Raw genomic sequence first — 119,885 nt, 5'->3', positions numbered from 1 at the left:
CTGCGCAGAAAAATACCAATTTTCCTAGAGTAGGATTTCTCAACTAATAACAAATTTACTGACATACTTTCCCACTGCTTGTTGTCATCTCTTACCACAGACGAAAACCCAGTCCCTGAGCTTTGCTGAAGGCTTGTCTCTGCATTCAGGGAGACTGCTTTAACTTTTAAATATATGCAGCAGCAAATTATACTAAATTGTATTACTTTAGCCACCTATACTATTCCAGCATAGTCTTGTGTCCAGTTTTAATCTGCTTTGCCTCATCTTCTGCCCCTTCTCCTCTGCCTGGAGTAGCTCCAGATACTGCAGTGCTGTCTGTGTGATGTGGGCAGTAGGAAAGGGCGGGAAGCAAGCTACACTCCCCCTCCCCGTTGTGCTCTCTCTTGTCTCCCCTGCAAAGCACTCAAACAAACCCACATGTGGAGGATCACTGGTTAAGAAAAGCGGGGTAGAAGGTCCTTGGGAAGGAGTTGGGTATTTGGGAAGAGAGGTGAGAATGTTTCAGCACCTTTGACGCCGTCTTTTATAATCACCCTAAAATGACCAGGTAAGATCTGGTCTGGTGGAAGAGGTGAGAAAAGCTAGTAAGGGGAGAAGGGAGAAAAGCAGCACTTCCATCCAAGTCTCATTGATCCTTGGCCATCCAGCGAAATTAAACAGCACCACGTCAGTGGTGATATTTGTAGGCCTGATACCAGAAAAGATTAATAGGACATCATTCATCCCTACTTCAAAATTGTTTCTCTCCTCTTCCTGGCTACTGCTTTAGCTTCTCCATTTCCCTCACTTCTGCCTTTACCATAGAGATAAAATAATTTTTGCTTAAATTTCGAAGTTAATATGCAATTAAATACCAGCCTCAAATATTTTATTCACAAAAGGTGAAACAATATCACAAAATATTCCTAGCCACAACCTGAATTTCACAACAGAAACAGGGAATTCTTTTTTTTTTCTCTCTACATCAGAGGTAGGAACAATACGAGATGATCAGAGGGCTGGAGTAGCTCTCCTACGAGGACAGGCTGAGGGAGTTGGGGCTGTTCAGCCTGGAGAAGAGAAGGCTCTGGGGTGACCTTATAGCAGCCTTCCAGTACCTGGAGGGGGCCTACAGGAAGGATGGAGAGGGACTTTTCACAAGGGTGTGTAGTGATAGGACAAGGGGGAATGACTGTAAACTAAAAAAGGGCAGATTTAGATTAGATACAAGAAAGAAATTCTTCACCATGGGGGTGGTGAAACACTGGAACAGGTTGCCCAGAGAAGCTGTGGCTGCCCCCTCCCTGGCAGTGTTCAAGGCCCGGTTGGATGGACTCTGAGCAACCTGGTCTAGTGGAAGATGTCCCTGCCCATGGCAGGGGAGTTGGAACTAGATGATCTTTAAGCTGCCTTCCAACCCTTACCATTCTATGATTCTATGATAGTAAGGAAATACATTTTTATGGACCCAAATGCTTCTGAATAGATGATTCAATTCTCAACAAAATCTTAACCCTAGCTCTGATCCATCCATTATTTCATTACTCAGTTTTACTCACTTGAAGTTGCCATTGACCCTATATCACTGCAAGTGAGCAATATCACTAGGAGTCAACTCCTAGATCAGAATTTTGGACAAGCTATTTCCAAGTGAAGAGAACCGTACAACGAAGCAGCAGCAAGAGTTATCAAAATCTCTGCCATGCTCAGAGGAAAAGGCTCAACTAGAGGCAAAAATAAAGCAAACTGTTGGACTTCTAACAAATATGAAGGGCAGGCATAATAATAAAAAAAAAATCTTGTCAAAAGTGGAAAGTAAGACTAAAGATTCTAAATTTCTTAAAGTCCTGAAAGCAGAGCAGAAGACTGTGAAATCCTCCCCCCCCAAAGACAATCAAAACACCCAATCAAAACAGGAAAGAGGACTTTCCAAGTTAAACATGAAGATGCTCACGAACATACAAATCATAACAGTGCATACAGAGCCAGAATACAAATACTTTAAATTAAAAGCAACCAGTGGCATAAAGAAGTTCATGCTGCAGATTCCTAATGTGCTAAACACCATCATATGGTTAAATACACAGTAAGGCAAAAAGTCCTCCCTCAGCCAGTACTAAATTGTAGAGACAACTAATTATTAGCATGTTTTGAAGTTAATAAACAACAGTTTAATTACAGATGCGGGTCAAATCTCTCAGGCGACATGTCTTTCAATTTTGTTGCTTACTTGTGTAATCATAACTTTAATTAATACTCTTTAGATGACTTCTGGTTAAACAAGAAATCGAACACCACAAGTAAGAGCAACTCTAAACGATACTATTAGCTGTGCAGCAATTACGCTAACAGGCATTACTGCACATGTATCAACACTGTAAGTCTTCCCAAAGTTTGGGAAATGAAAGGAATGAAGCAGAGTTGTTTGTGGTCACACCATCAGACATACAACAGTCGTTTGGGTTCAAGAAGGTAGGAGGGGGGAGAGAGCCTGGCTTGCATTCAGATCTTTGGGGGCTTTGTTGTTGTTTTTTAAAGTTTAGTTTAAAACGCAAAAGTAAAATACTACACAAGTGAGATTAGATACTGCCAGTTTTTCTAGCCACTCACAACAGTGATGTTGAGCTGGACTATCCCATTCAAAGCTAAATATAATTAGGCCTACGTTAAAGCCATCACTTTTGTGTCACCATCATTTTTCTTCCAGGCTCAGATTAACGGTGCTGTAGGCAACAGGTGATACATACACACACACAGAGAACCAGCAGTCAAATCAGCCATCAAAATCCTGCTATGCTTGTTAAAAATAAAAGTCTGCCCATCAGCAAAGGTGCGGCTTCATCGTAACTGATAATGCATTGATTTTCACTGTAAATCTCCCCACAAAAAAATCAACACATGCAGAAGATATGATAATTTCAGTAGATTCCTTAATGCAATGGAAACAATGTTTTAGAGTTTTCCACACATAAGTGTATAAATTACCATCCATGTGCTCTTTAGAGTACTGTGAATAAGACATTGTTCAAATTACAGTGTAACCACCTTAGCATAAGTAATGTTTCATACAAAATAAACAGCACTGAGTTCATCTGCAGTGCTTAAACAAACTGAATGAACATTTGTAAGCCTACTATGTTTTAGGTCTCTTCAAAAAGCAGACTATAGAAATAATGTCATGTGAAGACCACAAATTTTTCAAATTTTGCACAACCACAAACCAGTGAAAATTTGGTAACAGCAACACATCCACATAGCATGTTAGACTCTGCTTGTGTCCCGCTTAAAACAAGCCCTTTGACCAATAAAATTTACCCATGCAAAAAACCAGCTCCATACAGTGTTAACTGCTGGTAATTGTTACAGAAATCCTCCAAGAATGGAGATTTTGTAACAAGCAGCACTCTCACAAAAGAAACCCGTAGACAGAAGGCTCCGTGGACACCTTATTGCGGCCTTTCAGTACTTAAAGGGGGCCTACACGAAAGATGGGGACAAACGTTTTAGCAAGGCCTGTTGTGACAGGACAAGAAGCAATGGCTTTAAACTAAGGGAGGGTAGATTTAGCCTGGATATAAGGAAGCAATTTTTTACGATGAGGGTAGTGAAACACTGGAGCGGGTTGCCCAGAGAGGCAACAGAGGCCCCATCTCTAGAAACATTCAAGGCCAGGTCGGACGGGGCTCTGAGCAACCTGGTCTGGTGGAAGATGTCCCTGCTCACTGCAGGGGGATTGGGCTAGATGGCCTCTAAAGGCTCCTTCCAGCCCAAAGCATTCAGTGATTCTGTGATTATTCTGTGAACATCACATTAAAGATAAAATGCTTTTAGGTTTTATTTGCATGCTGCTGTGACTGAAAAGGCTCAACCAAATGCAAAAATGTGGGGGTTTTTAATATGTAAAATACATTTTTCTATATAAAGTATTATGCACATACAATTTCATTATACACATAGATCATTCCCTTTTCAAAACTCCAGACTGCCCTCCCTCTCAGTGGCCCAGTTCTCCCCCAACCCTGTTTCCTTGCGCCTGTGAAGGCCGCTTCTCACCTGGCGGCACGGCAGCCAGAGCGAGCCCAGGCAAGCCAAGAGGCTCCCTTGCAGCAGGCACCTCCTCCATCTGCCGGCACTGCAGGCAGGCCACCCGGCTGCCTCCGGTGCTGCCATTCTTACAGCAAAAAATGATCTTAAGGAGTTGGATAGAAACCTGGACTTCACTGAAAGATAGGGATAAATCTGAAAAAAGGGTTTTCTTAAGCAAGACAATGCTTAACTTTTCTATTTAAACTACATCTGCAGTTTTATCCCTGAAAGTAACGGTTCTAGTGGGATTCCAGATATACAGAGATGTCTGCCTGTACACCCAAATTTGCTACATCAAGACCTCTGCCATAGCATCTTATTCTGATTTCCATGGTTTTCGTGTCTTTCTTATGCTGCTTTGTTTCTTCTCAGTTGTGACCTGGGCCAATTTCACCCACAGCATTTAGATATTTAAACAAATACTCATGAAAGATTTTGAAAAACACTTAGACACTTAACCCATATTGACAAATATCTGCCCCTTACTTTCGTGTAACTATCGGATCAGAATAAATAGGACATACAGGAGCTTCCAGTACAGCTTTTATTGCAAAAATGGTGCGCTTTTATGCGTGCTGTAGACTATGCTTGCTTTGTGTGACACGTTATTTTCCAAGTCCTTGGTATTAGACATGAATGCACATTTTGTATTAGGCTATATTCCCTTCTTTTTAGTTACTGGTTTGCATCCATCATCAGAATTCCTTCCCGCATTAATGATTATTCTGAAGAACAACAGATTATTTGATATGGTAAAAAACACCTCTGCTCACTCATGAAAAACAGAGCAGCTATTATAAAAGTAATTATTTTTCAAACCTCCTTTAATTAAACAAGAGTATTTGGGGAAAAAAAAAAATCATGTCAGAGAGACACAGGAAATCAAAGACTTTACCAAAGAACTAAGTGTCTTGGGGCAAATGTAACAGCATGTATTCAGATCATGATGATACAGGAGAGATAAAACCTACTAAGAGCAAAGAAAAATCTGACAGACTGTGTGCCCAGAATGGATAGTTTTAGAGAAGTATCTGACCAGAAGGGAGTCAGCCAGGCAAAGCTCAGCAGCCCTGCGCAGAAAGCCCCAGCCAACAGAACTGACAGTGTTCGGAAGGGATGCCTTCTGAAGAAAACGGAAAAGGTCCGCACGGCTGTGGTATACCTGAAGACAGTCAGACTACAGAACACACTAAATAAAGGTTTATAGTTGAAATCAAGTTATAGTTGAAATCAAGTTATCTTTTTTTGAGGACTGCATGTTTTGGGTTTTTTTGTTCGTTTGTTTTAGAGGAGAGTTTAATCCTGTTTACAGAACAGTAACTGCTTGTTTAATTTAAAGTTTCCATCTTTCTACACAATGCACCTACCAAAACAAAACCTCAAGAAAGATCTTAGAACTAGCAACCAGAAACTTGTCCCTAAACTGTTATGGAAGTAAACCTTGACAAAAAAAGGTTGAAACTACTGATGAATCTGTGTGGCTAGCCACACACCACAAAGTGCATTATCACAAAACTAGATCCGGAGTAAGCTTGCACAAAAACATCTCACAGTTCAAGACGAGACCCAACCATAAATCAGCACCTATTCAGCTTCCTGCCAAAGTCTTCTGAAGGCACTATATCCCAGGGTAGCTTGGATGGCTGGCTCAAGAAAGGGTAGGAGCCGACATTTGCTGATCCTTAGCCCCTTACTTTAAAAGATAGCCTTCCTCCTGGTACACCAAACGCAAGGATACTCCACAAAAAACACAGACCACAGATAACACTACAAAAAAACTGGAGGCGAACAATTAAATGCACAGCAAGATGCAGCACAGCCTGTAAAGGCCAGTACCAAGTGTACTCGCAGCCCAATCCTAAATTTTATCCCAAGGGGGAATCAAAACCACCAACTCTAAATTTTTGCTCCAACTCTTAATACAGTTTTTAAGCGTACCACTTTTCCAGAGCTTGTTGGTGCCTCTTTGGCACTGGCCACGGAATTTCTGTCCCCACTTTTAAGCCGAGTGCTGGAAGCGGGGGTAGCTGTGCTGTGTGGCGTGCAAGGGGAAGGGAGCTCACTGCAAGGCGGATCAGAAGCTAAATCCTGGTCCTGGCTAGGTCCTTTACTTTTTTTGCTTCTTTTTAAAAAAGTTCTTCAAGGGCTAAGTCTATTCCGTGCTCCCTCTATTGAGCTGTCAGCGAGCTGAGCTAATGGTTAAATTGTCTTGTGCATCATCGCTTCTTTCATTTATGCAGGAAAAAAAATAGTTAAACACAAATAGAATTTTTATATTTTAGTTCCTAAACTTACATTTACATACCTGAGTAGAAATGAAATTCTTTTGAAAAAGCTCTTAAAACTTTCACTTAAACAGGATACACCGGTGCCTTGAATATTGAAGTCTGCTCCTCAAAAGATCTTACAATGGGGCTATCTGCCTGGGGAACTTGCAACTTATTACACTTAATGCCATTTAAAAATGCTGCTCCATGCCTAATTAGAGATTATGGAGCCTACCTCTGAACACCATTTGTTTCAACATTTTGGTCTCAACTATGATTGATTTTTAAAAAATAACTAAATCTGTACACCATGATTTAGATGTATTACTATGAAGACAACCTCAGCAGAGGGCTGAATCACCATTTTGATGCAATGAACTCCAGACTCAAATGGAGGTACTCCAGCAGGCCAGTTGGAGGCACCTCCAAAACTCCCAGGCTAGCATCCTTCACCACCAACACGTAAGGGAAAAAAATCCTGAACAAGCACTTCAATTAGTCTGCATCGTCTACAAGTGTGTAAATCCACAGGACAAGTGCACAGAAACAAGTCGTGGCTACTTCTTCTAAAGTATATTCCCTGAAAATAGCATAAAAATATGAAATCTTGTGTAATTTAAAGTCTGGTAGGAATTAAGGAAAAATAAGGCACGATTATATTCTTCTCCTATTCTGGCTGTCAGATTAAAAAAATGTAGTAAAGGCAACTTTCAGCTGCCCAGTTGTATTTGCTCACATTCAGTACCAATGACCAGCTTTTCAGATACCAACATATTTTCTGTAAACAGGGTTTCAGAACAGAAATCTGTACTTTACCTGAAGCTTTAAGTGATGTTCCTTGGGCATCTAGTGGCACTGTTACGTTATACAGCTGGTCACTAGCTAGTTACAGCTACTTCAAACAGCATTTAATAAAATTGTATTATAATAGTAGGGTTGGCCTTTCTCAAAATTGGTATGACACACATTTTCTTATTGTTTCATTGCAGATATAACTTACTGGGAAAAGGCTTGGCAACAATGATGGATCCTGTAAGAATCTTCAAGAGTGAATCACAATGATTACTACAAATGCTGATTTTATAACTGCAAGAAAATTTTGCAAGTTGGCATTTTAACAACTTCGTATTTTATGTTCTAAACTGTACGGGATTTTTTTCTATTCCATTTTACCATAGTAAACTAAAAATATTTCAAAATTATGAAGTTTTTCTAACATTTCCTTTCTGTTTTTAAACACAGAAGTGAAAGGCGTTGGCCCATGCATTGTGGTTTAGAAACTGAAAAATAATTCTACTGGCTTACTAAATTTGGCATCACAGCGAGATACTTATTTTGCAAGTTGGTTTTACCAAAATGTTGAGTGTTCCTTAAGTTGTGCATGTACACTGCAGATTACACAACTGTTTTTAACACTTCAGCTTTGAAGGAAACATAGATCATCCCTTTCAAATAAAACATGGGAATTTTCTTTTAAAGGCCGTCTAAAAAGAAAACCACTGGCATCGAAACAGTCTAGCTCTGTTTATCTAATGACGAGAAGGCAAAAGCCTTTCAACTAGTCATACATCCAATACCTTCTATTCTCGCACTTCTGTTACTGAAAATTAACTTGAAGGATGCTGACCATAAACATATACTGGGAAACTTTTAATGTCAAAGACATTGTTCATAAACATCTGAAGCACCTTTTCTTTCTGTCCCACTCTGCACCTCACCAAGTTGAGATCCGCACCCAAATTGCTTGTTCAGTTAGAATACAAAGACAAACAAAAACCTCACAGCTTAGTATTTGGTTCATCTATACCCAATCAACACAATGTTTTTGTGGAACACTTATTACACCAATTGCTGGACCAGCACTTTTTTTTGTGGTCATGGACCACATTAGTCCTTCCATGTAGTAAGACAGACAACAAGATACGCACCTTAAAAAGCAGTGTTTGGTGTAATACACACAGACCAAGAGCAGATGCAAGAAATACAGAGGATAATCCCCAAATTTAAGTTCTCCTGTGGATAGCGCTCAGCTTCTTCAGAGTTATAGGTGTGAAATATTCAAACAGATTACGTGACATTATTGCTTTCTAAAATTGTACACTGATATTGTATCGCAATACGTTTTTCTTGAGCAAATAAATATCCTTTGGCTTCTCATGACACAAGCCTCTAAAGCAAAGTAGGAAATGGAAGGTTTCTCCATGACTGATAGGTTTTCAAAGTAGTTTTGCAAGACTACTGCAACAAAAATCTTGCTTAGCTCATAGTGCTATGTGAAAGCTATAGACCTGCCCATCACTCCCTATTTAGCTACATGAAGCAACAAATTTTAAATTACTTAATTCAAACAGCAAGACTGTACACCCTATGTGTGACACTAGGTCACAACTGCCCTATGTTAATGGATTGTTAATTTATTTTTTTTTAACATAAATACAAATCTCAGTAACGTAAAAAAGACTAATGATCACGTTTTCATCTTTTAATCTTTTTCAATGACAGTTTACAAATTTTTAGCAGAACAGCTGCGTGTTTCCACCTGCACTTCCTGAGGTAATAGTGATGATGTCACAGTGTGTAGAAGTGCAGCCATTAGTACTTACCAGATAACGTTTTGTTCAGATTAGAGCATAAAGTGATACCAAACCATCTTTAATCAATCAAACAAGGCACTAAGTTGTTCTGTTGACTTTTGTAAGCGAGATTTTATGTATTGGTAAAAGACCTATTACACACATATATTTGCAGCTTAAAAGGACTCTTCTTTATGACACATAACAGCAATGAAAACTATATCCATAACTGGTAACGTACTGTTTTAGTAAAACAAAAAATAACTTGCCTCTTCGAAAAAGAACACTTGACAAACAACACTCACAAACTACTTCTGCACCACTGTCTACTGGAGTTTCCACTGGCACCCATCCCTCTAACTAGAGGTCCTCACAAAGCTAGTAACTGAAAGTTACACAAGGCTAACAACAGTCTAGCTTTCCTTCCATCACCTACCATCTTAGGATTCACATTTTCAATTTAATATTCATATCCTTAGACTATCCAAGAGCTCAGGCAGACCTGCACCACGAAGTCCCACTCTGGTTTTATAAGTGAAAATGAGATGTATCATCCAGAGTTGGTATCATGTCTCTGATTCTGAACGTCCTTTGGACAACAAGTAAGTAAACGTATTACTGGAATTAAGGGGAGAAAACTACTTAGAAATCTAATTAAGAAGAAATTTTTGACTATTACTTAAGAAAACATTGCACTGTCCATACAGGCTGAAAGCTGCTGTTTTCCTTAATGAAAAGTAGGGGGGGAAAGCCTAGAAATTAAGAGTGGATTCTCAATCATAATAACAATTAACATTGTGAACACTGCCAAATTTCAAATGAAGAAAGAGTAAGTGTAATCTGTAAAGCAAGGACTCCTATGAGCAGGCTTAGAGCAAAACCACCTTGTATCACTAACTTAACAAGTGAGGCCAGCCTAGGAAACCGATCCTTTTAGGCATTTATATTTCATTATCAGATGCTCACAACATTTGAAAAAATAGTATAGGTATCTAAATATAAGTATCACTGCTCAATTACAAAACCCCAGAGGATTACAAATAATACATAGTTGTGTAGTTGGTAAATGTTTCAAGGAAAGATAGGTTAGGGATACGTAAAAGCCCTTCTAAAGCTTCTCCCTCAAATTATCCCGTCTATTGAGTGCATCAAGAAACATGAGTTTGAAATATTCCGTGATCAGCTTTCTCCTTTGGTGTATGCATGAGTGTGGGAGTCTGCAGTATGATTCTTCTCCCCAGTGGCAAGCACCAAACCGATTACATAGGATAAACAGCAAAGCAATTATCTAACCACATCTGTTAACGAGTTACAGGTATCTCAGCAGTGGAGATGCACTGCACTGATATCACTGCACTGATAAAATGCTTAAAGCCCGTGTCCCAAACCAAAACTATCATTACTTTAGTTACCAAGTACTCGCCATGCCAATGGGTGCTTCAGCTGTAGCATCAGTGAAGAAGAGTTTATTATTGGATAGGAAGACCATCAAATCAGAGTTGAGCCTTAGCTCCAGAATCTTTATGGATCTGAACTACTTTTGATTGAGCCACCAAGGTTCCTCCTGGCTCCCATCGCTTCTTCTGGCTCCCATCACTTCTGGCTCCCAGAAAACTAGGAATTCAGATTATTGAGCTGCTTGGTGCAGGGTTTTCAATCAGAGATTCATTTTGAAAATTGTTTTAGCTGTACATTTTTCTTGAGAGGTACACTAAGAGGTAAATTTAAAATTTGAAACGGTGTGGTTGGTATCTAGGAACCATCACATTTAAATTTGAAAAGGTGTGGTTGGTATCTAGGCACCTTCATAAACGCATTAACATTGGTTTGCTGTTTCACAGGACAGAGTTTACACATCAAAACTGAACAACTTGATTTATTTAAAATTCACCTCAAAATGCATTTTGTTTAGTTTCTTTTTTAAAATGAACATTCAAAGCATCAAAATATTACTAATTTAAAAAGAACCTTTGTTAAGAATAAGATAATTTACATACTGTAGATTGTGGCAGTGAGGGTAGAGAAATAACCAATGGTAGATTAGGCACAGTACTAAGGCCAACATGCCAGAAAACAACACAGCTCTATGCTCAACTTTTAAATGATCTGGACAAAAAACACCCAACTGGGCAAGAAAATGAAACCAACTGCTTACTTGAGGGTGTTTGTGTAAAAAAAAAAAAAAAAAAAGAAAAGTGTTAGTAAGTTTTCTATCTAGACCTAACTCATTCACGTATTTAAAGAACTCTATCTTCTTCCAAATAACAAAAAATGTTTCTAAACCAAGGCAGATTATTATTTGGAACTGGCATAGTAAAATAAAGGATCACAGTATACAGAGCTTAAGATCCTGTTCCAGGAAAGAGCAACAAGTGGTTTACAAGGGGATCATTTAAGTATATTATCTAATTTGTAAAAACAGAGATATAAAATATCAGTTGCATAGGGATTTAAATATAAGGCCAAGCAGGAGATTAAAGTAAAAGAGATCATAAGAAGGGCACTATGGTGTCAAAACATAGCATTTCCATTTGAATTATGTCTAATTCAAAATCACAGTATATTGCTAGTACTACAAACAGTGAATGTCAAACTGTCCCATTAATCTTGAACTGAAAACCGACATTAGAACTTCTAAATAGTACAAAACTAAAGCTCATTGTCTAAACCTGATCAGTGTATTAGCACAACAGTGCTTGGTACGTACCTGATTTATATACTCTACCTTCTGTAAATAATATAAAGGTTATTTCTTGTTAATAAGTGTGAGATCACAATATTACTGCATGCCATCAGTGGTTTGCAGGCTTACTTGATATTTAATTATTCAGTCTTTAAAAGTGTAAGATCCCACCCTGCAGAATCTTCACCCATTGAACAGAGAACACTGTCATTAATAAAATACAATAGAAGTTCCACCACTAGCAACTAACATAATAAGCCAGGATTGTAGGTCTAAACCCAGTACAGTTCATTATTATTAACTCACAGCAATTTTTGTTAGGAAGGTAACCTGTAGACTTCCAAATAATCTTGCGTGTATTAAATATAAACAAGTATGTAACTAACGGTCGTTTCTTGGCATTTCAAGTAGATTATTCAATTGTGAAAGTATTTCCGTAAAATCAATTTTAAGTTGTTAAAATGAAGTTCAAATATTAATTTCTGTATCTACATGTAGCTTAATTAACCTAAAATTGTTTAGGAATAGTAGTGTAAGGAAAAATTAGAATTAGGTGTTAAGGTACACTAACTGGGAATACCTGAACCAACATTGTAACTGAAAAAGTGCATAAACACAGTAATACTACAAACGTGTTAACTACAGAACGAAAGGTTTTCTGAAAGCTAAGCAATACTATTTTACATGTTATTTACAGGTTGCAATTTTCCAGAGACCACAGACCCAATTTATGATCCTAAAATGCTTTTGATATATTCGAAGTGTCCTTTGGCTTCCATCCTATTCGGTCAAGAACCTACTCACACACCAGTGAACCAGGTACTGTACAGCTGAACAACACTGACATTGTGGTTCTGCAGTTCTTCAAAATTCACTCCTTTCTGTTCTTTGGAGAAAAAGCAGTATTTTCATTTCACGCTTTTGGTAGGTGTTTCAGATTCTGTAGACTGTCTCCCATCAGTCCATGCCTCTCGTGTGCTCTTCAGTGCTAGCGTTTTCTGCTGGTCGACCACAACGTAATCAACTCTTTCATCTGCCACGCTGCTGCCTGAACCACTGCTCTTCTTCTGCGAAAGGCAAAGGAGAGTGAAAACACATATTTTAAAATAAGTTAACAACAAAAAGTAAGTAGATGTCCCAAACAGATATAGAACAAGGACAGCTTTCCCTGAAATGTCCAACATAGGCTCTGTGATTGACCATTTGACAAACTAGTTAATATGATCTTGCTTAAGGCGCTCGCTTTCCCAGCAACTACTTGTGAAGAAATTTTAATCTCTTGATGGCAGAAATGCAAGACTTGAAGACTGGCTTACCTTACGAGGTGGGGTAGATTTTCCCGAATCTAGGTCCAGATCTAAGTATTCTACTTGTTTATCTCCCTTAGGTTTTACCATAGGGCTGCTTCCTCCATCAAGACTGTTGCTTCCGAACAAATTCTGAAATGATAATAAAAATAACTTCAGCTACAAATGTACACGCTAATGGTCCACATTATCAAATACGCTTATTATAAACTGCCAAAATATTAAAGGTTAAAGAACTGACTGACAGCTCTTGCAATCAGTTAAACCATGCAAATTTTATTGGCGTTGTACAGCAAAGGGATATATTCTAAGTCAAAACTCAGACAGAGTTGAAAACCAACGGGGGGGAAAACCCCAGAACCAACCCCCCCAAACTTAAGGCTGCCACCAAACCAGTCTGTGCCTTCCACCTAATGTCCCTTTCATATAATGAGATAAGAATGGAGTGTGGTTTGTTCTTTTTAAATGAAGTTGTTACATCTCAAATTTAGCATTACTTAAACACAAACTTCTTTATTTCCTTAAATTGCTGTTAAATACCTTACAAGAATTTCAGCCTTACAACACTGGTAAAACTTCAAATGAAGCTTTTACATGTCATTCAAAAGCCATCATGATTAAGGTGAAAATCACAAAATATTATTCCATTGATAAGATCAAAAGATTAAGACTTTGGAAAATTTGCGTAGGGCTGCCTGAACTGAAGTTGCATTGTATATACCTAAATTTCAATTAGCCCAGACTTTTACAACCTCACCTCCTCTGTCCTCTCCCAGCCTGATCCCTCCCTCTTAACAGGTGTTATAGGAACAGTACAATAGAAGGACTCTTCTCTAAAAGATAAAGAAAAAAAAGGAAGACAGAGGGCAGCAGTCAGCAAAAAATGAAGAGGAAGGCAGAAGGAAAGACAGAAGGGCAGGGCTGACAGCAACTTGAAAGAAGCAGCAGAATATTGCTGATTTTATTAAATAAAACACAAGTATGACATGTCCAAACAAGATGCTTCGAAGTTGATGATGGAAAAAGATGGAAAAGTATAGACTTCTTTCCAAGATGCCGTTGGAACAAATAAAAATTTCCAAAACATCTGCGTAATTGGCACACTTTAAAGCAAAGTCCTTGAGATATAAAAGCATTCAGGTTTTCTAGAAAATAAAACATTTTATGGGTTAAAGCTTAATGGGCTGGGCTTTTTAAATTGAAGTTATCCATTATATCTTTATTGTCCAGCTCATTTACTATTAAGTGGTAACAAGAACAAACATAAAGAACTGAGACAAAGTTCATTTTTGTTGCCCAAATTCTTTACACAAATTTCTGCATATCTAACATACAAAAATCAGGTTCTGTATCAATGTTCCCAGCATAAATAAAAAAGCTATTACTCTTTAAATAAAAACTAGTATGTGATTTCAAACAAAACAGACAGGCAGGACATATGCATTAGAAAACAGAAACTTTAAATATATGTAAATGAAAATGAAAGGAAATCTGTAGAACAACCTTCAAGAATGAATGAATCGTGCAAGCAAACATAAGATATTAATGACAGGCCATCTGAGCTGTGATATTAATTATACCATCCTGGCACTGAAGTTAAACCCCTCCAGTGGCACTGCAAGAATCAACAGGGATCCCCAATTTGAACTGCGATTCCGCAGCAGGTAGAACTGTGGGAATCAGCAGAAATCCCCAATTTGAACTGTGACTGTGCTGCAGGCAGAGCTGTGGCAACAGGCGACCCCAAACCTTCGTGTCAAGTGGGATGTTTCTTGCATTTGTTACCGATTACTTACCAATGCCTCTTGCAAGAGAGGGGGCTACGGTTTCACATCCCTGGCCGCCTATTGCGGCAGCGCGCTTCACCTGGGAAGCGTGCCCATGCTGCTGGCGGGCCAGGCACGGCACAGAGCACAAGCCGGGATGCTCTGCAGCCTTGGGAGCTTGCAGGGCAACGGAGCTGCCCCACAGAAGTCTGCAAGAGCGGCTCACTCAGGGGCACCTCAGAGGCAGCATCAATTCTGAGCTGGAGGGGAGGGAGACTGGAGGAGATCGGGGAGGGTATCCAGAGCAGCAGGGGATGGGGAAGCAAGCAGCGCTGCAAGAGGAGAGTCCAGGCTGTAGTGAATGGGCTAGCACATGCCAGATAAGGCGGCAGACAAATGGACAGGACAAAAAAGGTGCTAGACAGGCCCTCCCGAAAGAAGGTCTTTCATAACGCTCTGAAGATGAAAAATGCTGCTGTATTCCCTACTAAGAACCCAAGCCATAAAAATGCAGTGAATGCATTGAACCATACTGAACAAAAAACTGGGCTAAAGATAGAGGTTTTCCTCCAGTGTTTTAGGGGTATTCTGGACCACATTTTAGTTTAGGCCTAAGTCTACTGCTACTCTCTTACTTTAAAACACTATTACTGGTTCTTCTCTTTCTCCCTCCCCCCCCACCTAAACAAAAACCACAGCATGCATCATTAACTTTTCCTAACTAGCTCTTCACTTACTGCATTGCACGCTGAGCATCTGAAACTTTAGTATCTGAGAAAATTCTCCCCAAAAGGGGGAAAAAATATAGCTATTCAATACACAAAGATCCCTTCTACCTTCTTTTTTGAAAGAAGCCTAATAAAAGTACACATAGCTCAGTTTTTATAGAATGTAAACAACAAATACCAATCCTATTTTTTCCCCTGTTCCTTCCACATTTCTTGTAAGATGTCCTTTTAATAAAGGTTTTTAAGCCTTATTAAAGCCAGAGGTCTTAAGACAGTTTATTTCCCTTGATGTCATAATACTGAATGTGTGCATAGCCCAGGAGAAGCAGTTACAGAAAAGAGGAGACAGTTTCTAGGGAAAAAGAAAAAAAAGTGCCGTGTATTGAACTGTTTTGTACAATAGATGTGTATACTAAGCATTCTCTTTATATATGATTATGATCTTAACTTCTTCAGTGAAATCTTACCAAAATTACACTTTTTCTACGGAGATTTTTCAATTGTTGTTTTGATCTAGAAGTATAAAAGGAGTGATGTTGAGTGGAAGGATTTGTGTTTGCATGATTTAAAAGTAAGGACTGCACAGGAAGAGAGTAGTTAATACGTAGATTTTACATACTGGGTCTTCAGTGGACTGATTTGGATTCATGGATACATAATTCTCTTCACTGTCGTGCGAGTCACTGCTGGAAGTTGTGCTATGAACTGAATCCGGTCTGGGAGACATGGGAAACCTGGAGGAGCTAATTACCAGGAATTATTTTACAAACAATACATCTTGAATATCTTAAACCTCCTGGTAAACAACAAAAATAAGCATATTAGAGCTGAAATGTCATTCAAGTTTAGGGTGTCACATTTTTTGGTTATACGCAGTCCCTTATATTTAATATTAGAAAATAAAAATTCATATGGACACACTCTGTTTCAACGCACACATGCATATATACATACGTACACACATATACACACACACACTTCCAAAGGAAACCTCCATTTGTATTACACAGGCTAAAAATACAGTACAGATGTACACACATTTATTGACACTCTAGTCAACAAAAACAATTAATCTGAATGAGGAAAAGCTAAGAAACTTACTCTCGTGCAAAGCTTCTGGTGATAGGAGATCTAACCGGGGCTTGTAATTCTTCCCATTCAGGCAGAGGTTTTATTTCTAGCGGAGCTGGTTTTGCTATATAAGAAACAGACAATCTTAAAGCACAGAACAATCCTAAACAAACTTAAATTTAATAGCTTTTCAAAGCCTCAATACCAAAAAAAATTACTGTTTTTTAAATAGTAAACACTAGTTAGGAAAAAGAGACATTGTTCAGTACTCAGAAAGCCATGATACATTAACTTACATTTTTAATCTTTCCAGGTTCTGAAAAGCAACATCAATTAGAAAAAAATCCCATAATTTAAGAATACTGCAAGATATACTTGTAGGTAGTAATTCTGTTTTGAAACGAGACTCTGAAAATGGCAGCACCATGTTCTGTCTTTACTCTGCCGTGATGACTTGTTGAACTGACAAGTCCAGGACAGGGCTGATCGAGTGTTTCAGCTTAAACTGCCAGCAGGGCCAACTCTGGGTACTTTGCTTGGCTCGCAGACAATTGCTATTATGCAAACTCTGCCCTCACTGTATACATGTGCCCTTACTGACGAGGTCTCACTGCTCAGAGTGGGCAGAATCTGCAGCTAAGACTAAGTCTGCAAAAGGGAGAGATGAGCCAACGCCCAGCTTCAATTCCAAGAGGCACTTGGCTTGCTTCAGTGCTTATCAACAGCCCAGCAGAGCAGCGGCGTGTTTGTGCCATGAATGACAGCTAATATTGTTCTAAAAAAGGTGCCATTTTTAAATTCCATTTTCAGAACAGAACCACAGATAGAGTATTAGCGAGAAACGCATTATCCCTCCCTCCAGCTTGTACGTTTCACCCCTCCTAAATGTGGGTGTGTGGGAGGGGGAAGAAGTATCAATCACAGGATTTGGGGGGGGGTGGAAATTACATACAGTCAAACTGTCGTTACAGTTTGAGTCTCAACTTCATCCTCCCTAAAACTGTTTTTAGAAAATAAAATGCAATGTCATCATAATAACACTCTTCTCTCCTCACCTCCCCATCAGTTTGCTGCCTATCGGTAGATTTAGCAAGATCGTATGCCAGGCATGGAGCACTAGTTCATGTGGAGCAAGAGCTGTCACAAGCGACCACATGAGAAACTGACAGAAATCAGTTGCCTGATTAGTGTTGTCTCACAAGGAAAAAGCAGAACTGTACTCATCACAATTCCATTATACTCACTCTTCAGACTAAGTTTATTGAAAAGTCAGCTCTCCTACATTTCGAACACAAGGACTCACGATTCAAATTTTCTGGATAAGTATCGGTCTTGAGTAGCCCAAACAGTTTTCTCCTTTTCTCTGTTAAGAATCCATAATTATGCACTCAAAGCTTATCAAGCCTACTCCAGTAATTCTGCCACTTTAACCCACTTGCTCATAAAAAGCTGTCACCACAGACTCAGAAGAGGAACTACAACTCATCTATCTCAAGATATAAGGTATCATATGAGATAAGAGTGGCAGAACCGAACTTGACATAGGCAAGATGATACTAAAGCTCGAGTGACATGAAAATGGTCAGCTTGGCTCAAGGCCTGAGACTACATGGCAGGCATAATTGGTGGGCAAGGTACTGCTCCAGCAGAGAGAGAGTACGGACTTTGTCCAAAGCCCACTGAGAATAGCAGGAATATTTCATCCAGTTGCAGTGGGCTTTAACAACCAAAGGTAATTATCAGTGACACTTCAGTAAGATTTTTAACATTATTTGTAATCTCCTCTACTTCTTGTGACTATACCAACTCAGCACCTTCAATAAAACCCATCAGACTAATTGCAATGCTCATTCAGATGCATAAATAAATCGCTGTACTAGTAAGTGGCCAGAGGATCAATATTTTGCTTTATTTCAGTGTTCAGCCAACAGCAGGAAACTCAAGTAAACTCTGATTTCAGGTTATTACCTAACAAAAGTTATTTCAAGCAACTTACAGGGAAGTCATATATACTCGATTATAAATAAGCAGACAAAAATAAATCCAAAACGTGAACGGCTAAAACATAAGGGATCAGAACACCCATGTTAAAGTCAAGGAAATGTCTCCATGTGCTACTCAAGCCAGAAAGACTTTAATTCCTTACACAGGAAACTTTTTGCTTGGCAAATAAAATGCATCCATGATCTTAGATTACAATAGAAGTAAAAAGACTACACAAGAGTTATTCTAGAATAACAGTTTTCTTAATTTTTGTTTTACGTATTTTTATAAAGCTCCATATACATACAGTGCTAAGGTACATACCCTTTCTTCTTGTAGTAAAGTCACCTACGGTTTGTGAATCAGTTCGCTCTAAACCATGTGGTTTAGGTCTTAAAATTTTAGGACTTTGACCTAATTGGTAAAAAGAAGACTCTCTTAATAATATTCTATTTGTAATTGGAAAATGGAATTCTGTAAATAAACAGCACAACCCCCTGCAGAAAGGTTAACGCCACAAGCATAAGCAAGCTGCAGAAGGAGAGTTTTACAGTCTAGCTAGGTCTCACACTAAGGGCTGAAGCACCAAACCAGAAATAAAGAAAACACTGCATGCAAGTAATTTGTCGGAGGCAAGCATAAAAGGTGTACAAAAAGGCTTAAAAGTACATCAACAGATATTGTAACTGATGATTATTATTAACTGGTTTCAAGTTGCATTACATAAAAAATTCTGTATTTGAGGAATACCTAGTATGACAGGAGATTAATCACGTTTCAGATGCAAGTTGAAGTACCCTCAAAGAAATTAAATACTCTTTAGTCACAGTATTACTTTGGAATAGTGATAACTCTTAGGAGGTCTCCTATCCACCGTGCATTTCCCACTTGAGAAGCCCCAAGAATCTTTTTTTCACACCGTATTCACTGAACTTGCTCCCCAGTGATCTGTATCTGCCTGTACCAAAACCACCTCCCCAACCTTGCAGACACAGGCGGATTTTGTTTCCAAGCTCCCAGCCTGCATACTGTTCCCCCATTATGGCACAACCTAACCTCTACCACAAATGACCCTGTCATAAAATTACATTCTCTAAACCCTTTTTTAATTGTATATACCTATATAGAAGTGCAGCAGATGCACTAATCATTCCCCAATATGTTATGCTAACATATACTAACATGCTATCATGTTATGAGCATGACATTCCCCTACGTTATGCTAACACGTAACATACCAACTTAGATGAATCTGGTAACAAGGCAAAGAGTACAACCTAAGAAAACTAATCTTAGAGTCCACAAGCTCCCTACAGGCAGTAATAAAACTGCTTTCCCAGCAAAGAAGTTCTTAGCCAACTTCACCAAACTCTGCAAGTGTTTCAGGTCAAATTATCTATTTTAAATAAATATGATCAAGAATGCATGATAACCGTAACCTTTCATGAGTCTATCTGACAAAGTGTTAATATTAGAAAAGGCGAGTGCCTTCAAGTGGTACACCAAGAAGCCATATGAAAGGTATATCTTTACAATAAACCACATGTAAAGTTTAAGTTTGATTATGTTAGAAAATTGCCCTACAGCACAAAATGGAAAAGGACTGGCACAGACTCAGATGTGGGCTGGTGCTACCAGCATTGAGTGAGAATGCTTTGTAAAAAATAAACTTGGCAAGAAACACCAGAAGCTTGCAAATCTCTACCCCAAGGGTTTTGCATATGAAGTGCTCTATTATTGTTATCACTGAAGTATTGGGAATAATCAAGTAACAACAAGAAAGGTAAACAGAAGGGTTTTGTACTGTGTCTTAACTTCTACACAGTGCTTCTGAGAGACCAGGTAAGACAAAACTTGTTTATTTACTAGTAGTACTGCATAGCAACTGCCTTAAAAAGAAAGGACATGAAATGATTTTCACAGACAGCTCTTTGCCAATTTCAAAATCAGACACTCCCTTAAATGGCTAGAAGCACCAATGAAAAGACCATGCAGTTGGGCAATGCTGACCAAAGACCCAGATTGTAAAGTGGTACACACAGCATTTCTGTAAAGTATGCTGTTGACTGGAGCTAAGTCAAAAGCATGACCCAGCATGTTGGCACAGTTCATTCTGAGCTAATTCAATATTCTTAAGTATCTTGCCTACAACTCTATAATAAAAGCTTGGCTATATAAAAAGACCACGATCTTAAAATTGATTGAACAAAAGAAGTTAAAATTCAAACACCTTTTATCAAGAACAATTTGATGCTGAATATCATTACCTAATCATATTAACTTTGTGTTCCACAGTTTTATAATTGGATTTAAATGTGGCCCAATACAACTCAATTTAAAATGCCAATCAATGCATCGACATATGAGCACAGATTTTAAGTACAGTGAGGAATCTAGCAGAGGTAACAGGGTTAATGAAATTATTTAACCAGAGTGTACTTTATAACCTCTCTGCTCTTATAGCCAAACACATGCTGAAGTGCCTGAAAGCTGTAATACAGAAGATAAGCACAAGGAACTCAGGGCTATGACTCATTATTTCTACTTCTGTTAATGATGATAACATGGTCTCGTGCAGCTAACCTTCCTGAACTATGATCATCCCCATTTGTGAAATGTGGATATTATGTAATTGCCCACCTCATACTTAATTTAGCACTTATAAACCATTCTGAGCCTTTCAGAAGAACTATATAAATAAGTACAGGCCTCTACAATATTTCTCTTCTGCATCAGACAAGAACATACGAAATGTTCCAGCATAAAATAAACTCACTCAGCTTTCATCTCTTGCTGCTGAAAGACTGTTCAACCTAAATAAATCTGGTGGCAAAACAGCTTGCTGCTACCAACCAGCCAGGATAATGCAATTCCTCTAGCTTAGTAAGTCACAGAGAATTAAAATGTTTGTGCAGGTTCTTTCTTCCCCTTCATACAAAACAAAAACCAAAAGGCCTAATCTCTGTTGAGGAGCTTACACTGTGCAACCGAAAAGACCTGACACCAGGCAAAGGGGCAGGGGGGATCACAATCACAAAACTGAGGTTACTTACTTGTGTCAGTAGTGCAGAATTCCTCCACCCTGTTTTTGCCCATTTAAAAAGACAAAACTAGGGCACAGAAAGCCCTTAACAATATCCCTTACTCCCTCAAAATATGTATTTTTGGTAGATCTATCAGAAATTTTAGAAGTGCCATTCTTTATCTAATAATTGGCAGTTCTGTCACTATCTTAAGCCTGATCCGTGAACAGAAATATGCATTTTTTAGAACTTTATATCTTAAGTACTGCGACTGAAATTCCTGGTGCTGCTCCCAAGTAACCTCCCTGATTTTCTCCAAGAGCACATCCTAGCTGAATATAACACGGAGGAGAAAGTGTCTCACAGCTGTACAACAGACCGGTCTCCAACATCTATTCTGTTCAGAAATAATCACTAAGTTAAGTGTTCTTCAAATCAGCTTAGTGAAGGTGTAAGGACAGTAACTCTCTATGGAGAGCCTGGTTCCATACAGCATTCCAGCGTCTGCAATAGTGAGGGATACATTTCCCGTGGTTTAGGCCCACAGGCCCAAATTTACCTCATCTAATGTTTAGGTACTCACATAAGACAACAACACTTTCAACTTCCACACCTATTCTGGGAAAGATAAATCTGGATAAAGAAATACAGGTTTAACATGTATACATTTTTTTTTTAACTGAAAATTAAATAAATTGTGTTGCAACACCACTGGATGCAAACCTATGGGGGGGAAAAAAAAACCCAAATAAATTATGGCAAGTGAAACCAACCAAACAAGAAGTGAAAATTAAATGTTTTCATTGTTCAGTCAAGTCACCACCTGTGAAATGCAAAGTGCTACAGCCAGGAGAGAGAAGCTCAGCTTCACGTTCTATCAGACGAACATGGTGCAAGGGCACTCTGAGCTGAAAAATGAAGTCTATTTTTCTAACAAATGGCTGCTTGTAAAAACTGCCAAGCAGAACAAGCGATTATGGATCTAGCATTAGAGTGCACTCAGACGGCATGAATTCTGCTGCTGGCATTTCGGTGCACGTCAATGCTGCCTTTGTCTGAGAAGTCATCAGGAGAAGAGTCCATTTCACATGTTTGGTTTTGTTTCAAATAACGGTTTAAATTGAAAAAAGTTTTGGTTTTTCCATTGGCTAATGTATTCTCCCTTCTTGTTTTCCATAAAACACTTGGAATATAACGCTGGGGGGGAAAGGGGGGTCCCACTGCAGCAAAATCCTGCATCAGAGCAGGTGGGTCCTAACATTTTGGGTTTTGAGGATGTAAGCCACTCATTGAGGAGCCTCATTTGTTTCCAGGCTATCGCCTTGAAGCACTAGTACTAAACAAGATTTCTGTTAAGAACACTTCTTTTCTGACTGCCTGCTTGCTCTGTGGCTTGCTGGCAAGGCATTTTACACGTCAGGAAATGGCAAGCATCCTCACGAAAGAGGCCAATGCTCTATTTAAATACCAGTTATTTAGGGCTTAAAGTTTTAAAGTAGATCTACTTATGTGACATAAAATTTAAGAAATGTGTGATCTGTTAATGCTGTTTCCTGGCCAACAGGACTAATCTTCACGAGAAAAGGAGATCAGGTGTAGGAATGCTAGAGCAGTGCTTTACTTGGAATAGGAGGGACAGAGCAAAAGGCTAAACCAGCCACATAAGTTGCCTGCATCCACAAAAGCACTTTCAGAGAGACATAACTTACAGCAGTTTTTTATTTCTATTAAAAAAATACACGTATTTCCTCTTTTTCTCTGTAATCAGAGGAAACTGAAATTTGCACTGAGGTCCAAGAATTACAGTACTCAGAAACACTGTAGATTTTTCCTTAAAAAACAAGGCCGAAGCTCACAGTCTTACTCCCATAGGGCTTATTACTTGGTTTTCAGTTCTGCAGAATAACCTCCCCCTTTCCTCCTCTTCTTCCTCACCCCAGTGAACTCTGATTCCCAAGTACATGGTCTTCAGCACAGAGCTCTACAAATATCCTGAATTTGCTTTTCCATCTCTGTTTTTATTAAGACTATTTCCTGCCAAGGTACTTCTAATTAGAAACATGTATTTAGTTATACAACATACATATCCAATTCCATACTAGTATCCAGCAACAAACAGAAATATTAATAATGTGCTTGGTTCTTGTCAGTGATACCCCATGGATGGTTATAACTACAGTCTCTCTAGGACAGTAAAATCAAACCGAAATCAGCTTATTCTTTCAATATCATGAAACTTAAAAAGCAGCTATCTGAAGAGAGGCTCTCCAGTTTTCTTAGACATCTTTATCTTCTCAAAATAAATTCTCTTGGAGCACTGGACTTTTGAATCCTCCACAACTTAACAATGAATTGGAAAAAATATCTGATTATAAAGAAGTCCAACTGCATCTTGAAAGCTAAGGTTCACTGGTATACATAAAATATTTGCCAAATGCCATAAAAACTATTCAGAGAATACCAAAGCTATTAATCATCCAAATACTATTTGACTGCTTTAATTTGTGAATAACTCTACATGTCTGTATTTAAAAAAAACCCAAAGCATGATGAACTAACAGCTTTGGAGTTCAATGCTACCATCACTACCACTAGTAACAGAGCAAGTCTTGCAGTTTGTCTTCAGAAAACTCATGTATAACTTGTTTTAAATCATTATGTCCAGTAAACCATAGCTTCCTTTGAAGCTGTGATGCAGCCATCCACACAAAATCTTTACTTGAAATTCTTTGTTGTTTCAAAGTTTTGCAAGACAAATCACAGCCACAAGGTAAGGACTGGTGTATCACAGCAAGGAGCTATATAAATTTCATTTAAAGCTATTAAGTAAAACCTAGCCTGGCAGAAGTAACTTAGTACAGCCATGGAAGAAGTGTAATTTTTCAGCTAAATGGAAGTCTTTGGATCTTGTGGGGGAAAAAAAAGAAGAAAAAAAATTTTTAAAAAAATCAATAAATTTGTATTTAGCCTGCTTTAGCAACTCTGAGAAAGCACTAAAACATTCCCAGAAATCTGTTTTTTTTTAATTCCTAAATGGAATGAACAGGAGGTATTGCTCGCAAGAGAAAATGGAAGGATCACAGAATCACAGACTGGTAGGGGTTCGAAGGGACCTCTGGGGATCACCTAGTCCAACGCCCCTGCCAAAGCAGGGTCACCCAAAGCAAGCTGCACAGGACCTTGTCCAGACGGGTTTTGAGTATCTCCAGAGGAGATGACTCCACAGCCCCTCTTGGCAGCCTTTTCCAGTGCTCCATCACCCTCAGAGTGAAGAAGTTCTTCTTCCTGTTCAGCTGGAACCTCCTATGCTTCATTTTGTGCCTGTTGTCCCTTGTCCTGTCACTGGGCGCCACTGAAAAGAGTCCAGCCCCAACCTCCTGACCCCCACCCTTATAGATATGTATAGGCATTTATAAGGTCCCCTCTCAGCCTTCTCTTCTCCAGGCTAAACAAGCCCAGCTCCCTCAGCCTCTCCTCGTAGGAGAGATGCTCCAGTCCCCTCATCATCCTCATAGCCCTCCGCTGGACTCTGTCCAGTAGTTCCTTGTCTTTCTTGAACTGGGGAGCCCAGAACTGGATTCAGTAGTCCAGATGTGGCCTCACTAGGCTAGAGTAGAGGGGAATTTCTTAAAAGCAAAATGAACAGTACTTCTGCTCAGAAAAGTCATCATGAAAATTACAGTTTCTTTTTCAACAGATCTTCAGTTCAGTTCTTGCTGCTGATTAAAATCACCATTCAGTTTTTCAGTGCCTACTTGTCCTAAAGCCTAAGAAAATGACTCTTTATTTAAGAATATGCAAGACAATCACAACAGCATAGAACACTGCAGTGTTGCCAACTTCTAATTATTATTATTTTTAAGTAAATGTCAGCTCCTGTTGTCACAAATGCCTTCTATTTCTCTACAGTTTTATTTCGGGGTGGTGCTCCGGCTGTATCAGGACATGCAATATGTTCACATTGTCCAACTCAGACACTCAAACACATAAATATTTTACAAGGAAATTGTTCACTAGGCTATTTATAACTAACTTCATGATTAATGAGGGTTCTTAATTTCCTTAACAACTGCCTACTTTGCTTGGGATTTTTACAGCATCATTCTACACTACAACAATGGGCGATTATGCCGGTCATCCAGAAGCATCACACCAGGTCCTATGGGGACCAGAATGCAGCAGATGCTTCCTGCCATGTAAAAGCTCTGTACGCAATTACCTCTTCAAAGTGGGCTGCTCCTAAATAAAGAAAATTGGAATTTTCTATTAAGTTAATCTGTTTGGGAGATGCTCATGAGTAATCACTGGAAAGATGCAGCCACATTTTTATAAGCAATCCACATATTTGTGGTTTAATCACACAGATTATGTCTTGTAACATCTTAAATGAGAAAAATGTGTAAGAAAAACAACCAGATAAAATTTTTAACATTTTTAAGACAATCATAAGTCCCATCTCCATGAGAATTTTTTTCTTATCCCTCAGTTTCTTTTGTTTGTTTTCTTTTTTTCACGGTGCAACTGGGTGTTTTGTTGGTGTGAAAAGGAACGTGTGCATCACTCACTGTCTCCAAATCCTTGCTTACCACTCGGTGGGTTGAAAGTTACCAGGGCCAAGCAGCAGTCTCTTTTAAAGGCCATCGTATGGACTCAAGTTGCAGGAAGCATCTCAGACTAAATCCCAATATGTTTTTGTTGAAAGATAAGCCTTTTGTAAAAAAATAAAGGTGAAAATGCACTACACTAGCTATTGGTTATTTTTGCCATCAGCAAAATAATCTGTGCAATCTAACCCAAAACTAGGACCGAAAATCTTGTTTAAAATAATCTCAAATGCAATTGAACTCTAACAATATTTAGGCAAATACAATTGCTGTTCAAGACAAATGGAGCAAAGTCCAATACCATGTTGTAGGCTGGGAATCCCAAGTTCTTTACCACCTCTGTCAGCAATCTGCTTAGTGATCCTGAGTGCATCGTTCTATCACAGCTCCCCATGACCCTGAACAAGGATCTGTGCTAAACTGAACTCTCTTGTAAAGTGTTTTTAAGTACTATGGATCAGAAACATTACAAAAATTGCAGTGTTACACTACAGTCAAATGAATGAGATTTAACTTTCGATTTTCATTCCATCATGGCCATGAATTGTTAATTCAGCCATATGCCCATGATTCATATATTTCTTTTCACAACCTTAAAAAAAACCCCACACTGTTACAGAGACATGCTGCCCCTCAGAAAAGAGAAGTTACCAAGATACAGTAAGGCATCAAAACAAGACTTTGAAGAACTATATGTTCTGCCATCAGCAGTTCCATCAGTGACTTAACTGTTTGATTCGGATATTGAAAAACTACATTTTGTCAGTCAATAGGGAAAGCATGTATTTCTTAAGAGCTCTGAACTTTTCTTGATGAGATGTACGCGCCCACACACACACACACACAAAATGTTACATAGCTATAAAGAGTCCTTCTGGACATCTCCTAAACAAGCATTTGAAAAAAAAAACAAAACCCAACTTATTTTGTAGTTGTTTTGTCTTAAAGTCTTGCTTTAAGATCACAAACCCCACTGCTCTGACCCTCTGGAAATAAATCATAGGGCAGGAGGGAGTCATTATCATGCCCAGAGGCTCACAGACACCCCCCATCTCTCAAACACTGCATCACTCAAATGCTGCCTCCTGACCGATAAAAAACAATTCACACCCTACCCCTTTTATTTTCAACCACGCGCTTTCTTTGATCTCTGACTTATGTCAGGTTTGTACTGAAGATTAAGATCGTCTAGACTCACAGACCTCCGGCCAGGCCTTTGGACTTTCTTGTGGACTGCCAGCACAGCCACTGGGGACCTGCCTTGCTGCACAGAACAGTTCCCCGTGGAGTGGCAAAATGTTTGCTACAGCCCTGCAAGCTGTCAGCAGGACGGAGATCACAGGATCCACTGCCTCGTATCACAACCCTTTCCAGATATTTTAAAGAGCCCCAGGGAACATATGAGGTGGAGCAGAAGAGAACTTGGCTGTTCTTTGCTGCCTTAGCTGTCTAGGGAGCCTTCGCCTCGCTGCATTTGGGCACCTTTAATTCTACTGCTCTGTCTTGGATAAGTAGTATTTTCAGGAAGGAACAGGTGACTGTCAAAGCAAATGTCATATAATTGCTCTGTGGCTGAACCAGTCACAGTCTTTGAATGATTCAGAGAATAAGACCCAATCGCATGGATGGATGCAATACTTCTTCTGCTTGAAGCCTTTTGCTAGCAACAATGCTTCCAATTTAGCATCACGACTACATGCAACCATGGCAAGCTAAAGCAGCCAAAAAGCAGAAATGCAAAATCAATACAGACAATGGTTCTTTATAATAAAAGAAACAGCACCCTGAAAAAAACAAATTTAAAAAGAGATTATTTTTGTTATTTAGTTATAGGTGAATGCAGAAAAGCACCTGGCCAAATGCTCTCGATTTTGTCCCAAGCAATATATCACTTACCTTTTGGTATGCTTCTCTAAAGAAATAGTAAAGCGCTTAGATTCAAGTTATTGGGGCAGGAAGCCAACACCATGTTTTGAAATTACTTTCAAGACTTCCAGAAAGTACTGGAAGCTCCCCGCATTTACAGAAGCAGCTGTGAGCTAGAAAAATGAAACTACATGAAAATGTAGTGTAATCTCAAGGGTATATGTATTTTTTTTAAAGTTTGTTAATATTTTTTTAACTCATTTTCCACAGCAAAGCTCTTCTAGAAACCAATGGAAAAAGACACAGGGTATCTCATAGCTTGTCATGGCTCCCGGCCCAGGCTATTCCCACAGGTGGTAAGACCAAAGAACCTCAGGCTCTCACAGCAGGGGTGCGCAAGTACCCTCCTTGCAAGAGTGTGCACAGACTTTAGTGAATTTTAGACCTATTGATTACCTACATTTAGTTGACCCATGTTACTGATTTTTCACACCTCAGTCCTCTGTCACAGTTGCTACTTCTATATAATTGTACCTAATCTTAAAATTTTGGAGAATTTTAACTATTTAATAAATAATCCAGAACATCAGGTGCTTATATCAGAGACGTGAAGACATACGCATTAGAGTCACTGCTCCTGACAGACAGATTGCCAGATCCTTGCTACCTGACACATTATTCTCCAAAGACAGCAGAACCAGAAGTAACTGATTATGTGTTTCACCTCAGGTTTACAACACAGAAACAGCAGAGAGGAGAGCAGGCTATACGCAACAGAATGGCCACTGCCATCACCGAGCTCTCCATTTTCTACCCTTGCCAAACCATACCGCCTGTAAGCAGGAATCCCGTAATCCAAAGAAAAATAGAGGGGATATCAAGTGTACACATTTCACAACAAAAAGCAGTGCATTCTTTCCTTATGTGCTAGTGTCACTGCATTATTTCTTTGTCAAATGCATTTTTAGCACTAAACATAAACTCCCCTGGCCCACGCAGAAACACTACTAAGCTAGAGCTAATGCTCACGGGAAAAGTGATGGTGATATTTCTCAGTAACAAGGACAGCTACCAAAAAGCAATTGTTACTTGGAGGCAGTGCAAACACTATTTTTGCAGCAATCTGTAACCAATAAAAAAAGATACAGCAGCTTCTTCAGACAGAATATGAGATGGGCCCTGAAATACCTGGAGGCCCTATCACCAACACACCTGATCTCTGCAGTGACACTATCTTTTAGAGAAGCAGCAGTGGCCTTCAATAAAAATTCTTGAACCAACGGCATATAAAAATAAAAATAATTAAAGGAGCAATACCCAGAAGGTATCTAATTTATGTACCATTTCCTCCCTTCCTACGTCTGGCTAAGTTTTACTGAACATAGCAGCCAACTTGTTACTTTCTATGCACTAATTTGTAGCAGAAAACCATTGTAGTGCATTTATATAAGCAGCAACAACCCGATAAAAGTAAGTTGCTACAAGAACTTGAAAGCTGTAAAGCAACACAGTAGAATATAAAGCACACACTTGTTTCAGTTAGGTGAGGGTCCACTAAAACAAGAGTTTTATTTTATTTTAATTCAAAAGGAACAGCAGTTTTATTTTCTCAAAGGTATTTGCATGGAGAACTCAATTGCTGAAATGGGAATATATTTCCATCCTGATGTGTCATCGTACCTGCTCTTCGCAACAATGGAAGACTCGCAGTAGTACACTTGATAAAATTTGAGCGAGCCATTGTGTGTGTGTTACTAAGATAAAACCCTCAGTGATAAATCAGAATCATTCCCATTCTCGGTAGCTCAAGATCTTCACAAAGGTTTTTTCAGCCTCTAAGCATTTACTATACAATATTTACTTTTGTGGACAGCTTTACTTCAGAATTACTTTACCTTCTAAACTGTATTCAGTAATCATATTATTTTACAGTGATAACAGCTTCTAAAAGTCTACATGCAAAAAATATAGCCAGTCACTCTGCACTCATTAAACGTACCTTAGTACATCTGAAAATCTGTTGCCTGATGTTAGCTAGGTCTTTCTAGCTGTAAAGCCTTTGAGGACTGGAGCAAAGCAGGAGCTTTACACATCACATTTAGAAGGCAAACTAATAATTCAGTTTCAAGAGGAGAGATGCAAGAGCAGCAATGCTGCCCCAGCAGACATCTGTGTGACTGCTTTGCACCGCCAACAGCAAAAGCAAGAAGCTTTTCAACATAGAAATTTACTACTTTTGAAGTTCATACATTTTAGCAGTAAAATACACAAACTGGCCAGTCAGGGAAAATATCTTAAAGCAGTTCAATGTTTATTTTGAGAATATTTTCCAGTATCAGGCTTTATCAAGCTGTTATTGTCCAGCATTTTTTAAGAACTAAACAAAACTACTGTCTGGTAACAGGGAAACAATTAGACACAAGCAGAGAGCCAAGGTCTTGAAAAAGGCCACGCTTTGTGTTCTGAAGATGGACAGCCAGAATGAGATGTGGTACTTCGTATTTCACACTGAGATCATCTATCTCATAATATCATATACTTCATTTAAACACAGGCTGCTTTCACTTAGTGATAAAAATACTAATTTAAATGTTTAGTTAGTGAGTATTTTAGATCATCTGAATATTTACTGCCCCAAATTAAGTCAGCCATTCTCAATGTAAATACTAATTTTTCAAGCACATAATTTAAAAAACAGAGCTTACTCGAATACAAAATAGTGCAGACATTTGACCTAATGTTCTTTAGTTCCTACTTCTAGAAGAAAGGTACTTATCTTACCTGAAAAAAACCTGCATAGTAGGGAAATAAGTTCCTCAAGCATTTACCTGCATTTCTGATAAGCTGGCTGATCAAGCATTTTCGAGTAACTGGACAGTCTAAGCTATTTATTAGTGATTCTCTATACAAGAATCTCTTCTACACACATCGCACCAGTATCTTCTTTGTTTAAGGATTATTTGGGTGACCATTATTCTTATTTTAAGGAAAAGTTAACCCAGTATGCACCAGATTCAAGAGACTGATTTTTTAGGATAGCTTTGGAGGAGCCCTCTAAAATATGGGGGTTTTTCCAATTTTGTCACTGAAGCTGTTGCAGCTTCCTTCAACTCATAAAAGTAATCTTCCACACATTCAGCAGTTTAAAATATTTCCATATAAAGCTAGTTTTCCTTTTGCTTTATGACTTTGTTTAATCTACCACTCTCTACAAAGGCAAGGCAATTTTCACCTACTACAATTCATACAAATTTCAATATAAGCATGGCACCCAGCTTCTGTGATAGTGCAAAAACATCTTAAGAGCTGTCTTGAATTAGCAGTTCCCTCCTCCCATTTGGATCCCAAGGAAAATATATATGGTAACCTCACAGCCCACGTCAAACATCTTCCCATGACTGCCCTATGGGGCCACTAACACTCAAGCATTAAGCAGCTCCAACGTTAAGTGATTTTCTGTGCTTTTACAGACTGAAATGAAGGCTTAACATTACCTACTTAGTAGCAAACACTATTTCTTCAATCTAATTCCTCCTTCATTTGAACACATTTGTAAGAATTTGTAAGACCTTCAGCAGGACTAAAACACAGCACCATATACAACTCATTCTTGTTGTAACAACTAATTTCTTCTAACAATGTTTACATCAAAAGCAAATACCTAAAATAGTTATTTTTAGCTTTTACTTCATACAATGAAATGTGTATTGATCCTGTACCAAGCATTGTTATGGCTGTAACTTTGTGTTCTATCCAATGCCTCCCGTGCTCTCTCTCCATTACAAGTCAGCCAGCTGTCTTGTGTATAACGACTAAAACTCAGACTTTTGAGTGTTAGCTATTCTGTGTCAGTTTTTCATTAGTAACTATAGAAATAAAATTTAAAGCTATGCTTGTATTTGGCAGTTATTATGATGTTTTAATATGCTTAAAAATAATCTTAGGATTCCTTTATGTTACGGCTATCTCACAGGATAAAAATTACTTTCTTAGAATTTCTAAAAATATTCTAATTTTCCACTAAGCAGCGGTTGGTAGAGCTGTTATTTTGTTAGATGATACAAAGCAACTTCTATTGGACACTTTCCTCACCTTTTCTGTCTGGTTTGAGGTTCCGGTCCACTGGCGGTGGCTCACATTCTGCAACAGGTACTGACCGTCTGGGAGGGGTCTTTGGACTGGACCTGAAACCCATGTGAGCAGGAGGAGGGACTTGCTTTCCAAATAACGGAAAATCAAACGTGCCTGGTGTCATTGGTACATAGTTTGTTTCCTGGATGGGTTCAGTGAAGCTGCTGGAATGCTGTCGTGGAGGAGAGTTGGGATTCATTGGGACATAATTTTCATCTAGTTCTTCACTTGAAACACTTCCCACTGTCAACATGCTTCTGTTTTTCTAGAATTAACATATATTTCCTTTAACAAAATAAGTTATGCAATCAGCTGTGAATCATATGAGCTTTTTAACCTAATCTACTCAGATTAATATAGTCTACTGAAACTGAAAAATCACAAACACCATACAGCCTGCTTTTTTACATGGAAACAAAGAACATTCAAGCACTGTCGCTGTCACCTCTCATCAGATCAAGTCATACTTACAAAGTGGTTATGGAAGCCCTCCAATGAATTAGATCTGTCATTCGGAAACGTTCGTGGAATATCATAACAGTCTTGAGAACTAATTTCTAAAGAAACAAGAAGAGAAAGTGGCTATTTATCATCTCTGTTCCTGTCACTTGGCACCAGGGATCCAGTCTCTGTTGTTATTAACTGTCTGCTTCTGAGAGCATACAAACACACCTCCTGAATCCTGTGGCCCATAGATTTTTTCTGTATACTTGAGAGGACTGTGTTCACAAACAAACTCAGCACTCATCAGTCACAGCCTGAAGCTCTTACAGTGGTATTTTTCCATGGCAAGAAAACAAAAAGTGATTTATCCTTTTAGAGCAGCAGCAAAGTCTTCCTTTCAAATAGGCAGGTGTAAGAACTTAGCGTTAGAGGGGGTTTTGAGATACTGGGCCCGCATGAAAAAGGTATTCTAAAATAAACAAACAGCAGATGTGATTTACGGTCTGGAAAAAGGTTTTCTGACTGAATACCCTTCCCTTGGAAAGCTGATTCAGTGGGATTCAGTCTGTCGCAGAAACAGGTGAATACTTGCTCTCAGCTCCCCACTGCTGTCTTCAGGGGCTTTCAGTTTGAACAAACTGCTACAGAAGCAAAGATCTCTCAATTTTGAGGGTCCTGGCTCTTGGCAGTCCACATCAAGAAGGTCCTCAGCTTTGTGGCTGCTTCTCTGGTGGACAAGGGTTTTTGTGAGACACCTGGCTCACAGGTCCCAGGTCCTGCTCACCCATGCAGGTCCTGCTCACCCACGCAAGGGACAAGCTGCCTTACCCTGCAGCAGGTACCCCCTCCTCCTGGTGCAGAGACAGAAACCGTGGGCAAACTCTGGGTTTTATCCCCACCTTGCCCTGAAAAGAAGCTCTGAAGTTCTTTGGAGATTTCCATCTCAGAGGAAAAATAAACACTTCTGCTATTAAGTGCCAAATTAAAACCGTGTTTTCAGAAAGGCTACTTTTCCTGAGGCTGACAACCTCAGCTTTTTAGCAAAATGAAAGAAGATAAGCAAAAAAAAACAAGAGTCTTCTCAGGGTGATACTTTGTCATTTTAAAACACTAGCAACCACAAATATTATTACACTTAGCCTACAAAATGAATTGACAAACAGGATAATACTATCTGAGTGCCTATATGATTACATCCACTCTGCATATTGCCTCCTCTAAAAGCCCTGTCCCCTTCCTCATTTCAGTCTCCCATCCCGTACCTAGCACAACTCAAATAATTCCCCTTTAAAGTCCCCTCTAACATTAGCAGCGCCTCTAACCAGTTTAAAATTTCACTTTAAAAAATAACACTCTAATGCCCACCTGCCTCAGGAACTTGAAAAAACAAAACTTAGCACAAGAGTGGTTAACACGACTAGAACAACTGCTGTAACAATAAATATCAGCTTCCCAATCTCTACTGCTTGCTGCATTTCTTGAGTTTAAAACTGAGAGAATAAGAACAGGGAAGAAAAAAAAAAAAACCACGCAGTAAAAATCTCAAGAGACACCGAATTCTTTAAGTAAAAGTAGCTCCACCGGCTAGGAAATTAAATACTCCCATCTGCTAAAGGAAAAACGGTGAAAAACAGCACTAGCACAACTGGAATACCAACATTTAGGTGACTATAAGGAGCAGCTTTAATTTTACTTCGAAACTGCAGAAAGCATATCTATCACAAGGAAAGAAATAAAGGTCGGTGGCAACAATCACCAGATCAGGGTTGATCTCAAAGCTCTGGGTATACACCAAGTCCCACTGACCTTCATGAAACACTTTCAGTTTCTGCACATTTGGACCACTACATGCTAACCTTACTATGCTCATTCTGAAAGACTGGTAACGGTAATATTGAACTCAGCTATACAAGCTTATTAGCAAAATAAAGGATGATTAGTTCTTCACTGCTGTTTTCTGAAGACAACTAACACCATAAATATGTTTCGGTCTTCAAATTTTTTTACCTGACTGAATGCCACAGTGGAATATACATCCCGTACTGATGTTCTGTACTTTGCTGTTTTGATGGTTTCCTTTAATAGTCTTCTCTTTTTCCTCTTTCTTACATATTTTAAGCATTGCGACCACAGACCATTTTGTGAAGGGCTTGTTTTATAAACACATGTGTATTTTAAGAAGACTAGAATTGCCCCTTATATCATTCAGCCAGTTTGTATCATTCATACCACACCATTCATCACAAGATTACATCATTTAACACAAAAATTCTTGAAAAGCAGGACAAAATACGGAATTACTGACCTTTACGAAAGATATTCAAATCTACCGTTGAAATGGTATTACTGCGCGAGGGTGGCATTCCTGCTGTAGGGATGCAATAACTACTATCAGTGTCTGAAGCAGTGCGACTAATGCTACATGTTTCCACAGGAGATCGATCTGCAGCGTGGTGAGGTTTTGGTGGCCGAGGTGGAGGAATATCTGGAATAGTCTCCAGTTTTGAAGTCTGAGACAATGTTCCCTCTGGAAAAGTTCGTGGAATCTGGTAAGTACCTCCAGGTGTGGGGGGAATGTCATAGCTAATGGAGATGTGTCTCATCTGTGCGTCTAATGAAGATGTTGCTGATGGGGTATTGAAAACATGTTGCTCTCCTTCTGCATCAGTCCCAGATGGAGATGCTGCCTTCGGTAAAACATCCTGGGAGTAACTCCGAGGCAGGTTATAAAGGCTACAATCTGCCAGTGTCAGTCCAGCACGAGAAGGCGGAGAGTCATAGACACCTTGCTGCTGAAAAAAGCCATTCACAGCATGCTTGCTCACTGATGGAGCAGGATTTTTGTGGGTGGGCACGTTATCATTGCAGTCTGTTTCAGAAGAGCTGGATTTTGCCGAGTCAGCATGAGATCTACACATAAGATTGTAAGATTGAAATGTGGATGAACATATAAAGAAAAACAAACTTCACAAACAATAAACACAACATTTTAAATGCAAACAACTAAAAAAGTCTATCAGCCTCTTCCAAATTTTTTTCTTTTTTTAATGAAATGCAGAAACTCAATTATTAAACAAATAGTAGTACTTAAGAAGGAACCTAAGTAACTATGTACATACAAATTCCATGCATGTGAAACAGGTAACACAAGTGTGGAGCTTTAGCAGCAGCTAACGACGAGGTGATATTTCACAAAGCAAGTGATTTCCATGACGCCAATTTGGAGCAGTTTGTTTGGAAGCTGGGGGATTGTTTTACTATTATTTTTTTAACCCATGCTGCAAGCTAGCAGCATTTTAATGGCACTGTTAAAGGTAAAAATAACACACTCAATCCTTGTGTTTAGAGTACTTGCTAGTTCTAATCAGTATGAAAAAAACATTAGAGGAAAAAATACAACTGCTTGTAACACCCTTAAGTGCATGCCTTAAGATATCTACTTACTATACAGAACAGGTTCAAAACACATAATGGGGAAAGAAATAACAGTCAAGAACAGAAATAGGCAGAAGACAGCATGCTCTTTGGGGAAAAATAAAAATATCATAAGATGTATGTGCAAAAGAGTACTTTTGTCTTGAATGCAAATTTAGGCAGTGTTGTTAGATAAAACTGCACCATAGTTCATCTTTGATTTCTTTGGAAATTCCATCTTTTATGAGAATAGCACTTATTAATCCTGGTACTAACCAGTACCAGTAAACTTACGTGGAACGTAAACACACTGTAGTAATTCTTTAAGATTTTTTTGTAAATCTCCCCAGTTATCTTGCTCCAGGCAGAGAAATTCTGTTACCAGTCTGACCTCTTGCTTAAATGAAAGTCACGACAGTGGCAAAATCCTAACACAGGTTGAGTTAATGCAGTCCATACACTTTTTGATCAATCATACCATGACACTTCCTATTTTCATTACCACAGTACCGTACCATTACATTATTTATACATACTTCTATAAATATTTCAGTATGTGTGTATCAATGAATGGCTGCTATACTACTCTTACCAAGCTCTATGAAGAAACTGGACCATGGCGTTTACAAAATTTCTGAGGAATAAAATACATAAAAATCCACACCATAACTACCACAAGAAGCATTTTTTCCCCTTAAAAGGCTCTCTACCTCAAAGTGATCACAACCAGAACTTACTGTTCAAATTTCAATTTGTCAATAAGATTGCACAAAACTTTCTTTCTTAAGGGACAGCTAGATTTATCTCCCGGGGTTCTGGTAACCTGAGCAGAAAAGAATCCAGTTTAGCTATTCATTTGGGTTTCCTCTGTAGTCACTGGAGAAATGGAGACTGTGTGAAACACAATCCATTCTTCTTCGATATCCATCTAAACCCAATGAATCACTCCCAAAGTGCCTCTCTGCCAGCTATCAAGGGAACCAAAGCGATTAGCTTAGACAGGACATCTGCAGTCAAGAAAAATGTCATTCACCTAACCAACTGGGTTTTGTTCTGTTTAATAGCAGAGATACAATCTTCCACCAGTATGAGTGACTTATTCTTCTCTAGCTTTAGTTGTATCACCTTTTTCTATTAGCTTATTAGTTTTTTTGGTGCAGCTTTTTTTCATTAGAAGTAGTACACTAATTTTGCTCTGGTTACTATTTTAAACATAGATTTAAGTTCTGTCTCACTGGTCAGAACTGGTTTCTAGGTGACTCTGAACATTAATCTGGATTTGGTTTAACAGACCCTCAAAAAAAGAAGAGAATATTCTCTTTAAATATTTATCCTTGGCATAACCAAGGAAGTGAAACTTCCTATATTCCTTACAATGCTGATCATCAAAAATGTCTCTCGTTTGCTAACAGTTTACTTCCAGGGGTTCATTAGTGAATTTCTGAAGCTCTGAGGCAAAGGAATTTTAACATACTTGCAAAAAATAGAGCACATAGGACTGAAGGAACTACATGAGGTTACTGAGTGCATAATAAATTGTGAGCGTACTGTGTGACTAGTAACACTCCGAGCTCAGCCCCTGCTGCAGCCCTTGCTCTTTACTCGAAGGATTCATTCAGGAGTTCCTCACTTTCTAGATGTACTCTTCCAGTTCTGTGGTATTCTTTCAGACCAAAGTCCCAGCAAAAGTCACGTGTGTTTGACATGAGCAAGTATGGCAAGGATTGTGATGTGTATTTTATATGCTACGAAAATAAAGTGGTCAGTCTAGAGAAGGTGGACACTGACAATCAGTTGTAGAATCAAAATTATTAGTTCCAGTTCACTAGGATATACTTTAAAATGAAAAAATTCCCAAAATAATACAGAAATAAAATACAAATACTACATTTATCTTACCAAAACATGCAGGAGTATATCACCAAAGCTCAAAATGCAACAAGAGCACACATACAATGCCAGTTGTTAAGGATTACCCATCATATGTAAGCAACAAATGCTATCCTTTTTAAGTTTAGTTTTTCTGGGTTTGAGTAAATGCTGCTGCTTCTTTCTTGACCACAAGCACTTGTGAAAACAGGAGACTTTCAAAAACCATGACACAAGACAGCCAGGCCCGCCATTTGCTTCACTGATGGCAAGAACATTCATTTCTCATTATAACAGAGCATTTCTGATTTACTCCATGTTCTTAAAAGTAATCTTTTGGAATCAACTTGTTAGTCTTTTGAAACAGTTTTCAAAATATGAATGGGTTTTAACCAGTCTGATTTTGCAAGGCCTAAAGTTTGAAGACAGTTGAAACACTGGCTGAGAAAGTAGTTTAAGCCAAAATGAAGATAGGGAGTTCAGCCTCTGAAGTTTAACTAGTTTTCAAAAGTCAGTATTGGCCACTGATCATAAGAACATGTGCAATTTTGAAAATCTACAAAGTATTTGACTCATGTTACCTCCAGGAAATTTAGGTTAGGACTAGAGTTCAGGGACAAACTTTACTCCTGCTTTTTTCTTTTTTTGAAAAGGATTTCAGATGCAGGATGCTTGATGGACTTACGCACTTTAGAAAGTTACCTGAAAATTTCAATTTTTCCCACGTACTTCATAACAGCTCAATAGAAAAAAATCAATTGGCTTAAATATTCCATTAACAATCAGTTATTAACAGAAGTATTAATGGTTTTTTTACACCTCAGTTTAAAATAATGGCAATGTTGGCTATAACACAATGAAAACTCCTTACTCTATTTACAAGCAGAGGATGACTGTTACATGAGTTTCATGTTATCACATGTGGGCATCACATATCTGCAAATTATGCTAAGTGGCTGAACTATTCCTTACTCAGTCCTAGGACTGGACACCTCTCTCCACATACCAAGATAATGTAACTGTACAGCCTGCTGATCTACAAGGACTGGAGATGAAGGTGCACAGAGAAGAGGTGGGGTACTGAGGCAGGGGGAGCCCAGTGAAAAGCCTGATTCCCCGTACTGAAAACTACTTGTTGACAGAGACCCAGGAAAAAAGTTTTAACAGTGTTTTAGCCTGAGAGTTAGTCATCCCATTTTTTAATAGGCTGTATTCAGTCTGGCTTGACCACTCATCCTCTCGAGCTCATTCTTTTCCCATCTGCAGAAATCGATATGATTGATTAAATACAATACTATGAACAAAGTGGCAGCAAAACTTCTCTTGTGTGCCAGCAATCTGGGACAGTAATAGCAAGCATTGTAAAAACGTGGATAGAGAAATAAATAAATAATAAACCAGCTCTATCTCCATAAAATGGAAGTCAAAGTTACATAGTTTTTCTGTTACAACTCACAGAACACCATGCAAGATGCATCTCCAACAAACAATAGTTTCAGGCAAGTTAATTTCTCACACACGTTCCAAGAATGCCTACTGTTCACTCACTGCAGTGGAATCTTTTTACTTTCAAAATCTTCTAACAGGAGGTATTCCTGCCCTTCTTCCGAGAGAAAGGGTGACCCTTGGCTGGTTCATAAACATAGGACAGATGAGGAAGACAGTGTTTAGTATTTCAATATACCTCTCGAATGAGCCAGAACAATAAGGGTTTTAGAAACAGTCTTTGGCTGCATGTTCTTATTTAGGATCCAAATACAAACCTTAAAATCTCACTAAATGCTACAGTCAAACAATGTTCTTTCTCAAGTCCACAGTGATCAGAGCATAAAACTATTCCAGACAAAATACAGCATGATTATTACAGCTGCAACTGCTGCGTCCAAGATATTCTCACAACAGTACATGGTACATTGCATGACACTGTATTGCAACATTTCAAAATTATTTTAGTTCTGAAACACCACAATTCTTAAAAATTTCAAAGAGGCAGCTAGGATACTTCCTCTATGTTTCATAGTTACCCGACTCACCCAGAAAGAACCCCAAATTCTTGAAATAATATTCAGCAGTTCCCAGATTATCTATAAAGTAAGGTGCAAAATTAGAACAGAAAATGTTCCGCCTGCATATTGGCAGGGAAAACCTCACAGAAATAAACCACTGAAGTAACAACACCTGCCTATTTAATCACATGTATTAAACCTTGCACTTTACAGTAATGTAAAATGTTGTATGAAATACACAGATAAATTGTTCCAAGTCTGGAAAATAATGCAGCCATTCAATTTTTTCTTCACCTGTACAGATGCGGATCGGGGTAGCGCATAGAGTGCCCTCCAACTGATTGTCTTAGTAACATGCTACACAGATACACAAAGCTTTAATTCTACAGGAAAAGGTCTATATCCTCTATACTCCGGCCCAAATCCAGCAGAATACCTATTGTACCAGACATGAAACATAAGCAGTCCTTTTAGGTGGAACTAAAACTCCAGCATAACTATTCTGAAATTTCATTATTATAGCCTTCTTAATAAAAGGACCTAGCTATTAGTGTATTATATTTAACTAAATTCACTAAAGCCCATATAATTTCCAAGTAATCACAAAGCCAGTGTTTCTCTGTCTTCAAATATTTCTGTGAAAACATCATTTATTTAAACAACCTCTACACTCCCAAAGACTTCGTTCAGTTCTTTCTCAGTTCCCTTGGTATTTTATCTAAATTGGACCTTTTGCCTTCTCCAAAACCAAAATATCTTCTCTGCTGTGTCAGCAGTGTCTTGTTCAAGAAATTTTGCAGGCTTTATACCTTGCTGCATTTTGCTCCCCCTTTTATGGTTTCCTCAGACTTTACTCCCTCTACTTAACCCATGTGTCACACAACTGTGGAAGTCAGGTCAGAAAGTCAATTACACATCCCAGCCTTGATCATTCCTAAAAACACACTTCTTGTGGTAGTGTTGGAAATCCACTCTATGCCTATCCCTCACAGAAGTAAATGGGCACTCAGGCACATTTCTGACGAGCCAGGGTGCTGAAATGAAAAGTCAAGACTTCTCTACTAAGCTGTTCCTGGAAGCAATATCAAACTTTTCGACAGCTTTTGGCAGCAATGGTGACATACTTCTCGAGCACCAACAGCTTCTAATCACTATACACTGAAACCTTTAACACTGAGAAAACAGACACTGGGTTTCCCCTTCTCTTGCAGCAGGCTTTAGGGCACACCATGCCGCCTGTAACCTGCACTTTCCATACTCTGGGGGAACTGTAGGCTCATTCCTCCATTTTATAAGAAAGATTGTAATGGGTGGATGCTTTCCTACCATCTAATCACCAGTAAATGGAGCAGGAAACTCCTCAGGCACAACAGAGCAAGATAAAAATGCCAAGGGAGCGGAGAGCACATGGCACAGGTAAAACTGGCAGAGCATCAAGGTGTTGATGAAGAAGGCACCACCACTAAAAGGTATGGCCCTAAGGGAGTATGTCAAATACTCATGAAAACACTTTCAAAGGAAGCTCTCCTCAGCCTTCCATGTACTTGTCTGCAATCACAAAAAGAATATGACCTTCTGGTTTTTTTTTCTGGAAATAACCCAGCAGATTTTACTTTAAATTGCTGCAGAAAAGCAGCTTGCGAGGGATATTTATAAGGTTCTCCCACAGAATACTCCAGGTTGGAAGGGACCTCTGGAGATTCTCTGGCCCAGCTCTTCCAATACCTCTAAGCAAAGCCAACTTCAAAGCTAGGTGAGGCTCCTTAGGAGTTTTTCCAGTTAAGTTCGTTTGTGGTCAGGGTGTTGTTTTTTTTTTTTTTAATCTCAGTGGATGGAGACTCCACTAAGTCCCTGGTCAGCCTGCTCCAGGGACAGCCACCATTATCCATTTGGAAAAAACAGTGGTATTTCCCAGGTAGCTACCATAAATATCATTTCCTCCTACACAGGAGGTGCTGTACATCTATTTAGGTTCGAAGGAGCAGTTGGAGAAATAAACATACATTAAATTTAGTAAAGGATCTCAATTCTTTCCTTAAAATTTCCTATTACACACTTCTCTGGAGAACTGACTGTGTGGGTACTCTTTACTCAGTAAGAAATAAGGCTTATTTGTGCTTGTTTTTAAATATCTGTTATTTGGAAAAAGTTAAAATTCAGCATGCAGAAATTGCGTGGTTTAAGTCTCCTGCATTCTTAGTTATCATAAAATAATTATCTTTTATTCTTGCTTGAGAGTCTGAACCATATTAGGAATAGTCAACAAATACCATTTGAGGATTGCTATATTCACTGATGTGGTAAACTAGCAGGTGACAATAAATATCAGCATGTTTTACTGAATCCCTTCCATTAAAGTTTTAATTGGCAAAACTGGGGCACCAAATACCAGAAGAAAGGCAGGCTAAATTTCTCCAGCTTTTTCTAGTCCTAGACTGCACTAAACACACCAGATTGTGGCAGAAGAAAGGTAAGTTCTCTGCTCTGTGCCATGCATCACTGCAAGCTACAATGAAATGCTTGGATCACTGCATTTATCTGATACTTCATATCGGCAATTGCTTCCACATTTTTGAAGAATACTATGTAGGTCTAGTACTGATCAAACAACTTACTATTGCTCCACAAAGTTCGAGCAAAGAAGCAAAAGTTACAGGCAGCTTCCCTGCACAGATCACATGCATTCAAATGTTCAATGACTTGGCAATAAAAAACAGTGCTCATAGCACAGGCATTCTTGCTCTATAATACAAGTAAGTGTTCTTTAGAAAAGAATGTCACTTACCTCATAGGTTCAGGTTTTTTACTTTGACAGTTTATTAGCAGTAGGTAGTCTTGAGGATCCTCTTGACCAGAGGAAGACTCCAGTGGGGGGATGTTAATAAGCTGATAAGGAGGAGGTAGGGAAGATTCTGCTTGCATGGTAGGCGCTGAAGTGTTGATGGGCAGGGGTAACTCAGCAGATGGTTGTAAAGAACTGACTGGTGGCTTCACAGCATCTGTAAACATAGAAGCGAAGCATTCTTTTTACAATGAAGAAATAGTCTTATAACAGTACCAAAAAAATTTATTAACAGAGGATGAGAAAAGTCAGGGGTTTTAATTGAAAACTGTAAAATCAGTGGGCATTAAGAACATCTGGATATTAACATTTGTTTCAGAGCATTTATATTTATATATAAATCTTTATAATCTCTTTATATTTTTTCAAACTGTAATCAATTTCTTAAGAATGTTTTGGAAACAGAGGTTATGCCTTATTTAACAATTTATTTAACCTGTTTTCTGGTCACAGAAAGAACAAAGATGCTGACGGCTGCAGTAAGACAGCTAAGAACACAAATCTGCTGTTTTAATCAAGAGCAGACAAAGGCCCATAGGTTATTACTTGAATATAGTAACCTGAGTCAGCACTTGCATGTATTCACCCCTTTTTGACCAAGGTCATTTCAACTTTTGAGATTAGTCACCAGTCAAGAACTGGCCTCTGTCAATATCTGAAAAGCAACAGGAAAAACACTGCTTTTGCAGTGGAAGATCCCTTACGACTACAGAAATAATGTAGAGGTACAATAGGTACCATGTTCCACTAATAAGCCCCCTCATTACACACCCCAACTTTTTATTTTAGTGCAGTAAATGAAGTAGCTGTGGTTTGTTGTTGTTGTTTGGGGTTTTTTTTGGGGGGGGAGAGAGGAGGTGTTCTATTCATGCATATTCCAGAGTCACTTTTTTTCTCCTTTTAAATATGTATATCCTGACTATTAAATTATCTGGGACACTGGAAAATATTGACATTGTCAAAAATTCAACAATCATTTAACTTTTTCATTGTTTTAATGATACATTGACTAAGAACAACATAATTAAGCAAATTGTTCCTCAATTATCAAGGCTCCCTTGTACTTGCAACTCATTGTACATTCCAGTTTGCACATCCCAAGAATGGACGCTGATTATTAGCATTGTTTAAACAAACATATTATTACCCAATGCAGACTGCTCCTGTTCGGTTTACAGGCCAGCTATGCACTACTGAACTTCATCCAGCTTTTGCTTCCCAGCACTATCCTGGGAAGAACCAGATGAGCAAACCAGAATATAGCCCTCCTGCTTGCAGTTCTATGTATACCAGGTACAAGCGATTTAGATGTGGAAATAGGAACAGAAGTACTTGCTTTGAACTCCCATGGCACTTACACAGGCTCAGAAATTAAATCCCACCACACCCATGTGGGTGGAAGCAGTCTAGGTGTATGAAAATTCTTCACCTCAACCTACCTGAAAAGGTAGGATAACCTAAAAAAAGCTTTTGTAAAAGGTTGTGCCTGACCTATCCATCAAACTAGCTAGCAGAACAAAGGCAAAATCAGACCGCACCCAGTGATCACGCACACACAAAAATAAAATTATTTCTTTACTACATACTAAAATATTAAAATGTGAACAACTTTCTATTATTTAGGAATTTCAAGAGCTTGAGGGAGCCCATTTGAGGCACCTACTGATATTTCTTCATTCCCCTAATGTTGGGGTTCACTAGCAGGAACAGAGGGGTGCCTGAATGGACCTACCAGGCATCTGTTTCTTGCTCCTGGAAAAGAGGTAGTGGGAGAAAGGACAAGTAGCTCTCTGTACTGTCCCCTCCAGAGCTAAGGAATACAAGTAAATTTATGCACGAGTAAGGGCGGAGAAGAAAGGTTTCCTGCCAGACACACTATCATTCCCTTGCCACATTTACAGACAAGGTCCTTGAGGGCTTCCCTGTCCCACAATCCCCACCCCTGTTCCTTGTCCCTGACTACACACGACCTGCACGTCATCAGATCTTCTTTGTGCCAAGTTCACACAAGGGGAAAAAATAAATCAAGCAGGTCGTCCCTGCAGCTTCCAGGGCGTGTCAGTTAGACCACAGGTAGTCAGGAAAGCTCAACAGGTATATATGCATGCCTACGTGAGGCTGGTGCATTTAAGCAAACCATGCACTAGCATTCCCAGGAAGAGTAACAAGACTCGAGGGCAACTTTCCAGGGAAAAATAAAATCAAGACTTTTAAAAGAGGACCAATGTATCCACCAACTTTGGAGAAACAACGAGTTACTTTCTTGGAGGAGTAAGAAAAAAGTGTGTGTGTGTGACAGAAAGAAAAAGAAGCTAAAGGCTGGGTATAACTTGCAATTGGTGCAAGGAGGCAAGCCAGTGAAGACTATTAGGCTAAATATACCGGCTCAGACCCACAGCCTCCAAAGCCCACAATGCCCTCTCCAACAGCGGCCTGCTGCAGACAGAGCACAAGCAGCAAGGCTGGCCGCCATGTTTACCCCAGTTTCTGGGGCTCGGCAGCTCTGGGGCACCCCAGCACAGAGGTGGCACCCACAGCCCAAGCTGACCAGCCGCTGACAAACTCCCCTCTGAATTCGCCCTACCCCTTCCGAGCACATTTATATTTTTGACCTCTACTACCATCCTGTGGCAGTGAGATCCACACCTTGCTGTACGTGGCACGAAAAAAACACTTCCTTTTATTTTAAACCTGCCGCCTGACAGTCTCACTTAATATCCTTCAGCTCCCATCTTCAGAGAGGCAGTGAACAATTGCCTCCTATTGATAATCTCCATTCCCAAATTTACACAACTTTGTCGCAGCTTTATCAAGTCAGTGCTGCTTAATTTTTCTTGGTACAGAAGCCATTCCATTGCAGATCTGGTTTCCCCTCATCCTTCCTAGCTCTACTAATTCCTTCCTGAGAAGGGAAACTAACTATTGCATAAAATGTGCTAAAAAAGTCTGGGACACACTGATTTACAAAAACATAACACTAATTGATTCTGTTCCTATCCTATCCATTTGCCTTTCGATTGTTGCTGAGTATTAAAGGTGACACTGTCCAACTGTCCATAAGGTTCATGATCTTTTCTCCAAGCAACGATCTGGAGCCCATTAATGTTAATAGATCATTAGGGATACTCTCCTCATGGTGAGCTGCCTCATTTACTTTGACACAGATACCACTTGACAAAAATCCCTGAGTTCTCCTACACATCTGTTGTGGGGGTTTTTGTGTGGTTTGGTTCAGATTTTTTTTTTGCAGTGGATAGAGCACTAAACTATTAAAATACCAACATTCTGATCTCAAATTCAACCTCATACAGGCATTCTGTATGTGTTAAACAGTGTAGGCTAATGCCTGATTTAAAGAGCAACTGAACTTAGTCTAAGGCACTTCACTTCTGGGCTACTTCTTATTTGCTTTATGTATTCAAGCTATTTCAAATATGGCTACAAAGAAAACAGTACTGTTAATGATTTTTATCACTGAGCAAATGATTGCTGTTTGCCTATCTGTACCCTCTAAACTACTCTCTTTAGCCATGTACTTCAGATGCTGATATGAAGGAAAGAGCTTCTCCCAGCAGCCTATTATGATTTCAAAGAGTACAATCATCAACTTGCTCCACTTTGGACTAGCAGATTTTTAGGGAAGGGGTCATCTGCACACCAAAGAGCATTGTAAGTCATTTGGTTTGTTCCCAGAGCTCAGACACTCGGACTGCTTTGAAATAACTGGGAGCTGGAAAAACATCCAAAATATTTAACATGCAAATGAGCGTAACAAGAATCCTATTTTGTTTTTATAATTCCCGCATTCAGTACAGCTAGAACAAGCAGCTTTCTTAAAACAGGGCAAGAGCTTTATCTTCTCTCAGTTGGTTTGTTCAGAGCAGCTACTGGCATCATCCTTGCTAGAATTTATATTTTTTTCCTCATAACCATTTTTGTATTTGCCTCACTAATAAAACACTCATAAAATTAATGAGGTAGAAAGAACATTTCCTGACAAGAATTACAAAAGGCTCCTCTCTCTTCCTTCTTAACTATAAAAAGCTTCTTCATTCCACATGTTTCTATACCTAGACTGTTCATAAAGTACAGAAGATCTGTGTGGGAGTTTGCAGTTAGGCTTGGTTTTGTTTTTTTCTAATGAGAGCAAAAATTAAATTGTTTTCTATGTTATGATATGCAGTCTCTTAATATTCTAATTATGTAAATACTCGAAATGTTCTCATAGTGAACAAAACAGAAGCCTCATTACAGCAAGCATTTCATTAAATGTCAAAATTGCAATCAAAGTAAGAAAATGCATTCTTTGCAGATTGTAGGTAGAAAGGCTAAAACAGGAATGGAATTTTCCCATTTTAAGCGTGAATCAGCAACAGATATGCAACTGCATGATTCTACTATTCTTCTGAAATGTTTTCATTCAATCCATTTACTATGATGCAGATGTTATCATAGTAAAACTAAAACAACCAAAGGTCAACAAAATATTAGAATAACAACCTTTAACAAGAATTTACAGATACAACAGTGGGAGCCATAATGAAAAGAATAACTTCAGTTCAATCCTTAAGATGACCTTTTCTTTGTCTTTTAAATTAAGTCTGTTACGCCTTTATCTGTGCTGCTTAAAGTAATGAGATACATCCTGCAATACTCTGCTGGAGTTTCCTCTAGTGCCAGCTTCTACGTGATCTCAAGTGAAAGATCCTGGAACCAAAGGGCCACGTGTGCATGTGCACACACAGAGCGCAAGCATGTGTACGCTGACAGGCACAAACAAGCACTTGCTCTGTTCGCATACTTCACTCAACAGAAGTGAGCCAGATACAGCCCAGAAGATGCATGCACACGCCAGTCTGGGTTTGGTTTTCAGTGTAAGTGATCAGCTTATAATCCATATGAAATCTATGCAGTGAGCCTCAATTGTGAACCTTTCTGCTACACCCACAGAAAATCTTTTTAAATACTTTAATAAAAAGTTCTTGTGCATTTCCTAAGTTTGTTTTCTTAATTTAATATAATCTCAAAACACCTCTCTTTTTCTGAAGATAAACATGATACCCTATTTAAAGAACACTAAGGAAGAATTCAGCAGTTGCTCATTGTGTATTACGTTCAGGACAACCCTGCCTCTTGCATCCGAACCAGAAACATGACTGACTGGTCCAAGTTCCTATCACACACTGAAGTTTCTGGCTTTCAGGGCTCACATCTAAAATTTAGTACTTGCTATTTGCAGCTCATATGTAATTTTAAGCTGCTTTTTTGTTACCCATTTAAAATTTGAAAATATCAAAAGCATTTCCACTCCAAATTTCTTCCCCCCCTCCACCTGTGATTTTCTTTTGAAGACAACTCATTCAAGGTGGGGAAAAAAGAAACATCTGTAGCCTGTTCTCTCCATCTTCAGATGGTACACAGGCTGGGTGATGTAGCAAAAATAATCAAGGAGTCCTGTTACAGACTAACTTCTGCAGGTGCTTGTGAGGAGAAATGGTGCAGCTTACCACATTAAACCATTTGGGTTTTTTTCTTCACTGAAAAGGCCCAGAGCTCTCCTCAGCAGAGCAGGCTGCTCTAGCAACGTGGCAAGCTCACCCAGCTGGGGCTGCAGCACACCGCATCTCGGGAACCGGAGAGGAGCAGGAGGTTTTCAGCACTCCATGTGCACCTCACAGTACCTCACGGCTTCAGAACTAGCGTTCTGCACAACAGTTCTCCAACCTACCCTCTTGCAATCCTTTTCTCCTAGCAACTCGTCACGTGATGTTAATGTCACAAAAGGTGTCCAGCAGGAACCAGGGAAAATTAAGTTGATTACTTAGGCATATCAGTTTATTTTTCCTCAAGCAAAAGTAGAATCATCTTCCATACCAATTTTTGTCACGTGCAGCTGGCAGCTTAAAATAACAACCCCAAACACTCAAGATTAAGGTTCTGACTGCACTCCCAATAGTAAATTACGTCTTCTTCATAAACGTATTTTTTCCCTTGCTTACTTGTAAGGGAAGACCTGCTGTCACAGATTTTGAGATCTATTAATCATCACCAGCTCACTTAACCACCCATCTTTTAACCACACCATCTGAAGTCAAAGACATCTTACATCTTCTCTGCCCTCTTCTCTTTCTCTTTTGGATAACGGGCAATGACTATCTCAGCTTTGCCTCCCTTTACCTAGCTCTTTTGCCACCAGCTACTGCCTCTACTAAACCTGCTGTGCCAAGTCTCAGGCCTTCCTCTGGTCCTGATTCCTCCATTATTCCTCTACAATTTTGCCAGATGAAATCTCGCAATTCTGACAGCCTCCTTCACAGTCTATCCTCACCTTCCTTTCAGCAATTCCACCCTCAAAAAAAAAAAAAAAAAAAAAAAAAAATCATGTTTGTACATCTCAATGGCCACTATCCCACACCTTTATTTCCTCAAAGCAAGCAACCAAAAAAGCCTCTCCAAAAAAAGACACCCTTGTGCCGCTATTCCCTCTAAACCTACTGCCTCACTACTAAGACAACAGACCCACAATCCTTATCCATAGCATCTCTCTCCTAATGCTTAACTTGGTCCTTTCATGTTATTCTTTACTACACTCCAGGTCACCCGTCAGTCATCCTCCTGGCATGTCATCTTTGCGCTGACTTTCTTTCTAGTTAATCTCAACCAAGAGATAAAAAAAATCTCAACTCGTCATTAAGTATACTATCTCTATGGTGCAACTTTGTTGCAAAGACTTTTTTTAAGGTTTTTACTCTGTCATTGCACTTCTCTCTATGCTCCTCCAGAGCCTCCCTTCCTTCAACTAAAACCTCGTGCTGTTTTTCCTCAATTTTCTGCCCTTTCATGATGAAAATCTCTAATGTTTATCACATGTTACTGAGATGGCGATTTTGATTTGCCAAGTGTGCCAGCCTCTATCATCCAGCTGTCAAACCTGTCAAAGCAGAACACTTTTTATTTCTTAGAGGCAGACCCTTCATGCAGGAAGGGCACCCTAAACACCTCTAATGTCCACTACTTATTTACCAAAAACCGTCTGAAAATTTCTTCTCAAAAACCCCAGAGTTCAACAACAGTCGAACGGCTGAAGCACTAGGACCGCTTATCTGTGACAATGGTCAAAACCACCTTATTTGCTTTCACTTCTTCCCACGCCTCTGCTCCTACGTTGAAGTCTCTTCTTGCAGATAGTAAGTTCTTAGCAGCAGAGCCTGTTTTCTCTTCCACACTGGTGTTACAGGCAGCACAGGAGTATCCCGATGTGGTACGGAGATCTCTAACACAGAGTAGCAGCTGTGATGCCTGACCACGCAGCATTAGAGAGACTACGAGGAGTCAGAGTTAGAAGGTGGGGTTAACCCTCATCCTGCCAATCACTGATATTGCACCCACACTACGATCAACCTGCACTGCATGTATTATCAGAACACAATTTAAAAAAAATGGTTATCTGAGACCAATTTTACTGTTCAAAATACAGAAGGCACAAGAAGCATATACCAGATAGCAAGCTGCCTGAGCAGAAATACTGCAAACTTTGAAAGCGCTGTGTGTGAAGCAAGCTCTAGCTCTTTCAAACTACGGTCCTTATGATGACAGAATCTTTCTTTACCACATGTAATTATTTGCATAAATGTAATTGTGGTTTTCAACGTCTTGTTCTTCCCTTTTCTATTTTTCCTTCTGCTTTACTTTGTTACTTCTTCTGGTTTACTTTGTTATTGCTATCTTTGTTCAAATGAATACATGCAAGTACTATGTTTGCATATAGTAAGATTATTTCCTCCTTCCCCTGCTCTGCCAAGAACGCAGTTCACTAAACTAGAGCAACATGGAGCTAGATCACGTATAAAACATTCAGCACAGAAGTCCGCTGAATTCTAGGGAAGGGCTTCACGGCCTGTGCTTAAATATCCTTAGAAGTTTTTTCTTCATCGTTACATCGTTCACTGAAAGAGAAACAAATTACTTCTCTCTTCAGGTAACTCCTGATCCATGTCCTACTTATCACAGCTTTTTATACTTTGAAATACAGCTCTTCTCTCTGTGTTTTCTTCCTGAGAAAAACAAACCCTTCAACTTTTCTCCTCATCGATCAACTTAAAAAAAATCCATTTCCTCTATTTCTACCGTTTTGTAAACATTTATTCTCATCCTTCTGGAAGCTCAGGCCACAGTATTTCAGCTGAGGTCTCCACAGCACGAGGCAGAGGAGAACAGTCATCTCCCACTTCCATTCAGTCTCTCCATCCCAGAACGTCTCTTACTTGAGTTCAAAGTACACAAAACACTGGCAACACATTTTTGCTCATAGTTACATTTTAACCTCTAAATGACTTAATATATTATGACTTTACAGAGAAAATATGAATGCTAAAAGTGCAGTATGAAACTCGGTTGTAAACCTAAAACCCACACTCATGTGTAGCTCCCCCCACCTTTGCACGTGCATTTTAAAATGAGAGATGCTACAAACATTTTACTACTGCCATTTGAAAACAAGAAGCATTAGCTGAAGAAAACATAAAAAGTACACAGAAATTTCTTTAAAGCAGTAGATTTAGCTTGTTTGTTTTTATTTTAAAATTTCCTTCATGTTTCCACCTTGTTGCAAGTTTTAAAATCACTGTAAACCCTTCCTTGAAAGAAAGTCCCTATAAAAAGCCACATAATGTAACTGTCATGTAATCATCACAGATCACACTATGCTACGATGTAATCAGAAGCTGGAGGCTCACTGGCTTGTAAATATGACTAAAGAAGTAATCTTTATCATACTTTTGGTCTCTCCACAGTTATGATCAACTCTTTCTCCCCCATTCCTCCCAACACCAAAACACCGTATTCGTTTTCTAATAACACTAACCATCTCATAATTTTTTTTTCTTTCTAAATCCAAAGAGGCAATTGGACTGGGCTTCCAAATGAACAGCCGCAGCAGCAACAGGCCAGCAGTGCCCCTAGTCCTTCATCAAGCAAAGAATGCCAATGACAGTTGTCTCGTAACAAGACTAGCAAGCAAGAGCCTGGCAAGAGGTGCTTTGTCCAGCTTCAAAAAAAACTATCTTCTGCTTCCATACGCTAAAGGGAAGGTTTCTCATGCCCCATAAAATCTTTTTGTTTAGTGCCATACTAAAATAATAGTGCCTTTTTACTGGCTGCAGTAAACTTCACCTATTCTTTAACTTCTCAAAATAAACTGTAGGTTAACACAGATTTTATAAAGTACGTTTGTAACTTGCTCTTCCACTAGTAGGAAGATTTATCTTGTAAAAATAACAACTTGGCCATAAACAGACACTCAGCAACTGATTTGCCCATTTTCATTCTTTAATTCTTCCTCAATGCAGCACTGCAAGACGTTACTAAATCCATAAAACAGACAGTACTGTCAACTTTCAGTTACGTAAAGCAAAGGTGTCGGGATAATTCAGGTAAAGCTAAAACACCAAAGATGAAACATGCAATGAGAGTATAATGAGGATAAGTTACTAATAGAATTGACTGAAGCAAAAACCAGTTTTGGTCCAAACAGCGAGTGTGGGCATAGTCAGTTCTCTCTGCATCCATAGCATGTTTCATCTTCAGTTCATGAGAAGATGTAATTAACATCAACAGAAAATTAAGGATTAGCAATACACCAGCTCTCAAGCAAGGAAAGGCCTCATGGCTTTGAGAGGACCCCCCATCTCCATTCCATGCAATGGACGCTTGCTCTTTTGTGCTCTCACACAGACAAGGGCTGCCAGGTAAACACATCTCCTCCTTACTTCCCAGATGCCTAGTTTGTCCCCAGAACCAATGATTTCTGAGCGCCTCCTGCCCACAGCTGCACTGGTGCACTAGTGTATTATCCACTGAAAAGCAACCACCTGCCTACCTCTCTCCCGTGCGTAACAGATGCCTGGCAGACTGAATACTCAATCACATGACAATCACTCTTAGAAACATGCTGTGGGTGGTCTCCATTATGTTCAGGATGTCATAAAAACATGCTGGAACTGTCAAAACAAGTACCCTTCACTGAATTTGCTATTAGAGTGGTAATTCATAGATGAAGTTTTCATGACACAGTTTTAGTTCAAAACTGCAATACAAAGAAAAAAAAGGGCCCCTCTTCAGAAAGCCGCAATATTTATCAGCAATTTTTTTAAGATTTGCCTGGAGCAGAAGAGATGCAAGCCCTTTTTCCCCCCCCATGTACCTCCATCCACAATCCTACAAAAAACAGGGATTTAATTCTAGACCCTTCAGTCAGGCATGCCTTATATATAACTCTCTTACCGCTCCTATTTAATCTTTTCTTGGGACTGTGCACAGAGCAAGTCATGGAACCCGCTAATCTCCACAAGGAATGCAGGAATAACAAGTAAATAAATAAGGATAGATTGAGGACAAGCAATGGCCACAAGGTATTTGTAGAAATTGAACACACCATCCTTTTTCCTACAAGCTGCTTTCACACAGTGTCTGTTTTAGTAGGATTAGAGCTGGATAGTGAAGAATTACAAGTTATTTTTTGTTTGTTTCGGCTGGTGGGGGGGTGGACCTTTTTTTCCCCCCGAACTGCAAAGCAGATGGAGAAATGGTAATATTAGAAACCTGACATTTTGCACTCATTCCTGCTTGCATAACCATACGTATTTATACCAAATGGGATTCCTCTGATGATTATGATGATCTTCAGATTTGCAGGATTTTACTTAAAGATTTTTCCTATACTCTCAAGATCTAACATCATGCAAAACAGAAGTGCATCATCGAAGTTCTATGGCACACTTAATTTGTAACAAATTCTTAATACCTCCCTCTGTTCTGCTCACTTTTTTTCCAGAGTAACAAGGAAGTTTAGTAGCCAATGCATACAAGTTTTAAAACATATATCAGCTAAAGATAGTCACCTGATCTTTGAAACATTTTTTGCATGTAGGCATTGCACTTTCTCAGAAAAACCAACAGAACTTACCCTCATCTGTAGGGTTGAACCCACAGATATCACAGATACATCGAACCCACTTATTCATCTCCTCCTCGCTGTCTGCTACCAAATAGAAAACTCTGTCTATAGTGTTGATATCAAAAATGTAACTATTTTCAAACTCTTTTTTGTTGAACGTTAATCCAGCATCCACTTGTTGACACAAATTTAAGTCAATAATACGGATAGGCTTCTTGGCATGGTCATTTTTGTAGTACTCCAATACATCTGGATCCCCTGTTAAACGGCCGCTGCGAAGCACAAACCATCTCCTCTTCCATGCCTGAAAATTGGAGAGAGAATAAAGGGAGAAAAATCAGAAGGAAGAAATCATACTTTAAGACTGTTACCTTTTGCGTATGTTTTCAGCCTTGGTTTCAACCAAGTAATAATAAGTAGTTCAATTACGATTCTAAGAGATTACACACGTTACCTACACTTAACACAATCTATTTACGTATTGTTACAGCAGTAGACTAAAGGATTAGTGAATTTGTATTTTAAAGTTTATTTCCTCTGTATTTGAGCTTTATTTTTAAGAAGGGGACATATAATTAAATCACTGTTTACAAAAGGAGAAAGGATGAACCCAGTGAAGAAAAAAGCAGGGAGGGGACCGGGAGATGGAAAAAAGTACATGCAAAACACTTCTGAAGGTAGCTGACGTACGCATGCAGAAGACAAAATAAAATGTGTCTTTAAGTGCTCCATAGTGTCTTGTTTCCAATTGCTGCTGCTTTGGGCTGATGCCTTTTAACTCTGAATTTTTCACCAATACTCAATGATCGTGACCTGCATTTAAAGAACAGACAATGCTTGCATTGTACACTCACCTCGATGCTACGGGAACTCTGCACTCAGAACTTCATAATATTGTTACAGTAGTACTTCTTACACAACAAGAGCCATATTATTATTTTGGAAACCGTTAGAGAGATGAGGATGGAGAAAATGACCAAGCATTATAGTTTTACCACCTAAAACCAGCCTCTGTCCGAGATACATCCACAGGAGAAATACGCCTCACAATCTGATGCCATGCTTGTTATACCAGCCTTCCTGCCACAGCAGAAAAAGAACCTGGTCCAGGAAAAAAGCACAACTGAAATACCTCATCTTCCAACCAATCCTCAGCTACCTTTCATTCCCATGGGCCTCCATCACCTGGCATAATTCTCGCCAAAGATGCTAACTCAAACCAGGAAACCAAGGTTTGCATACATCTGTCCTGGTGTTACCAACAGCACCTTTATTGCCTCACGTAAGTGCACTTTGCTTCCTCAGCTATACCAACAACACAGCATTCTATGCTGTAAGATATGCACAAAGGCCAGGATAATGGGCACAGCAGAAGAAACTAACTGTACTGCCATTGTCCACTAGAAGAGCTGCACTGCATTCACAGTTACAAATCTGAAAGTAGAGCCTAGACACAGTGGTGAGCCATCACCGTCTTCTCCATTTGTTTTTATGCTTTTCAGTGAAGCCGATGACCCAGAGAAATCAATGCAGTAGCCAAGCCACCACGTGTTACACCACGACTCACACCATGTCCCAGGGCACCCTATTTAAACCTTCTTTAGGATATTCAAACAAGGTCATCAGCAAGTCCTTTGGAAGGACAAAAAACAACAGAAGAAATAAAAAAATAAAACAGGTGAGCGAGTTCTCCTTCTGGCCAGCCCTGGCTGCATGCTAATCAAGGAAAGGATGAGCCCAGAAGAGGTCAAGGCGTGTGATGTCCTTTACGCTCTTGGACGCAGATTTGAAAATAAGAATTTCTTACTATGTATTAGGAAAAGACTCAGACCCATCTTCTTGATGCACAAGAGTGTTTCCATTTTATTTTTATGTAGCTGTTACCTTCAAACAAACTAGTGGTGGGAGGACATAAAGGGCAAGGAGCAAGAACTGCACTGCTACCTTCCAGCTTCGAACCAGTGCAGTCAGCTTTGCACTAGAGACTCACAAACCCCTCACTGTCATGCGGGCATGTCTTTTTTGGGCATCAAGCTCAGGAAACTATTGTGAAAAGATAATACAGAAAACAGGAGAAAGGGAAAAATGCCAGACAGCTTAATTAAGGGCTTGTGATCCATTCTCCAACTACGAAGTCTCCAAAAGTTACTTGATTTTAAGATTAACTATTATACTTCACAAAACAAGTATCTTTATTGCAGTTGTGAACACAGCATCTGCCTCTAAATGCTGAACTGCATGAATTAAGGTCTCAAGCAACTGCTTCACGGTAGTGGTAAGTTTGACTGGGTGAACAGTAAAACACAGAAGTAGAAGATGTAACAGATGAAATCCCTTCAACTTAGATTTCAAATGTAAGCACCTTCTAGCAGCACAGCTGACAAGCACTGTTCAACTGCGACCAAAAACCACTTGGAAAGTTTGTTTTGTTTCCTGTTTCCAAATCAAGTGACAGCTTAGATGCTGGGATAACAGGAAACTTCAATATTGGAGGCTCTCTCTCCAGACAAGGTCAATCACAGATAACTGATAGGAACCACACTGTAAAACTCTGTTGCTTCAGAAACTAGCTTTACCTTTAACCTCAGCCTTCAGATGAGATTTTCAAAGCTTAAGTCAGGAGGAAAGAGATCAGAGATAGGAGAAGGACAAGAGCAACTGAGCAGCACAATCATTTTGTTTTACGATTCATGTAACACACACACACAAAAAAAATCAACTCTGTATCAACTAAGCATGCCTCTTCCAGAAGTTTATTTCTAGTACTGTGTTAAGGAGTGAAAGATTCTTAGCAAACCTAACAATTTCTGTTCAGCATCAAGGAGTAAAGAGGACTCTTAAAAATTCAGAAAAATCAACCAGCTAAACGGAATTTGCTTTCAGCCCTTCGGGCTACAAAATAGCAACCAGAAAGTACTTAAAACATTGAATTTTGCCTACCAGCACCTGCTGCTATTTTTGAAGGGTTTTCACATAGTGCATATGTGACTGTTTATTTCAGTCATATAGTGAGTCACACTCACTGAAACTGGCACATATTATATTCATAAACAAAAGCAATTCCATAAACTACACACTAATAAGGCAGATACAAAGGTTCTCTGGATAACAGTACAAAGCACAATTTAGCAGCAGAATAAAGCTTAAAGCTAGACAAGCGAACTGACATCAGCACCCTTGCTAATCATAGTACAAAAGCGCCTCTATATTTTGTCAAAGTGCAAAATGAGCCCACATAAATCACTCTTTGTTATTTGAAAATATCTAGGATTCTTAACGCTTGATCTATTTTTAACATTTCAGTATTTGTCGTTGTAACGAAAGCTGTATACTGCCTCACTGAAGTACAGAATACCGTGCTATGTGTGTAAGGAAGAGTTTCTTCAGTATTGGCTTTCCAAAAAGAAAACTCTAGAAGAGATGGTGCACATGTGCAAATATGTATTTACACATATTTAGTCTTTTTTGTTGTTGTTGTTCACCTCTTTGGGCATTCTTGTCTGAAAATTTTGCATTTTCTTTTACGGAGCGTGTCACAGACTATTTCTCATAATCACCAAAAAAGATGCAACTGGTTTAAGTTGCAGAAAAATTACAGGTACTAATTATCTGTCACATTACTGCTGTTATCAGCCATACATTATCAAACACTGATTTTCTGTGCTACAAGTCAAATGCATTAAGTTTGAGAAGCCAAAAAAACAGCTAGTATGGGATTTAAGCATTTCGCCACAATATCAATACAATTTAATTCTGGAAAGATATTTGAGCAAAAAGACAACAGGGGTTTTTTTTAATGAAAGATTTTTTCATATATATAAAAATGTGATCTATTAATATAAATAGGGTTTTAAAAATATACTTCATAAATATACTAACACCTAGTTACAAATCATTGTATGCAGATCAAATAACTAATTCAGAAGTAAAATAGTTCCTTTTAGAAGTATAGTACGGAAAACGTCACGGGACTCAAGTTCACCAAAAGCCTGTATAGGCTTTCTAAATTACTACAAAACAAGATTTAACGAGGTTTGCTGCTTTTGTTTCAGGCTGAAAGGCCTTGTTTTCTCCTTTGAGCTGCAAAGCATATCAGCTGGCCTAACACAGGACATCACCATTCTTGCCAAACATTGTCCTGTTTGTATCATGAGACCATCGTATCATGAGACCATCATAACTATAGAAACAAGCTTGTTTGCTTGTTTTTGAGGTAGTCTAAAATGTGACAAGCTGCTCACCCACAGAGCATCAAATGATCAAAGGAATACTGGAATTCTGTATTTTTCACACAGCATCTTGACTAGGTTACAAAGCAAAACCAAAAAAATTCCTACAATTAGTTTTTCCACTCACATATATGCAAACTGCTGATTTAAAAGTGAGAGAATCAGCTAAGAAGTTGGCAGAAAGCATCATTTAGCAGTGTTGGGGTTTGGATTTTTTGTTTTTTGAAAGACAGTAGCTAAAGCTATATGCAGTACACAGGATTTACAACAATCTCCTTACAAGACGTGTATCTGTTGAAGAAGTTGCAGCTGTACCTCCCTTAATTTTTAAATTTATGGACCTTTTTTTTCCCCCCCATCATATATATTTGAGATGTACCTCATTCAGCTGCTGTAGTTCAAAGATGTAAGAAACAGGGGGTGTATGTGTAAATGGAAAGGGAAGGAAGGAGGAAGGGGCAGGAAAGAGTAGAAAATTTACATTTGCATTTTCAAAAGGATTTAACCTTCTATTTGGATTCCCTCAAGCTGTTGCTCAAGAGGCCAAAAGAATTACATGAAATGTTTAAATGAAACCTTAGAAATGCTAAATCAAAACAAACTTTTTGTAGTCTATTTTTTACAGCATTTGCTCTCATCTCACATGGCCAGGTAATGCTGCGTACTGATATACTGGTCAATTGTCCTTCTTTGGTTTGCTAAGTATTATCACCCATAATTTTCATGCCATTTAAAGCTGATTTTCCTCTTCTACGACATATACCACCCTTTTTCTCTTGGGTAGCATCCAGTCAAAAACACCTCCAAAACTGTTGAGCACTGGCTAAGCCAAAGAGTGTATCACTTGCAACCCGCTGCAGTAATATCGCTAATAAATCTTTCCCCCATGTATGACCAGTAGACCCAGGAATAAAACTACAAATCTCAGACTTTCCTTCTCCTCTCTCAAGTGTGCAGACATTGGTGCTTAAGTTTTCATCTTCGTACTCCACAGTGAGTACTTTAAAAGGGCAGTACGTGGCATCCTCCTTTCCCAGAGAAGTCAACTAAGACTTGGAAGAAAGAAGCGACTTACCCAGGGGCACAGGGAAGGATTTAAAAGAACACAGACAAAACATTTCATTGCTCCAGAAGAACTTATGAAGTAAGTAGACGACATGCACAGCATGAACCAGAGAAAAGTATGGGGAGGGGGAGACAGTCAAAGGTCACTTCACAATGCTCTCCTGGAAATTTGTTTGAGTCCTGAAACTACTGTAGGGGTCTTTTCACTGGTCTGCTGGGATCAAGATCTAATTTTCTGTATGCTTCTTGCTCCAATCTATTTCATCTGTCCCTCTCATTTTTTTTTCCAGTGCAAAGGTTATTAAACAATTGTGAAATCGCTACATGTCTCCGACACACAAGAAGAAGGATGACAAACAGAAATTGAGTATTTCTTCTCTTTTTTGCCTCCACATTTCTAGTGTCCAGGTGTTCTGTTCATCACAGGAGACGAACACACATCTGGCACAGCTTTACCAACTTGTGTGTTAGGTGGTGCGCTCTGCATCCTTAGAAGCTCAAATGAAATAAAAATAAGTGTTCCTTCACACTATGCTTCTTTTTAAATCTTGTTTGTGGTAGGCATAGACCAGTGACAACTGTCACTGATGAGCTTCATCCCACAAGCCATGTATTTGGGAAGACTGCCAGGAAGTAGCCAAAAGAGGCCACATTATGTAACAGTAATTCAAGTACAGAACTTTACTTTTTCCACTTGCTACTCTTCCAGCTACCAGAACTAATTCCAACATAGTGAAATTTCAAAATTTCGGCTGATGTCTTCCCTGAGAAACTAACACTTGTATATTTCTGCATGGAAATAAGTTCAGCTGTGTTTTTCAGAAAGCATTTTCTGCAAATCTTTGAAAACTTTTTTTTTAAAGGTCATAGCATGAGCACCAGAACTGAAGAATATATAATTACTAGTTACTTCTGAAAACCATGGTCATAACACCTACTGACAATTGCATCCTCTTCCCTAAAAATTATGCCTTTTCCTTTCTAAAAATTATTTTTCTTTTTTTTTTAAACGTAAGACAGAACAACTAAACCGAGCACAAAAAAAAGCATGTTTAGTGTCTTAATTCTAACAGCAGAAAGTGCATTTCCTAGATTTGACAATAGTCCAAACATTCTACTTTTAGTAGCATTAAATACTAAGAAGTGTAAACAGATTGCTGCAAAATAAACCAATGTGATACCAGGAAAATACTGAATATATTACGACTTTCTTTAAATACTTAAGACTTGTTTTCCAGGAAGCACTATCTTTTCTCACTGAGCAAAATAAGGAAAAAACAGTCTCAGTGGAAGTTTCCACTCTCCTGGCCATCATCCTGATCATCTGTTCCAAATACACACAAGGCCAAAATTTCCTGTTTTCAAACTATTGTCACCATTTTCTAGTCTTGTGCTGCCGATTCTAACTTTAGCTTGTTAAATAAACAAAAGAAAACAGTGAAAATACAGCAGAACAATACTTCCACACAGATTTACTGTGAGCACTGTTTCACAACTGACGTTTCAGCATGTGAATTTGTCTCCCAGCATTACACAGCTACCTAAAGCATCAAAAAAGGCACAAAATACAATTCAGACAATGTAGCACTAACTACTGCTGCATTTTGTGAATCTAAAACTAACTGATTATTTTCATAGTCCTTTCCATTTTGCATGGGGCTTCTTGCCTTTTTTTTCCCCTCCCCCTCCCCTTTTTCCCCCCCCAAGCCTCACATCTACTCCCAGTGTAATTTAATTGTGCAGCCAGGTCTGTATCATCTAATTCACATTAAATTGATCCTTATTATGACTGGTAGCATCAGTGACTTCAATAAGTACTTACTTTTCTGCAGTATGTCAGAAATTCTCTAATGGCAAGCACAAATTTCTCTCTGCCGTACTCCTGCACACCACAGAATTATCATCACCTCTTCACCAAAGGAGAACCGATCCAGAGAGTTATACAGAGCAATAAAGCAGGAGATCTGCAGCAGAGCTAGGACCTGAGCCCTTATTTCACTGTCTCCAAGCTAGGGCCAGTGACCAGATCATCCCTCTATCTTCCTACATCATCTTATCCACTTCTTCTAGCCATAAATGTTCTATTGTTTCTGATCACTTGCAAACTTACCTTTTCACTTTTAGTTGTTCTACTTCACACCACCGACCCTGCGTGGCTAAGACATAACCCCCTAAAAGTCTTGCCAGCAAGATGTTCCCCATCACAGATACTAGCTTTGCCATCTCCTCTCACTGCTTTATCAGCAACAAAAACATGACACTTGTCATGGCATGATGCTTGTCACAGCATAAGGAGAAGTGTATGTTGCAGGTCCCTTACTCTCACATCTACAGGGTCTTTGGTTTGCTGCCCTGTTTCTCAGAACATTTGCAAAATTTAGTCTTCTCCGCTCTGATCATGAGCACGTTTTGATCATCTCTCTCTAGTCTTTCCTATATCCATCCTATTTAAAACAATACTGCGAGGACAATCTCCCTTCCCTCATTCTAATCACATCATCTTATATTTTAGAGTTCGACATTTACTGACTTGCTTTATTGCAGTTTTGAGTCTCTATTCCTATTCTTCGTCTTTTTCTTCTTAGGAAAGTCAATGCACTTACTCGACTCCCTCCCTCTTGCAAGTGACCTCCTACTGCTTTGCTCTACCACAGACACCAGATTTGGTTCATTTTTCCTTCTCTCCCACATCTCTCATCTTTCTTCAACTTCTGGAGGCTCCTTGAATCAATAAGCAAGGGCATGACATCTCCTTCCTTCAGATTCCTCCTAAAGATCAGCCTCTTTGATAGTACTTTCCATCACCCAACCAAATTACAATTTGGCTTTGCATCAGATGGATTTATTTTAAAAGTGTTATCGTGTATTCATCAGACAAAGGTTTGTTTATTGTGGTTTGTTTTTTTTTTAAAGTTGCTTCAGTCTTTTCGTCAGCTCTTAATTAGAAGTCACTTCCCCCCACAAGTCTTAAGCTAAGAGAGCAAAACATTCAAGGTTGGTTCTGCCCTTTTTTTAAAGTGTCTGTACAATACTTACCACAAGGTTTACTACAGTGCTGACAAGACCCCCTTAACAAGACAAGCCAGAGAAGACACCAGCCGTGCTGTTTGACTCGAGTTCCACTGTCGTGAGCTCACGGCTGTACGTCGTGACAAGTTGCATGAGACTAATATACAGAAAAATAAGAAATCTGGGATTTATAAAAACACAATGAATCCAAAGCTGAAAGGTCAAGCCTACACTCCATTGATATCAACAGCTGCTTTCCCACTAACGGTCAGGAATGAAATATTTCACCATATATTTTTATCTATCCACTTCTCATTTCCTAAGAGGACAGTCATTTAGAAGCAGTGTTTGTAACAAGGTGTGAAAAACCACCATTCTTCCAGATCCCAAGCCCAGTGCTTTTTGCAATATTTTGTACAGATTCACAACTTTCCTTTTTTTTTTTTTCCTTCTTACTTGCCTGTGTAGATACCTATCTTCATCATCAGTGAAAGGCTTATATACAAGGAAAAGCAAAACACTAAAACTATGTAAAACCACGCAATTCCTGACACTATTTCAGATCCTTTAAAAGACATGGCAGTTTCAACAAACATACGACATGTTCCACTGCTTCACGTTTGGATCACTCCAGTGTGCTCATGCTGCATACACAATAGAAATTTCTACAGATGACAGAGGCTGGGCACCCTGCACATGATCTCTTCGACACAATATTCACAGGCTTAAATACTGTGTTTTGTACTCCCCATAAAAGAAAGGGAATTTGAGCTTACAGTAGCAGCAGTTTCTTCAACTTCAACAGGGAATGATGAATTAAAGGGGATTTAGCAATGATTTAAGGAGGACAGTGCAAAGATACCCCATAATTTCTACAAACTGCCTCCCAACTAACTAGCCTGGTTTAACCTACTAGTTGTATGCATAATGAAAGACGCTCCTACACATCCATTAACACACATGGAAAAGTCTCCAGAAGGAAATTCTAGACAATGTTTTAAATAATCCCTGCAAATGAAAGTTTGGACATGTTGACACTCCATCCTTATCTATTCCTTGTGAGGGCAAGGCTGTACAGTAGCTGACATTTTTGCAAAGCAAGTATCTAGACCAAAGCAGGAGCCTCTTTTGTAAATGAGTCAGCTACTATCACAGCAGTGAAAGGACTGATACTTACTCAAGCCAATTTACTCAGGTACAGTAAAGAGAAAGCTAAAGGAAATTTATTATTCTGCAAAGGTATTACAGGGAGAATCTACACAGTACCTTTCAAATTCTGTGAGGAATTGCAAGGAGTTCCTTATTCTAGGCAAGGGGAAGAATTAGGAAGGGCACGCTTCAGTGTTTACACTTTAGAACCAAAATCATTAGCTATTGCACTACAAAGCACCAGATCTGCAACGTGCGTGAACCAAGTGTGCAGATACGGCAGGAAGAGCTGCTAAGAAAAGTAAAAGCTGAAGCAGAGGCCAGTATTGTGTCTGATCTATACATTCTCACTTTACATGACAGAGAACATTTACCAACCAGGCTCAGCAGTTTTTTCTGAACAGAACTGACCTAAAGAACTCCAGAGAAAAATTAATATCAAAATAAACAAGCATGAAGTCAAAATTCTTTGCAAGACATTATGATACATAGATTGCTTTTACTATGCTAATTAAACTGAATTTCTATTATATCAAAAAATAGTCTTTTTCCAACACAGCAGATAACCATTTTGTTACTAGCAGTGAGTTAAGAAATTTAAAAACCAGCTCAATCACATACCAATAGCAAATTTAGCTACATACCAGCATAATTGAAAATTAAGATGCTTTGGTATAATTACTTGGACTAGTTTACAAAATGCTCCTCTTGCTCTCATCAACTCACAAAGTTTTCTACTGTTTCCTAGACTGTAACAGTACCCTCATGCCACATATTACGAAGATCAGCAGCTTTGTAGAACTCAGTCACCACAACCAATCAATTTACCTTTTTTCTCCCCACCCCAGAGCAATCTTTTGAATCAAGGTTTGTTCTCAAACCAAATCCTTCGAACAGGGTTGCCCCAGTTGCTTACCCCAAAGGCTGTGCTGCCCGGCCGGAGGAACCCGAGCGCCAGGACCAAGCCTCGGTCACAGCCAGCGCCTGCTCCCGTCAACTCGCTGCAAGCCTCCCTGTTGACAAAACTGAAGTGCTCGCACTAGTGTTTTAACAGCCATGAAATTACAGATGGTTCTTGAATAACAACACAAATATTAAGATGAACTAAGTGTTTTAGAGGGCTGTATTCACACACCTACGCATGGCCCACATATGCCTGTAATGTACTGAAGTGATACATCACAGAGCTTCTACTTACACTTCGTGGCATAAAACTTTTTTCTATTTTTTGAGTTAATGATACAAGTGAACAAACAGGTAGAGGTTTAGGCTCGTGCTTCAGCAACAGAATTTATCAAGTCAACTTGTAAATCAAAACAAAAGCTACACTTCTTTCTGAATAAAAAAGTTTTCAAGCACAAAGATAACATTCTTTAAGGAAGCCCCTGTTTACTTACTCCAATTCATTCTCCAGATAGCTAAGTTACAAAGCAGAAAAAGCAGACAACATTGAGAACAGTATTTTTCTAGTTTACCTCTTCAAGTCTCCAGAAAATTTAAGCAATGTCCTGGCCATTTCTGTAGTTGTGTGTACCCCAAAATAAGCAAAGCTTTCTTTTTCCTGCTGGCTTCCAACCTCACTCTACACCACCCTATCCTCATAATCTTTGACCAACAGGAAGCAGACACAATGGACTGAAAATAACAGCAATTGTAAGATTTTGAATGATTTCATATGTGAGGGGTGGGCTTAAGATTTGAAAAACTTGCCTGACTTCGGTTTTTCAGCAGTTGCTTAAAACACGTTATCTACATAGACTTACACCATTTATTAGAAAGCCAGGCTGAACAAGGCTAAACACTGTTAAACACACTATTAAGAGCACAGAGCTACAAATTCTTGCACATGTTGAGATTCTGCATTTAAATCATAGTCATTAGGCCATTCTATACAATGAACTTAATTTTCCGACAGTGTAAACAATAGCAGTAGAAGTTTCTTAAAGCATTATGTCTTTTTTTTTTTTTTTCCCAAAATATTTTTATTTATCTGAGCTTTTAGATCGGTAATAGGTAAAACTGTATGTCCCATAGAATAATATGACATTCTGGTAAGAAATGTAACCAGCAGTGCATTTAAACACTGCAGTTAAAGCTATAAAAAAATGTGGTGATGGAAAGTCATAGAAAAATTTGCTAATACGAATAGGACCTTTGCTAATCCTAAGTAGCTGAGGTGCACTTTGTGGTGTAGAAGGAAGGATCGTTATCTTCTCATCAGGTAAAAGCCCAAGCAACGACGCCAGAGATATCTTCCTCACCAGTAAAAAATTCATGTGCTTTAAATTGTACTAACCTTTTGGCATGAACACTTGAGGGTTACAGATTCCAAAGTCCAGATAGGCAATTAAAGCATTTCTTTTTATTAGTTTTAATGGTTTTTGTCTTGCACCCCAAGTACCAGTTGATTCTTATTTTGCAAACCCACAATCACATCCTGTCTCTGCCATACCTCCCCAGAGCCCTCAGGTTCCTCCTTTGCGGTTACACCACAACACATACAGGTCACGATGGTAAGAGCAGAATGAACTAACTCACAGAGAGACTCACCTCTTGCTTAAGAGCTATCTTGTGTTTTCCGGAGAAAGGGGGGAATCGGTGTCATTTTTTACACAGCCTCCTTGTCCTGAACACAAGTCAACTAAATCAAAGGTTCTTCCACAATCACAAAAACTGGTCATGTCCTTTGCCTTGTAAAGGCCAAGCAAAATTTCAGGCTGGGAGTATTACAGCGGAATAGTTACAAGCATGCTGAAATGCAAGGTCATAATTATGTTCCAACATAATTTTGAGTATGTTTGCTACCCCATGCACATACTTTATCAAGCATTCACTGTAACTCTATTGCACATTAAGTGCTGCTTAGTTTTAGAGGCATTTTAATCATAGAATTACACTGGAAATATTTTTTTCTTGGCAGGGGAAGCTGAGGTACTGCATTTCTGCAGGGTAAGATTGGATCTAGCTTGTCAATGCAGTATTTCATCAAGTTCTGCAAGTGCTCAAAATAACTACAGAGAAGCCTCTCATGATATATTTCAGTATGGTATTCACAACAACTTCTACATATAAGACGTCCCTATTTCACATGAGCTGCATAAGCCACCACTGACATGTTATAATAGCAGCTTGAAGCACAAATGGTTCAACAAGGAGAGTTAAACATGAGGTTCTCTGCAAGCCTGCAGTTTAAGGGTCCCTTGAAACCACTCTGTCTGCTAACAGCATCCTCCTTTTCCCTTCCCCCATTTTGAGACACAACCTGATGCCATCACACCAAGGAATAACAGAGAAAGGATATCCTGCCTAGATTTTCCATTATACAGATCAAATCATCAATCCAGAGAGGTCTTTGCTTACACATAGGATAAAAAGAAGATGCTTCCAACTGATAAACCCTGAGAGGAAGCAAGGGTGGCAATGACTATTTTTAAGTAGTAAGTATTCACACAATGGCCTAAAATTAATGGTCAACCCCCAGGGCCCATGCAGCCTTCATTTAAAAAAAAAAAATTTAAGGAGTTAGTGGGGGGGGTGGGGGGGGAGACACGACAAAATAAATGGAACGTGGCAGATATAATAATACTTCTTCCCAGACTCACCTGGAATTAAGTTTGCATGCTTAGTTTAAGTGAAAAGATAGGAAGCTTTTTGTCGTTTTCTCTGAAATAAGCATTTCCTTCAACAATTCCTGGGAGAAATCTTAGTTCACAGGTCATGTCATTTTGACTAACACTCATTTGCTGTAAGTACCATATGACAAAAAGTAAGTAAACACAGAAAAATAAGAATATCTTTATGCAGTTGCATCATGAAAGAAGGAACTTGTTTCTCAGCCCTAATTTCGAAGGCCAGCTGCCACAGCTGTGCTGCAGCTCCCAGTTGAACAGCTCCCTACATCTCACCACCCAATAGACAAAGGGCATTTAGTTTACCAAATGGCCAGTGTTTCACATCTAGCTCAGTTAAAAGCATTCCACATCTAAGGTTTCATCTAAGCATGGTAAGAAAAGTCATACTTTGGGCATCCGGACAGATGATGAATACAAACATTGTTGGTATCATCTAAGGATAAATAATTTAAATGGCATCATTTCAACTTTAAACACTCTGAAAATGCAATTCTCATGCCGGGCACTTCTTTGGATAAAGAACAAGATCAGGTAACAGGCCCTTTAAGATCACCTTTGTAATCTAGGAAATGCCCAGAAACTCCAGACATTTTAAATATCGCCATTCATCTCCACCTTTTAGTGCTGAGAAGGATTTCTTCTTCCAAGTATTCATCCTTTTGGAGGGGGTTTATTGTTGCTCTTTCTAATAACAGCATCCTTCTGGTAAGAGAATCATGCAAAATAAAAATTGCCTAGAATTTCTGATCTCATCACAAACTATTCCCCTCCTCCTCTGTGCACTAGATAAAAAGTGAACAATTAGCCTGCTGTTTGCTCAATACAGTAAGATTGCTCATTTCTTCACTTGTATTAGATCACATCACACAATAGAGAAAAAACAGTAACAATAGATTAAACAACAAGAACAAAAAAAATCTATCATTAAACCACCAACACTGCTATGAGAACTTCAAACCCATCACATTTTTATTATTTATTTTGTAGTTTTGAGCAGATTCAAGTGTTACAGTCCCTTTACCTTATCTGGCTTGCAAAGTACTTCACATTTTTAAGCTTTGCTCTTTGACATGAAAAGCACTGCATTATCCAACTGCTTTTTACATCTTATTGTGAGAGTTTCATAACTAGTTTCACTTACTATAAAAATGTTTAATTTTTAACTTGCAGCCAGCAAAGGAACTCTAAAACTGGATAACTTGTTCCTTTACTTATTGGCTCTCTATACATTTAAACAGCATCCACTTTGTTTACTGACTGGAAGCTCTTACTACCGCCAGCACTTCAGGAACAATGTAACTGTGGAAAGGGGAAAACATGTTTTTCTACATTTTGTTTCTCATCTAACAGAATTATAAGGTACACGTGTACCAGTTTGAAAATATTTTTAATAGCTGGTAAGCTCAAACACAAAACAACCTACCTCAGCAGGTACCTGGTTTGAACTTGTAACTTAACCCTTTTCATTCTGGAGCTATTTACATGTAATAATGACTGCCAGATTTTCTACAACACTGATAATTTTTCAATATCTGTATGACAATGACACTGAAAAAGTGTATTCTATTTCTAAAGATGACTATTTTTTAATCCTTAAAATGGCAAGAGCTTTGGAGCAACACTAAGAGGCATGAAATCAGAAACAAGATCTAATATCCTCCTAAGCTGTTGTTTACCCTTGGTGCTGAAGAGATGTGAGGCTCATACTGAGGTCTCCAAGTGGATGGCTCCCCTACTTCCACAGCCAATCCTCTACCCTCCCTCCCAGACCTGAGCAGCTAACAAAAATACACAAAAAAATGAAATACCTAACTGCTCAGCTGACCTTCACATTTGAACACGTTGGTTTTGCCTCTGCTGCAAGCCTCTTTCTTCCAGAAAGCTGCAGAGCTGAAGCTGCTTATTCACAACGTGAATCGTGACAGAAGAACTGGTATGACCAAGAACAAGTGTCAAACCATAATTTTAGAAACTGCTGACGTAGAATGATTATATCTTCACCGTCACTGACTGCAAAGACAAGACACCTACTAACGTCACATTTTTTGTACTGCTGCAGCCAGCTCCCTATCAGGCAGGTGCCACTTCACTGAAGCTACTACGTGATTTGAGAGCACTCATTTTTCTTCATAGGCAGAAAGGCCGAAGACTGAGTGATATGGAAACAAACACACTCTCACTTTTTATAACAGGTTGACATGCCAGATTGGCAGGAATGTCCATTCTTACTCTCCATTATAAAATTTTTTCAGACAAAATAAGACAGATTTCAGCACACTGGGCAAGTCAGCTCAGATTTTACTAAAGCAAAATTATCTTACTGCACAGTAAACATCAGAAGATTTTGAGGATGGGATGATAACGCAAGAGTGTCTAATTTTAGTATCACTTCATTTTGCTTCAAAAACCTGCATTGCTGCTTCCCCCCCCCCCCATCCCCCCCTGAAACTATAAACTTTAAAACATGAGGCCCCATAGCATGTTCAGAGTCTAAATACTGCTAGGACCACTCATATCGCCTACTGATGGACACCATCCAAATAATTTCAATCCAAAGGAAAATTATTTTGGTGATCAAAGTAACAAAAAAGAGCACTTATACCAAAGCCTTGGCACCTTAACCAAAATACGCTGATCACTTAGTTGTTAGTCACTTTGTGACTAATAAATAAGTATCGTGTGCTTTCCACCTCTCACAACTCTGCTCAAATACTGTAGTAAAAGCATACGTTTAACAGTTCACTATACCGTGAATGCCTTCCCACAATAGCAGGGACAGATGACTTTCTGCAAGAACATGTGCTTGTACTAGACATACAAATTAAACACTTTCTGCCTGAGCAAGGTCATAATGGCATGTGATGCCGCTTGGAGGAAAAGCTATAGCTGAACTTCTCTACATGTCTTACAAGGAGCAGCTGAGGGAACTGGGGCTGTTTAGCCTGGAGAAAAGGAGGCTGAGGGGGGACCTTATTGCTCTGTACAACTACCTTAAAGGACGTTGTAGTGAAGCAGCTGTTGGTCTCTTCTCCCAGGTAACTAGTGATAGGATGAGAGGCAGTGGCCTCCAGTTGCATCAGGGGAGGTTTAGATTAGGTATTAGGAAAAATTTCTTTACTGAAAGAGTGGTCAGGCATTGGAATAGGCTGCCCAGGGAGGTGGTGGAGTCCCCATCCCTGGAGGTGTTTAAAAAACGTGTAGATATGGCACCTCAGGATATGGTTTAGCAGGCAGGCATGGTGGTGTTGGGTGGATGGTTGGACATGATGATCTTAGAGGTCTTTTCCAACCTGTGATTCTATGATTCTGAGCATTTAAAAGAGGTATCACATCACCGAATTCATAAAATTCCCACAGAGCGTAGGAGAAGTTTCAGTGATTTTATCAGACGCAACAGAAATGAGCTGACAGGGTTGAGATGCATATACAAATGACTGCTTTCTCTTTGATTCACAATATTTAGATTGTTATTTCCAGCCCAGGTTAAACAAATTGGTGTTATGATACTATTGTTAGACTAGATGTATAAACACGCTCATGCACTTTTGGAGGCAGGCCAGCCAGCTCAACAAACAGATTACAAAAGAAACAGCGAAGAGGTAAAACACAAGCTGCTGCTCGGGTTTACCCACCGGGCTGTTATGGAGAGGGAGCAGGGTGTGGGAAGGACAAAAACAGTGCAGAACAACAGTGGAGCAAAATATGTTGTGAACACACTATTTTGAGAAGTGTAGAAAGTTTCTTTAAAAAAAAAAAAAAGCTCAAAAGTTGGTTCATAGCAAAACGACTTCTAAACATTTCACACAGACAGATACATCAAGCAGTTTCAATCAGCATGCTTAAGCCAAGGCAAAAGAAACAAAGAAACACTGGATATAGATTTCTTACAGGGAAAGGTAAGTAAGTGCTAAACTGTTTGGTTTTTTTATAAGCAAAGAATAAGGACAAAATATATTTTTTGGGTAGTCCAGATCTCCCACTTAGGCTCTAATGAGAGGGGCTCAGGCTTGCTCCCCCCTCTTCTGCAGTAGCTCAGGCACTTGACCTCAATTCTTCACACTGCCCAACATTTATCTAAAAATGACATTAAAAAAAGATTTTTTTTTTCCTAATTTCAATCAAAGGAGAGGTGTTTTGAGACAGGTTATTTACAGTTGTTTACTAGTGCACTCAGTTTACAGATACACAGTCGAAAGCAAGTATACATGAACCAACAGAGATCATGGATTTTTCAGACATTACAACCAGTCTACGTAAGCAGAAAGAGTTACAACTTTGAAATAAGAAAGGCAGAGTAACAAATACAATCATGGATTAATCTCCCTAGCTTACACTCTGTCTTGGTGAACCTGAAGTCACTTTGCTCCAACAGCTAACAGGGCTGATATCTCATCCCTGCAAGTTCATTTTCTAAGTGGACCCAACATGCAGAAAGAAGGAAATTGCATGAAGAAGTAAAGGCAGTAACTCGTTCCCTTTGAAAAGGGCCTTGTGAGGTTTCTCGTTTATGATTTGCTCTCCTTCGTTCACAGCAGATGCTCTGGAAAGAGTAAGCTGGGTTGCAGTCATGCCAGCAAAGGAGGTTTCTATTTTCATAATCAAAACACTTGCCTTGTTTCACTGGAAATACTCCATAAACTCTATTCAGAGGAACAGTTCACCAGCAAAATACAGCTGCATACCAAGGCCTTGCTTTGCCCATAAAGTAAAAAGTAACTGCAAAGTAGTGCCATCAACTGAGTACCCTCAAACATCTCGGGCAATGTCAGGACTTGACCAAGGTGTCCAAATAGGAGATCCTGAGATACTTCAACTCTGCCAGCACACTTGGAGAGCAAGTTGAAGTTGAAATGGAAAACATTGCCATACCTATGCATAACAGATACTGTAAAAGTCAAGTAATTCACTTCAGTCTACTATACAGAAAGATAACTACACAAAAACAATGCTTCGTAAACAGTTCAAAAGGGGAAAAAAGCCACAATAAACAAATTTGTAATGCTTGCCAGTTTATTTATTTTCTTAAACATTTAGTATTTAATGAAACTCAACTTGATTTTGCATCTAAATTATTGGCCTGCCTCTTATTTCCATATCATGGATATCTAGTATGACCTTGAATTTTAAAATCAACCACACAAGATGACATCTCCTATCATCAAGTTATGCCATTTTTACTAAATAAGGAAAAATTAAACTTGAAAACTTGGTGCATACTTGCTCTGCTGATCACATTTCATAGAATACTATTGTCTGCAACCCATTAGTAACTTGTGCAAGTTTGTATTTTTATTTTTTGTCAAATACACATGAAAGAACATTCTCCTCACAGTATGTGTACTTGCCCACTTCTTCGCATGCTGGAACAGGTTATTGCTGTGTGGGTTTTGGGTTGGATTTTTGGGGGGTTGGGTTTTGGGTTTTTGTTTGGGGTTGGTTTTTTTTGACATCAGATCCTAAACAGCTCTCAGACAAAGATCACTTCCTTGCAGAACTGCTGAATAAATAGACCAGATTTGACAACTGAGTTCAAAAGATATTAAATTGCTGGTGTTCCCTTGTCAAAACAATGGTTGGTCACTATTTGTCTCATTGGATGTGCATATGAGCTGCTTAACGTCATATAGTACTATCTCTAAGCAACAGAAATCGACAAACTGCTCACTACACGCAATGGAAGTTAGAAATGTTTGTTGGTTTGTGCGCCCTCTCCCAGCCCCTCAGTCCCCAACAGATTAACTGGGCTATCCTTTCATACAGAAAAATCCAACTATACAGCAACAGTAGTTACTGCCAGTCTCAGTCTTCACTAGTGCTAGTCTTCACCTTCCAAAACTCTGTCCTACTAACCCTTCCACTAGAAATACTGTAACACCGGAATCCCAGAGTTAGAAATACTTGTTATTCATTTTAGCTTGCTAGCAAAAACAAAGCTCAAGTATACGACTAGTCAAGTATACCGCTTTTCATTCGAAATTCAGTGTTTTTCAATGAGCTCCTTAAAACAAGTAGCATATGACCAAGTCAGACAGAATTTCTGTAGACCACCAGTTCTAGTATGAGCATGTGCTGCCTGACACAGTATTTGAAAACAGGACAGACAAGAGGATAACGAGTGCCACTTACACTACACCTCATCCTAAGTAAAGACAAAGCCAACCTTCAGAAAAAAGAGTTACTTTAAAAACGGAACTGTGATATGCACTGTGATACTACTCTTTGCTATAGGGATATAGGAAGTTACACAAAGCAGAAACATTGTTTCAACACTAATACTACAGAACTTCACAAAGAACAGCAAAGCATGATAAAAACTAAACTAGCACAAGCCTGACACTGACTTTAAAAGAAAATGACACCATCATCCAGAATCTTACTTTAAAGCACAGAAACACGGAACATCCTTCATCAGCCTCCAGCTGCTTTTATCCAGGAGAAAAACCCAGCAAGATCTCCATTTCAGCATCACTCCAAGCAGAGCTCTACACTTACTTAGCATCAGTTCCCAACTGCAATACAACTGAAAGCTCTGCAATCTGGCAGACTCAATGCAGGTTTTAATCATCTAATGAGATTACTTCATCCGCCTGTGGTTTCACAATGCAGTCTCAATGGTAGCCCATTATGCCAGTCCCCTGACATGCAGTATCAATCATGGTAATCGGCTTACTCTGCTATCACTCCTACAGCTAGATGACTGACACGCACAGAAACCAAAACCATGAAAGAGTTTCCACCTCACAGGATAAAAAGAAATTGTGAACTAAGTACTGCCACGACAGTACAGAAAACGTTGCTAGCTCCAATCCTAAAATTAATGTCACTTCTATCCAATGGGTTATGAGCCACACTCCTTTTTTAAATTTTATATAGCAGATATATAACATTTATACATATAATTATTTGTATATATCTATATACATACAAAATATGTAATATTCTAAAATTTCATATAACAGAACTTCTTTACTCTAAGGGTGAAGCAGCACTGGAACAGACTGCCCAGAGGGGCTGTGGAGTCTCCTTCTTTGGAGATATTCAAAACCCGCCTGGAGAAGGTCCTGTGCAGCCTGCTGTAGGTGACCCGGCTTTGGCAGGGGGGCTGGACTAGATGATCCACAGAAGTCCCTTCTAACCCCTATCAGTCTGTGATTCTGTGATAGCAAAGTACATGAACATGAAGTTTACGTATAGCAATTTACATGTTTACAGTTAATAAATTTCACACTGGAAAATCATAATGCTTCACAGAACATCAGTAGCTGCCTCTTCTGAAACACAAGCTTCCCCAGTTATCATCAAATGGAGCTCACAAAGCACAGCTCACTGGCTATTTTACTGTTACCAATGTTGTGGTAACTGACACCATTCCTTTACCAAAGCGAGAAGCATCCAGCCTCGAAGTAACATAATGTGTGTACAAATAAAACTTGCTCTGTTTGACAGATGAGGATAATGAGAAAATCTAAATATTAAAACTAAACCTAGCCTATATTTTGTTCTTCAGTTGCAAGGGAAAAAAATAGCCCTGAGTTCTGATGTCTTCCTAGGTAGCACAGGGATCAGTTGTTGTATGCAAAGTTAAAAAAAAAAACCAGCCTCACTACACAGCTCGAAAGACAAAATGAGCCCCTTTAGAATTAACATTTTATACAAGACATATTAAAGAGCTTTCCCAAAGAAGCACAAGACTCATGGGCAAAAATCTAAGACATACCTGTTAAATTAGCGCTATCTTACCACACTGGCTTTACCTCTTACATTTTTCCCACCCAAAGCACTTGAAAGTACTGTTGCAACACATTTTCATTCAGTGCAAGAAAAAACACACAAGCGTAAGTACAGATAATAACACATAGTTAATAATGTGATTTTTCTTTTTAAAGGTGACAGATCTAGACTTGACCAGGGACTCTAAAACAGGTCTCCCTAACCCAAAACACCTTCTCTAGCATATCCTTTTATCACTAGCTGCTTTCAACAACATGAAGGAAAGGGAAGGGAAATTAAATAAAGGAGACTAGATGACTACAGTAATCTTTTCATGTTTAGGCTGGAAACATACAGAACCACTTAAAACTGGACACAACCTGTAAAAGGCAAGAATCTCAAAATAAACAAACCCAACAAGAGAGACAGAAAAACAAATCAAAACAAACACCACCACCCCCCCCCCCAACTAATATGAAGCAGCTTTAGGCCTTTACAACCCTATTGCTGATTATCAGCCCATTTTGCTGGACCAGCTATCCCCAAACTCTTCTGAAAACACCTCAACACACTGCCAGGATACTTATTTAAAATGGGAATGTAAAAAAAGGAAAACCAGCACAGTAATCTTGGGAAAAAAGTCTTTTGATCTTGTTATTCAAAATTAACCGCCTTGTAAGCCCAACTGAAGCCAGGATCTCATGCAGGACTCTTGTCCGGCTGAGAAATCCTGTTTTTTAGAGGGCAGATACCAAAAGGTAACCTTGTGGCATTTGACATTCCAGCTAAAACATAGTATTTTAAAAAGCACCTACATTTTTCTCCTCTGCTTTTCCACAAGCATACACAATTCAAGCAGTTCAATAACTACATTTTTATGTTAGCACCTTTGCATATCCCAAGTGAAGGCAAATAGCTATTTCAAATAAGAAAATACAGACTTACAGGTAACTTACCCCTGCTACCCAAATACGTAGTAACCCTCCAGAATATAACATAAAATTGGGTCATGTCGATTTTCTCGCCCAGACTTGATTGCTTTTATAATGAATTAACACTTTTGATTTCTCAAACTTTCAAACAAATGAAGGACAAGACTATGATCAAGAGTAGTCAGCATGATTTATGAAAGGAAGATCATGCCTGACGAATCTGGCGAAAGAACTGGTTTAGGGGATTATGGGCGAGCAGTCAATTTTAATTATTTTGACTTCAGGAAGGCTTCCAGCACTACCTCCCATGACATGTTCATAGACAAACCAAGTGAAATACGGGCTTGATAAATGGACAAAGGTAGAATGGCTGAACTTCCAGGCTCAGAGGCTTGCCATCAGCGGCATGAAGTCCAGGTGGAGGTCAGATACTGGTGGCATACCCCAGGCATCAATACTGGAGCCAATACTGTTCAGTACCTTCACTAATGATGGGGCAGAGTGCACTCTCAGTAAGTTTGCAGATGATACAAAACTGAGAGGAGCAACTGATACACCAAATGGCTGTGCTGGCACTCAGAGAGGCCTCAACAGGCTGGAAAAATGGGCCAATGATAACATCAAGAAGCTAAACAGAAGGAAACAAAGTCCTGTACCTGGGAGGAATAACACCAGACATCAGTGCAGGCTGAGGGACAGTCAGCTGGACAGCAGCCTTGTAGGGAAGGCCACAGCAGACAAACTGACCATAAGCCAGCAACGTGCCCTCTTGGCCACGGCAGCCAACAGCCTCCTGGGCTGAAATAGGCAGAGCATTGCCAGCACGTCAGGAGAGGTGATCCTTCCTCTCTGTCTGTCTGGTAAGACACATCTGGAGTTCCAGGTCCAGTTCTGGGCTCTACAAGAGAGAGACATGGACATGCTGGAGGAGGTCCAGTGAAAGGCTGGAGAGTTAATTAGGGGACTGGAGCACCTATCGTATGAAGAGAGGCTGAGAGCACTGGGACTGTTTAGCCTAGAGAAGAAAAGGATCTTATCCATGCATATAAATACCTGGTGGGTGGAACAAAAGACAACGGGAGTCTGACATCAGTTGTACCCAGTAAGAGGACAAGAGGCAATGGGCACAAACCAAAATACAAGAAATGCCATTTAAACATAAGAAAAGCCTTTTTACTGTGAGGATGACTGAACACTGGAGCAAGCTGCCCAGAGAGGTCTCCATCCTTTGGAGGTGCTCAAAACCGAACTGAACACAGTCCTGAGCAACTTGCTGTTGCTCTGAGCGAGGGAGTTGGAGTACATCTCCAGAGGTCCCTCCAATCTCAGTAATTCCGTGAATCTACAATCAAGTGTTGGTCCCTTCCAGTCTCAGTAATTCTGTGAATATATAAATAATCAAGCAACTGTCATACACTGTATTTGTTGACTGTTACTAAGTTTTATTTTTACCACAAATGCACAAGCCAAAGCACAGTTTGCATAAGCAAAGACCTTCAAATCCTTTCCCATTTGAAATGCCATCTACTGAGCAAGAGCCTTCTGGAAACAATAAAACTGCATGCTGTTTACGCAGCAATTTTGAATGGCCTGTAAGACACCCCAAACAGGGAACAGAACTGAAACAGCAAGACAGGCAGACAAGCTACTATACAACCAGATCTCTCCCCATTTAGGTGTTAAACTGTTAATACAGTTTGAAAAAATGCACAAAATCAAAACTCTACATACAAATCAGCATTGTTTCTTCTACTACTCCGTCAAAATAACCACACTGATAAAAAGGAGACAAGACAGAGAAGAGGAAGGAAAATGCATTTGATTTAGCTTCAAAAAGAAATAAGACTAGGAAAAAAAATCTTTAATAAGGTTTTACTCCACTTAAGGTAGCACATATTTACATTGAAAGCAGCCTTATTATTCTGCCACTAGCATAGCACTGAAACCTACCTGGAAAGAGCAACATAGTCTCTGCAAGCACAGAACACTGGCAATGCACAAGTGTCTGGTTTTGAACCTCCACACCTTTAATAGACCTCAATATTTAATTCTGTCCCATACAGCAACTTAATATTGTTTCCAAATTCGAACAATGCTAATAGCCTTCTGAAACCAAGACAGTCCTTCCCACCCCCCACAAAAAGTACGTGTTGAAAAATACTGAAATGCCTCTCAGGGTCTGTCAGCCTTGCTACTGAAAGAATTTAACAGGGAGAAGAGGACAGGGAAGGACATCTTCCTTAAACAAACCAATAATTATCTCAATTTCACTCCTTTTCTCACACACAGTCAGCTTATGCCAGATATCCAGGACAAAAAGTCATTAGCACAACCAGTTAAAACATGATTTCACTAAGACAATACTATAATGGGAGATGTTAGGCAACCTAAAACTTTGAAATTCATTGGTTGGTCTATCTGTAATAAGATTCCTGATGTTATTATGTCATTTTCCATAGGGATCCAAAATGCTAATTAAAGTCAAGAAAGTATGAGCTGCGCTCTCTCAGTGTGGAAAAAAATACCAAAAAGAGATCAACTTCATATGAAGTTTATTTCACCATGCATCCAAAGTTTGCTTAATGCCTCTGTCTGATGTTCTATAAAATTGTCATTTAGATTAAAGTAATTCTAAAACCAGGTAAGAGAGTCACATAAAGCCTAGAAAAGCTGCATTAGGATGCAAGAACTCATTTCTAATAGTAGAGTGCAGACTTTATTTGGTTTCTGTCACTCATTTATCAGTGGTACCATTATTTTCCCACAATCATTTTTGTTATTCACAGCAGAAAGGCATACACTCTCGAACAAGCACACTATATTGCTGACTAAACCCAGTCTGAGCATCATACAGATACTCAAGTACTTGTTCATAATGGTAAAACACCAATGAATCACCAAGAGTGCTCAGAGGATAAAAAAGCAAAAGAAAAATATGTTGCCCTGGGGGAAAAAAAAAAAAAAAAGTTTATTGAACATATCCAGTCATTATTCACCTTTCTGCTCCTTTTTCGTGACGATTTTGAATGGGAAGGAGGGACAGAGGAAGAGCAGTAGGCATGAATTCACTCGTGCAGGTGATCTATCATTCAGAATATAGTAAGACTACTACACTAAGAAATAGTCTTCTTTTTGATAGAAACCAAGTAACAGATTAATGCAATTCCTGAATTTGTTTATTTTTATTGATCTCCTCGTTCCCAAAATACTTTTCCTAGTGCAAGGTATTCTATAAGGATGCTAAAATTGCACAAAGATGTAAGCAAACAGTGAAAGACAGGAAGAAACTGATTTGTGGCACAGGACGAGCATGAAACAGGGATTTGAGAACTGCAGTTTTAAAAATAACTAAAAAGAGTTTTCCAGTTACTGCCATATATCAAGAAATTATCTCCAGCTTGGTATATAGGACCATAATAAAGCTTGATGTCTGACAAGTCATTTTGGGTCATAAAACCACGCTATTTCTGACACATTTGTTGTTGGTCAGAACCTATAGATTGCGCCACACTTCAAGGCATTGCAGTAGGAGCAAATGTTGAAAGCAGGTTTTAAGAAATATCTTCCCACCTGACAGCAATTTCTTTCTGACTCCATTATGATGAAGTAGAGTGTGAAGCTGTACTGGAACTTACACCCACAGAAAACTTGAAAGATGAGAAAATGCTTCTGGAGATGGACATTTGACCACATTACGTATGGGACTGGGGTTGTTTGGGTGTTTTTGTAATTTTGCATATTTAAAAGAGCCTGTCCTGGGAAAGTGCAGGTGCTCCTTAGGCCAGCATGCTTTCAAACCTCACCTACAGGATTTACAATGGATATAGTTCAGAACCACAAACCTCAACATATATGCTGTACGGCACCGCCAAGAACACGTCTGTAAAAAGGCATATCTCAGCCTGCCCTCGCAGTTCCTGTCTAGTATACCCAAAAACCTAAACGAACAGCACTAGACAAGGTACACACACACAAATGTATAAGACTGATGAACACATTGTATTCGAACAGCTCAGAGCAAGGAAGCCTGATCACTTCTACCCATACTATTTCCCGACTAACACTCTCAGGCGAGCAGTGAACAACCATTATCAGGGTACAGACCATCCAAAGAGTAACAAGCTCCAGGGCGATGTCTCACTAATAGTCAAAATAAAAAGCTGGCCTAGACAAGTCTTCAGAAGCAGAAGAGCTCTAGCAGAATAAACCCTAGCCCTAAGATGTTGCTTATAAGCAACCTGCGATATCTTCTAATCTCTTGAGTGCAGATTCAGGTCTGAAAATAAAGGATAACATCTTTTTTTGGACTCTGACTCCTGCCCCTAATTTCTGTTATGCATTATTACATATAGAGATATGGTATGCATACATCAGAAACAACATGATTTTACAATTATAAATTACCAACATTTGGTAAGACAGTGATGTCAACCATTGTTCCAAGACTACCAAGCAGTCATTCGTTAACATATGAATTGAAATTACGTAAAGTTTTATGGTATAAATTTATAGTCAAAAAGGAAAACATAAGTCTCATTAATTTAACTTGATTAAAAGCACACTTGAAACATTTCACAAAGCACTGTGGGTTTTGTGGAAGAGGGGGAAGTACTAAAGCACACACATGAAACAAGACGGGACATAGGTATTGGTAAGCTGTTCCAGGTGCAAAGTATCATGGAAGAAACAGACCTGCAAGAGGGAAAACCGATTCATCAGCCCCAAGAAAGATCTGATGAAATAGCTTAGCATTAGCAAGCAGTAATATGCCATGTGTATTTGCACAAAGCCCTGCGTACACAGGACCAGCTTTTGCCCTCTATAGCTCTGGAGGTTACTGGGAGATGTGCTGCAGCACACACCGTACCACCTACTGGACATACTTCTGGGGTCACAGTTTTCAGAGGCCATCTGTAGGAAAGCTCTCTGGATGGATTGCACACAGCTGTATACCTGATACTTTGTCTTCATGATTCTGTCTCAAAAGGGAAAGCCAGTTGTACTTATTTATGCTTGATCAGAGGCACTTCTTAAGATCATAAAGAAAACAACTCGTGCTCATCCTTCAAGAATCTCCCGGCAGCTGTGCATGGCTGCACACACGCTTGCAGACATGTATTTTGAAAGGAAAGGGAGAACAACAATTGACTTCCTGCAAGTGTAACATCCTGTTGTTTTTCTGAGGTGATCTAGAGAATTATCACAATCCCAGATGTTTACCAGGGGAAAGAGAAACTGTAGTAACTTTGCACAGGATGAGACTGTTGACTGCCTAAGCACATTATTCTAAACGCAAATTCAAAGCTTCACTACTTTTTCTATAGGGGCTCCCTGTTTCAAATCCTGGAACTGGAAGCTATAGGAGATGAACAAGCACACATCTGAGCTTCCAGCCACTTCAAGTGTGTATGAGGCAACAAACTTATACAAAGTATTTTTAGACTTCCTGCAATCAACTGTCCTCCCGGCGTTGCTCAATATGACACACAGTTGTCTGAATTATGCAGTTGTGCTAAAATACACTCTAATTTTAAAGTTTCATTTCTGTGTTTTCCATAAAATAAGTACTGTCAAATTTGCTCACGCAAGAAGCTGAATCACAAGTGATTAAGGGTCATCTAAACTAAAACATATTGTGTAAATGCTTATTAAATTATACTTATAAAAAGTAATTAGTTTCATTTACGTAATTGTGTAAACTGAACAAAACACTAGCAATGATAGGGTGTGTATAGAAAAAGTGGTGGCTAAATTCTGCACAGTAAATTTTGCCATTACAGAGTCACACAAGCCTAAGGTCAGGCTTGCTTGGAGATAATACACATCTTCTGTAAAGCAAAATAAAGAAAAAAATGTTGCCTCAACTTCACAGATCCTGCAGGATAGAATGGTTGAACTCGAAGAATTGTCCTGTTTCCTGGTATGGTTCAGAAAATATTCAACAGATTAATTGTTTTGTGGAGGAGGAGGAGTCAGGAAACAGGGTGACAGTTTGTATCATGCAGGCATCTCATGTGTCCAAGAAAGGATCAAGCTGAAGCTGTATCAATGCGCGTATGACAAGCCACACAGAAGTATTTATTTCCATACAAGATGTTCTTGCAAGAAATAACCATGGACAGGGTGATTACTCGAACAACCTAATTACTCAGCAGAATTGAGTAACAAATCACTATTTGATGCGGCTTCAGACTATACACTATTATAATAAATACTGTCATTAACCATGATTATGCATTATCTCTAATGAAGAAGCTTCAAATGAAGGAGCTTGCAAATTAGCTGTGTCCTACATCTCAGAGCCAACAAAGGAATCTTAAAGTCTTCTGCTATCAATTTGCAAAAATGGATGAATAAGATTGGTCCAATAAGATGCTGATGACATTTTTTTCATTAAGAAAACAAAAGACTCCATCAAGATGTGGTGCTGTGATTTTAGACTGTTACTGATGTGTTCCTTTTGGACTATGACTGCTCTTGGTGCACTTTAGCACTGTGACTGCCATTTAGCAAAGAAACTGACTGCTACTTTTGGCAACTGCCTCAATTCATCATCCCCCCATTACTACCATTATTATTAAAATACTAAGTCATAGAAAAATTGATCACACTATCCCAACTATTCAGAAAACAAATGAGAGTAAGTTTCACAGACCAAAGGTGACACAGACTAAACTGAATTGCCCTTGATTCAAGACCCAGCTGAAACTGCAACGCAAAAAAAAGTACTTAGTTTTAAAGAGTAGGTTTTCACAGTAGTGTCCTGTTAGAAATAAATTTGAATTCTTCCTGGAGAATGAAATCAAAATAATCTCTGTTTCATAAGGATGACTGTTTTCCTCAGGCTAGAAGAATAACTGACAAATAACTTAAATGAAGAAAACAGTCTCTGGGGGGTTGTCTCCTAAAATGGTGAAGAACTAATCAAAACAGCACTACACCGACTGATTCAGTGCTGCTAAGGCTTACTACAGTATGGGCAAGTGACAGCAAACTTCATATTCCTTTCTTCCAGTTACAATCTGGGTCTTGATAAAACCAAGACTGGTTCAAGGAGTTAAAAGTTAGGGCACACACAAAGTTAAAAATTCTCTTCTTGCTAAGCACACAAAACATTTCTTGTTATCATAAAAAGGGGCTGGATTAACTGTGGAAGCAAAAAAAAAAAAAAGGTTTTTTTGCCATGTGAGTTTTTAGAACCCCTCTCCCCTTCTGCGCAGCACTACCAGCAGCTTCACAAATGGATTATCCAAAACAAAGCTTTACTAATTTGAATTTAAGTTTCATACATTTGGTAAAGCACAGATGGTTCTTCATTGGGCAACACATATGCAAAAACATTCAAGGAACTGTTTTACATGCTGTTCTTTCCCTTTTAAATCACATGCAAGGATTTTTCCTGAAATATCTTCTGAATGCCAGACTTCTATTGCTATCACCTGCAGGTCCCAAAGTAGCATGGCAATTTCAAAGAGATCTTGCCCACACCTGTGAATTCCAAAATTTATGTTACAGGCTACAGCTTTTACCACAAACTTGGTCCATTTTTAGACATTCAGCAGCCCAGCACAAACAGCAGTAGTTCCAAGAACAAACTAAGCTCTACGCTTTTCAGAAGTCAAGGCAAAAAAAGGAAAATAAAAAATCACCAGGCAAAACTCCAGCTGTCCTACTGGCTTTGGGTTTGCTCATATGGAATATCAACAGTGACAACAACAGGTGACATACAGAATCCAAACTGCACCAAGTCCTGCAATTGGATAGATACTTCTCAGCTATCATGGTATTACCCAATTGACTCACTTCAATCACTAGGAAACACACATCTATCTTATTTACTAGGGATGCATTAGCAAAGACAGAACCCATCTTGTCACTGCAATGCTGTTAATGTGGAATAAAACCAAATATGTAGATCAAACAACTGAAAGGAGCCAATATGAGGAGAAAGCACTGGTTCCTGAAAAAGCACCAACTCCTGTCATGCACCATGTTTTGTCTTTAGATCATGGAAGAACGAGAAGAAATACTTCAATAGGAATTATGCAAGTGTTTTAAGAGGAATTATAATCAGAGACCTACAAATCCAAGAACTATGGATAGGAGCAGAGAATAAGCAAAAATTTTTGTTGATGACAAATCCATATTGGGGTGAAGCAATGAGGCTGGTATTTATGCCAAGAGTACATAGACTATTTGTAAAAAAACACAAGGGATACTCCTGGTACTCCTAATAATTATTATTAAAAATATATATATATACACACAGTAGAAGTATGCACACAGAAAACATTTAAAACCACAAGAGAGCTCAAACACTCAGTTTTATGCTATCTGATTTGACAGATTGAGAAGGTGAAGCGTCTTGCCATCTCCCCAGACCCCTCTATTTCTTTTTATTAAGCATACAGAAAGACTAAGTCACATTGAAAAAAAGTGACTGGAAACTATTTAACTTCTCTCTATATTCCCATTTTATATCACTATCAGATCCTGACAGTTGAATAAGAAAGCCCAGTTGCATTTCACACGGGCTGTTACAAAGACCTGCTACTTGGAACATACTTTTCAAATTATTCTCCTACGCTTTTAACTGGATAGTTAAATGCAGCCAGAGGAAAGTGTCTGTTCAAGCCTTCTAGGAAAAAAAAAGGCACTTACAGGTAAAAACTGCATGTACAAAACACAGAAATTTAAACATCAAGTAATATCTCAGATCCCAGTCTTACAAGCACATATCCAAAAGTCTACAGTTAAAAAACACACATCAAAACCCCGCACAACCTTTCCCATCAGTTACTTCTATGTAGTTTGTTTGGTGAATTTGAAGGCATAGTCAGAGCAAAGTTCCTCCTTTAAAGAAAAGTCAGTACAATTGCTCCTAAAATCAGAAGCAGTGCAATCGTTAAGTTTACTTTCAGTATGAGAATACCAGTACCTGGAACATGACAGCAGCCAAGGTTAGTTTTACCTTTTTCCTCACTTGAGGAGTGAGCATCAGCTATCTCTGGACAATTATCTCACAGTGATTTCTTTAACATAGATGCTTTATGAGGGAGGAAAAAAAAAATCTCTTCTTCACAGGGAGAGAGACAAAGTGTGCAGGACACCTCCAAAACACATTTTCTTTCCTCTTTTCTCTTTGCCTATCACAGGGTTAGGGTTTCTCCTAAAAGCATGGAGTCACTTGCCAGATGCATCTACCTAATGCACTAGGAAGAAACAGCCTTGGTAAACTAGTAGTCACAGATTTAAACACAAACACAAATCACTGCAGTATTACAGAAGTTTTAAAAAGTTACTTTAATAGCAAAGACTGTATTTCAATTGTTTAGTAGGCTTTTTCAGATAGTTAATGAGAATCTAGATGGTTAGCAAACCCCCAACAGGATTTTTTTCCCCCTCCAACCTAAACGTTATAAGGAAGCATAACCCATTGGGGTTTTTTCATTAGCCTTCTGTGGCATGTTTTCAAACATTCTCCCTTCAATTATTAAAGTTCTTGAAGAGAGCTCATAAAAAGATTATGAGGAACTGCCTTCTCTAAAAGTAGAACAACATTGTTTCAATGAAAAGCGTATTAAACACCATAGTAAAACCAGCTAGTATTTCACCACATGTTTAAAGTCTCTTTACAACCAAGCAAAAAGTCACTGAGACTACAAGCAAAGAGAAATACCAAGTTCGAGGCTTGTGAAATGGATTTATCAAATTATGACACAAAATTCCTGTCTAAATTACTTCAGCTTTCACATGATTTTTTTCACCACAGTTTAGTAACCCCGCCAATATTCCAGGCAAATAGCTTCACTGCAAAAGCTTGACCTTTTCCAGCTGAAAAGGTAAATACAGAAACTTTCAAGATGAACTGAGTTGCTACTTCTATTTATTGTACTAGTAGCTGTGATGTGCACAAGAACTCCTGCTATGATTTAAAAAAATTTGGCTTGCATGATACGCTTATAGTTGCACACCTGCCCTTTTGTCACACAGAGATAGTCTCTGACCTTAAACGCCGAGTCTGTTCAACGAGACTTTCATCAATGAAACGCGGTTGCTTAATGACTTAATGGAGACAGACCATTAGCTTACAAAACAGCGTCGGTTTGTCTAACCAGAAAGAAAGAAAAATTATCCCAGTGGGATAGAAAAGGAGGCTAGTAAGGAGAAGAAAGGAAATGTCAAGCGCATGAGCAGGATTTGGATACGCCGAAGGCGGCAGGACAGAAAGACAAGACATACCTTTCCCTCAGCGCTGCCCCTCTCTCTCTGGCTCACATCACTGCTCTGCGCATTCGAGTGGTCTTCACAGAAGCTGCACATGCAGCACAGGCTGGCCCACAGCCAGCTGAGTGACTTCAACTGCTCCATATTAATACGGCCACAGAAGCAACACGCAGGGGACGGCGAGAGAAAATGGAGGGGGCTGCACCCTTTGTTTGGCCCCCTCCAGCTGCCCGGAGGCAGCCAAGCGAGAAACCCGCTCGCTCATGCAAGACCAGCACCGGGGCGTTATCGATGCCAGCACCTGTGTCGTGGCACCTAACGCAGGCCACAGTTTGGTTCAAAACAAAAAAACAGACAGACAGACAGACATCCCCCCCCCCCCCCCCCCCCCCCGCTGGGTAGCTGTCGCTGTTCAAACACCAAGGGTCCACCAGCACGGCAAGGTGTGTCAGCACTTCGCACAACCAGAACTTCTCTATGGTGAAGGGTAAGGTTAAAGAGAGTGATTCTAAAAGGCCTTGAAAGTTTCACAGAGTGATAAAATGCACTAAATTCCTGCAATAAATTATCTTGCACATTCTGAGCTATTTCCTGATACACGAGCTGTTCAGTAAAAAACTTAAAGGTCAAATTTGCATCGATAGCCTCGCCAAGAAGTTTTCTGCAGAAAAGAGGGGAAAAGACCAGAGCAGCAGACATGAAAGGAAAAAAAAACAGTTATATTTTACATGAGATAGTCACATGCAGTGCAGAATCAGCCTGAAGAGGTATTAGTCTTGTTTTAACCAATATCCTTTCTCTTATCTTTAAGTCTTTCTAATCAGTGATATTTATTCTTTTCTCCACTGTTACTTGGAAAGCCTTCTTTCTTTAGAAAGAGGGGAGGGGGATTACTGACTGACTGTTTTAATCCTTCCTCACACTCCCACACACAGAACTTTTTTTCCTTAAGGACACATCACAAGAACTTTATTATGTCAGAATTATTTTTTTTTTCTTCCCAGTATATATAAAACAGCTACTCGACATCTTTAACTCATTCAAACTGCAGCCAAGCATCTTGCCACAAAATTTTAAAACTAGGCACACTGCTGTTAAGAGAAAGATCTCTGAATGCTTAAGTTATAATAGTATGCTTAAGCAAACACACAAAAGTGGCAAATGTAATTTCTTATCTATGTCACTTGCAGATTGCTAATGAGCCCAGATGGGTTTGGGTTTTTTTTGCACACTTCCTTTTAATGAAGAAGAAATGGAAGCACCTGTATCTTCTACGACCAGCACACACAAATAAGAAAACTGAAAACCTTAATTACTCAAACCTGTCTAGTTCACAATTAATCAAGTATGCACAACATTAAAACACCCCACATTCAACCAGCTGGTATTTTAGTGACATCATATTCCTATTAAAGCTGATACGCTACCAAACTCAGATGGGGAAGAAAAAAAGCACAGGCACATGCATGCCTTATTTTCATACCTCATACTGTCAATAAAGCCTTTCAAGAACAAAACACTCAAAAAGAAAAACCCTGTCTCTTAATGCAACTTGGCACTGTGATTTGCAAAGTAAACACAACAGCATTTAAAGCTGTTACACCTTAGTACTAGCTTTGCAGTGATCAACCCATACCGAGCCATGCCCAACTAGTATCCCATCAGGAGGCCTTGTCAGTAGCACAGCTTCCAGGCTGCCACTCCACTCCTCTTGGCTCCTTCACTTGAGAAAAGCTGCAAGGTATGTACCCAGCATCACTTATGCCTCCCATACACCAGTGCAGCTGTGCCACCTCATACACAAAGCACAGAGAGCCTTAATTCCATTCAGCCCTTCCGTCCCCACTGCAGAAGTAGGGGAAGACTAGGAATCCAGCACCTTTTCCACCATTTGCTTCAGCTTTCCCTGAAAGGTCACCATTTATCCCTGGGACACAGATTTAGCCTTGAAAAAAAATTCTACCACCATCAGGCGGTGTGATCCACCAGAAAGTATTACTGAAATTCCCCAAGAGAACAGATTCAGCCCAGCTGCCAGCAACTGTAGGTCTGAATGACATATTCAAAAGCAATCAAGCTGATTACATTATGCATCAAAATATAGTTAAGTGGTACAGTTTTGCTGCAACGTTAAAAGAACATCTGAGCTTCCTCAGAAGAAACACGGTTTAATTGTCCAGACACAGGCAAGAAAAAAAGATAAGAACTGTAATGGAAGAAGCGGTTTTCCTTCAGTAGTTTCTCACTTTTAAGGCTTCCCACACAAAGTGAAAGCTTTATGCAAGCAAAGAGCAAATTTAGTGACCTTGCCTTAGGCAGATGGAAGAGACTGGAAGATTACAAAGTTCTTCTATTCCTTTTTGGGGTTTTTTGTTTGTTTTCTTAGGTGTAAATTATTCCCGCCACTCCCTTCTCACTTCTCAAGCTCCCAGTAAACCACCTCTCCTTCCAAGCACAGCCTTTTGGCCACTGCAGGCCAGCTACTCTCCAGTAACTCAGAGCCCAGAGTGAAAAAAATAAGCACAAAAGCTCCTGTCTGAAGAAGAAACATTCATCACGTCAAGATAGGAACCCAGCAAAGATAAGCAACACCCAAGAAAGAAGTCCATCTAAAAAGAGACAGCGTATCTTGTTCTACAAAACCATTTTTCTTAAAATATCATTCAGTAAGACAGCAAAGAGCTCCATTGTAGATGTGCTACATTTCTACTGCAGACAAAAAACACTACACACACATTCCTCCGTAGCAACCACAAACTCCAGGTGGTGACAGACTTACAGAAGGACCACTTTGCTCCAGAAAAGGGAGGAGAAGCTTATGAAGAAAGGACACTGTCAGAACTTTATCTCCTTTCCAAATGCAAAGGCTGCACAAGACCCAAATAACAAATTTTTGCGCCCTGCTAAGTTCAACCTAAAAGCGAAGTGCCTGCTGGAGATGCCAGCCAGCCACCGACAAGATTTCCTGAGTTCCTCAGCAACAGTGAAAATACCCACAACGTGCTGCAGAAGACCTTAGATAGCTGCTGCTCATCCAATTTGACAGTACTGTGTAGTGATTTCAAACAGCAGCTCTCCTGTTATTTTTAATTGAAGACCTCCCACTTCAAGTTTCCTCCAAGTTTTGGATGCTTGACTAAGGGAGAAAGCATTAGTTTAAGTCAGAACAGCTGTGGGGGGAGAGAGAGAGAAGTTATAAGTTTGTACACACTTCTGCATACGTTCGCATTAGTACTTTTAACTTGGTACGGCTTTTTCTTTGAAGGCCTAGAGAAACTCAGAGTAATGTTGGGAATGTTAAATTTATGCTTGGATTCAATGCAGGGTAAAAATTAATAAGGAATATAAAGGTATGCTTTGTTGGACCACCACGAAGTCTATCTGGTAACTTCACAAAGCCCCAGAACAATATTTCTTGAGGCTCCACTGTTGTAGCCCAGGGGACAAGTGAAGTGGTCCTCAGGTGGTCCGCAGTCATAGGTTAAACAGCTTGTCCATCACTCACACAGCATTTGGATCTGCAAGCATTCACCAGCCCACAGCCAATTTTTCAGAACTTTTTTTTTTGCCTGTTTTTAACCCAAAAGATTTTTGCTGATTCCTCTTATGAAGAGCAATGCCACAAGACAACTCCCCAAACTCAGGCACTCATTAGCATTGCAATTCCAAAACGCATAATTTCAACTGCAGCCAAAAAAATACAACAGGAACAAAACAGATGGAACAGTTAATGCCAGACTCTTCTCCCAACACACTTTTATCAGTCTGTGGGTCCTATACATAGCCCTGCACCACACCTGTGGAATACAAAGTGAAAAAGTAATTTTTCAAGGAAAAGTAGATTATCTCCCACAAAGTTCTCCACAGACAGCAGAGGAGTGAATGTCTCCTCTTCCTACACAGCAAGGACGAGACTACCAAAGAAGCAGTTAAGTAAGCCAGCATGCCAACAGGAAAGGTTTCACATTTCAGCATTGCAAAAAAACCCAAACAAACACAACAAAAAAAGGAAATTCTGCTTCCATGCATCAGGCCTGAGCAGGAATATTCACTAATGAAGGCTTCTGAGCCAAGTAACAACTGCAACAGAAAAGTTCTTCCAAGTTAGTTTTTGAGTTATTCAGTTAAAAGTCTTTGCATTTTATATCACGATCCAACTAATGAAATTCCTTCCAAAACCCCACCCTTCCCTCCATGCCAAAAGTTCACAAATTTGAAATTCTAGCCCCATCCTGGATTAACAATTCGCTGCTCTGTCACCAAGTGGTATTTTGCAATCAGCCTTTACTGTACTTGTAGCAAGAACAGTCTATAAAATCCTAAGCTGTCAAGGCCTGCCCTGATGCTCCCACTCCACTTGCTCCCACTCTTGTTCAGGACTCCGGCGCAGCCTGAAGGCAGAGACGCACGAAAGGGCATCTCTGCTGGGAGTCCAGGTATTTTTCTGCTACGGCTACCGAGGTATCTATCGATTACAACTGAAAGATTCACAACATGTCAGTAAGTCTGAAGCAGAATCAATAATTATTTGTCGCATTTCATTCTTCCCTTATGAATTAAGGAAAACGAACAACTATTAATCAGAGATCAGTCCACCAGTATACTACTCCAAGATGCTGCACATCATGTAATTTTTGGTGTATGCACTGATGATAACAAATGAAGAAATCCTCCAGAGTGTAGCACTCAGTTATAAAAAATAAACAGTTTCTCTACTCTAAGAGCATGCTAATATGTTCTTAAATATTTTGAATTTTATTCCTGTAGATAGTTCTTCCTGAGAAGGCTTGTCAATTGCAAAACTGATTTCTGAACACAAGGAGAGAAAACTGTAGGCAATCTGAACTTCAAAGACTAATAAAGAGCATTTGTTTTTAGGATTTCTAATTTTTTTACACGCTAGTATGAAATTCAAAGATGAAAAATTTTCAATAGCAAAGCTATCTGGAAGCAAAGCTCTTAGGAAACAACATGACAAAGGAAGTATATTTATAGGTCTGCAAACTGGGGAAAAAAAATTCAGTGAGGCAGCTGCATAGTTCTTGCACAGCAGACAAAAAACAATTAAAAAAAGGAGGAAAAAGCAGACAGGGAAGAACGTAAAGTAGTTTAAAACAAAGGTTACAGTACTTAACTTACTCCTGTCTCAGTTCATCATGAAAGTGTTGGGGTTTTTTTCTTTTACTTTAGAACTAGGGGGTTTTTTTTTCCTACCTGATCCAGTTTTCATAAGTGCCTTTCCCAGTTTTCATAATTAAACCCATTAAATAAATAATTATACGGCTGTGACGCATGTTGCTATGGCAAGGACTGCGATAGCAAAGATTCAAGCTTTTTATGACTTCACTACAAGGTCACATGTAAGCCTGCGAACAAGAAAAACGTGTGGCAAAAAAGGTTACTTCCATTAACATCAACTGCAAGGACAGATATTAAGATGAAGTACGTGTCCGCACTCCAGAGAGTGGTCTGAAGCGCAAGTGCGTCATTTTTCACTCCAGCCTCTGCAACAAGTCACAGAAGGAAGAGAAACGGGACTACCAACTACCTCCTCCCTCTGGCTTTGTCTGAAAGGTAGGTTAGCACAATCCCCCAGCACCGCACGAGGCCCCAGGGCCACATACATTTATTTGCCCACTAACCCACTCTTTTGCCTTTCAAAGTACCCGTAAAAATACTGCACCACTGCAATCTTTCAAGAGCGTGCATTCCTCGCTGGCTACCTTTAAAGGGCGTTCAAAGAAGATCGACGCCGCAGCCTGCCTTCGCACAGGAACCCGGGCACCTCCCGCGCCCACCATTCCCACCAGCAGAGCACAAGCCCAGCGACATGGCGAGGGGTGCGAGCAAACCGCTGGCACCCGCCCGAAGCCCAGGGGCAGGCACAGCCAGGGGCTGCGGGCAGGTGGCCGCACTCGGTAGCTGTGCGACAGTCTCCTCAGAAGGTGGCATCCAAGGTAAGACAGGGCTCCACAGAGGCCTTACCTGGGGAGGGAGCTGGGAGCAGCCTTCAGCCCTACGCTGGACAGGGAGAAGAAGAAAACCTGCCCTCAGATTACCAGCCACATTTCCACACAGAACCGTCAGAAACCCCTGCGCGTCACCGCCACTGAAGGCCACGATGCGTGTGTAAGAAAGAAGCCACCCCCTGGCCAGCGGCTGTTCACAGCCCCGCACTGCTGGCCTGGCAGCAGCCCTCCAGGTGACAGACGCGCCGCACCTCAGAGGCGCACAAACACCAGTTTCGGATGAAAAGCGTAGCTAAGCTAAAGCAAGGTGCCTCTAACTTGTTACTATTTTTACCGGTAAATCTTGCCCTAGAAATATTTGTGTGGGGAAGGAGGAAGAAAGGAGGATTTAGTGGGGTGTCAACTAAAAACTTCTAATCAAATACATACATGTATTTGAAGGCAAATAAGCCACTTTGATGCTGCTCCATGGTGAAGTCTACAACTTAGCACAGAGGACGAGGCAAACAGACTTTCACATTAAGAGAAGAGGTGGGAGATTCAAAATTAGAGATGAAGAAAGCACACACTTGTATTGAACTTTCAAAACAAGTTATTCCAGTTTAGCATTTTTCTTCCTGAACTGACGTAGCACAAATAGGAACCAATGAACTAATGAAATGCAAAGCTTATCCTGAAGCATAAAAGTATTATAATTGTGCTGTGCTTTGCTAATTTTAGAAGACGAAGAATGACTACACTATAATAAGTCAAATGTAAATATACAAGGCCATCCAATCACCCGTAGTGCATTCAGCCCTCATTATTCAATTCTCCGCATTGTCTCAATTTAAGGCAGTAAGAGCAGCAAGGAATTCATCTACGACCTCCAGTTTGCTCGATAAACAAACTGATTCTGCTCCAGAGAAACATTTACCAGTCACAATCTGCTTTACTTCAAGGCTGAACTTCTGCCTGTGGCTTTCTCCACCCAAGACACACGTCTTGACAGTGCAATAAAGAAGCGTGAAGTCTAGCATGTTCACAGTGCTCCAAGACCCTTGCTGGCTCCACCATCACATCTGGATCCCGGGGGAAAGCCAGATTTTCATCACTATGGTACCCACACACTGGGCTAACATCAGTGTAGTCTGAAGACTGCAGTTTCTTTCATGACACTCAAAACAATTGGACTGAAAATGGAAGTAACAAAAAACCCAGCCACTACTGGGAAGTTTCAAACAAGGGAACATCTTCCCTTTTAGCCACTGTTTCCAGATAAAAATCACTATGGGTCATGGCCTCTCCTGCTATAAAAACCTGCGTTTTGCACAAACCTTCTTCCAGTCACACTGATTAAGAAGATCAGATAACTACACAGAAAAATTGCGATACAAGCCACAAGGTAGCTATACATGAATATACACTTACTACCTCTGCTTTAAGTTACCCCAAAAAACTCCAGACAATCTAGCCTAAGCAAACCACAACATGCACATCATTAAGGTTACTAAAATAGGAAAAGAAAAATCAAGGAACCCCACGATTATGAAGCTGCGTTTCTTTCCAACCTTTTGGGAGGGCAGTAGGGAAAAAGTAATCCGGAAATGTTTTGTTTCAGTGGAGCTGTATTTTCAGTCTTACGAAGAAATTTTGTTATTGTTCTCATCTTAAAGTTAAAATATTTAGTTTTTTACTGTGATAGAAATAACAGTTAAATATTTCTGTTTTATCCAAACAGTTTTCTACAGAGGTTCTTAAATCAATGGGCTATAATGAAGTAATTCAATTCATCTATACAGTATTTGTGATGTGACTCTTGTTGGAAACTTCCATTTTCTCTCTTGTTTGAGAAACTTCAGGTTCTTACAGATAGACAGATGTTACATGCTAATGTTCAAAATGGATAACAAAAAGTAATTCTATGCATAAAAAACGTCATTTACAACAGACCAGATCCTATAGCTGAAGCAGTTCTCATGAACAAAACTGGCAAAAAAATATAGCAACTGCAGAACTTGGTTCAAAACTAGACTTATTTCATGTTATTCTGTTTAACAGAATACCAGTCAACTCACAGTAGCTCTGAATAACTGGCTTACTTGAAAAATTCTTTACTAAGTTTTGATTACTGTTAACTCATTACGTTTATTCCAGAAGGAAAAGAAAAAAAATCTATACTGGAACAATTTTCCTTAGCATTGAAAGTGTTATGCTGAATGACTATTACATTCTTTTCACCTAGATCTTCTCAGGTAAAGAAGTTGTTCATAGTAGCTTTGTCATATGAAATACCAAAAATATTCCTACAATGAACTCCAAAAGCTTACCAAAAGACAAAGAATGCAGTGAGCTTGGGAAGAAGGGGTGAGGGTTTAAAAATTAAAAAAATCTCACCTGGCTTGATACAAACTGTTCATCAATACTAACATTTCCAATTCATTTCAGAACAGGTCCACAGACCATTGATAAGAAAAATCTTCAACTTTCATTTACCTTCCTTAGGAACTCAGGCCCCTATCCTCGTCCCCCTCCCCTCCCCCCAATTTATTTTTTAAATACGTAAGGATAGTTACGATTTTTGAGTATGTCTGATTTCCCCCAATCTGTAAAAAGCGGTATCACCATTATGAGGTGTGTCTCAAAAGTGTATAGATTTCATATGCCATTAATGTGTCATACCACAGGGGCATACTTTGTTAATGCCATGTAAGATATTACAGTACATTCACTTAGCTCTGCAGACTTCAACCACACTCACCCAACAAGACAGGCGAGTTTGACTTATACAATACGTAAACAAGCCTCAGAGCAAACACGCAGTAGAACAAGTTGAAACATTGGTTACATTAGTTAAACCTCATTACACCTGAGTAGCCTCTTCATTTCCAGTTATTCCCATTACGAACACTGCAGGTTAGCAAGACAGCAAAATTACAAGTCATCACCTTCTCCATCCCCCCGTTCCAGAAATACCTTGCACAGAGAGATGCAGCAGAACAACTGCAAGACCACATAAACAACTGGACCACTTCCAGGTTACTTTCACACCTACATGCAGACAAGTATCTGTTTCCTCCGAGCACGGCCATTGCAAAACTCAAATATACAAGCTGATCACTTCTAACTTGATCACCAGCGGCCTTTAGTACCATGAACTACATCGGTACGTGCAGGACCCTAGTGGGGTGGCTCACGCAACTATCGCTCTTAGGATAGCAACAGGCTTGGATTACATCAGGGCATTTGGGATACAGAAATTCTCTCCTGTGCAGAGTAATTAATTCTACTTGGTCACACATTATTTTTAAAGACCTGTGAAAACAGAACACAGTAGCCCCAGTGGTCGTATCATCACTGTACATGTACCTCCCAGCTCCAAAGCGCCTCAGACTTGCCTGCCTCAGGTTGTGAGAAGAGTACCTGACAGAGCCTCAGTCCAGGGAAGACAAGACTGATGCTGTAGGAAGCACCTGAATACTCCAAAGCTTTTTACGCTGTTCAGATGAGGGAATGTATGTGGTGGATTCTGCTGGCTTCAGGTTTTGGGGTGTTACATCCTTTTTTTACTGATAGAGTAGTGAGATCATCAAACAAAAGAAAATCTGGCTTTATAGTTAAAATTGCATACTTTCAGGGGTCAGCTTTCATATTTGTGTTTGCTTTTGTATCTCAACGGAATTCGAATCATGTACGCTATGTGAGGCTTCACTGAAGGATGACCACAAAGAAACTTTACAGCTGATACAGAAGACAGCAGCTTATCTTGGCAGCGCTCCTAACAGAGCACAGATAATTCCCATGCTCTCCAGTCTGTACTCTGTCAATTGTTTCTATGCACAAATTCAACCCATTTCGGCCTTCATGGATCTCCACATAGGCAAAGTCCTAGCTACAAAGGAATCTCTCACTCTACCCAGATTAAACTAAAAAACGAGCAATTATGTTTAAAGCCTGCTAGTGCTTTCCAAGTAAAGAGAGAGATGGGACTGTTTTACAGCATGAACTCTCCTGAAAAAATTGTCCACAGTTCCTTCCCATGGTAAGGTACAATCTTAGGAAGACAGAAGAAAAATGGGGAAAACAGTTATTTTGCTCTATAAGGTGTTCACATCCATTGGGGGGGGGGGGGATTATAATTGTTATTTTTAAACATGACAAACAATAACATGTCAGAAAATAACATGCCCAGAGTAACAAGTGCATTCAGTGCTAACATCCTCCTCGTCCAAAATCAAACCTTACCCTTCCAGACACAGTATTCCACTAAAATACACAAGTGAATAGCCTACAAATCCTTTCTACATGTAATAGAAGAAATGAAGCCATCCATGGACAGGTCAGTGGCAAGAGCGAGCAAAGATGAAGAGACACAAGCTAACACAGAAGCTGCAGATCCCCATGGGAAAGTGAGACCAAAAGGAAAATAAATAAAAAAAAAAGGCTACAACCTTTTAGTAGAGACATGAATCAAGTTACCACAGTAGCAGGGTATAGTGTCACAAGGCTAAATACAAGCACCCAAGCAAGGAGTTATTGATTGTTTCCAAAGTGAATAAAGATGAAGGGCAAAAAAAAATATAAAGAATGAACGAGCAATTGACACGAGAATCAGCTTGGAAAAGGTCACCTGTAGGCCTCTGCAGACATCTGTAAAAGTCATGAGGAAAGACTGAACCAGGCAGAAGCCAAGGCTTCCCAAACATGGAGCTGTACCAGTAGACAGTTTTCTGGGAAGGCTCTTGACTCCCTCCTACAGAGGCCCTCCTGGGCACACTGTAAGGCTTATTTATTTACCCAGGTTTTTGCCTGAAGGATACAGGGATGGGTGTGAAGACCTTCCTACTAGGAAGGTAAAGAGGTATCTTTTGTTGGCATGTCACCAAGCTGTTTAAATTGCTTTAATTATTATATACACACCAAGAGGTTTTGGTAGAACTGAAAAATATACATTGTGCTTCATTATATTCAGCATATATACTTATTTGGACACTGAGGTAAGTTTTACCACACAGAATTGAAGTTCAACATGTTCTTTCACATAATTTAATTAACAATACTTAATTTTTAATCCAGAACTGTAACAAACTTAGAAGACTCTCTCATTTTATCTTTTTACATTAAGACAATACACAACTAAGAGAGCTAGGGTTCCAGCAATATGTCCTTGTTATCACATACAATAACTACCTGAAACAAAGTTTCAGAATTATGCTATTGAAACCTTAAAGATTGGTTCAGTTCTGCCTAATCTTCACAATGCACCCTTGGGCAAGCCTGTGAAATTGTCCTTGTAAATCAAAAGCTACAGTCCTGCAATCTCATCTGCCTCTGGGGACCTTTTTCTGCAGATGAGTAAGAAGTTGTTTGAATGCTATTCGGGAATAACTGCAGTTCAGAGGAACTACGACTTTCTTCTAAACATTCTCTTTTTACCTACATAGATGATAGTTTAGGGATCTGTTAAAAAAAGAAAAAAAAAGACAATTGATCAATGTGGGACGCTGCACTTCTTCACGAAAAGGCAATATTAACACACTGAGTCAACAACTTCTATTTTGAAACAGTTTAATTCTCTGAGGAGATGACTGCTTTCCCCAAATGATGCAGACGTGTCTGCTGTTGTCCGGGCCAATTCAGAGGCTTGTTATTCACTACTCGGCTGATTTCAAAATCAGACTAACCCTTCAGAAAGTTGCAGAGACTATGACATCACATTTATGATAATTTATTGCACAATTACAGTGGCTACATCCCTGGATTTTATTTCGTGGGAAAGCGTGTTTCTGCTACAGTCTCAACCATTTTCTTGGCTTACGCCTGCTCGCAGAGTTACAAGTTTTGGTATAAAGCTTAGTGTGATTTTTTTCATAACACTATAAAGGTGTTTTACAGCAACTTAAGGCTGTGTAGTTCAATTGCCTAGAGAAATATTTGCACTTTAAATTGAGACTTACTGGAATTTCACAAGCAATTCACAGAAGCACTGCTTAACTATTTGCTAAAAATACAACCCTCCACCAGATTTGACTTTAATAGTACATACTTCTTAAAGAAACAAAAAGCAACATCTTTTGAGGAGGCAAGACTGTTATCTCCTTAGATGAACTACAATAATGCAATCACTGAAATTCAATGCAAGGGTATAATTTAATAACCTCAAGTTCGAATGAAAAGATTTGCACACCAATGTGATATTTATTGACTAGAATGATACAACAGTACTGTGGAAGATTACAAGACAATTTAAAGTAAAGCAAATAACTGAAAAATTTGCTTTCATTAAACTTTGGTCATTGTTATCTTAATTCTAACCAGAAATACTTTACATTACAATCTTACATTACAAGGCAATAATAGACAGGTCCTATAATACTATAATTACAGGACCCAACCCCTACATTTTTGCTTCTGATTCAGCAAAACTTTCACCATACAGCATACAAAGGACACAAAAGTATTTTCAACATTACTTAAAATGGCATTTATTTGAAAGTGTACTATTTAGTTCCAAACATTCCAAAATGCATGTAACAAAGATAAAATGAAAATATTTTCATATAGTCATTTCCACATTCAGTTACCACAGGGTACAGTGTTCATAACAAATAGGCTGCCCTCATTTTAGACTACTATATTATAAACAGGTCACTGTCTTCTATCACACTTCTTTCTTCTCAGTTCCCTAGTATTGTTCATTACCCAAATTGCACTCCCAAGAAAATGACTTTCACACTCCAAATACAGAAAACTCATTTCCATCCCAGCCATAGGAATCAGTAACTCCTCCCACTACTGTGCAAAGAAACTTAAATTCTTTCATTACACACAGGCAAACAGTGTAAACAGGCAATGACAACAGAAAGGCTATGCAACCCATTCACAACTACTAAGATGTGATACCAGGTCCAAAAATCTCTCAAACTTATCCTTCTGAGGAACTCCATCCTTTCCTTTATTGACTGGATGAGAACAAATGGCACAAGGGAAAATCCCATGCCTCTGTGCATATGCAATTCAGCCAGGAGAAACTGGAACATGAGGCATTCTTATGGCATGTAACAGCAGGGCTCTTTTGCTTCAACTGTCTTTTCTGAAACTGGTATTAAACTAGGCTAGAGTAATACTCTGTTGCTTTGTTTTATTGGCACAACCTGTCAGATTATTTTTTTTTTCCCCAAATAATCTGCATGGAGAATATGCCCATGCTATATGCAACACAGTCAAAAATCAAGGTAAGCTGTAACCGTTGAAAAGAAGTCGTGCTCGCTCTCTCTCTTTTACAAGAAAGCACAATCAAGTAGTCAGTATAATGTTCAGGGTGTTTTTACCTCATCTAGTCTGTCCTAAATATGTTTGACTGATTCTCACCTTCTTCCCAGCTAGTAGGAGGAATCAGCGAGGGAAGTGAGAATGCACAGATGGATGGGAAGGTACAAATGCAAAGTTCCGAAGACAAGGACCGGATCTTTCCTCTGCTGTCTCCATTTACCAAGTTAAGTTCATTTAACAGTTCCACAGGAACTGTAGTGTTCAGCACACTGTGAGGCTGGTCTATCATGATTCAAGACAAATTTTTCCCATAAAGGACAGAAACCAGCAAAGACAGAGTGTGAGTGCATTGGTAGAGGTGGGGAGTCCCCATGGGTGTTAGCTGTGTCTTCTAGGCATCATTCTGGAGTCAGACAATCGAAAATAAAAATAAAATTTAGGACTTTCAAAGCCTAGAAGTAATAGTAGCAATAAGAAAAGCATGGATGACACACTCATATTTTGCATCTTTTAAAAATAAAGGTCCAGCAGGCTGATGGAGACAGACCACACATCCCAAAGTACCCTGTGTGATCTTCTTGCCTTGCAGTGAAAGAATCAAAAAAAGTGAGCAAAGCCCTAGCACCAGACCACAGTGCTTATCACAAGTGACTGGTTAAATGACAGACACCACGTATCTCAGCAGTGAAGGTACACGCACAGTATGAGAGAGAAGAAGCAACACCACCAGCAGGAAGACTTGAGGCAACCTAGTTGCTACCATTCTTAACTTCAGAAGCTTGTAACCTACTGTTCATACTGTTTTTATCCTCTGCTACCATTCACCTGCTTGTCCTGATCAGCCAACCAGCTACATCAGTTTAAAAGATTGGGAAGACAAGGAAGTCAGTTGGCCACAGAAGCCGGCAGTAAGCAGCTTGTCCAACCTGTACACAAGTGAATTAGCTTCCCAAGCACCATGCCAGAGGGACACCCCCCCTTCATAAATACAATTTCAGCGTTTGGAAAGGTGCCAGGAGTAAAATGTTTACTGCAGGAAGAGCTACCTATGATTCAGACATTAGGAAGTGACAGGAAGGACTAAATTATGCAATTTAGAAGTAGGAAAATAAACACAAAATAGTTGCAGTGAGAGGAAGGAGGAAAGCACACGAGACACAGAAGTTTTGGATCTTCTCTCACTCGTGCAGTGCTGAAGCGATCATCGCAGCAGGAGGGCCCTGTAGGATTTCTTCACCTTTTAACCATCATCCTAGAGCCCCTAGCCAGGGACTTTCCTCCTTAGCACTGAGTAAGAAACATCTGTCCAGCTCAGTCTCCCAGCTGGAAAGGACAGATCACAATCTTCCTTATTCTCTATTTTGTTTAAGCAGACAGAGACTTCGGAGAGGACCAGTCCATCTGTCCTCCCTTTAAACAACAGCTACCAGAAGCAAAGGATCAAAACACAGACAAGAAAAAAGGCTCATTTTCCAGCCAGCTAAGGGAGGTAAGAACATCCTTCAGCTCTGATGCTGGTTGCAGAGATTGATAGGAAAACTTCCCACAAGCAGAAAGCAGAAGCACCCCGATGGGAACAGCCGTGCCTTCCCAGCAGTTGTTGGAAGCAATCAAGCATCTTGGCAGTCCTGCTTACAACATTGCACCTCCCCTCCACAGTTTGTTAGATCAACTCTTAGCAGTACGTATCCAGCATTAGTTTGAAGTTTGTTAAATTGCAGTAATAGTCTGTATAATTAACTTGCCCATTCCAAGGCTAAAACAGCAAGCAAAAAGATTTGAGTCACAGTCAGTTATGGCTGCACTGTAAGAAAATGCCAAAGAACACCATCAAATTTATGTAATGATCATGGCACCTCCCTTATATAATCAGTACAGATCTTCCTGCCACTCTCTTTACAAATTGGACAATAAATTCCTGCTCTCTTTTTTTATTATTTTAATTTTTTTATTTTCCTGGAGCTGCAGAGATTCAGATAAACAGAGCCATCAAGTCAAAGAAAAAAATGCAAAGGAGTGTGAATTAACTTAGCACTGAAGTACACACCATAGCAGAAAATTCTGTAGTTACTTGTCCTGGGACAAAATTACCCTGGGATGAAACCAGGGTTAAGTTTCCCAATTTACACTGGTGAGTCATTTGAACGCTACTCTTTATATCTTCCCCCTGCCCCATTTCTTCCTTCCCCTCCCCAAAACTCCAGAAAGGGAAAACTATTAGTAATGACCGACTCCTGAGTGCATATAAGGATGTTCTGTCTGCTGACAGATTTTTAGTAGTGAAGGGTAACTTAAGTTATTTTTCATAGTGTTGACAAGCTTATGCAATTTAACTTCATTTCTGCAGACAACTGTATTAGATAGGTCATAACTAAGAGCATGACATGACCTCAGCTTGGAGCTTTAAGGGCATTGTTTCACACTGAGTAACAAGTCATTAGACTGCAAAACTTACCCACACAGCACCATGTAAATAACGTCAGCAGTAATTGTGTAGAAACAGTAAATGGGAATGCATTAGAACATGCAAGATTCAGGAAGATACACTTCTCGTTACACCTTATACCTACTCTTGCACCACTTAAAGTTATCTCCCTTGGCAAGAGGAAAGGTTTTTGTCACCAAAAAGTCTATCTAATGAGAACATCACCCAGTATAACATGTAGTTGAAAGAAAGAAACATTTCTTTAATGAAGACCATCACAAGAAATCATGGAATTATATAAGTGATATATTCAAAAAGGACAAGTTTTTGTCAGTTTGTGGCTTAAATCCCAAATAAAGTTCACATAGATCACTACTTTCTCGGAAAGCAGAACTGCCAGATGGGATCATGCCCACAGTCTACCTCTGACACTTCCAGCATGTCAGAACTAGGAAAAGCCTGGATTGCAGAGGTGAACCAAAGGAACTGGTTACAATGCAACATTTTAGAAGACTTCTTTTTAGTCTTTTAGAAGACTTCCTTTGGTTCTATCACGCTCCAGACCTCCAAGGGCTCACAGCTGGGGGATTCTCTCCAAGCCCCCTGGAATCTCCCACATTCCTGACATGGATACCACATGGCAGAGCGCTCTATTGCCTTATCTGCCCTGCAAAACACCAGCCTCTGCTGTTTCAAACTGCACTCCATGCGCTCCCCTTCCCCATCCACTCCCCCCCCCCCCGTCATCTCCCCACTTTTTTTTCTTTTTTATTAAACTATGCAAGGACAAATTGCCAATTCACCTCAAGTCCACGCATTACTTTGATATCCTCTCTCTTAGCTGTTTCTTGATAATAAGAACACAATACCAGTCCTTAAAATTACCACTAGAAGCACCAGATAAATTATCCCCACCATCTCTTTCATAATATGTTCCTTACTTTTCAGTGTTTGCTGGGAAGGGGCAGACTCGCTGTCAGTATTTCATCATATTTTTAAGGATCACAAATATTGATATGCTTTTTTAAAAAAAAACTTAACTGTTTTCTAGATTCTGTATCTGGACTTTGGAGTTCATCAAGATTAACGACTGCTCACATGCTCTATGCCAACTGGTTTCAAAAGGCTGTCCTTCCAAAGCACCAATCCTCCCCTACACCATACCAAAACCAGGCACAGCTTCTCTACTACATCTGATCCTGCTTAAGAATCCACACGGGAAACACAAATGTCAGAAAACTGTAAAAGAAACGTGCATTCAGTGTGAATGGGAACATTTGTCTAGCACATTACATGACTCAGTGCAGTTATTCTTCACACAAAGGGAAAATGAAAAACTGACACACTATTTTCAGAATACCTTCTTTTTTTATAAATGGGTATCATTCCATTTTGAAACTTTAAATCCATTTTTCATCTGATATCATGTGTGTATTTACCCGTTTAATAAATGGACTGTAATTCTTGTGTGCTGATTGCATCAAAGGTCTATTTGAAGGCAGGGGTATTAACTGTGTTTGAACAGCTTCCTGCATTCTTATTCCATACCCCAAATCTAATCCTGAGAACTCTACCGTCAGCAATAAACACATACAGAAGGTTTATTTTGTTTTTAAATCCCAAGCCCTGGACAACATAGGAAAATAAACCAAAGTCTCTCTATTTTTGTGCTGGTCTTTTTTTTTCTTTTCTTTTCTCCTTTTCTTTCGAGACAGAAGTACTGAAGAGCCTGGCAGTAGCTGCAACCCCAGAGAGCGGAGCATGCTGGCCTACACCACTGAAACCCACCGCATTCCTCCTGGGGTGGAGACGGGCTTACCCAGAGGGAAGGCAGGCAGCAGATCTGCCATCACCCTGCCCCAAGGCTGGCTGTGCTGGAAAGTGGGTGGGGAAGCAGATTTACTTTGTGACAGCCACTATCTCCGCTGCCAGGAAGGCTTTATCTGGCCTTGTTTTCACTTATAAAGCGGCAGGACAAGGTGAACAGAACTGGCTGGGAAACACGGAAAAAGACAAGGTTTGCTCTTCTCCCACGAGGCAAGGTCATCCCGGTAGCCTGCCGCCATCCCCAGCCACGGGGTACAGCCACCCGCCTCGCCTGCAGACAGCCCCGCATGACACTTCCTCATCTGAGCCGCCCAGTGCATGGCAGAAGACAAAAATTACCGCCTTTTTAACAGGAGAGAAGGCAAAGCTTTCTTCTGGCTTCCTAGAAATTATCAGAGAAAAGAACAAGTGCAGCTCCTGAAAAAGCACCATTTTTAAAAACAATCATTCTGCTGATAAATTGGTGTACAAATTAAGAACAAGCAAAACCTTTCCGTTTAACTCAGTTCTTGATGCGGGGCCTAAACTCAGCTGTCCCGGAATGACAAGCTGTTACATTAACTTGGTACAGTCTCATAGCAGAAGTTACCGTCTCTTTTTCAAGGTATGTTTTGACACAGAATTGTTTGTATTATTATGTACAGATATTACGTATAATAATACACCAGCCATATGCGCATAACTGCCCAACATTTTTTAATTACATGTTGTTATACCACCAGTTCCAAGAGAGACAACTATCATGCTGTCATTTACCCCAACTAACTGCCATTTACCTGAAAAAAAAGGAAGAAAAATGTGTCACCATAACCTCAGGGAGTTTAATCCTAATGTTGTAATTTTGGTGCATAACATCCAACTAAGTATATTTCTTCCCCTCAGTTTAAGAAAACAAAAAAAGTCAGAGAGTTCAACAGTTAATTCAGTCTCTTTCACCTCATGGAATGTTACCTTATAAACATATTACCTTATAAACATTTCCCTACTGGAGACTACTAAGGAGACAGTCAGATACTTTTTTACAGATTATTTTTTACAACTAAAAGCAGTGTGGCATGTTCCAAAAAGCCTCAAAAGTTAATCACGAGAAACAAAACTTTTATCAACAGCTGGAAGCAAGAACAAACACAAGCACAAAAAACAAGACTATGTAACCTTTTACAGGAAGCCAGGTTTGGCGGGTTTCTTTTTTTTTTAAAAAAAAAGCTCAAAAACACAACTAGTGTATTGCACTGAGCAATATTTACAAAGCTAATGCTATTTGTACAACTATGAACACTTTTCCTAAAGTAAACAAGCCAGTGAATTCATAAAAACGGAACTGCAATAGCCTAATCAAAGACTGATAAAGTGGGAATTGCGAATAAACAATACTCTTTTTTCAGCATGGATACTGCAGAATTCTCCCCCGCCCCCTCCCCCAAAAAAGAAAGAAAAATGTAGCACTGCATTAGAAATACTTCATTGTACATATGAGGAGCTGAATTCACATTAGAGTCCCTAAAACAGCAGCAAATTACATTGGACTAACAATATTCACCTGTACACAACACACACCTGCCTTGACAAGATCATCCCTTTCTGTCTGATCTTTCTGTGTGCCTTGCTCAAGTAATTCGCATGACATAAGGTCTGTCCCTCCTAACGAAATACTGCAATTAAATTGCAACAGTTGAAATTGCTTCTATTGGCAATAAAATGATTAGTCATTGAAGCACAGAAAATTTTAAGGTCAATTTGAAAAAGTCTCAAGACATCTGTCACTGCAACACTACAAAAGAAGTTGGGATGAAAAACATAAGGAGGTGTATCTTTGCTTTACGTTTGTTTGCTCTACATTGAGGTAAAACTTGCACATCACCAGTTGTACTCCCCTTCTTTATTTAAGAAAATATTTCACCCAATATAGTATGGTGACATCTATTTTTAGGCTAGAAAAAGGTGATAGCAAGACTAAAGGAATATGAGATACCCATGCCAGAGCCATCTACAATACACCAAATTACTCTCTCCCTTAAAATTACAACATTTTGAATCACCAATGTTCCATTCACTTTTCGCCAAGACTTCTGTCAAAGCCATGAGCCAAATTTAATGGGAAATAAATGTGTTCTACATGCCTGTAAGAGATTCCAGTTGATTCTAATCATCCGATCCAAAAGTCATGTCAAAAAAAGACTAAAGAAAACCAATGACAAAAAAATCCATGCCTCAGAAGTGAGCAAACAATCATTCCAAGATTTTTAAAATTTAAAGAGTAAGATAAGGACACTGGAAACTGTTTTATGTCTGTTGCTTTCCTCTTTCTAAATAAGGGGCTGTTAAATACCAGAACAGATGAATGAAAATGGAGCGATTCTCTCTCATCTGAAAGAGTGACCTGGTCAACCAAAGGCCTCCAGAATTGATGCTCACTTTGACAGTCAAGGCCTATATTATAAGACAAACTGTCCAATAAAAACATTCCTTTTCTCTGTAAATCCAAAGCACATTCATGTCACTGAGCTGCTTTCCCTAACATTTGGACTTACGATTGACTAAGAGGCATGCAAAACAAGGTCATCTGCGTTCAATTGGAAGTTAAATTCATGGTATTTCATTATTTCCTCCAGTTAGTACATACGGTGCTTATCCTGAAGGTTCAATGCTGCAAGACTTTGTGCATACATGGAGAAGCAGCATCACGAAAGTGGGAGACCTGAATTTGTTTTTCCACTGTCTCCCCTGCTCCCTGTTAGCTCTTCACTGAGTTGTCATCACCTGCAACTAGCTGCACCAAATCTTGTTAACACACCTACCAAACGAGAGAAGCATAGTGAAAGGGTATCAATAAGCGGCTATACATCCAAATGAGAACGATCTTCAACATCATAAAAAGTCAGAACTTGACTATTTCCTTATCCCTCAGCTATTACAGTCCCAAATCAAGGGTTACTATTTAACAGCTGTTAAGAAAAACTGTTGACGTCAAGAAACTTCTTTAGACTATCTGATTTATTTCATATGTTCCCCCGTGCTTCAAGAGGAATAGGACAATTTCTGTTACTTGAGTCTCCGACTTTCCTACCTATACCAAGAAAAAAAGCATTCAAGCGGTTCAGGTACTCAGGTACATTCAAATTCAGAAACATTTAAATTAGCAGGGTGCAGCAGTGTGGTATACTACATGAAATTAGAATAACTAGTGGAAGAGACTTATATTAGTGCATGTATATTAGACTTCACCTGTTTTATACACTGTCACCTGCTTTTACCCTCTGAAACCATCCACTGGTAATTAACTCAGAGCACACGCCATAGGTCAGGCGCTAACAGAGCTGTAGCTTTGGCAGCAAAGTCAACACCAGCTGCTAGCGTCCTGTCAAAGATGATAAATATTTGTACACTGAGTTCCATGCTCCTCAGCTGAGGCTTACATCCAAACAGCAAGCTCGGGAGACAGGTATAACCCCAAAGTCATACCCGAGATTATTTCAGCATCTTCAGTCAGCACACAAAACAATGCAACTTTCTTCTACAATCAACAAAAGCATTATGTTTAGTTGTGATTTCGAATTCACGGCTCAGGGTTTACCAACCCATGTTTAAAAATATCGGAAGTCAAAATACTGGTTCCTGCACAGTGCATAGCATAAGCGAAGGGACAGACTTCCCTCCAGAATAAAAGGTTCCTGCACGAAAACAGATTCCTACAACACCTTCAGCAACTGGAGGAGCACAAGCACAATCAAGTTCAGAATATTAAGATGTCACATAATGTCACTCGATTACACTCCTTCGTCCTGAGTTAACTTCATCCAGCTCTACAGGGACAGCACTGCATGATGTCAAATAAGCTCATCTTGTGTTTTTTTTGTTCCCCCCCCGCCCCCCCGTAAACCAGCTGGCTTCTTAAATTTACTCACTATGCTCATGCAAGATCACAAAAAAGCTTTAATGCAAACAGGTGCCTTCCAGCAAAAGGGCTTTTGTCAGGCATTGCAGCTTTTACCAGATTACAACTATTCTGCTGAATAAAACATTTCTTAACACCATTACGTATCTTAGCACGTTTAAGTATTACTCAAGACAGAAGAGGCACCTATGTGATTACTGCCAAAGAGCAACTGCCAAACAAAACCACAGTAAAATATTCCACTTCTATTACTTTTGTACCTATACCGTCCTAGCCTATAGTTCAAACATCAATAACTAGCTTAATAGTTTGGCGCACTTTTAGTCACTGTCTACAACTGAGAACATTAGAGTAAGTAAGACGATGCTATATGTATCTTTGTCTGAATTACTTCAGTGTCCCTTATGTCAGGGGGAGACCAAGCCTTTTTCTTAAACTCTTTGTTTTTAAATAATTAAATGCACAATCCACAGGAACAGTCAAATAACCAAAGGACTTTTTTAGTAATAATTATATCAAAATGAAGCTTTCCTAATGCACTTTCAAAATCATTTTATGAACTCTCATTAAGTACATGGAAGCTTATGAGATACAGAAAAATCTGAATCAACTTACCTAAAGAAGTGTTTTATAATTTCCCAGTCTTGTTTATGTGAGATGTTTTTGATGAAGTTTTACCTTTCATCACATAAAATGTATTTCACTCTAAGCAGGACATGTTAGAATACTGAGCATTATTACATTACATCAGTAGACTTTCTACAAACCAGATGCATAAACCGACCATCAACGCTAAAATCCTGATTTTAAGTACATCCAGTTGTCATGCTGAGCCCTAGCCACCACCCAGACAAAAGCGTAGTAGTTCTAGAGAGAATTTAGAAGACAGATTCCCATTCCCTCAAGCTTTTCTCCTTCGCTTTACCAAGGACAGCTGTGTTTAAATATCTGGTGGTTTCTTAGCATAATGGCAGTAAGAAGTCCCCTATGCTGCTACCACAAAGAATCAGCTATTTTAACTGGCACGTGCACAGCAGAACTGCAACGTTGCAGAAAGCCACGAAGCCAAGGTTTACTATCACTTTTTAAAGGACAGATGGGGAGAAAAGGGCTTTCCAGTAACATCTTTAAAAATAAGGGGACCAGAGCAGAAAAAGTAGAGCAGCTTAAGGTGAGGGCATAAACATTTGCAAAGTTGAAGGTAACAGAACAAGTGAGGAAAGAAAATAATACCGAGCATAGCAGAAGCTGTGAAATTTATCAGTCCTCTATCCCTACACACAAACAAGTTCCTTCACATATTCATGCAACCACAGCACGGGGTGCGCAGGACATAGCCCCAACTCCCTTCCCCTTCTTCTCTACTAAATCCACATCCTCATCTCAGACCCCAGCCAACACCAAAAGTTACTGGTATTTTCCCCAGAGATCGGCTGCTGGAAACGACCAGTCTATTCCAGCAAACAAAGCGTTCTGAGTACCAGCTCCAGGGAACGAACAACAGGTGCCAGTGGTTATCAGAAAGTTACTTCTGTACCATGAAGGAGACATGAAAATAGGACTCCTTTTAAGGGAGGAAAAGACACATATCCAAGAAAACCTGATTTTTCAACCTGCAGGACCGGGTTGCTTGGGGTTTTTTTTCTTTTTTTAGCCTCAAAATGATTGTAAGCTAGCTTCAATACCGTGTCCAACTGTTTCAAACTAAAAACTGAAGTCCCTGTGAAACATATGTTTACGTACTAGCTTCAAAGTACTCCTTTTCACCCTTCTGAAGAACTGAAGCCATATATAACTGCAATTTCAGACTTTTTATCTCCCTTCCCAGATGGTAACCTGGATCTGCCCCAACACTTGCGTGCAAAAACTAATAGAGCGTGAAGCTACAATTTTCCATATATATACGTGAAAAGCATGCGCTGCAGAAAAGCCGTTTCCTATTGAAATCACTTTCCCATCTTTTCGTCTGGTGCAGCGTCTTGAAATATCACCACTATAAAATACGGCTTTAAAAACACAGCTCTTCTGTGCCTTCGCCTAAGCACAGAACTGCAGAGAGCATAAGCCAACAATCAGTGCACTCAGTTAAAGTTCATCGTCTTAAGTACGTCAACTTTTTGTTTGCTTGAAGGTGGCGATTATGATGTCAAGGTCACTTTCAGGTCTTTGAAGTGAGCGTGAACCTTTAGCCTACAACTGATCAGGCACAAGCAGGCGGAATTTTACTTTAAGCCCTCCTTTAAACGGCACCTTTGTTTTATACAAGCAGAAAACAAGTCTACAACAGGCAAGAGTTAAACTTATGACCTCATGGCCTGCAGTGCATGCAGATGCTAAACCAAGTCACACTCACATAAGCTTGTCGTACTACAACTCCAATTCTCTGCCTCCTCAAAAAGCAGATCCCCCATTTCACGTGAAAATTAAGGAACCACTTCCTTACGATGGGGAACCACTTGACCAATGCTGCAGTCAGGGTTTTCCCCTCAAGGTTCTGATGTTACTCCAGTATGGAAGCGGAGCTATAAATACACTGAAAGGCCAGATAAGCGGAAAAAAAGCTAGCACATTTAGGGACTGATTTATGGTATAGATCTAGGAGCGCAAACTCTCGCTTACAACTCTGTCCATTAACAGACAGCATAACTGTACGTGATTTAAAGTTTGCGCAGGAAATTTATTCAGACATTAAAAACATTAACACTGCTCTTCATTCCTACACACTGGTAGAGCAGCATCCTGGGAATACACACGTACACACGAAGGATCAGCCAAAGTACAGCCCGTGTCCAATTCAGCAGGGAAGCACAGCCCTGCCACGACCCATCGGGACGTTCTCTTTGGCAGTCCGATCCCGTGTCCTTCGCATGAACAGGATTTTTGCCACTGGGAACTAGAGAACAGGCTACCCCAAACATTATTTTTCACTTTGAAAAGAGTCCCATTTCACCGTTTTCCTGGAATTTAAAAGACTGTCCGCAACAGCACCAGCTCTTCGAGAAGCGGTTGTTAATCGCTGACAGATGAAAACACCACGGTCACGTCAAGACCCTCATTCACAGATTCCCAAACGAATCTGAAGGTTTAGCCGCTTCAAAACAAAAAAAAAGAAAAAAAGGCCAACTGCAAAGGCCAAGTCTATTTAAATACCACCTAACTGGCTGAATGAAGACTTAAAAAATAAATTAAAAAGAAGAGGCGGCCCAACACTTGGTAGCAGTCACGAAGTGAGGAGGGCGTGGAGGGGACAGGGCTGGGCAGAGGGGGCTCCTGGCACCCCCGCTGCCCCTGCGTGACTGACAGCCGGCACCGCCGCTGCCCTGTCACGAAATCTGCCCGCTCAGCGAACGCGCTCCATTTTCCTGCCCGCCCAGCGCCAGCCCCGCCGCAGCCTCCGCGAACGCCTTCGCTTCGGAGCGACGGCAGGCTCAACTTCAAGTAAGAAGCGGGCACTTTTCTCCCCAGCTCCCCCCTCCACCGCCGCCGCCCGCCCCTCCTCCCCGAGGCGGAGGGCTGTAGTCCCAAGGGCAGAGCCCCCCTCCGGCATCCCCGCTGCTCTCCCGCCAGAAGCGGCTCCCGGCCCGCCGCATCGAGCCGGGGGACGGGCCGCCCCCCGCCCTCCCCTTCCATCGATCGGCCACCGGCACCAGGACGGCAACTGTTTACGTTTAAAAATACACATATACCGAGCCCGGATCCAAAGGGAAGACGGAAAAAACTCCGCCCCCCTCCCGCTCCCGACTCCCTCAGAAAGGCGATAAAAGCAGGGCAGAAACGTCTGACCGCTCGGCGCCCCGTTTGGGTTGTTTGTTTTTTTTTGTGGCGAAGGGGACAAGAAAGGGGGGGGGGGGGGGGGGACGGAGAGAAAATGAAGGGCCGGGAACCCCCGCGGGACGCGCCGGGCAGCAGTCCCGGCCGAAGCGGGGAGGCGGCCGGGAGCGCGGCTCGTCCGCGCCGCAGCCGCCGCCGGGCCCAGCCGGGAGGGACCGCGCGGGGAGGCCGGGCCGGGCGGGAGCGGGAGGCGAGCGGGGAGGGGAGGGGGAGCGCGGACCGCCAGCGGGAGAGGGCACTCACGTAGCGTTTCAACTTCTTCTCCGGTGGGGACTTTCGGAGCCAGCCCGAGCAGACCACCTCCCCGCCGCTCATGGCTGGGCCGCCTGCCCGCCGGGGTAGTCCTTCTTCTCCTCCTCCGGCGGCAGCGCCCGGGCCGGGCCGGGCCGGGCCGAGGGAGCCCCGAGACGCGGCGGCAGCACCGCGCCCGCTCCGGCCTCCCGGGGCTGCGGGGCGAGGGGAGGGACGGGGGAGCGGTGTGTGTGTGTCTGTCTCTCACGCACAACAACCAGCCGGAGCGGAGCGGCGAGCGGAGCTGAGGCGGGAGGTTTCCCCCCTCCCTTCCTCCTCCTCCTCGCCGCCGCCGAGTCACACGAACATCGGGAGAGACGACAGGGGCAGCCGCCGCCCCGCCGCAACTTCGGCTCCGGCGTCCCAGGGCAGGATCCAGCCGCCGCCCCGCGTCGGTAGCGCCGCCCCCCGCGCCGCCGGGACCCTCCCGCCGGGGAAGGGCCGCGGGGGGCTCCCCCTCCTCCCCTCCCCTCGCCCCGCCGCCGGGCCGAGCTCAGCGCCGGCCGCCGCGGCTCCCCGGGCTCGCTCCTTCCCCTTCCTCCTCCCCCTGCGCCGGGAGGAGGGGATCGGCCGGCGCTCCTGCCTCCTTCGCCTACGGGCGGGAGCGGCGGGGTCTCGCCCCCGGGCGGGGGCCGGCTCCTCTCCCTCCCGGCGGCCGTGGGAGGGGTTTGCCCTGGTATTCACGGCGTCGCGGGTCGCGTTCCCCCCCTTTCCCCTCCCCAGCCCACTTTCCTCCAGAGCGCCGGCCCCCGCGGCCAGCGCCACCTCCCCGCCCCGCCCCGAGCGGAGGAGCCCCGGCACGGCCGCTCCCCCCGAAACTCCGCTGGAGCCTTTTCAAACAACAAGGGCCGGTAGGGGACGGGGCCTCCCAGAGGGATCCTGGGAGCTGTAGGCGGCGGCAGGCGGCGGGGACTGCGGCGGCGCGGGCGGCGGGGGGGCGCGGGGCTGGGAGGGACGTCCCGCCGTGTGCCGGCGGAAGGGAAGGGGCCGAGCGACGGACCCTCGGACGGTCGGGGGGGGGGGGGGGGGGTGTGTTCGGTTTGTTTTCGGTGCCGAAGCGCGCGGCGATGTGAGTAACAAGTACTGAAATCGCGGCTGAAATGGTGATTCTGTGACACCCGGCGCGCAGTCGCTCACTGGAGATGGGAAAGACAACCCGAAAAGCCCTACGAAAACTGCATTAAAAAACAACTCGGCAAAAGTAAACTCCTCTTAGCGAGCCTGGAACTGCCTTAACAACAACAAAATTAAAAAGTTGGGGGGTGAGCGCAGAAAGGCGAAATGCCAGGTGCGGCCCCCCCGGCGCCGGTGCCCGGACCGGGAGGGCGATGGCCCGTTCCCGCTGAGCAGCGGCAGCGAGGGGCCGCCCCCGGCAGCCAGGACGGACTCACCGGCGTGGAAGCGGCGGAAGAGTTTAAAATCTCCTCTGGCACAAGGCGCGCCCACCCGCGGCGGTGCACCCCGACCCCCTCCGCGCCACAGCGCCAGTCCGTGCCGAAACCCCACCGAAAAAATCCCCAAAACCTGGTCATTCTGCGCGAAGGTAAATACCTCGAATAACCCCCCCCCCCCAACAAAAAAAAGGGGGAGAGTGATATGCAGGGCGATCTAAACACTGTTCAGTTAAAAGGGAAAGACCAAGCTCATTCAGCATCTGCGCTGTTGGTGCTCTCTGTCTCTTCCACTCTGCTAGGAAGGATCTCCAAATAAATATTTATTTATTCATTCATTCGTTCGCTTTCACAGGGTACTCGCTGGCGCGGGAGGTCCCCGGCGGCGCTAGCACCGGTGCTCTGGTCCCCCTGGTAAGCCGCCGCCGGAGGCGCCCGGCGCGGTGGGCTGCCTGCACACAGCTACCGGGCAGCGGCTGCAGCGTTTGAACAGGGGCGTTTACAGAAGTAACAGGACAAGTAAAGGTGAAAGCTTAGAGGCTCATGTTACAGTCGGTGCGTCGATTTCACCATAAATGTTTTCACAGTAATTTCTATTCTTGAAGTGTTATGACAGGTAAAGCACTATTAAGCACTGAAAGAAACATCATCAAAGAAGAAGATATTTCGCCAAAAACACCTGAAAAGAGAAAAACGGTGAATGTTGGTCTTTACCAATGGTGAAAATGCACAGATCCTAGCATCCAAGCCATCCTGACGTCCATTTCTGCACATCATCATTTCAGCTGCCTCAGAGGGGCTGTTGCAAAGAGTAAAAAAGTGATTTGGGGCGTGCAGCTGGTAAGCATGAACTCAAATTGCACTGTTCGGTTTAGATTTCAGGCTAGGTTTCAGTATAGCTCTTTTGTTTAAAGCACTAATGCTGTTGTTTCAGAATCTCAACATTTGAGATTATCCAAGTGTCAAGATAAGACCACAACATTTTCCAGTTTCCTTTAGAAAGCTGGAGACAACTTAGTATCATCAGAGCAAGAACATGTAGAATCAGAACTTAATGAAAATGCCATTGCCATTAGGGTGTTGTAGCATGATCCAATGGTTTGTTTAAATCCTATTAATTAACCCGTGTCTTGAGGACTAATCAAAAAAAGCCAGAGTCTTTTGGCTTAAGCAGACTCTAGGGAGGCACCAACCAAACAAGTTATCTGGTCCAAAGACACAAAATTGTCCCTGAGATCATATTTCAAAACATTACCTTTGTATTTTAAACCACACTGAAAACAGTGTTAGCCTGGAGTCCGGCGTTAGTTTTCATATATTTCTCATATATTCATCTGTCAATTCATTTTCTTGAAAATAGCTGTCCAGAGACAGATTTTGTGTGTGGGTTTCATCCCTGCCGTATAACGATAAATCGTAGGTAGGAAAGGAGTTAATGTCAAGAGTAGTGATAAATAATAAGTAATAAAACCTGCCTTTTAGACCATACCTTGTTGTTGAGCCTAATCACAAGCCCCAAAACTGGACATAAAAATGTTTTATTGGATTGTCAAATTGAAGAAAATATAATACAGCGAAGAAAGATTTCCAAGTGACTAGTTAAGGGGATGCCTGCTGGACTGCTCCCTTTCTAGTCATGGCGGTGGATTTCCCTTTCTGCTCTCAACCGTTGGAGTTACCCACTCACAGTTCCACCGGTGCTCTCGCTGATCGTCTCGAGAGAGGGCTGCACGTAGCTGCACCCCTCTTCCCCAGAAAGCAAACAGTTAGCCAAGCAAAGGGTATTAATATGTTGGATTTCTGTGCATAACCAGCAATGCTCCACAGCTCATGATTTAGATATCCTGTATTAGCGTACACCAAAGCAATTAGGAACGCTGATGAAATGCATAAACTGCACAATATTTAGGTCTGACTCTTAACATCTGCATGTTTACAGCTGTAAAACTGTCGATGAAGAGAGGGTAGTGGGCATAAGTGAAATAATTACGCCAGCCAGTTTCTCCAAGTAGAAAAATCCTTACACTCAGCTAAATTAGGCTGGGGCATAATTTCCTGAAATTAGAATAAAAGTCGCAAAGAACTCTGTCAGGAAGGAATGTTTCAGCTAGTTTTCCTGCTACGGTTTTGCTGTGAAAATTTAAACAATGTTAAGCGTGCTCTATTTTGAAATTCTCTTGCAGTATGGCTTGTGCTTGGAAGTACCGAGTACCCCCTGGGGCAGCCACTGCTTGCGGAACTGCTGTAACCTATGTCAGGACATGACCACCCTCTCCCCTCACTTTGTCCCCGCAGGTTATTTCTGTACAAGCGTGCTATTACTTAGGAAGTCCAGAAGATAAAGGTCCTTTGAGCTCAATTAGTTGCACTACGGAGGTCTTTTGTGTTTCTGTACAAGGCCAGTCCTGGAGGAAAAAGGATTTTCTTTGCCTTGCCAGCGTATCAGCAATGGCCTAAGAAGCTGCAGAGGTCTCCTTGTGCCCACTTGGATCAATCTTGCCCTTTTGATTTGTGAGGAATCGCCATCTCATTTTTCAAGTGAGGTTCCCTTGCTTTAGACCCTCTTTTTTTTTTTTTCCTTTTTTTTTTTGATAGCAGCAAGAAAACAGCCCACTGCCCTCAGCTGTTTTGCAGCTGGTTGGGTTACCGAGAGGCTTTTTTCCCCATTTTCAAAAAGGAGCATGCCATTGGCAGCTTGGTGGCCAAGAAGAGGATGTGCCCAGCAGAGCAGCTAGGCAAGGGAGCTCAGAGGGGATCCATCCTCACTGCCTACAGCCAAAACCACTTCACACCCAGCTACCGCACAGCTGCGCGTGTTGCCATTTCTGAATCCCACATAGCCGTTGCCGTCCAAACCAGTACCCGTTTTGAGGTCGGATACCACGACCAACTGCGCAGTACAAAAAGCACTGAATAAAATGCACTCCGGCCAGCAAGGTGACGCCATGCCCTGCTACGTGACAACTACACACACGGTCACGGTGCTCGTGCCACCTTCCAGCTCTTTGCGCTGGAGTTCAGGCTTCTCTGACAGTGGTTTCGTCTCAGTTACCATCTGCCTTCCACGAGCACGTGTGAGATGCCTTGATTCCTCCATTGACTTTGCGTTCTTTCACGAGTGCATTCCAAAGTGTTTTAAATGGGTTCTCCAAAGTTTTGGAGTAGACTATTTATATATCTCGCCAGATAAAGTAGGTCATGTGGAAATCCATTTGCCTCTGGTTTGCCTGCCAAGCCGCCTTCACAAAGGAAACAGGAGCTGATAGAAGAGGAGATTAAATTCATATGGGCTTGTTTTTAAAAATATAAATGACGCTAATTTCTCATGCAAATAGCTTAGAAATTCTGGACTCGCATAATAAGACACTGTTCGCTACAGCTCCCAATTTTGTATTCTACTTAGAGTATGAAAACCTATGCATTTCTCTGTAGTTTCATGTTGCAGTCAGTCAGCTGTGGCTCCAGACAGTGATTCCTAAACTCTTCTATGCCCTCTGCTTATATTTGAAAACAAAATTTGTTCTTCATTATGACACAAGAGACTTAACACTCTAGTAAAAAATCTAAACAAATAATTAAAAAATAATTTAATAAAAAATTTTGCATGTCAAACTACGTCCCAAAAAACTTTAGGTATTTATGCAACAATGAATCAGTGCAAAGAGACAGATCCTTTTAAGCTTGAAAAAAATGGCATTTAGACATTTGTTTTCATCTCAGATATTTTCCTTTTGATTTCAAAATTATTCCTAGGTAAATTTAATCTACAGAGTTATTTTGGTCAGTTCGTGGATGACGTTATCTACTGCTTCTTTCAAGACTGTAGTTATTTAGATTATTTGGCAAACAGATTGAGGGAAGTAATACAAAACAGACATAATTAAATGAGGTGACTGTATGTCCACACACTTCAGAGTTACTCACTGGTTGTTAAACTACCTCTTGTCTCTTTTCTATTATTCCTCTTAATACTGATATAGGCAAATAAAAGCAAGGGTACACTGCAGAACTCGTACAAAAAAGGACCAGCAGTCAGTTCTGCATTGGTATAATACATTGAGATTTCCTTTGTGATTTTTGTAGAAAACTCTCCTTCCCACTTCTGGAATGGAAATTCACTGGTAAATGTTTGTCCTCTGTTATTTTGCCAGGGGATCAGTTGACTACTTTATTTCATGCAAGGGAATTTCCCTTTTCTTTCTAGACTAGGCAAGGAAGAAGGAGCGGGCTGGCTGGCTGGCCAGCCATGCAGAAACTTCCTCAGGTCTATGCTGTTCAAAAATTAATCAGCAAGATTTTCCCTCCATAAGGACAATACTTTGCACTTGTCCTCGTGTACTGAAAATGCATGGACTTTTTCTATCATAGGAAGCATTTTACAAGTTCAGGACAATGGAAACTTAATAGTTCAGACATGTTTGGTCTTTTAATAGAAATAAGAATTACTGTAGAGATGACTGTGTTTTCAGGAGAAAAATTAATGTATGGTCACATAAGAGACCAATACTTCAATGCTATGCCTAGTCGAGAAAGCATCACCTAAGCAGTTTGTATGAGCATGGTTTGTCCTCCAAAATCGCAAGGTGGAAGATGTATTGAACACCTCGCAAAAGATAAGTTTATTGCAGTGTAGAACACCGGGGGAGAAGGTAAAGGCTAAGAGGCAGGAATTACGAGGACATTGCAGGGTGGTGGTTTCTGTTACAGCATAAAAAAGCAAGCTTGTATCAGAGAATATTTTGGTTAGAGAGCCTTTTCATACAATACAAAAATTTGAATAATTACACTTACAATGCAAGTACAATAATAAGTTATGTCAACTGGATATTCTGCTGTATCTTACTGTTCTTTGTTCAAATCTCCACACTTAATCAGTTCCTTGCAACCAGTATTTTGAAAATAGAGAAATCAAAAGATTACCTAGAAGTATCTGAAGAAAGAAGGAAAAATGTCTGAATGCCAAGCAGAGTTAAGATGTGTTTAGCTGAAGCTCCTGTCTCCCCTTAACAGATTAATCAAAGAACTATGCTGCAGTGCTCCCAAATTTAAATTATTGAAATAATTTAAACCAAAAATTAAAGTCACCAGATGGCTTGGAACATTGTCGATGCCCAGTGGGAACATACAATTAAACCCAGGGAAATTAGGCAGTAGGAAAAAAAGGTGCTTTTGAGGAGAGGTCCATCTAATGAATGCACAAATGGCTCTGAACATTGCAAAAAAAGGACTTACCATCACAAGACAGAGATGATGCCAAGAAGGTGCCTTTCTAACACATTCTCAGACTACACGGTGACACATTAGGGCCCAAACTCACATTGTTTGGGACCTGGTACTTTGCAGAAAAATTAGCACCTCTACAAACTGTCTTCTCTGCGGACTTCAGGATGCCTCCATCAGAAATGCTTAGCCCTCACTCTAAGCAGTTGCTCTTCAGACAGCCACATTTACTTCTCTTTTGTCTTACTGGAAGAATAAGAAATGCAAGGCTGTCACCACACTAATATGTCCTGCTGGAGTATGGGCAGTTTCATGGATAGTCCTGACACTTGCCTGCAGCCTCAGCCAAAGGGGAGTCCTACTCCATTAAGCCAGCTCGCAGTGCAAGTCATCCAGGCTGGGATTCACCTACAGTGTGGTAGTTTGCATATTCCTTTATACTCAGTGGCAAACTATAGGCAAGTAGGCCATGTTCCATCTCTTCCAAAGGCAGATCTCTAAACTGATGAGGTGAATTGTGTTCTTGAAGTGCTTGTTTATCTCCACTGACTATAAACAAGAGTCTAGACAGCTAGCTCAGAGGTAGACCAGCCACACTTGTGACATATGAAGCTAGGTAAGATGAAACCTTAGCATGTGAGTGAGAAAAGCAACTGTATTCTCAGAGGTGAATGCCAGTCCTGAATGGGAATTTTATGAATTTATTTATTTCAATTGAGTGTGTTTGAGAATTTTGGAAGTCCTCAGCCTGTATCGATAGCAGGGATAGGATGTCTAATGAATTTGCAAATTGGATTAAAAGATCTGAGAGCCAGAGTCAAACACTTTGCACTGAAGTCAGGACAGCCTTGTCCAGACAGAGCACACAGGAGAGACGTAGTCTTTCTGAAGTTATTTATAAAATCTTTAGTGCTTTGTCTTGGGACTTCCAGAGCCTGAAGCTAAGGAGATTTAAATGTGTTTCTCCCATTATTATTATTTTCTCAATTTCTACCATAATATCTAAGATCACTATAGCATTAAAAAAAAAAAAAGAAGCAGGAAGGTGTACTTTTTTCTGCCTTTCCAAACACGGAAACGTGGGGTGTTTTTCTTTGCAAGATTTTCATTATTTTATTTTGTCCTATTTTAAGAGTTTTCACACTGGACGCTGACTCCATCAGAAGAATTTTTTCCATAGCTCTGAATTCTTTAAATCTGATCTTTTCTGGCAAGAGTTATTGTCTTGTCAGGAGTGCACCATAGTGGAGTAAAGCAGGTTGTCTCAGCTAAGTGTATGGAACGTAAGATACTCTCTGAGCTTCAATTACGTCTCCCAGACGTTTCTGTACTCCTCAAACCAGAAAGGAAAAATCAGACTGGAGCTGGCAGGTTAGAGAATGTGTCGCGCCACCGTCAGCAAAAGAGAAACGCCTCATCCCGAGGTCACCCAGTGTCTGAGACAACATAAAAACTTGTAAGAGAAACAGAACAGGAGAAGGACGGCGGAGTCACAGCTGCATTTTTGGGATGTCTTGGGCCAAGTCCATAAAAAAGGGGAGGAAGGGACAGCTACATGTAATTTTACAAGTAGCATCAATGATCAGGTTCACGATTTAGGGAGGCTGTTAATTTTATCTTGCATTATTTCCAGTACTTCTAGAAGACAATCAGGGTGGTCAGTAATACACAATGAGGTGAATGTGAGGGATAGTGGAAAGAAAAGTTCGAGACAGGTATGGACTCATTCTTGCCAACAATGCAAAATTCAGATGAACTCTGAAGAGCTCAGTAATAGTCACAAAGATAAAAACTCTTTCCTTCTTCTCCATGCCACAAAATGATGCCACTTTGACAGTTTTCAGTGGAGCTGGAGTGTTAAGAGGCTTTGTCCCTTCTGCAGCTCCTCAGTCATGTAACAGAAATGCCACATGCCCATTGCTTCTTCCAGGCACAAACGAATATTTTAATTAAAAATATAAATCAAAGGATGGGAAAAATACGTCTAAATTACAGGTGAATAGATAGAATGTTCTACTTGTGTTTAAAAGCAAAAAATTTAGTTTCCTAAAAATTGCCATATGTTCTCTCCTATCTCTATCCCTCCACCCACCACTGTCTCTTTGAAGGTAACAATATCCCAGTTCACTGCTTGGGCCATCACCTTGTCCACAAGGTCATCCAAAGTGGTAAGCAATAAAACTGTTGGTTACTTGATCAGCTACACATCTCCAATATTGATATATGAATAGTC

General features: G+C 40.2%; 1 protein-coding gene across 10 annotated transcripts; it reads right to left on the bottom strand.

The window, feature by feature from the left end:
- Window positions 1-10,756: 10,756 nt before the first annotated feature.
- GAB1 (GRB2 associated binding protein 1) lies at window positions 10,757-111,769 on the bottom strand. Of its 10 annotated transcripts, none has more exons than XM_075421038.1 (12): window positions 110,994-111,769; window positions 53,609-53,903; window positions 42,589-42,802; window positions 39,346-39,426; window positions 34,820-35,424; window positions 32,542-32,627; window positions 32,032-32,335; window positions 18,771-18,860; window positions 16,494-16,587; window positions 16,012-16,135; window positions 12,908-13,030; window positions 10,757-12,658 (listed from the first exon to the last, which is right to left on the bottom strand). In XM_075421038.1, exons 1-12 carry the CDS (start codon window positions 111,063-111,065, stop codon window positions 12,500-12,502), a joined length of 2,247 nt encoding a protein of 748 aa, XP_075277153.1. In that variant the 5' UTR covers window positions 111,066-111,769; the 3' UTR covers window positions 10,757-12,499. The 10 variants fall into 10 exon arrangements, 9 of the variants coding, with proteins under 9 accessions (XP_075277153.1, XP_075277152.1, XP_075277154.1 ...); XM_075421037.1 differs by lacking the exon at window positions 110,994-111,769 and adding an exon at window positions 85,568-85,650; XM_075421039.1 differs by lacking the exons at window positions 16,012-16,135; window positions 110,994-111,769 and adding exons at window positions 13,656-13,731; window positions 85,568-85,650.
- Window positions 111,770-119,885: the final 8,116 nt, after the last annotated feature.

The sequence above is a fragment of the Opisthocomus hoazin genome, chromosome 5 (assembly GCF_030867145.1).
Source record: "Opisthocomus hoazin isolate bOpiHoa1 chromosome 5, bOpiHoa1.hap1, whole genome shotgun sequence".
Classification (NCBI taxonomy): Eukaryota; Metazoa; Chordata; class Aves; order Opisthocomiformes; family Opisthocomidae; genus Opisthocomus; species Opisthocomus hoazin.
The sequence above is the reverse complement of the archived record's forward strand: the minus strand, read 5'-3'. Positions and strand labels throughout refer to the sequence as shown.

Bases quoted from the DNA above. Each gene is read 5' to 3' on its own strand.
- GAB1 (XM_075421037.1), bottom strand. From the start codon at position 85,648: ATGTGCAGCTTCTGTGAAGACCACTCGAATGCGCAGAGCAGTGATGTG. The intron at 42,803-53,608 runs GTAAGTTCTGTT...CTATGTTTACAG, and splicing joins GTTCAACCCTACAGATGAGG to ATGCTGTGAAGCCACCAGTC. The intron at 32,336-32,541 runs GTAAGTATGACT...TGTTAATTCTAG, and splicing joins AGGGCTTCCATAACCACTTT to AAAAACAGAAGCATGTTGAC.